At 36.7% G+C, this 144,179-nt stretch overlaps 8 protein-coding genes, 1 long non-coding RNA gene and 3 pseudogenes across 9 annotated transcripts in view; 9 read left to right on the top strand and 3 right to left on the bottom strand.

The window, feature by feature from the left end:
* The window catches only part of LOC126725722 (uncharacterized), a 2,566-nt gene extending 396 nt beyond the window's left edge, over positions 1-2,170 (bottom strand). The window contains exons 1-2 of the long non-coding RNA XR_007655570.1: positions 1,847-2,170; positions 937-965 (exon numbers count right to left, since the gene is read on the bottom strand). This is a non-coding gene — a long non-coding RNA (uncharacterized LOC126725722). The remainder of the gene's footprint in view (positions 1-936; positions 966-1,846) is intronic.
* An 810-nt stretch (positions 2,171-2,980) lies between these two features.
* Positions 2,981-3,775, top strand: LOC126728074 (NAC domain-containing protein 72-like). The gene has a single exon (XM_050433947.1). It carries the CDS (start codon positions 2,981-2,983, stop codon positions 3,773-3,775), a length of 795 nt encoding a protein of 264 aa, XP_050289904.1.
* Positions 3,776-34,025: 30,250 nt separating this feature from the next.
* Positions 34,026-35,048, top strand: LOC126728073 (putative disease resistance protein RGA3). The gene has a single exon (XM_050433946.1). The coding sequence runs from the start codon at positions 34,026-34,028 to the stop codon at positions 35,046-35,048; it is 1,023 nt and encodes a 340-aa protein (XP_050289903.1).
* Positions 35,049-35,381: 333 nt separating this feature from the next.
* On the top strand, positions 35,382-36,902 carry LOC126728072 (putative disease resistance protein At3g14460). Its single transcript, XM_050433945.1, has one exon. It carries the CDS (start codon positions 35,382-35,384, stop codon positions 36,900-36,902), a length of 1,521 nt encoding a protein of 506 aa, XP_050289902.1.
* Positions 36,903-49,433: 12,531 nt separating this feature from the next.
* LOC126725721 (plant UBX domain-containing protein 7-like) lies at positions 49,434-66,251 on the top strand. Its single transcript, XM_050430582.1, has 9 exons — positions 49,434-49,769; positions 51,126-51,253; positions 51,361-51,466; positions 52,480-52,665; positions 53,768-53,845; positions 53,938-54,006; positions 55,069-55,209; positions 55,375-55,477; positions 65,848-66,251. The coding sequence occupies exons 1-9, from the start codon at positions 49,665-49,667 to the stop codon at positions 66,159-66,161; spliced, it is 1,230 nt and encodes a 409-aa protein (XP_050286539.1). The 5' UTR covers positions 49,434-49,664; the 3' UTR covers positions 66,162-66,251.
* A 10,173-nt stretch (positions 66,252-76,424) lies between these two features.
* LOC126728070 (uncharacterized) lies at positions 76,425-79,630 on the top strand (annotated as a pseudogene).
* Positions 79,631-81,349: 1,719 nt separating this feature from the next.
* Positions 81,350-81,865, bottom strand: LOC126728069 (uncharacterized). The gene has a single exon (XM_050433944.1). It carries the CDS (start codon positions 81,863-81,865, stop codon positions 81,350-81,352), a length of 516 nt encoding a protein of 171 aa, XP_050289901.1.
* Positions 81,866-92,106: 10,241 nt separating this feature from the next.
* On the top strand, positions 92,107-102,347 carry LOC126728068 (uncharacterized; annotated as a pseudogene).
* A 16,909-nt stretch (positions 102,348-119,256) lies between these two features.
* Positions 119,257-120,635, top strand: LOC126729056 (predicted GPI-anchored protein 58). The gene is made up of 2 exons (XM_050434801.1): positions 119,257-119,617; positions 119,886-120,635. Exons 1-2 carry the CDS (start codon positions 119,531-119,533, stop codon positions 120,393-120,395), a joined length of 597 nt encoding a protein of 198 aa, XP_050290758.1. The 5' UTR covers positions 119,257-119,530; the 3' UTR covers positions 120,396-120,635.
* Positions 120,636-121,738: 1,103 nt separating this feature from the next.
* On the top strand, positions 121,739-124,797 carry LOC126725720 (uncharacterized). Its single transcript, XM_050430581.1, has 3 exons — positions 121,739-122,922; positions 123,960-124,128; positions 124,543-124,797. Exons 1-3 carry the CDS (start codon positions 121,912-121,914, stop codon positions 124,716-124,718), a joined length of 1,356 nt encoding a protein of 451 aa, XP_050286538.1. The 5' UTR covers positions 121,739-121,911; the 3' UTR covers positions 124,719-124,797.
* A 5,283-nt stretch (positions 124,798-130,080) lies between these two features.
* LOC126725719 (factor of DNA methylation 5-like) lies at positions 130,081-137,655 on the top strand (annotated as a pseudogene).
* Positions 137,656-142,236: 4,581 nt separating this feature from the next.
* Positions 142,237-143,292, bottom strand: LOC126728067 (uncharacterized). The gene is made up of 2 exons (XM_050433943.1): positions 142,911-143,292; positions 142,237-142,808 (listed from the first exon to the last, which is right to left on the bottom strand). The coding sequence occupies exons 1-2, from the start codon at positions 143,290-143,292 to the stop codon at positions 142,237-142,239; spliced, it is 954 nt and encodes a 317-aa protein (XP_050289900.1).
* Between the last annotated feature and the right edge of the window lie 887 nt (positions 143,293-144,179).

Below are 144,179 nucleotides of genomic sequence, written 5' to 3'. Positions count from 1 at the left end.
AAAAAAGAAGAAGCAATGAGTTAACTTAAATAAAATAAATTGGACAATAAAACAAAGGAAAGGGAAAAAAATAAAATAAAAAACTATACATTATGTGATGATTGTATTAGTGATAGACTTATGTAGAAATGAGAGCATTATGTACCTACAGAATTTTCTCAATGCAATCTTTAAACACATGGACAAAACTTGTTTATAGCTTGAAAAATGCAATACCAAGAAGTAGTTAGCACATGGCCATATAGTTAAGTTAGCCCGAGGAAGTCATTCAGCTGAACAAACATCATATACGACCCCTCTTAGCCATTTAATTTAAAATATTTTTAAATTTGAAATTTCATATTTTACACAATTGATACAAAAACTAATGTAATTTTTTTTTTTTTTTTTTGGATTGGGCAAATTTTGGGTGTTATAATATTTTAGCTCTCTTGATTTGAATGCTATATGAAACCATTTTTCCACAGGTTCATACCACCTACTTGCACTTGGAGCTAAATATAGTGTTTTTTACATCATAATAATGGTAACTTGAAATGATATACAACTCAGTTTCATGTACTACAAACAGGTCTCTTGTTGTAAAGTATCTAAAGGAAGTTGAAAAACTACAAAGAAATCCATTACAAGTATCTTGACGACTACTTATTCTGCTACTTGCTCATCATGAGAAGGAAAAAATTCATTTACAAAGAAATCCACTACAATGTGTTTCTTCACATCTATATTTGAATACCATCATGGCAATAATTGAAAAAGAGATAATCAAAAGCATCTTGCAATTGGTCTACATGTCTGGATTATTCATTCCTGAGTTCTTAACATGGCAACTTCTAACTTGTAGGAATTTTTGTAGCTCAAGTGGTAACTAAAGTATCTGCATTTATATGGTATAACTATCAACACTTAGAAAATGAGATGTTCATAAGGGCACACCTCGTTGCATAGAGAATTTTGGTAGTTTTCTGCACATCAAAGGGGAATTTATCAAATAAAGCATATAATAAAGACATTATGACTAAAGTGATAAACACCAAAGGAACACAAGAATTAAAAATAAATTAGTATCCTTAAAATTTATAACAAAATATTTAAATGAGAGCATTTTCTTAGCATTCTGTTTGGATTTTGATAATTTATGCAGAATACTAGACATGGTTTTGCTTGATAGATTACATAAATCATAAATGTTGTATATGACCAAGACTTAAAAAGACATTTTAATTAACATGCACTCTAATAACAATGTTCTTATGATCTAAAACATATGCCATAATTCATATAGGACATTTAAAAATCCAGCCATGTTTACAACACCAAAAGACATCCAAACTTTTTATGCAAATTTACACTCTTATAACTCAAGAGGAAGACCACAGACCAAGAAAATGTCCACTGCTATGCTGGAGTGCATGCAAAATTGCAATATCAATAACAATAACTTCAACCCCCTGCACCCTAAAAGAAAGGACCTGAGTACCCAATTCGTATCTCTAACTTCCAATTCCAATTAGTACATTAACTAAGGGTCAATATGTGATAGACAAAGGAACTCCCCAGATTAAAGAAAAATATAATTTATTTCTATTGTAGCCTTACCATATTTTGCAAAGTACATGGTAATTCATGGGAGATACAAGAGCCACCCCACTCTGATTGGATGGAACAGGAGTGGCCTTAGAATTCCTAAGGTTCCAAAACACAATCTTAGGAAAATTATTGTACCCATTCTTCCTAAACTTTATGTGATGCTTGCTGTGTGCATCACCACTTTTACTTAAAAATACAAGGCGACTTGCAAAGTCAACAAAATAAGCACTTGTCATATAAAATGGAGAATACTTACAACAAATTCAAAAAGCGTAGCAAAAATCTGGGTGCTCCTCCAGTATTCTTTTTCCAAAACCCTAAAATTCAAATCCAAAAAAAAAAAAAAAAAATCAAAACCAAATGAAAACAAGACATTTGAATCAAATTTAAAATCAATATGAATCACAGCAAATAAATAAATAATAATTATCGACGGTGACAGTGGTAGATTATCTGAGAGTGGTGGATGGTGAGCAGTGACAGTCACACTCTCGTTCATCCTCTTGGCCTCTTTTGTTCTCTATTTTTTTTTTTACCAATCATTCGGCCTCTATTTCTTTCTTTTCTTTTTGGTTTTGTTTGCTTTTATACCCTACCCATTCTACCGGTAATAGGTTTACTACTAAACTCAAGTAAACGGTCAGGATTGAAACAATAAAAATAAACGGTTAAGATTTGGGTGGGTACGGTATCCACTTAAAAAATAGTTGGGTACCATAGAATGACCCATATATATATATATATATATATATATGAAATGATGCTACAGATACAAACTACATTACAAATTTTTTTACAAACTGCTAATATGATGAGTGATTATTGGTAAATGAAAAAATGATTTTAATTGTAAACCTAGATGAAAACCAACAAGATTTTGACCACATCAACATTTTGTAAAAATGTTATAAAATAATTTGTGGTCGTAACATTACTCATATATATATATATATATATAATTCTTATTATTTATTGATGGGATATATATGACACTTATCACTACCGCATAAATTCACAATAACAATAAAAAAACATTCTTATGAAAAAACACATAAAAATGCAAGAACATAAATAAAAATAATTAATGAAATATGCCAAAACAAAAACATGTAGGGGCACGCGCGGCAATAGAATTTGAATATATCGTCTATATATGTTTGTGAAAGCCAAGTATAAGTCGGTTTTCTTTCTCAAAAAAAAAAAAAAAAAAAAAAGTCGGTTTGGAATTCAGAAGCCTACCTGGATTCGGTAAAAGGGGCTTAGCCGACTTATATAGTTATATTTATTGGGCACAAGCACAGCACAGTGAGTTTACTTTACACACAAGAAAATCTCAGTATACGGTGGGATTGGAAATCAAAGGCGAGCCAGACAGAGTCAGTGTCTAATAATGAAGATGAAGGTGGGTTTTCGATTTGATCCGAGGGATGAGAATTTGATAAACTTCTTGAAGAACGAGGTAAGGGGTCATCAACAGCGGCACCTAAATCATTTTGTTGTCAAGGATTGTGAGGTATATGGCGAAATTCCTCCATGGGAAATATATGATTCTCATACACACTACCATTTACACACCTTCGGCCGAAAACTCTTCGTGTTCGCCAACCTCAAAACAACCGGCAATCGTGTGTGCAGGGCTGCCTCTTGTGGAACCTGGCTTGCAAAAGGCAAGCCCAGAAGAATCCTTGATTCTCAGGGAAATCTTATTGGGATCGACAGGATGCTCAATTTTAAGGCCAAGGATCATGATTCGGGCAAATTCAATAAGACTAATTGGATAATGCACGAGTTCTCCCTTGCAAATCAAGAATCTCCTAGAACCAACACAGTCCTCTGTGTTATCTATAAACAAAATAAAGGGTCAGATTATGAGGAGGCCAAAGGAAGAGTTTCTACTGCTGCTGCTGAAGAGGTCTCAATTTTCAATACAACTGCTGTGATGTCACTTGAACAGGAAGAAGCCCAAGCCCAACAACACAGAAAAAGACTGTGCCTTGAGCCTAATGCTGGCCCTGATGCAGATGTTTATTCGCATGAAGAACTTGCTGCAAGGTTGGATAACACATCCCCGGATGAAGCATTGAGCCAAATATTTTCTGATTTACCACCCTTGGTTGAACTATGCAGTCAATCCGAATCTGACCCTGTTGCTTATGCTGATCTGATGAAGAGATTGCTGCATTAATTGCTGATCTGACACGACCGGATGAAGCATGGAGTTGAATCTTTTGTCTATGAGATTGTTCTAGTCTTAGACAGATTCTTTTTCTTTCTCTTTTAAAGTCTTGCACAGATTGTTTGTTCTTCTCTTTTTTCAGTTCTTTATTTTTATTTTTATCTGAATCAACGATGTAACCAGATGACCAATCTTTGGAGCTCTAGCATATTTCTCAAGTAGTCAATAGCTTATAGTTAGCATATCTATTTGTGTATTCATTTAAAAATTTACGTAATCTCAATAAAATTTTCACTTTTCGAGTAACATTATTGTTTGTTGCCTTGGTGGATTCTTTTATTATTATGGAAATGGTTCACAAACCTTCTTCTTATTAACAAGGCAGAATTTAAATTTGTTTCCTATGCCACCCTATAGAAATCCCTCTGCAACTTCTCGATACACATAGAAATGTTGAAGGGTTAGAAAAAAGGGTAAGGTTGCAGGGATGGCCCTAGGATTTCAAGTTAGGGGGGAGTATAAGTAAAAATAAAGTACTATGTCCACAACATTTTTATTTTGGGTACCCCTTGTGATGTGACCACAGCTCTCAATATATGATTTATTACTTAACTGTGAAATATTGAATTTTGTATAATTCTTGTTGACAACAGAGATTGCCCAGACTTGTTATTTTTGTGCTGCTAGGAGGCGAGTGCCATTCCTTTTTTGCTGTACTGACGGCATGTCGTGCTCTAAAAAGCACTACTAGGATAAGTGAGGCGTATGGTCTGCCTTTTAAAAAAACATTACTGTTGTTGCCATGTATTAACTAGCAACTTCTTTAATCAAGTTGTAATTACAAGAAGTTGCTTTGGTGGTCATTAGATTTTTTTTTCTCCATAGTCTGAAGGCATAAAGCTGTATAGTGGAGTATTCACCAGTTAACACATGGGCACACACTGGCCAAAAGCTGAGAAGACAATATATAAGAAATTCGATCATTTTACAATGAAAGACATCTGATTGTTCTTTAGCCACTTGTCAGAATGTAGCTTCATTGAGTTGATTTTTTCAATATGGACCTGCTTATATAACAAGTATTCGTCTAGCCTCGGTCTCTCTCCCCCTTCTTTCACAAATGTCTTCTCAGCAATATACTGGTAAGATTATTGTGAAGCAAAAGAATTTAGTAACATTGCATGAATTTTCAAGGTTAATTGTAGATATCCACCTTAAACGATGAGGGAATTTGCAATTATCTACCTGTACTGTGGTACAACATTCATTTCAGAGTTTATTATCTTATATTTTATGGACTAATGCGCATGTCATTAATATCCGACTTGACTAGGACTATGTCAAAATTAACTATTCAGTTCTCATTAGCCTTCTAATTTGTCATTGTAGATATTCTTGAAAGGGTGTTTAATAGCGCTAATATTTGTAGGGTATGTGTGTATGTAGGATGTACATCGCAAATGACCCTATTGTTTTGGGTGGATTCCTGCATTTAACCTTCGTTTTTATTTTGATAGCAATTTGTATTAGCTTCAGTTATGCTTTTACATGAACACTACAAATGAGGATGGGATGTATGACGTATTAACTTTCCCATTGAAAATTACCATTTGTTCTTTATGGTGCATTGTCATTCAGTATTCCCTCATGATTGCATCCTCAGCCACTCTTCACAGTAGGTTTTGCAGCAATTCAGCTTTCGGTTGCTGCAGGCTGCCATGTTAAAACTACTTGTGGAAAAGTATAGATCAATTATTGGCAGCTGGTGCTAAGAAGGCGGTTGACTACACTGCTTATGTCATTTTTAGTTTGCTTCATCCCCATATGCAAGCAGTTTGAAATTCTGACAACTTATGTAGATAGTGGATTTGATTTGAACTATTTTCTTCATTGACAAACTCCCATGTACCTGGATCGATCTTCCTAAAGCCCTGCAAGAATCAAATTTCAATTTAAGTGTTGCCACTTGCCAGTAACCGATGAAAATTAAACCCTCAGTCAGATTGAGATTATCTTTTTTCCTTGGTGACACATAAACCCATCAAAATTTTGAGACAGACTAATTATTTTCTATTAGTCAGCAAGATCAAATTTTATTTCCTGTAAATGATAAGAGAGTAGAAACAGTGAGCTAAATATTATATTGCTTACTTTTTGAACCAAATAAAAATGAGAAAGGTGCCACATAAAAAAAGAATCATTGAGTTAAATATATGAAAGCAGCAGTGGTATTGGTATACATGTGTGAGTGAAGTTCAACTTTGAATAATGATGAGAAGAATGGATGGTTCATATAACATAGTTGAGCTCATATCTATTGAGTTTATACGCCTTTCTTTTGGGTCAAGTCCGGCTATTTTTTCCTCAAATCTGAGTTGCAGAGTATGCCCACAACTGATAACATTCCACCCATTCAGCCAAAACCACCATGGAAGCAGATTTGGAACCTTTCATTGCCAAGCAAAATCAAAAATTTCTTATGGCATGCATCTCGCAATGCACTGCCAACGAAGGAAAATCTTGTGAGACGTTATGTTATAACTGACCCAACCTGCTCTTTCTGCACTACTCAAGCCGAGGATGTATTGCATGCTATTTGGAGTTGTCCGAATGTATCACAGGTTTGGGAGGAAGATCCTCAATGGCAGTCCCGACGAGGTTCAACGCACTCAAGCTTCTCTCAATTGCTGTCCACAGTACTGGAGTCCGATTGTGATACCGAGATGTTCGCAATGATAGTCTGGACTCTATGGTTCCGGCGCAACAATGCAAGCTTCTCACCACCTGGGATCCCACTTGAGCAGGTGCTTCAACGTGCCTATGATGGCCTCTAGGAGTTCCGGACAGCCAACCAACCAGCACGGCAACAGCGACCAAGACAGTAGGTTCGCTGGTCTGCTCCGCAAGCTGGGTTTTACAAGATAAATTTCGACGGAGCGTTGTTCACTTCTTTGGACAGAGCTGGCATAGGGGTCATAATACGGGATTGCAATGGCTTGGTAATGGCATCCCTGTCTCAACCAATTCCTCTTCCACTCACTGCGTTGGAGACAGAAACAATTGCAGCAGCAAGAGCCCTGGAATTCGCACTAGAACTGGGACTGAACTCGGTTATTTTGGAGGGTGACTGTGAAATACTCATGAAATCATTGATGGAGGATTCACTATCTGTACTTCATCTGGTCTTAATATAAATTTTAAAGTCTTCTTTCTCAATAATAATTTAAAAAAAGTTATATTAACTTAGGTTTTTTCTCCTCAACAAGTGTGAGTAAAACTCCTGCAAGGATTGATTAACAAAAAAAGAAAAAAACAAATTCACGAATTGAGGTGTTTTCTTCCTCAAGAAGTGGGAGTGAAACTTGCCCACAAAAAAAACACGAATTGGATTTAATGAAGATGGAAAATAGGAGTTGATAACCAAGGAGAAAAACAGAAAATTACAAAAACTCGCCCACTAAAATCAATTAATTTAATTACCAATGTGAGCGGTGGAGTTGGCATCACAAATTATGAAATTAATCTTGAATAAAGATATTGATTATAAAACTTTGTAATTTATGGTGTACATTACAAAAGTCCCAAAACTTGGGGTGAATAATCACAATAAACCGAAGTAGATAATGCCAAAACTTAAGATTAGCCAATAGGTTAGGCAGGTTGTGCTTTTCTTAGTTTGGTGGTGTGGTGGGCCTTTTTTACATTGTTGGGCCTCAATCCCATCTGCTGCACTACGGCCCGTTAGTTTGAGGTAAGAGAGTTGGGACTGACCTTACTGGGGCTACGCTTTAGGCCAACTTGTGCACAAGTTGAGCCAACCCAATGTAGACGCTAATGGTGAACTGAGAAATTGGTGAACTTCAAACTTGTCCAAAAGAGACGTCTAGGCTGAGAAGACAAAAATAGCTATGCTTGACAAAACAATTGTCCATTGGCTTATGGGTCGTCCATGGGCTTATGGGTCGTTCATGAGGATTGAATCAGGACGATTCTCAACACAAGAAAATCCCATAAAGATTTATCTTTATGGACCACGTGTTATTATTCCACGACATGAACAAAATCTTGATTCATCGCTATAACCTCCCCCTCAATGCTCAACTTCTAATGATAGTTATAGGAGAATTATAACTATTGTAGCGGTTGAGGAAGTTGAGATTGAATCCTTCGGTCTCCTTAAACGTAGGAGAAGTTACAAGACAAATAACTGCTTCAAGAGTACACTATATAAACATTCATTCACGACAAGAAAAGGTAAGTGTGACAATTCCCAAAAAGTTGGAACTCTAGAAATTCAGAGAAAAACTAACTTAAGTATCGGAGGGTTCTTGGCTAGTCACAACCAGTCTCCTTTGATTGTTTGTTTTCCTTTTCAGGCCTTCCAAATCATTAAAGCTCGAAACATTCAGCCTACTGATTTTCTGTGCATTATCAGTTGGCGTCGTTTGTGGGGACGATCATTTTTTATATTTTGCAGTATCTTTCTCTGACAAAAGGCTACATGGTTTGGACAAGATCAAAGGCCACTAGCCCAAGCCACTAGGAGAGTAGGGATGCTTCTAGCAATCCCCACCGTGATCGCTAGTCAGCGTCTGTCACCAACCATCTCCTATCCAACACATATAATCCCTGGCAGCCGCCATGACGAAGTTAACTCGTTAGAACCAAGAGTTGACTTGATAGATTAATCTAAGGAGGCAATGTCATGAAGGATATGCTGAAGGACAAGCCCAGAGTCAAGAAGATAGAGGAGGAAATGCTAAGCCCGAGAGCCAGTCAAAGGGTACCACTTCGCGAAGGGTGCCACATTTGGAAAGGGAGATGGATCATATGAGGAAGGTCATGGATGAGATGAGGGAGAACATGAGAAGGGAAAATCCAGTAGAGGATTTAGTTCATCGAACAGACTCCCCTTTCACGACTTCCATCAACGGTCACCTCTTGCCTCTGAAGTTTAAGATGCCTTCCTTAGACTCGTATGATGGAACACGCGACCCATTTGATCATATTGTTACTTTTAAGTCTACGATGCATCTCCAAGGGGTTCCAGACGAGACTATGTGTAGGGCCTTCCTTACTACCTTTAAAGGACCAGCACAAGTATGGTTCAGCAAGATACCTCTGAATACTGTGAGTTCCTTCGAAGAATTGAGTAAGTTGTTTGTCAACAATTTCATCGGAGGACAAAGGCATAAACGTTCCTCATCTAGCCTGCTAACCATAGAGCAAGGAGAAAATGAAAACTTACGGTCCTTCATTACTTATTTCAATAGGGAAGTCCTAACAGTGGATGAGATGGACGACAAGTTGTTATTGGCGGCCTTCCATAATGGAGTTAACTCTGATTTATTCATCCATAAGCTCTTTGAGCAGGAGCCTTAGACTATAGCTGAACTCGTTCATTCAGCCCAAAACTTTATGAATGTAGAGGACGCAATTATAGCTAAGAAAAGGAAGAGAGTTGAGCATATGGAAGCAGATCTCCCATGCCATCCTGAGTAGGGTCCTCGTCCAAAGAAGGCACGGACGGGAGAGAAGAAAGATCGAGACAACAAGAAGGCAGGCTCTTCAGCACGGAGTTAGTAATACACACCCTTGAACATGCCGCTTGAACAAGTGCTTATGCAAATCAAGGACGATCCTTCCTTGAAGTGGCTAGAAAAAATGAAGGGAGATCCCAATAAGCACAATAGGAATAAGTATTGCTGCTTCCATAAAAACCATGGGCATGATACAGACGAGTGTTTTGAGTTGAAGCAGCAGATAGAAAATCTCATCAGGCAAGGGAAGTTAAGAAATTTCCTTGGTTGAGGTCACAAAGACGAGAAGATGAAGGCAAAGTTAGAAAAGTCGTCATGACCCCCACTTGGAAAAATAAGAGTTATCATAGGAGGGACCTCGGCAGAGCAATCTTCCAAGTCAAGGAAGACATACCTAAAGATAGTGCAAAGTATACAACTCTCAGAATGATCCCCAAAGACGAGGGAAACTAAAGAATAGGCCATTACATTCATTGACGAGGATGCTGAAAGGGTTCACCACCCACATGACGACGCGATTGTCATTACTTTGCTTATTACTGATTATACGACCAGAAGGGTGTTAGTGGACAATGGTAGTTCGGCAGACATCCTGTACTACTCGGCTTTCTAGCAAATGAGGCTTGGACGAGACTAACTTCATCCAATGAACTCACCTTTGGTGGGATTTAGAGGTATGAAGGTACAACCCATGGGTACTAGTACGTTGCTTGTGGTGGTAGGAGCATATCCGCAACAGATAACCAAAGAAGTGAACTTTGTTGTGTTGGACTGTTCATCATCATACAATGCCATCATTGGGAGATAAACTTTGAATAGTTGGAAGGTAGTAACGTCTACCTACCACCTATCAGTCAAGTTCTCTATAGAGTACAGGGTAGGGCAAGCGCAAGGAGACCAATTAGCAGTGAGAGAATGTTATTTAGCCATGTTGGCTATGGACGAGCAAGTTCAGACAATGAGCATTGAGGAGAGAAGAGTTGTTGCAAAGCCCACTGAAGTGTTGGAAGACATTCCTTTGGATGAGAATAATCTTGAGAAGTTTACAAGAATTGGAACAAGTATGAAGGAAAAGACGAAGCAAGACCTCGTCCAATTTTTTAAGGAAGAGTATTAATGTTTTTGCATAGAGTCATGAAGACATGCCAGGAATTGACCCAAGTGTTATCACTCATCAATTGAATGTGTACTCATCTTCCAAGCCTGCTCATCAGAAGAAAAGGGTCTTTGCTCTTGAGCGAGACAATGTTGTTAAGGAAGAGGTCCAGAAGTTAACCACAACGCAATTTATTCGAGAAGTCTATTACTCGGATTGGTTAGCTAATGTGGTGATGGTCAAGAAGGCAAATGGCAAGTGGAGAATGTGTGTAGATTTCATTGATTTGAATAAAGCTTGCCCTAAAGATAGTTATCCTTTGCCACACATTGATTAGTTGCTTGACTCAATAGCAGGTCATCAGTTGTTAAGCTTCATGAACGCCTTTTCAGGGTATAATCAGATAAAGATGGACGAGTTAGATCAAGAAAAAACGTCATTCATCACTAGTCAAGGTTTGTTTTGTTATAAGGTGATGCCCTTTGGTTTGAAGAACGCAGGGCCAACTTATCAGAGGTTGGTTAATCACATGTTCTATCCACAGATAGGACGGAATGTGGAGGTTTATGTGGATGACATGCTGGTAAAGATCCTGGACGAGGATGAGCATCTAGATGACCTCCAAGAAACTTTTGACACGCTTAGACGGTACAACATGAAGCTAAATCTAAGCAAGTGTGCTTTCGGAGTCTTGTCTGGTAAGTTTCTCGGGTTCATGGTTTCTTATAGAGGAATTGAGGTGAACCCCAATAAAATCCAAGCGATACTGAATATGGAGCCACCAAGGGACATCAAGGAAGTCCAATCCCTCATTGGATGAGTTGCTGTCCTTAAGAGGTTTGTCTCAAAAGCTACTGACAAGTGTTTACCATTTTTCAAGGTTCCTAAGAAGTCATTTGAATGGATGGACGAGTGTTAGAAAGCCTTCCAAGACCTTAAGATCTACTTCACTACAACTCCTCTATTAAGCCCGTCCATACCTGGTGAAGAATTGTATTTGTATTTGGCAGTCTCCCCACATGCAGTGAGCTCAGCATTGATTAGAGAAGAAAGAAAGGTATAGAAGCCGGTCTACTATACAAGCTGAGCATTGAGAGGGGCAGAAGGACGATATCCTATGATGGAAAAACTAGCCTTTGCTTTGGTTACAACTTTTAGGAAGTTAAGGCATTATTTTCAAACTCATGTCATCAATGTCTTAACAAATCATCCATTAAAGAAGGCAATGAACAAGTTGGAGGCCGTTCGATGTTAGGTACCAACCAAGGAGCGCGATAAAAGCACAAGTATTGGCAGATTTCATTACAAAATTCACTTCTAATCAAGGAAAGCTAGACGAGCTGGGCAAAGCTCAGAGATGGATCGTCCATGTGGATAGGTCGTCTACACTATATACAGGAGGGATAGGAGTTGTTTTGTAGTCCCCAGAAGGAGATGAGTTGAAGTACAAGGTTCGTCTGCAATATCCAACAACAAACAATGAGGTGGAGTATCAAGCCCTTCTCAAAGGGCTAGAGTTGGCAAAACCATTGGGGGTAGAATCAATACTCGTCCAAGGAGACTCCCAACTGGTTATGGGTTAAGTAAATGGAATTTATGAAGCTAAGGAAGAGCAGATGAAGAAATATCTTAATAAGGTAAGATGCCTTGTGAAAAAAATTAAGGAAGCTAGTTTCACTCAAATCCCAAGAGAAGAAAACATGGAAGCAGACGCTTTAGCGAAAGAGGCCTTAGTGAGTGAATTAATGGATGAGTTTGATGAAGTCCAGTATATGCCAAGCATAGATCTTCTAGAGATACAACAAATACAAAGTGAAGAAAATTAGATGACCCCAATAGTAGCTTACCTAAAGGAGGGAAGGCTTCTAGAGGAAAAGGATGAGGCCAGAAAGCTAAGAATCAGATCAGCCAGGTACATCCTTATGGATGAGGTATTATACAAAAGAGGCTTTTCTCAGCCCTATCTAAGGTGCTTAGCTCCAGATGAGGCAAACTATGTACTAAGAGAAGTTCATGAAGGAGCATGTGAAAACCATTCAGGAGCAAGGACACTGATCCATAAGGTCGTCTGTGCAGGTTATTACTGGTCGACTATTCAAGCAAACGCAAAGGCTTACATCAAGGTATGTGACCAATGTCAACGCTTTAGCAATGTCCCCAAGCAGCCATCAAAGTATCTCACCCCAATGACGGCCCCGTAGCCCTTTGCACAATGGTGATTAGATATCTTGGGTCCCTTTCCACTTGGAACTAGGCAGATGAAGTTCTTAATAGTAGGAATTGACTACTTCACTAAATTGGTGGAAGCAAAACCCCTAGCAAAGATCACACAGCAGAATGTCAAGAATTTCCTCTAGAAGAACATTGTATGCAAGTTTGGGGTCCCTAGTGTATTGATATCAGACAATGGACAGCAATTTGATAACACACTTTTCAGGGACTTTTGCGAACACTTTGGAATTCAGAATCATTATTCCTCACCCGCCAATCCCCAAACAAATGGTCAAGCAGAAGTGACAAACCAATCTTTATTGAAAATCATCAAAACTCTGCTTGAGAGAGCAAAGGGAGTATGGCTAGACAAGCTACCAGATGTTCTGTGGGCCTACGGGATGACGGTGAGGACCCCTACAGGGGAAACTTCTTTCAAGCTAACTTATGGAAGTGAAGCAGTAATACTTGCAGAAGTACATATGGCCAGTCACAGGGTGAAGAAGTATCAAGATGAGGATAATGAAGAGCAACGATGCCTTAACCTTGATTTAATTGATGAGGTAAGGATGGATGCAGAGCAAAGGACAGCAAGGTATAAAAACCTTATGGCCAGACAATATGATGCAATGGTAAAACCTAGGCATTTCAACATGAGGGACCTCTCTTAAAAAGGGTCTCTTTGACAACCAGAAACCCAACTCATGGGAAATTGGGACCTAATTGGGAAGGACCCTATAGGATGATCAATTGCAAAAGACAAGGGTCATACTACTTGGAGGCCTTGGATGGGAGAAAGTTGGAGCACCCTTGGAATGTTGAGCACCTAAGAAGGTATTATCAGTAAGATATTAGTCTGGACGAGCATTATCCTAAACAAGCCAAAGTTTGTGTTGTTTTCTATTACTTGCATGGGTGTGTTATTAGTATCATATATTATGTTATGTTTTAACTCCTTAAGGGTGTATTAGTTTTCAAACTATGTACTATGAACTATGGACAAAGTCATGAACTTAGGCCATATTTGTGTGTATTTTTAATTCCTTAAAGGCACTAGCTTCTAAGCATGTGCCATGCTTATAGATGATGTTTATGTTATGTATATATAGTTTGGATTGGATTCCCAATGTATGTAATGTTGTGTGAATTCCCAATTTTCATGTTGTTTCCATTCAAACTAATCCACAATAAGGCTAAAAACCCAAGACGAGTAAATTCTTTAGACACGGAGATGTAACGTATATAAGCTTTCCTTAAAATAAGGATAAAGCAAAGAAAAAAGAACCTAGGGAATATTCTTCTAATCAATGGACGAGGTAAAACCTAAGGTATGTTCGTCTAAGAAATGAATGAGGAAAAATGTGCACACAAAAAGTATTTAAAATTCATTGATGAATTTGATCAGCCACAGTCCAATCTTTGGACAAAAGCTAGCAATGTCTTGCCAAAAGATGAGTAAAGGATCGTCCAGCCCATGGATGAGGGATAATACAAGCTAAGTCAAATCTATGGATGAATGAAGCTAACAAAAAAAATATACCATTCATAGACGAGTTATACTTGTAAAAATTTAAAGAATGGTAAAGAATGCTAAACATGAACAAATTCTTGCCATGGACGAGCCATGGTTGAAACCAATATAATGGATGCAAAGAATATTTGTCCATACAACAACATGTTTAATAACAAAAGAAAAGGTGATAGAAATAAACATTCATTCATCAGTTTAAAAAAGGGTGGATGACCACCGTCCAAAAACCCTTATAAAGTAAAGCTTAAAAAGCAATTTTTTGAAAGCTCGTCCTAAAATTGTTGACGAGTTAAATGTACTTGAATTACTTTGAATGGTCCAAAACAATAGAACAAATAAAAAAAAAAAGAAAAAAAAAGAGAAAATACAAGAAGAAATTAAAGCATTAAAATCTTGTCTTCATTAAGGGGCATTAACATCGGGGTTGTCTTGGCCTGGCTGGTTGGTGACATCATCCTCAATATTAATATCCTCAAAGCTCGTCTGGAGGAGGGAGCTTGTAGCAGCACCAAGGTTGAGTTTAATGGAGCTAAAGTCCACTTTAGGGAAGTTTTCCATAGCGTCCATGTGAAAGTCTTCGAAGCCAGCTGTGTAGTTGGTGTCCAGTAAATCAATGTACTATTTTGAGGCTTTGAACTCCACCACTACGTCTTCTTTTGCCTTGCTGAGAAGGGTACTCAACTCGTCATTCCTCTTTTAGAGGTGGTCAAGACAAGTATCATTCTCAATGGCATCAATTTTCAGCTCCTCAACCAGGTTTTGCAACTCCTTGGCCTCGTCTTTGGCCTTAGTTGCCACCTCTGCCCAATGCTTGCAATCATCCTTAACCTCTTGGATCCTCGTCTCAAGCAGGATCCTCATCTTGTCCATCTTAATGGCTTGCTTGGATGTAGCTATGAACTTTGACATGGCCTATACAAGTGATTAATTTTTTTTTTTTTTTAATAAAATGTATACATATATACATATTACTATGACAAGACAAGGTAAAAGTAATTACCTTGAAAAGATCATGAACACCAAAGTGCTCAAAGTCCTTCAGGGACATGTCATAGCATGCTATCACGTCCTTACCGGTCACTGCCTGCTCAAACCTCTCCTAAGTTAAGTCTTCATTCTCCAGGAGATTCATGGGAGCTCGTCGAGAGGGCTGGGACGAAGCAGGTGCAGTTTTGGACAAAGGATCTCTTGCAGGTTCAGTATCCACGTCATGGATTTGGACAGACAGCTGCTTAGAGATAGGAAGAACAGGAAGGCTAGGGTTGACCACCTCAGGCTTAGACGATTCGAGCTTAGCCCTCTTCTCTTTACGACGACTTGGAAGGTTTTCCAAGTCAATAGCTTTTGATAAATTCTTTCTTTTGTCCCCAACAACAGGATGAGGCTAAGACTAAGCTTTAGGTCTGCCTGCCTCATCCACAACTTCCTTCCCCTTGTTTTCCTTATTGGTCGCTATCCCTAAAAGAAAATGTTGAAGTGTCAGCTAAGGAATGTATAACAATTGAATAACTTCTAAGTAAAAAAGCTGCGAACAATGAGCTCATGGGCGATTGCTTCAGCTGAAGGTTTAGGACCAAGACCCCACATGGCAAGATGCTGAAGGGTCACCAAAGAGTGAAAGCTCGTATCAGTGTGTAGACGAGCTCTATGGACGCGATAACAATGAAATTTACCTAGAGATGGTCATTTAACAGTTGAAACAAAAAAGAGAGAAAAATGTTAGACGATTATAAATAAAAAAATGTAAAAAAAAAAAAAGAAAAAAAAAAGGAGAAACTTACCTTTATGACGAAGGTTGCCTAACTCTCCAGTATATGGGGCAAATGCATCCCTGCCAACCTCAACAAGGTGCCCAGACCAGAAACCAGAGACGAAGAAGAACTTCATCTTTTAGTTTCTATCAGATGTAACCAATGACTTAATTAATCTACAGTCATTGCCCCTGGCTGTAAATTGATAAAAGCCAAGAGACTGATTAATCTCGGAGAGTTTGTAACAGTAGAGGAACTCGTTCACAGTGAGAAGACGGTCCCCTTCAAATACTTCCCTCCACAAAACTTGCATAAAGACGACAAGTCTCCATGCGTTGGGGTTAAATTGACAAACTCCTAAGCCTAACCTAGTAAGTAATTCTCTAGCAAAGGCATTTAGGGGTAACCTAAGCCCCCCTAAAAGGTAAGCCTCATAAAAGCCTATTCCAAAATAGAGTTGGCAGCACCACTCCCCACGGACGGCTAACCTAGGGTTAAGGTCATCTGGAATTTGGTACTAACTCCTAAGGGCAGCTAGTCTCCTTTCATCCGTCTTGGAGGGAATACCTATAGCACAGCTATATACACTCTCTACCTCATTTATAGGAGTGGATGGAGGAACAGTCGTCAAGGTGCCAACCTAAGACCCTAAAGCTGTCCTTGTCCTAAGGTGTCCTTGGAAAACCTCTAAGGGAACCCCAGGGACACCAGACATGTATTCCTTAGTGATATTTCCACTACCATTACTACTACTACTATTGCTACTACTGTGGCTACTAGAATCAGTGTAGCTAGAGGAGTCACGATACTCGTCTATAACTTTATCTATACTATTGCTAGATGAAGAAAGAACAATCTCAGACATTTTGAAATTCTAAGGAAAACCTAAAGAGGATGAAGAGAGTACCTGACTCTAAACAAATGAGAACTAAGGACGAGGAAAACACTTCTAGACGAGGTGCTAGATGACAAAATGCCAAGGAGGAAAATTTCAGAAATGTGAAGGGTAGGAGAGGAATTCTACTATTTATAGGCAGTAACATTTGGCATCTGAAACAATGTGACCAATCAAAAAATGACACGTGGCATACTCCTTGAAAAATCGACGTGACCAGTCTCCAATAGAATAATGACACGTGGCACACCTAATACTGGCATGAGGACACATGTTCGAAGAATAAGCGTTAGGTTATGCAGTACTCTAGACGACCCTTGGACAAGGGGGCAACTGATGGTGAACTAAGAAATTGGTGAACTCCAGACTTGTCCAAAGAGGTCGTCCAGGCCAGGAAGACAAAAATAGCTATACTTGACAAAACAGTCGTCCATAGGCTTATGGGTCGTCCATGGGCTTATGGGTCGTTCATGAGGATTGAATCAGGATGATTCTCAATACAGGAAAATCCCATAAAGATTTATCTTTATGGACCATGTGTTATTATTCCACGGTATGAACAAAATCATAGCTATAACTTTCCCTTCAGTGCCCAACTTTTAATGACAGTTATAGGAGAATTATAACTGTTGTGGCGGTTGAGGAAGTTAAGATTGAATCCTCCGGTCTCCTCAAACATAGGAGAAGTTACAAGACAAATAACCGCTTCAAGAGTACACTATATAAACACTCATTCACAACAAGAAAAGGTAAGTGTGACAATTCCCAAAAAGTTGGAACTTTAGAAATTCAGAGAAAAACTAACTTAAGTATTGGAGGGTTCTTGGCCGGTCACAACCGGTCTTCTTTGATTGTTTGTTTTCCTTTTCAAGCCTTCCAGATCATTGAAGCCCAAAGCATTCAGCCTACTGATTTTCTGTGCATTATCAGACATGCCCTGGCATAAGTGCTGTAGGCTGAGCATATGGCGTGGTCACAACAGGAATAACTGTTACAAACGTTAGGGCAGGAATACAGTATAATAGGATAACTACAATACTAAACGAAATAAATAAAACTAACATCGAGAAGATGGTAAAACAGAGTTACAGCAGAATAATACAGCAAATAGAAATAACACTATAGTAGAAGAGGCAAATAACTCAATAATTGAACAATAAGCGAATCACCCAACAAATACAAATAGTTAAAAAATAGAGGAAATCTTGTCTACTAGACGATAAACTGAACTTTTCAGCAGAAGCGGACCTAAGAAGGGAGCTAATCTCTAACGCGAGTAGCCTCAAGAAAGGCTCCTGCCATAAAAGTTACACATTTTGGAGAAAAGGTCTAAATTGTTTGAGCTTCGATTCTCAATTTTCAGAGAGTGGGTCTGCTAAGAGGGAGAGAAAAGATGGTCCATTAATGCATGCCTCTATTCCTACCATTCACTTTCTTTCTCTCTGGTTTCCTCTCCAATCTTTCTTTCTTTTCTCTCAGGTTTTTCTGTGTGTTCTTTTTTGTTTTCTCTCCTTTCTTTTCTACTTCCTCCCCTCTAGCTATTTGTCTCCCTTCATTGTTCATGGCTACCCCCTTTTATACCATCCGCCATTATGGGATTTACCATTTTTATCCCTCAATTGCTTTTGGCTTCGTATGGTTATCCCTCTAGGACTGCCCACTAGTTTGCCGACTGCCCAGCCACTACCTCTACTCAGAGTGTGTTGGTTGCACCACTCTTTATTCCTAAAAAAAATTACTTGTCTTGTTTATTACCTCTCTCTGTTTTTGTTTTACCTATATGGATAAGGATTAAGCTACCTTATCACTTACCTTTATGGAGTGTATCATGCGGTCATAGCCCATACTTACCTCTTTTGGGTGAGATGCCGTCATAGTAGAACATTTCCCCCAAAGAAGTTTGAGCGGGAACCCCAGAATAGACCCTTTTTTCTCCCCACCGCCAAAAGACACCCTCTAAATACCTTGACCAGTGGCCCACCTCCCATGTATTGGCTGGGTACAAGTAGGTGGTGCGTTGGCCCTTTGTGCATGCTCCATTCCATCTGAATCTGTTTCTTTCTGGCCTTCACACCATTTCTACTGCCGTTGCGTTGTTTGATTCTATTGTATATACTGGTTGATGTTTATCTTTAGTGGTGTGAAGGATGTGTGGGCTTTTGGGCTCATACTTTCTTTCTTTCATCCGTTCTTGGACTAGGTATCGCTTAGGAAAAAGTCTTCATCTTCCTGCTGAGCCCATACTTCCTTCTTTATGGCCGTGGACCTTTTTGGCTACTAATCCTACCATATCACTTGTTGTGTTTGCTACAACTTTGCCTTTCTTTTTATTTCTTATTATCTTGTGGGCTTGCGAGCTGATGTTCCTGCCATGTCAACCCACTTCTTCGTCAATCCTTTGCTCAGGGCTTCCTTGGCCCACTTTCCACGTCTTTACCTCTTTTGGGCTTATTGGCCAACATTCTTGCCACGTCAACTTATTTTACGCCTTTTTCCTTGGGCTTACTTGGCCCATTTGCTACCTCTTTACCTCTTTTTATCCCCATGGGCTTGTTGCTAAATTCTCAGGACTTCCTCGTCCCTTTTACTACACTTTTACATCTTATTTCATTTTTGGGCTTATTGGCCATTAAGCCAACCCATTGAGTTTACCAATTCATTCTTTGGGCTTCCCTGTCTCATTTACTTATTCTTTAACTCTTATTATTCCCATAGGCTTATTGTTTCAGTCCTTGGGCTCTCTCAGCCCATTTACTCATTCTTTACCTCTTTTCTTCTTTACCTCTTTTCATCTTCATGGGCTTGTTGGCCATCAGTCCTGCTACTTCAACCCGTTGGGCCTATTTCCTTATTTCTTTACCACTTTGCCCCTCATTTCCTTCTCACCTTCTCTATTGTTGGACTTTTTTTGTTGTTGGGCCCTTTGTAAAAATGAGCATCAATAGGTGGCAAAGCTTCTTCTAGCTCTTACATTAAGTTGCTTTGAAATTTAAAAATAAAAATAAAAAAATTGTTTCATATTATTGTAGTTCAATGACATTGATTGGTCAATTTTGCAAGAGAAAGCAAGGTTGAATTTCTCCTCCCATTTATTGTAATAATTGAATTACATATAAAAATAAAAAAAAAATTCTACTAGTGTGAGTGCATTGAGTTTTTTCTTAAAAAAATAATTTAATAGTTACAATAAAAAATGAGAAAATTTGAATTTTGGGTGTTTCTTTTGAAAAAACTAAAAAATGTCAATTGAGAGTTACAAAACTATTGGCAATTTGAGCTTTTTATTTTTTATTTTATATATATATATATATATATATATTTTATAGGTCTAGTTAACGGATGTCATTAGGACATTTGTTAATGGATCATTTTAAAAATGTTTTACTATTATTTTCATGAAAAATATAGAAAAAATGTTATAAAAATGAATTATTTTTTTCTTTTTTCTTAAAAAGTTTCTAAAAATATTTTTTAAACCAATACACTTAAATCATGTATTAACTTTTTCCTAGATATGAATGTGGCTTGTAAAATGCCAAGTACGTTTTACATTGTATAAAATATATGAGTAATGCTATAGACACAAACTATTTTACAACATTTTTACAAACTGCTGACGTAGTTTTAGCATTTTTCAAATAGTTATTGTAAGTATAAATGTGATGTTAGTTATGAGCTTATATTAGAACTAGTAAAAATTTACCACATCAATTGTTTGTAAAAATATTGTAAAATAATTTGTATATGTAGCATTATTCAAAATACAACTGCTAAATATCGTTCTGAGCTAATATATATAAATATATATATATATATATATATATATATATATAATAAAGGGGGAAGGGGAAGCACTGCTGAAGAGAAGGAGACGGAAGCACAGTAATATTGTAAATGGAAATAATGTAAAGAACTTGATAGTGAATAGCTTGAAAATAAAAAACTTGAATGTAAGAACAATAATAAGGCGGTAGAACCAGCCAAGCAGTATATATCAAAATAATTCAAAGTAAATAAGAACAATAGTTCAAAATAAATGAAAGCAATTTAGAACCATCCGGTATGGCGGTAATCCGTCCAAGGTGGGGGTAGCAACAAGTAAAGTAATGAACATATAACTGAAAATACTTCTTATTGAAAGTAGGATAAACACTTACAGTAGTAGTAGTGAATACAAGATCTCAACAGTTATAGGTTAACAGTTACAAAGCTTGAACTAGTCCTAGTTACAAGATTTGTAGGATTACAAGGCTTGTAGTGAACAAGGATGAACAAGGTTGTAAACAAGGTAGTAGTAGTAGAAGCAAGTAGGTTCTCTCTCTAAGAAGGCTAGTTCTAAGGGAAGAGAAATCAGAACTAAACTTTGCTTCTAACTTAGCTTATGAAAAGCCCCCAAACATAAGGGACAACCCCCCTTAAATAGGCAAAATTCGGAGTGAACAGTGTTATGAACAGTAACGGATGAACAGTAACAGTGAATAGTGATAGATGAATAGTGACAGGTGAATAGTGACTGAATAGTAAAAATTGGAATTTCTCCTCTTTTTTGACCCAATCTTGTGAGGAATCTTGTAGGATTATGGGAATCCTCCGTAGTGATCAGCAATAGCCCTACAAGTGTAGGAACAAGGCCTCATTATTGGTGTCCTTTAAAGACAAAAGAAGCCAATAAGAAAGAAGCCAACAAAAGGAACTAATAGGCATGCATTTTGTTGTCTTCACGTGAACATTAATCTTTGAGATCCTTTGGAAGCATCATAATAGTGGAAAACCAGCTTCTAGCAGTAGTAAATATTGGAGCATTGGCCATTGTGCAGGCTAGACAAATAAGAGAATCAAAATCTTCCGCAAAATCCGGAGTATTATGAACCAGTACCGGATTTTCCGCAACATATTTGTGAAGGACAATATTTTATCTTGGCTGTTGTGCAAGCCAGACAAATAAAGTATCACCAGTCTTGTAACAGTAGTAACCTCAGGAATAAACTCATTAATCAGTGGAGGTTGCATCTGATGGGTAGTCATCGTAAAGTTCCCAAGGAGGATCATCATTACATTCATGCTCATGATAGAGAACATATTGGTTACAAAATCCACAGTATAGAAGTGGCTCAAACTCTGGAGTTTTTCCCGGAGTGAGAAAACTTCTTGGATTACAGTGATCTGCTATCCGCAAATGAGGAATGGCATTAGCATAAGGTTTCGGACCAAAAACAGAAATTCTGCCTGAATTCCCCATAAAGTGATAATTCTTCCATAAATTCTGAGCAACCTCACGAATTTGATTGCTAAAATAATTACTCCAGCAGTCTGCTAGAGCCCAAGGATTTTTGAAGGATAAATAAGAGTCTCCTTCATACCATTGCCCTTGATGCGTGTATCCATTAATGAGAATGAGATATTTTGAGGGCTGGACATTCATCCAGTTATCTCTTTCCCATTGAGGCAAAGTGCTCCAGCATCGGATCGAAACAAAAGGACTTTCAAATTTTTTAATAGCATTTTGAATGATTTGTGGGAGCTGGCTGGTTTGGTCATGGCTTGTTAGTCTTATGAGCCTAATAAAGCCATACTCAAACATTTGGGAGAGCCAATCAGGACTCCTCATATCATCATCTGAACCATCATCATAATTGACTAGAAGGCCGGGAAACGGGTGTTTCTTTTCATACACTCTGAAACTACTTCCAAAGTGTTCTTTCCAATCAACTTGTTGAAGAATGTCATTAAAATCATCTGAATTAGCAGGATCAGGAATAGCAGTTGTAACAAGTATCTTGAAATGTTCGAACCATAAGTCAGAAGACTTAAACATAGCCTTGCTTTCCAGAATACGAGATTGTATGTCTGTTGGCAAGTTGGCAATAGCACTTTTCAACAAAGATTGGGTCTTAAGACTCAATCTTGCATAATCAGTGCCCATAATAGTCTTTTTATCCCTTGAATGGATATCCTCTTTGCCAAAGAGTTGACTAGTATTAGGTTCATCTTTGATATTTGGGTGGTTAACAGGATGGCTTTCAAAAGCCTCATTTTTTGAAACAATTAAAGCAAGATCATTTTCTGAAATAGGGTTAACTTGGTGGCTCACATAAGCTTCATTTTGAGCAATAAGGTTAACAAGATGGATTTCAAGGTTTCTGAGAGTTTTTTGGAAAAGATCATGGTGGTTTCTAATAAAAGAAAATTGAAGGTTATCAAGGATGAGTTTAATAGAATTTGGTAATTCTGAACAGGTTCCATTGTGGAATTGTAGATTTTTTGACAAAACTTCTTGTAGAGCAATTAATATATCACCATTGGAGTATGTCACCTCTGCCGGGACATCTCCTTGAAGGGATGTTGATCCACTGGGTTTTACACCAGAAGATGCGCCTTCATGCATTTTAAAAGGTCGTCCCGCTGGGAGCCCTTTGTTTTGAGAATAGTCCTGTGCAGGAGCTTTTCCCTTGTTTTTCCTTTCCATAATAATCCACTTACTAGTGGTATAAATATGGATATTATTATTGTCCCACTTATTAGTGGTATTTATCCACGCATCATTATCTGATTCCTGCAAAGAACCATTAATATTGTTAGGATAATGGATAGTTTTTAACATTTTGGTGTTATGAAAATTACCTTTAAAATCATCAGAATTCATTATCAGTTCTTGAACAAGTTCATTCATGGGAGAGTCTTTCTTATAAGACAGATTATCAATATCAATTTCAAACTTTGAAGCAAATTTGAATTTTACTTTCTGTCCAAATGGATCAGTAGTAATTCCATCATGTTCAACAAGAAAGGGATACAAAGCGTTAATAAATGGCAGACCAAGAATCACTTTATCAGTCATATTTTTGACAAGAACAGAAGGAATCTTGAAACAAACATTATCATGGCACACCTGAGCATTATTCAATTCATACTTAATTTTCATTTGAGAACCATTAGCAGAAACCGATCTTTCAGTGGATTTCTCAAAATATTTTGAGGGAATTAATCCTTCTTGGATACAGTTCATATCTGCACCGGAATCAATCATAGCAATAACAGTGAAATGATAATCAGGAGAAACAACAATTTTAACTTTTGTAAACCATTTTGGAGGAAATAATTTATTAACAAAAGCAAGTTGGGGATTAGTGAAAGTATCAGGAGTACCTTTATCAGAAAGAAGAGTCTGTTGACTGGAATCATTTCCATCACTGTGCTCATTTTGTTCGTTACTGGATTTATTAAGATCTTTATCAAGTTTTAGCATTGTCAATTCTTGTTTGAGATTATGGTTATCACTTTTCATGCTTTTAAATTCATGTTTTAATTCATTTATCTCTTGTTTAACAATATGAATTTCATTTTGGAGATCATTAACAGTTAGTTCTTTAGATTTCTTTTTATTAAATCTTTCCAAAGTTTCTTCAAAACTTATGGTTGATTTTGGTTTTTTACCAATTTCATCTCTTATCAAGTTTTTCTCAAACCTATCCAAATATTCTTTCTGGAGTTCGGTGTTTTGAATTTGATTTATTAGCTAAATTATCAATTTTTCATCTTCTTCACTCTTGGTGAGAGCATTAATAACATTGCAACAGGAATCTCTACAACCAATTTTAATATTAGGAGAATCAGAAGAATCATCAGCAGATTGATAGCAAGAATCAGATGAAGAAGAAAAATCATCTTCCAAAGAATCAGACAGGGTGTTTGATTCAAGGATTCTGAATAATTCTTCTTGCACATTATAATCAATGTTTAACATGTTGAACTTGTTTTTTAACTTACCAGGTTTTTCTTTACAGTCTTTACTAAAGTGTCCAAGTTTACCACAGTTAAAGCATTTACCTTTTCTTGGTCTTTGTTTAACATGTTTTTTAGAAATATTTTTCTTCTTAGCATAGAAATCATTAGGTTTAATAAAGTTATTTCTGTATTTTTTATGGCTTTTATCATGTTTTTTACTTTTTTGCCTGGAAGGAGCAATAGGAGGCAGACCATATTGTTCACAGAAATTTCCCATTTCATATTTAGCTTTTCTTTTATTCTTTAATTGGTGTTTCAACAATTTTTCATCATTGCACATATTAATACCAAGTTTTTTAATAGTACTGAAAATATCACCATAAGTTAAATTATCATAATCAATAGAATCATTTTTACCCATTAATTCTTGTTTTACCTTATGAGCAAAGATAGGAGGCAGAACGTCAATAAACTTTTCTTTCCAATAAGGCTTATGGCAATCTTTCCGGAGCATCACCCTTGAAGTAAAAACATCTTGATACCATCTGTAATCAGACATAGTTGGACAACTCAAATTATTCAAATAATCAGAAACACGGGATGAAATATTGGATGGAGTACCAACAAAATGTTTGAGAATGGTATAGATCAAGGTATTAACACCATCAGGAATACCACGACCAATACTTTCATCAAAAATAGGCAAACCTTCATCATTCTTTTTAACAGCATGTTTAATAGACTCTTTGGATTCTTCAGTGATGTATGAATCCCACCATCCACGAAGAGTACCAGAAAAACCAGTAAGAAGCAAGTTAACAATTTCAGGTTGATCAAGATCATGGTTGTTTTGATAAGCAATACCAACCATAGACATGTGACTCATTTTATTAATGATTTCCTGTTCAGACAAACCATCAATATTCCATTCATAGAGCTTATCAGCAGAGACAGAAAACTGTGTTTGAAAAGATCTCTCTTCAAACTGCATATCAGGAGGAGTAGGTTTTGGATACCAATTTTTTGTAAAAGACATGGGTTTGGAGTTCCCAACAAATCTTTTAATTTCTGGGAAATCATCATCAAAGATTCTTTTTGCAGGAACAGAAGAAACAGAAGAAACAGTATTAGAATCTGTATTTTCTTCAGAAACAATTTCTTTTTTGGAAATAGTTCGAGCAGTTGGAGTACTTGTAGAAGTACCAGTACTCTCAGTTTTAATCTTTAGATTAGAAAGCATTTTGTCAACAATTTCAAGAGTCTTAGACTGAGAAGTTTTAAACATAACTTTTTCTCTTTGACTGGGTAAATCAATCAAAGGTTTCTCAGTTTTAACAGGAATAGATTTTTCAGAAACAGAAACAGATTTTTCAACAAATTTTTCTTCAATACGGTCAAGCTGTTGACCAATAATATGCAAAGATTGATTAGTAAAATTGTTTTGTTCAATAAGGCTAACAATAGGAGTTTGATCATCAGCAATTTTGAAAGGAGAGGCCTTCACTTCCTCTTCTGTCACTTCATCTTTCTTAGTAGTTATCAAAATTGAATCAAGAGGAGGATGACTAGACCTAACAATGGTTTTATCAATCTTAACAAAATTTGATTTCTTTATCACATATAAATGTTGTTTTGAAACCTCATTATTTGGAACATAATGGTTTTCAAGAAAATCAAAAAACAAAATATGTTTTTTCAATTGATTCATCATTTCCAACCATTTTCTTTTAACACGGTCTTGGAGCTGATAGAGGAGTTGGATCTCCACAACTTATCCATACTATCCTAGGTTCAACACTCAGTTATCATGTTTTTCTCACAACCGTTGCATCTCCACAAATTTGTCTACCCGAATGCTTGATATTCCGTTGTTGTGTTCCCTTCTTACCGTCATTGGCGCCACCCTAGTCGTAAAGTGAAGTCCTAGAACCTAGCTGTAAGGCCCGTTTGAGCCAAGAGAGGGCGTGTAGGGCATGAGAGGTATAAGGTTGGTTAGAGTATGTGTTACGAAATGCAACGGTTGTGAGAAAAACATGATAACTGAGTGTTGAACCTAGGATAGTATGGATAAGTTGTGGAGATCCAACTCCTCTATCAGCTCCAGGACTAGTTGTCCTCCTAATATTGTAAATGAAGAAGATCACACTATTGATGATAATGAGATGATCCCTGATTTTCGTAAATGGACTATTCCTAAAGTTGATACTAAAACCATTTATAAACTAGTTTTGTTGAAAGTGCTTTTCATTTTGCTTACAAAGCTAGAAGTGTTGAACAAATTTTCTCTATTTCGAGAATTCATGAAAAATGCTGTTTGTTTACTAAAAAGAAAATTAATGACTTCCTTGCTGCTAAAAAATTCAGTTATTTGCATATTGGTATGGTTCAAGTTGCTATTAAACCACTTACCTGAAAGGGTATTAATGCTTCTGTTCTCATGTGTTTAAGAGATGCTAGATTTAAGATTTTTAAAGATAGCATTCTTGGTATGATCACTGCTTCTTTGTATGATGGTCCTGTTTATTTTAACTGTTATCCTGATCTTACTCTTGCTTTGGATGATCCTAATATTGTTAAAGCTTTAACTTTGAATATTGCTTCATCTGGCTATCACATGGAAGAAGGTAGTAAGCCTTTTGCTTTGATCTATCGCATTTATTACAAACTAATGGGTACTCAAATGAATCCTTGTGCTATAATGCCTAGAGAACCTTCAGGTAAAACCATGTTAATTCAATGTTCAACTCCTGATGCTAAAATCCAAGTTCCAAAAATGATTCAATGGCAAGATGTTAAACTTCCTAAGGATTGGTTGTTAGAACAAGAAACCCCTCCTGCTAAACCCATTTTTGATGAGCTTGATCTCACCCATATTCAACAATATCTTGATGGTACTGTTAAAATAAGTTTTCAAAACAATCCACCTTTGAGGATCAACGAAGGAAGACATTCCTTTGTTGGATCTGAAAGTATTTCAAAAAGAGATCGAGAGATCAATGAATTTTTGAAAAAGAATTTGGAAACATCCTCTGATTTAAAGCTAAAAGGTATTTCAAGTGATAAATCCCAAATTAGCTCTGTTTACTATTCAACTAAACCTGAAACTTCCACTTCATTCAATAAAATTGCTAATGAAGATGAGGAAGACACTGTTTCTGTTACTCCATCTGATTTTGATTCTCCTATTGAAACTCCTCCTGTTTACCAAAATCAATTAAGAGTTTTGACTGTTTTAAATGATGATTTTGAAATTGATTGGGATTCTTTGTACAATGAATTTATGCTTGCTTCAAACAAAACCAAGAGAAAATATTTCCAAGATAATTTTGCTCAGGCTGATAAAGACCGTGTTAAAAGAAAATGGTTGGAAATGATGAATCAATTGAAAAAACATATTTTGTTTTTTGATTTTCTTGAAAACCATTATGTTCCAAATAATGAGGTTTCAAAACAACATTTATATGTGATAAAGAAATCAAATTTTGTTAAGATTGATAAAACCATTGTTAGGCCTAGTCATCCTCCTCTTGATTCAATTTTGATAACTACTAAGAAAGATGAAGTGACAGAAGAGGAAGTGAAGGCCTCTCCTTTCAAAATTGCTGATGATCAAACTCCTATTGTTAGCCTTATTGAACAAAACAATTTTACTAATCAATCTTTGCATATTATTGGTCAACAGCTTGACCGTATTGAAGAAAAATTTGTTGAAAAATCTGTTTCTGTTTCTGAAAAATCTGTTCCTGTTAAAACTGAGAAACCTTTGATTGATTTACCCAGTCAAAGAGAAAAAGTTATGTTTAAAACTTCTCAGTCTAAGACTCTTGAAATTGTTGACAAAATGCTTTCTAATCTAAAGATTAAAACTGAGAGTACTGGTACTTCTACAAGTACTCCAACTGCTCGAACTATTTCCAAAAAAGAAATTGTTTCTGAAGAAAATACAGATTCTAATACTGTTTCTTCTGTTTCTTCTGTTCCTGCAAAAAGAATCTTTGATGATGATTTCCCATAAATTAAAAGATTTGTTGGGAACTCCAAACCCATGTCTTTTACAAAAAATTGGTATCCAAAACCTACTCCTCCTGATATGCAGTTTGAAGAGAGATCTTTTCAAACACAGTTTTCTGTCTCTGCTGATAAGCTCTATGAATGGAATATTGATGGTTTGTCTGAACAGGAAATCATTAATAAAATGAGTCACATGTCTATGGTTGGTATTGCTTATCAAAACAACCATGATCTTGATCAACCTGAAATTGTTAACTTGCTTCTTACTGGTTTTTCTGGTACTCTTCGTGGATGGTGGGATTCATACATCACTGAAGAATCCAAAGAGTCTATTAAACATGCTGTTAAAAAGAATGATGAAGGTTTGCCTATTTTTGATGAAAGTATTGGTCGTGGTATTCCTGATGGTGTTAATACCTTGATCTATACCATTCTCAAACATTTTGTTGGTACTCCATCCAATATTTCATCCCGTGTTTCTGATTATTTGAATAATTTGAGTTGTCCAACTATGTCTGATTACAGATGGTATCAAGATGTTTTTACTTCAAGGGTGATGCTCCGGAAAGATTGCCATAAGCCTTATTGGAAAGAAAAGTTTATTGACGTTCTGCCTCCTATCTTTGCTCATAAGGTAAAACAAGAATTAATGGGTAAAAATGATTCTATTGATTATGATAATTTAACTTATGGTGATATTTTCAGTACTATTAAAAAACTTGGTATTAATATGTGCAATGATGAAAAATTGTTGAAACACCAATTAAAGAATAAAAGAAAAGCTAAATATGAAATGGGAAATTTCTGTGAACAATATGGTCTGCCTCCTATTGCTCCTTCCAGGCAAAAAAGTAAAAAACATGATAAAAGCCATAAAAAATACAGAAATAACTTTATTAAACCTAATGATTTCTATGCTAAGAAGAAAAATATTTCTAAAAAACATGTTAAACAAAGACCAAGAAAAGGTAAATGCTTTAACTGTGGTAAACTTGGACACTTTAGTAAAGACTGTAAAGAAAAACCTGGTAAGTTAAAAAACAAGTTCAACATGTTAAACATTGATAATAATGTGCAAGAAGAATTATTTAGAATCCTTGAATCAAACACCCCGTCTGATTCTTTGGAAGATGATTTTTCTTCTTCATCTGATTCTTGCTATCAATCTGCTGATGATTCTTCTGATTCTCCTAATATTAAAATTGGTTGTAGAGATTCCTGTTGCAATGTTATTAATGCTCTCACCAAGAGTGAAGAAGATGAAAAATTGATAATTTAGCTAATAAATCAAATTCAAAACACCGAACTCCAGAAAGAATATTTGGATAGGTTTGAGAAAAACTTGATAAGAGATGAAATTGGTAAAAAACCAAAATCAACCATAAGTTTTGAAGAAACTTTGGAAAGATTTAATAAAAAGAAATCTAAAGAACTAACTGTTAATGATCTCCAAAATGAAATTCATATTGTTAAACAAGAGATAAATGAATTAAAACATGAATTTAAAAGCATGAAAAGTGATAACCATAATCTCAAACAAGAATTGACAATGCTAAAACTTGATAAAGATCTTAATAAATCCAGTAACGAACAAAATGAGCACAGTGATGGAAATGATTCCAGTCAACAGACTCTTCTTTCTGATAAAGGTACTCTTGATACTTTCACTAATCCCCAACTTGCTTTTGTTAATAAATTATTTCCTCCAAAATGGTTTACAAAAGTTAAAATTGTTGTTTCTCCTGATTATCATTTCACTGTTATTGCTATGATTGATTCCGGTGCAGATATGAACTGTATCCAAGAAGGATTAATTCCCTTAAAATATTTTGAGAAATCCACTGAAAGATCGGTTTCTGCTAATGGTTCTCAAATGAAAATTAAGTATGAATTGAATAATGCTCAGGTGTGCCATGATAATGTTTGTTTCAAGATTCCTTCTGTTCTTGTCAAAAATATGACTGATAAAGTGATTCTTGGTCTGCCATTTATTAACGCTTTGTATCCCTTTCTTGTTGAACATGATGGAATTACTACTGATCCATTTGGACAGAAAGTAAAATTCAAATTTGCTTCAAAGTTTGAAATTGATATTGATAATCTGTCTTATAAGAAAGACTCTCCCATGAATGAACTTATTCAAGAACTGATAATGAATTCTGATGATTTTAAAGGTAATTTTCATAACACCAAAATGTTAAAAACTATCCATTATCCTAACAATATTAATGGTTCTTTGCAGGAATCAGATAATAATGCGTGGATAAATACCACTAATAAGTGGGACAATAATAATATCCATATTTATACCACTAGTAAGTGGATTATTATGGAAAGGAAAAACAAGGGAAAAGCTCCTGCACAGGACTATTCTCAAAACAAAGGGTTCCCAGCGGGACGACCTTTTAAAATGCATGAAGGCGCATCTTCTGGTGTAAAACCCAGTGGATCAACATCTCTTCAAGGAGATGTCCCGGCAGAGGTGACATACTCCAATGGTGATATATTAATTGCTCTACAAGAAGTTTTGTCAAAAAATCTACAATTCCACAATGGAACCTGTTCAGAATTACCAAATTCTATTAAACTCATCCTTGATAACCTTCAATTTTCTTTTATTAGAAACCACCATGATCTTTTCCAAAAAACTCTCAGAAACCTTGAAATCCATCTTGTTAACCTTATTGCTCAAAATGAAGCTTATGTGAGCCACCAAGTTAACCCTATTTCAGAAAATGATCTTGCTTTAATTGTTTCAAAAAATGAGGCTTTTGAAAGCCATCCTGTTAACCACCCAAATATCAAAGATGAACCTAATACTAGTCAACTCTTTGGCAAAGAGGATATCCATTCAAGGGATAAAAAGACTATTATGGGCACTGATTATGCAAGATTGAGTCTTAAGACCCAATCTTTGTTGAAAAGTGCTATTGCCAACTTGCCAACTTGCCAACAGACATACAATCTCGTATTCTGGAAAGCAAGGCTATGTTTAAGTCTTCTGACTTATGGTTCGAACATTTCAAGATACTTGTTACAACTGCTATTCCTGATCCTGCTAATTCAGATGATTTTAGTGATATTCTTCAACAAGTTGATTGGAAAGAACACTTTGGAAGTAGTTTCAGAGTGTATGAAAAGAAACACCCGTTTCCCGGCCTTCTAGTCAATTATGATGATGGTTCAGATGATGATATGAGGAGTCCTGATTGGCTCTCCCAAATGTTTGAGTATGGCTTTATTAGGCTCATAAGACTAACAAGCCATGACCAAACCAGCCAGCTCCCACAAATCATTCAGACTGCTATTAAAAAATTTGAAAGTCCTTTTGTTTCGATCCGATGCTGGAGCACTTTGCCTCAATGGGAAAGAGATAACTGGATGAATGTCCAGCCCTCAAAACATCTCATTCTCATTAATGGATACACGCATCAAGGGCAATGGTATGAAGGAGACTCTTATTTATCCTTCAAAAATCCTTGGGCTCTAGCAGACTGCTGGAGTAATTATTTTAGCAATCAAATTCGTGAGGTTGCTCAGAATTTATGGAGGAATTATCACTTTATGGGGAATTCAGGCAGAATTTCTGTTTTTGGTCCGAAACCTTATGCTAATGCCATTCCTCATTTGCGGATAGCAGATCACTATAATCCAAGAAGTTTTCTCACTTCGGGAAAAACTCCAGAGTTTGAGCCACTTCTATACTGTGGATTTTGTAACCAATATGTTCTCTATCATGAGCATGAATGTAATGATGATCCTCCTTGGGAACTTTACGATGACTACCCATCAGATGCAACCTCCACTGATTAATGAGTTTATTCCTGAGGTTACTACTGTTACAAGACTGGTGATACTTTATTTGTCTGGCTTGCACAACAGCCAAGATAAAATATTGTCCTTCACAAATATGTTGCGGAAAATCCGGTACTGGTTCATAATACTCCGGATTTTGCGGAAGATTTTGATTCTCTTATTTGTCTAGCCTGCACAATGGCCAATGCTCCAATATTTACTACTGCTAGAAGCTGGTTTTCCACTATTATGATGCTTCCAAAGGATCTCAAAGATTAATGTTCACGTGAAGACAACAAAATGCATGCCTATTAGTTCCTTTTGTTGGCTTCTTTCTTATTGGCTTCTTTTGTCTTTAAAGGACACCAATAATGAGGCCTTGTTCCTACACTTGTAGGGCTATTGCTGATCACTACGGAGGATTCCCATAATCCTACAAGATTCCTCACAAGATTGGGTCAAAAAAGAGGAGAAATTCCAATTTTTACTATTCAGTCACTATTCACCTGTCACTATTCATCTATCACTATTCACTGTTACTGTTCATCCGTTACTGTTCATAACACTGTTCACTCCGAATTTTGCCTATTTAAGGGGGGTTGTCCCTTATGTTTGGGGGCTTTTTCATAAGCTAAGTTAGAGACAAAGTTTTAGTTCTGATTTCTCTTCCCTTAGAACTAGCCTTCTTAGAGAGAGAACCCACTTGCTTCTACTACTACTACCTTGTTTACAACCTTGTTCATCCTTGTTCACTACAAGCCTTGTATTCCTACAAACCTTGTAACTAGGACTAGTACAAGTTTTGTAACTGTTGAGATCTTGTATTCACTACTACTACTGTAAGTGTTTATCCTACTTTCAATAAGAAGTATTTTCAAGTTCTATGTTCATTACTTTATTTGTTGCTACCACCACCTTGGACGGATTACCGCCATACCGGATGGTTTTAAATTGCTTTCATTTATTTTGAACTATTGTTCTTATTTACTTTAAATTATTTTGATATATACTGCTTGACTGATTCTACCGCCTTATTATTGTTCTTACATTCAAGTTATTTATTTTCAAGCTATTTACTTTCAAGTTCTTTACTTTATTTCCATTTACAATATTACTGTGCTTCCGTCTCCTTCTCTTCAGCAGTGTGTCCGCTTCCCCCTTTGTGCTTTTCATTAGGTGGGTTGTGCTTTTCTATATATATATTATTACTAAAGCTTCGCATTAGGTGGGTTGTGCTTTTCTAAATTAGGTGGCAAGTTTTCTAAACAAGTAAATTAGCTAAGCCCACCACTAGAGCCTAAGAAAAGAGACCCCAAAAATGTTAATATGCAAACTCAGAAACATTGCTGGGCTCTCGGGTTCATTGAGAAGAGTGGTGTGTAATTGTTTGTGATTTTCTCCCAAGTGTTTGTATGCTTTCTCTATTGTAACTCTTTTCAAGTTGAATGAATATTTCATGCTTCTTAAAAAAAAAAAAAAAAAAAAAAAAAAAAAAAAAAAAAAAAAAAAAAAAAAAAAAAAAAAAAAAAAAAAAAAAAAAAAAAATAGCCGAGCTAAGTTAGCACACCCACCTGGGCCACCTCCATAACTTGATAGTTTCCAACTATACAACAAAATGTAAACTTTCTCCTATAGTTTTTCCAAGTATACAACAAACGTTCAACAATCTCCTATTCTTGTTCTTATCAATCTGCTACCTTTAGCATGGCTGAGGCTCTAGTTTGTATCATCTTAGAGCAGTTGTCTTCAATCACTACTCAAGAGTTTAAGTTGGTTCTGGGTGTTGACGAGGAAGTCCAAAAGCTTGCAAGCAATTTCCAGATAATCCAGATGGTGCTCAATGATGCTGAGAAAAGACAAGTGAAAGAGAAACCTGTGAAGCTTTGGATAGATAAGCTCAAAGATGTATCCTATGATGTGGAGGATGTGTTGGATGAGTGGAACACTGCAATACTCAAATCAGAAATTGAGAAAGAAAGAAGAGTTGATAAGATTTCTGATCTCAAGAGGAAGGTAAGCTCCATCATTCCTTCCTCTTCTGGTTATTTGAGTCAAGTAAAACAACTTTTTTTCCGTTATGATATTGCTCACAAGATAAAAGAATTGAATGGAAAAGTAGATGAGATTGTTAGAGAGAAAGAGATTTTCAGGTTTGAATTGTCTAGGGGCATTGAAGAAGTTGAGAGACCAAAAAGTACATCCTTTGTTGATGTGTCTAATATATGGGGTCGTGATAAGGATAGGTGTGATCTAATAAGCAACCTATTAGGCAAGGGTGGTCATGAAGAGAGAAGCCCTCATGTCATATCTTTAATGGGTATGGGAGGTATTGGAAAAACAACACTTGCCCAATTAGTCTACAATGATCATGAGGTGAAGGCCCATTTTCAAAGTAGAATGTGGGTTTGTGTTTCTGAACCTTTCAATGATGTTAGGGTTGCCAAAGCAATCATTCAAGAAGTTGGAGGTCTTTCCCCCGACAACAATACTGAATTGGAAACTCTACTAAAAAGTATTTGTAATTTGATCAAGGGAAAGAAGTTCTTTCTTGTCTTAGATGATGTATGGACTGAAGACTACACAATTTGGGAGCCATTTAAACTAGCACTCCAATATGGTGCCCAAGGTAGTAGAATTCTAGTGACTACACATAAAGAAAGAGTTGCAGAAATTATGGGGAGTGCCTACAGGATCAATTTGGAGGCACTGTCTGATGAAGATTGCTGACTGATATTCAGTAAAATTGCATTTTTGGAGAAGAGTCTACAGCAATGTAAGCAACTAGAAGACCTTGGCAGAGAAATAGCAAAGAAATGCAAAGGCTTGCCACTTGCTGCAAGGACTTTAGGGAGTCTTATGCGCTTCAAGAAAAGTAAAGAACAATGGAAAAATGTTTTAGATAGTAGTTTGTGGAAATTAGAAGATGTTGAAAAAGGTCTTTTTGCACCATTGTTATTGAGTTATTATGAATTACCCTTCACAATGAAATGATGTTTCTCATATTGTGCCATCTTTCCTAAAGATTATGTGATTTATACAAATGATCTGGTCAAACTGTGGATGGCACAAGGATATCTCGACTTAGAAGAAAATATGGACATGGAATTGAAAATTATAGGAGAAGAGTACTTTGAAAACTTGGCCATGCGTTCCTTCTTCCAAGATTTTGAAAAAGATGAGTGTAATGATATGATAAGAAGTTGCAAAATGCATGATATAGTGCATGACTTTGCTCAATTAATAATGAAAAATGAATGCTTTTCAATTGAAGTCAATGGTGATAAAGAGTTTGGGATAGACTCTTTCCACAAAAGTATTCGTCATTTGTCAATAACACCTAGAGGAGAAACACAATTTCCTGTGGCAGTGTACACGGCAAAAAATTTACGCACTCTCTTACCTTTGAAGACTTCATTCTCAAACATTAACCATGTCCTGCCTGATTTACTACAACATTTGACATGTTTACGTGCATTAAATCTGAGTTGTAGTTCTATTGAGAAACTTCCGGATGGGGTGGAAAAATTAATACATTTAAGATTCATTGACATATCTTATAACAGTAAATTGAAGGTATTGCCTGAATCAATATGTAATTTGTGTAATTTACAAACTTTGAATGTTAGTAGATGTCATGGCATTGAGAAACTGCCTCAAGGGATGAGTAAACTAATTAAGTTAAGACATCTTGTTCTTCATGGGATTAATTTTACCAAGCCATTTCCAATGGGTATTGGGAAATTGAGTTCTCTTAGAACATTGGAGCAATTCGTTGTAAGTGGTAGGGGTGATATTGGAGGATGTAAACTCGAAGAATTGAAACTTTTGAACCACCTTCAAGGAGCTCTTGTGATAAAAGGGTTGGGAAATGTGATAGATGTGGTTGAGGCTGAGAATGCACATCTCAAAGAGAAAATACACCTTTGTCGTGTGCGTTTAAATTTTGATGGGACCAGTGAAGAGAGTAGAAGAATGGAGAATAATGTACTAATTCTCAATGTCTTAGAGCCACATCCAAACTTAGAGCATTTACAAATCTATTGGTATGAAGGCAGCACAATGTTTCCCAATTGGATTATGTCCTTAACCAAACTGAAAAAGCTTGAAATCATAGATTGCAAAAATTTAGATTCTCTACCTCCTTTGGGGAAGCTTCCATTCCTTGAATCATTAGAAATACGAAATGCAGATAGTGTGAAAAAGGTGGGAGTTGAATTTTTGGGAATAGAATTTAAAGACAAGAAATACAAGGGATTAACAGCATCACTTATCTTGTTCCCAAATTTGAAATCTCTAACATTTTGGAACATGAAAGAGTGGGAAGAATGGGATGGGATTAGGGGGTTGAAAGAAGAAGATTGCTTTACTATAATGCCCTGTCTTCTGTATTTGGAAATTGTTGGCTGCCCTAAGCTAAAGGCACTGCCACACTTTTTTCATACAACTCCATTGAAGGAATTGTGTATTAGGGAGAGTCCAATTCTCAAAGAAGATTGCCAAAAAAGAGATAATGGACCCAAGATTATTCATATCCCAAGAATCTACAATATTCACCTGAATCTTGAAGAAGAAGATCATTGAAGGCAAAGTCCATTCTCTGTTCCGTGTGAGTATTGCAAAACTCGTCCATTCGCTAGTAACTTACTGTTTTACTTCAATTTGGATACAAATATGAATTTAATTGCATAATTGCCTGGGAACCTCTCCCAAAAAAATAAAAAACAATGTTAATGAAATGTTGATGGTTTTTAAGAACAAATATAAGGAGATTACATATGTCAAAAGAAAAAAAGTACATGTTTGAATGGAAAGTTATGGAGAGGGAATTTTTTTTATTCTTTTTATTTCTATATACAGTTATTTTGTATGGATTTTTCTCTGCCCAAACTTATGTCATCATATATCTCATTCTTTTAAAATTGCAAAATGCTGTGTGCAATTGGCAGAATTTTTTGCAATTTCCACCAATGTTATCTATCAAAGAATCAATGATCAATGCCAAGTGGTGATGTGCATGCAACAACTGCACAAGATGTTATGTACTCTTCTAGTGCAAGGCATATCATTTTATTTCTTAGTAATCTTTTCTCACAAGATGTTTTCCTTGTACCAATCTTGTGGTGAATATTTATTCTATTTCAATCTCATGTAACCCAAACTCTAGTATATGAAGAAGCATATCTTATACTAGTGCAATATTCACACTGGATGCACTTGTCAGGCATGTGTGGTGGCTTGGTTGATTTGCAGGCCATTAGGCTCACATGATGGAGGAAGCAAATGCACGAGGATGAAACTTGTATTAGAGAAAATGGTCTCATGTTGCTTTAGTTTCTTTCAGAAAGCTTGACCAGAAAAAGGCCCTCCAAATAAATCTCTCTTCATAATGATAAAAATATATTAGCATATCGTATCAGTGTACTTACTTTTGAGTAATCTATGCCATATGGTAAAGCATGAAAGGTGAACTAAATAGCTTACCATTTGCAACTTAAGCAATATCCTTATCTTTTTGAGTTTGGAAGCATATGTGCCAATATTCAATGATTTTTACCGTCACAGGTTTTCTGAGTGATTGAAGCATTACAATATTCCATGGAGAAGGGAAAGAGAGGGATTTTACCCCCAGGAGGAGGGATGATTTGATAAATGGTTGCCCTTTGCTACTATCTGTTTCTGCCCAATACTTATGCAGTAGACAATCAAGCTATTTAACTCTTCGTTTGAGTTCAACCCAAGTAATTAAATTCTGATTCAACAACAGGTAAATTTGAATTTTTATTTTTCTTCTGGTGCTATGGTTGCATTTCCAACATATTGAGTTCCCAAAAATATTTTGGTTTCTCAAACTTAGACATCATATAAAATGTTTCGTTCTTTCTGGACTTCATTGAATCCAGATATCATGCAAAAGGTTTTTGTACAACATTTTTTTTTATCATTTCAAAGATGTTGTGGGACAATCAGAACCTGAATTGTGGCTTTCTTTAGTACTCAAATCAATGTAGTGACACATGTGAAGGCAAAACTTTAGTACTTAATCAATGTGGTGACATATGAATGGCAATTTGCCAGTAACATCTTTGCATAATCTTGCATCAAGAAGTAATAATTTTGTCAAAATTCATCAAAAAGAAAGGAGCCCACTAGCCTTGAAGCTGCATTCCATCCGGATTTAATGTTATTGGATTATTTACTTGCTATTTATCAAGTTTTAATTCAATACTTTATGTTTTTTTCTTGTCTCAAAGGCTGAAGAATGTCACAGGATGGACTTCAATGTGAGGGATGGCGAGTCAAGTGACTATCGGAGTTGAGAAAAAGTCTTATAAACACCTTGGCTTTCTGAGTTATATTAATAACAATTAGAAAACCTCTTTTTCTAGAGCAATATTCATGGAAGTGAACAGAGTTCCCTATGGGTTTGTTACAACTTCTATGCTGTCTTGATCCCATCATGTCTCACTCCAAGACATTCCTATTTAGTTTTGGTTTATTTCCTTGAAGTAGGTATTTAACACTAAAAACTTAGATGTACTGCCTCCCTCCTCTTTGGGCTAATGCAAAGTATGATTAATAGTGACTTTACCTGCCTTTTTTTCTTCTCTTTGTCATGCAGTTGCTATCATTCATCACAAATCTTAATATACAAATGGTGAGAGTGGAAGAACTGCAGAAATTATTATAGGTATATAGTACTCACCAAAGGAGTGTATCAATTAAAAGTTTGCTCAATCTTTCATAAATTTGGATGCATAAGCTAAAATGAGTTTTGGTAATAAATTTATAATTGCATACAACACTGTAAGTAATTATCTCGATAAAATTTATTGCTATTTCATTACCAAGGATCCAAAAGATCTTTGTCATATACTATTAGGTAAGCCATGAATTGAGGAAAGGAAAATGTATATAATTCTAAAGAGACATAGATTTGTTGAGAAATGATGGGAATTTTTATTTTATTTTATTATTATTAAGAGTAGTCCCAGCGTATTCTTGAATTTAATAAAGAAGAATTTCATTCTAAAGTTTCTGAGATATCAAGTCAGGTCAAAAAGTTGGAGGTTGAAAAAAAGCTTTAGCAAGAAATTCATGAAGGATCAAGGAAGAAAATATGGAAAAGCTTCTTAGAAATCACATAATCCCATGGGCAACATGCCACAAGTTAATGATTTTCATGGGGTTCAAACTTCTAATTTTGTCATTAATTCATTGCTGGTTAATGTTGAGAATCAATTAAAAAATGAGGTGAAAAATTTTTAAGTTGCGTCTCCCTAGAATAAATTTACTAGGAATTTAATGATTGTGAAGCATTCGAAATATCTTTTCCTATGGATTGGAAATTTTCAATTTGAAGTTGGAACTTGTTGACAAGTTCTTTTTAAGTGAAAGGGTCTAACAAAGAACATTGTGCTTGTCATGGAAAATTTTTATTTCTAATTTTTGTATTTAAGAATTTTCTAGAATAAGGTTTAATTTTCTTGTTTTGAAAAGTTTTTAGGAGTATTTTGATCAAAACTGAGTTCTTATATGGTAGCATATTAATTAGAATTGTTTTAGGAATCCTTTTTCCTTGCAAATAAGTATTCTGGAACTTTTAAATTGATCCATAAGTTGTAAAACAAAAATTAAAGGTATTCTATAGATAAAATTTCAGTTTGTTAATTGTTAGGAACCTTGCTAGTGCAAGCTACCTTGCTGCCAGCTTTGCTGCCTCGTATTAGCCTGCATGTGTATGCTGTGTGTTGCTGTGTCGCCTGATGCAATGAGTTGCCTGTGCTGCTATATCTACCTGCAGCTGTTCTGTGTTTGGCCTGCTGCATCTATGTGTTATGTCCACTCCCTGCACTGCAGTATGCTGCCTTTGCTACTTCATGTGCTCCTTGCTGTTTGTGCTGCTGTATGCTCCCTATGTGCTGTTCAGCAGATCCTACAGATGTGTATGCTGAATGTGCAAGTGATGCATTGTCCTGAGGAATGAATGTACTACTATTTAGTTAATTGCCTACAATTAATTCAGTATGTGTTCAATTAGAGAGCTATTTGAGAGCTAGGAGGTTGTTAGCAGTCAAGTTTGCAGGCAATTAGAGAGTGACTAAGCTAGTCTTGGCTCTAATAATTGATGAGAACTTGTATTATTGTATAAAAGGCTGCTAAGCCTTCGAACTTTATTAAGCAAAAACATCAAATAACTCTCTCTCTTAAACTCTCAGTTCTCTCTCAATTCTTCCTCTCATTCTTAGAAGTTAGCTATTACCCAACATTCTACAACTCATCAAGTACCTTAGCGCTAATTCTCTATTTGCCTTTGGATTCTATATCGCAACCAACCAAGGTGTTTTAAGGTCTAGTTACGTACGTGCCCTTTGCCCGCTAGGCTAAGTATGATTGATCATAACTTTTCTTGCCATTCATTCAACTGCACGATTGTCTGTATTTCACCACCAACTATTAGAACTGAAATTGAACGTTTGCTTGTTAGAACTTTGAGTACTAGTTACAGAGTAATCGTAACTATCAATGAGGTCCAGAGAGTCCGTAACCAGACCAACTTTCTTTGGGCAGAAATCTTGCATCAATTCCCTTTCTAACAATCCAATTATATCAAATTTGAGTTGGAACCCTGTATAGTTCCTAATAATAGAAAGATTTTGGTAAGCAAATACTTTGTGTGACCAAAATACCTGACTACATTTCATTATGTGAGCGTGATCCTAGAAGTTGCTTTAGAATGACATTTACTACTGCAAAATAATCTCAGCTAAGAATCTTAGCAAGATGGTCCTATGCTAATTGTTATTCTTTCATTCCTTCAACTTGTTTAAGTTATATTCCTTATGAGAAAGCTCATCTTGCTCAAGAGGGCTGGGAATGGTCATGCAAAACATTTACTACGTATCTTTTCACATAATCTCTGTGGCACCATAATTGGAACATCATGAGGGATGTGTGAGACTTACAAAATTGTCTATAGCATTTAGGACCAGGGCATATTTGATATATTAGTGTCATGTTTGCTATCTATTTTAAGATCTCTTTTACATTATTGTCTTTTTCCTCTTTTATTTTATTTTTTATTTTTTTGTGAGAACTAGGCAAGCGGCTCCAATTTGCATAATTAACTAGGCAATAATCTGCACATCACATGGTATATAATGAAAAAAAAAAAAAAAAAATCAAAACTCGATGCTTGCCACAATTTCCTAAATTATCAAACTCTAAGATTTTTATTACATTTGAAATTTTAACAAACACAATGACAAAAGATGAACACAACGATAGAATATAAAATTTGATTCTAGATAACAACAAATAATGTTAAAAATTAGGGTATGTTTGATAATTGTTTTTTCATTTTATTTTCTGTTTTTAAAAACAATTTTCTATTTTATAACTAAAAAACTTGTTTGGGAACCCAAAATGGACAAAAAACAAAAACTGTTTTCAAAACTCAATTTTTGAAGGAAACTATAAACATGCAGAAGGCTGTTTTCAATTTCTAATTTTTAAAAGTTAATGAAAACACGCATTTAATTTAATAAATTTATCTCATTTAATGAGTTAGCATTGAAATTCAAATCTTAGTTACAACATATTTTAGTATTTTCTATTTTTTGTTCATAAAACTATCTTTTTAATTTTGACTAATCAAACAAGTTTTTGATTTCAAAAACACAAGAAAATTGTTTTTTCTTTATATTTCCAAAAAAAAAAATTTTAAAAATAGAAAATAAAAATTGTTATCAAACATAATCTCAGTCTCTGGAAGCTAACAGGTTTGTTAAAGCCAAAGAGTTATTTCTCCAATAGTCAATTATTTTGTCCTCTTTTTCATTAATAGAATTTTGTTGAATATGAAATTAATTGCAGTACCATAATATTGGATATGAATTTATGTGAGGATTTTTTTTTTTTTGCAATTTAACACCAAAATGCTAACAATTTCATTAGTTGGCATCGTTTCCAAACTATTTAGAAAACTAAAATTTTGAGTCTCTTAAACTCGAGTTCACTATAACAACTCAAGTCTCTAAGATTCAAGTTCCATGTGCTAGTAGAGCTGACGTGGAATAAAAATACAAGTGGTACTTGAGTGTTAGAAATCCACAAAACAAAACCAAAAGAAAAAAAAAATCAAAAAACTTATGAACAATTTCTTCTTCTCTTCTTTCTCCATTTCTTTGCCTCTAAACCTCTCTTCATCTCTCTAGTCTCTAGCCTGTTCTCTAGTCAAGCCCAAATTAGGCCTCCAAGGGCAAAGCTCACCACTGAGGTTCTCTCTCAAATCTCGTTCCCTATCTTTCTTGGAGAAAACCCCAAATCAAAGCCCATGAATTTTCTCCCTCTCTTTGCAGGTTCTGATTAGGATGAGTTTGTTGGGTTTGTAGTTTATGTTTGGAGGTAGGTTTCGATTGGGATGAGTTTATTGGGTTTGAGTTTGCAATTTATGATCGGGATGAGGTGGTGGTGCATTTGTTGGGTTTGGTTTTCCAGGTTCCAATTGGTGTGTTTGTTGGATTTGGTTTTGCTAGCTCCGATTAGCGCGTTTGTTGGGTTTGAGTTTGGTTTTCCTAGTGAGATGTTTATGTGAGGGGTGAACACAGACTAGAAGGATTTGAAGGTGAGACCTAGAAGGATACTATACAAACCTGTGAGGAGTGAATACCTATGAGAAATTGAAAGTGAGATCTAAGGCTATGAGCGTGAGGAGTTGAAGAATCAACTTGAAGCTGAAGCTATGAGCATGAGGAGATGAAGGTGTGTGATATATTTTTTTTTTTTTCCATTTAACACCATTTTAGGAGCAATTTTGTTAGTTAGCGGGTTTTCGAAACTATTTAGGAAACTAGCATCTTGAGTTTGAGAGAACCGAGTTCAGTTGTAAAAATCGAGCCTTAAACACTAGAGTTAAAAGCTAAGGTCGATAAAATTATCCACGTGGAACTCGAGTCTTTAAGACTTGATTTCCACATAATTGAAAGAAGAAGCATACAAACTACAGAGTGAAGAGCAGAGTAAAGAAGAAAGAGTGAACTGAGTGAAGAAGAAGAAGAAAGAAGAAGGATCTGATCAAAGAAGAAGAAGAAGAAAAAGAAGAATTTGACCGATGTACTTGAGCAAAGTTGATCTTCCTCTCCAACCATGCGTTGCTGAGATTTTCTTTGCTCTTCCTCTTCGTATCCAAGTGAGTTGTTGGGTTTTCTTTGCTCTTTTTCTTTGCTTACTAGGTTTTTTTTTGCTCTTCTCTCCGTTCTTGGTGGGTTTTTTTTCTTTGCTTTCTGGGCTTTTCTTTGCTCTTCTCTCCATATCCAATTTTTTATGGGTTTTATGTTTTTATGGAACTTGAGTCTTTAAAACTCAAGTTCCACATGGATACTTTTTCCACCTTAGTTCTGCCAGTACATGGAACTCGAGTTTCTAAGACAAGATTTGCTACAGTGAACTTGAGTCTAAGAGACTTGAGATGCTAGATTGCTAAATAGTTTGGAAACGTTGCTAACTGTTGAGGCCCATTTTGGCATAAAAGAAAAGGCCCATTGGCAAGAAAAATCCCAACAATATAACAAAGAGTGAAAAAAGAAGAATTAGCAAAGCAAGAAAAAACATTAAGCCTGAATGGTAGGAATAATAGTCCACAGGCATATAAAACAGTAAAAAAATGCCCCAAAGAAAACAAATGGGCCCAAGGGTGCCCAGAGAAGGAAGTAGTAAGCTCATGAGAATTATAAGAAATGGAAAGCAAGACAAAATGGATTGGGAGAGCCCAAAGAAAGGAATTAGTAAATGAGAAAGTAAAGAATATGGTAATTGGGCCAGAGAAGCCTAAAAGATTTAGCAAAAGCCCATGGGAATGTAAGAATGGAATGGGCCAAGGATGCCCAAAAGACTAAAGCGGGCCGAGGACGACCAAATGAATAAAATGGCCAAGAAAGCCCAAAATGGTATGAGAATTAACCCAGCAGAAATATTGGGCAATGTGAACTAAATAAAGGAAAAGTACATGGCAAGCTTAAAGGAGGCCTAACACGCATAAGTTAAGTAATAACATGGTAGAAGCAATAGAGTGGCGTGGCAAGAATACTAGTCGGCCCACAAACCAGCAATAAAGGGAAACAAGGGCCGAATTGAAGAAGAAATAGCTTGTGCCCAAGCAAGATCCAGCCTAGGAAGGAAACGAAATGCAAAGAATGAAGACCCAGACTCACCCATGCCACAAAAGGTTAAAAATAAGCAGCAAAAACACGCAGCGAGACTAGAAAAACTCACAGGCAATGGCAAACGCATGAATGGCAGACAAACCATGGACTCATATGGGAGTGGAGCACGCACAAGGCTTAAGCACCACTCACTTGTACCCAGCCAATACAAACGCGGTGAGCCATGGGCCAGAGGTAAGAGAGGGTATAGTCTGGTGGTGGGGAGAAGGGGGGAAGTCTATTTTGGGATTCCCGCTAAAGATCTTTTAGGGGAAATGTCCTGCTGGGATGACATACCACCCAAAAGAGGGAGAGATGAGCTAGAATCACTAGGTGCATGTTGTATGAGTTAGTGAGAGAGGGCACCCAACCCTTATCCGGATGGGAATGCTACAGAAAGTAAGAAAAATAAAATAAAATCCCTTTTTGTCTGGGAATGGAAAGTGGCATAACCAGCCCAAGGTAGTGGTGGTGGTTGGGCAGCCATCAACCCAGTGGGTGGCTAGGAAAAGACAACCACGACAGGCCAAAAGCAGTTGAGGGGTAAAATGGTAAATCTTATCATAGCAGGAAGTATAAAAAGGCCTCAGTTGTGTATAGTGAACAACAATATAATAGAACAACAAAGGAAGATGGAAAAAACAAGAAAGAATAGAGGCATAGAAAGAAATAGAAAGCTAAAAGGAAAATCAGAGAGGGTAACCAAAAGAAAGAAAGACAACGAGAGAAAACAAAAGTGTGATAAGTCATGCACCAATAGGTTGCTCCCTTCTCTCCCTCTTAACAACCTACCCTCTGGTCAGCCAAGAGATTTAAGAATAAGCCACTTAGGTCCGTTCTTCTAAAGTGGGTAATTTCTACGGTAGGATTACCCTAGAGGTTGCCCATATTGGAGATTGATTCTCTTCTTGGACTTAAATCTACCAAGGAACTAAGTTAAGTAGACCAATTCCCTTTCCCTCTTTTATCATGACTGTTTTAGCATAAACACTGCTCTTTTCATTGTTGCTAACTTATTTCTGCCATACTCATATTATCACTTCTCTTTCCTATTGCAAAGTTGTTTAAATATTATCCTTGGTTGATCTTTTTATTATCCTGTTATATTATATGTCTCCTGCCATAATGTTTTTGTGACAACGCCCCTTGGCTTGGGCACATGACCAGGGTTTTTGTAAAGGGTCCTTACTTGTGCACAAGTTGGCTTGAGGTGAGTTTCAATTGAGCCAATCCCATCTCTCCTACCCCAGAACTATTGGGTCACAGTACGGCAAGAAATAGGCCAACCCAGAATACAAAAAAAGGCCCACCACACTAACTAATGAAATTGTTAGCAAAATGATGTTATTTTGGAAAAAAAATCCAAGGTGTGTGTGATAATGTTCTTTTGGTTTTGTTTTGAGGAACTTGAGTTCCACATGGATAATTTTCCACATTAGCTTTGCTATCACATGAAACTTGAGTCTCTAATACTCGAGTTTCTAAAGTGATTTGGAAACGATGTTAATCAACAAAATTGTTAAAATACATGGAAGTCTGTCACTCTCCTTCCTAACTCATGGTACAAAAAAGAAAGAAAAAAAAATCACAAAACTACTTAACCATCATTAAAATACCTAGCTACAGCATGATTCCACCACCGTGGCTACCTAGAGAAGACAACCATGGTGAATCTCAATAGCAAAGAACAGAGTTTGCAAGCCTCCATGATCAAACCAATACTCTGATTTTTTTTATTCTTTCTCATAAACCCATATGAGATTGTTCCTCACACAAAAATCAAATTCATTGTATAGATCTGGAAGTGAGTGGGCTCCTTTGCTTTTTATCTATTATTTTGATGTAGAAAAGAGAAAATTGAACTGATGGGGTGGGCTAGGATCTTTGTGAGTTTGGGTTTTTTTTTTTTTTTTGGATGATGGGTATTTGGCCAAGAAGACAACAATGGTAGATGCATTATCTCAACTGTGGGTAGACAAATGTGGCCAAGAAGCACTATTGTTGGTGTTGGAAGGGGCTGAGATTATTTTTTTGCATGACCATGGGTGGTGGTCTTGTGAATTTTTTTTTTTTGGGTGTACCGAAATAAGAGTTGGTGGCTGACAAGATCCACTATTGTCATCTTCTCTAGGTGGCAATGGTGGTGGAATCCAGTTGTGGCTGGGTAAATAAAATTTTCTTTTCTTTTGGATTTGGAACGTGAGTTGGGAGGTAGAGGAGAATAGGAGATTGACTTTATTTAATGGTTTACAATTCATTTTAAGAAAGTTTTGATTTTTTTTTTCCATAAAAACTTTCTTTAAATAAATTGTTAACCATTGTCCTAAGGGTATCCGTTAGCATTTCCATTTTTTTTTTTTTTTTAAGAAGAGAAGTAACTACAACTTGAGAGCGCAATGATTTATTTCCAAAGAACAAATTGATTTGTGTTGTGTAGTATATTTGCTTTCTAACATGTAATTAGATCCAATTTTTTTTTTTTTTTTTGAGAAACAAACACACAGACACAAGGGAGAGGAAAATAGGTTCTAATACAAAGGTACACCACAACTCCACTCAAAAGCCATTAACTTATAAGGAAGGGTGGGACAAGTTATACTACGCACAACACACTCTCTTAAGCAATGTGGGACAATTACCCATTCTTTGCAATTGAAATATGGATGGTTATGTGTATGGAATTGATGGTTATTAGGACTAAAGTAGGGAGTGGGAATTATGACCTCATGTCATAGTTTCAATTGGCTTTTTGTGTGTAAAAATGTATGCATTAAGTGTGTACCAAATATTTGCCTTTGTATAATCATATAATAGTGATATCTAATTCATGTACTTGAAATCAAATTCTCATTTTCTTTCAAATCTCTTCGATATGGTTTTCTATGTCAACTCCAAAAATGTGCCATGGTCTACTCCTTGCACACATTGTAAGGACTAAGGTGTAAAGGAAAAAAAAAAAAAAAAAAAAACTTTTTGCACCTAAAGGAAAAAGGGCAGAAGTTAAAAAAGCAACAACCATGCTTTAGTTATTCAAAATGGTTTAAAACATAGTGTAGATATCTCTAATTCTTTTTCTTTCTTTTTATTTTTATTTTTATAAATAATAAAGAACACTTTTAAAAAAAAAAAAAATTATCTATATATCTCGAATATCCATTGGCTTAACAAGGTATTATTCATAGAGTAATTATAAATTTACATTATACTATTAATATTAATATAAAAAATATGTTGCACATATTTATTTAATATGTGAAGTTATTTTGATAAGAGTGTTTGTAGCAAATTTGAAATTTAGTAGTAGTGGTTTAATGGATGTGAAGTTATTTTGTAGTGGGTTGTTTAAAAGTTAGAAATATAATTTTACTTAATTGTCCTCTAATTTTGTCTAGGTGTAAGGGTATTTTGAAAAAAAAAAAAAAATCCGGTCCAAACAGGGACAATCCCTTAAATAATAGTATAGATATAAGTCAACTACAAATTTTTCTTATTAATATTATAAGAGTAAGGGTAAATTACAAATTACACCTCTAAAGTTAGGGGTGTTTGGATTTTAGATTCTAAAATTTCAGAATTTGAATTTTACCCCTAAAATTTTAAAATGTAAAATACAATACTTTTAAATTCTAAAATATTAGATATAAAGTTTAAATACAACAAAATTTCAAGGGGGTAAATTTTAAATTATAAAACTTTAATATATAAAATTCAAACACCTTAAAAGTTAAACAAACTTGAGGGCGTAATTTGCAATAGATTTTATTGTTTTTTGATTGAAAGTGTTAGAGCATCCACAGCAGTGGATCTAAATTTTTAGCTTTTTAGCTATACAAAAAGTCACTTTATCTATTTTACATTTTAATACAATAAAATAATATAAATACTACAATAAAACAATATTTCATTCAAGCACCAACACACCACCACAACCACCACTAAACCCATAAAAATCACTGTACAATCACATCTCCACCGTGCCCATCAAACCCATAAAAATCACTGTACAATCACATCTCCACCGTGCCCATCAAAACTAGTGAAAAACAAAACAAAAACATAGAAAATATCAACACAGCCAAACCAGTGAAGAAGAACAAAACAAAAACCCACAAACCCACACTATTCATCTTTATCTCTGTCTTCTCCCTTTCTTCCCTCTCTTCAACCCACAAACCCTCACGGCACCACCACCACTCACTGCTATGACAAGCCAACCCAGCCACCAACTCACAACCAATCCATGGCAAAACCCACCATCGATCTGCCACCAGCCACGATCCACCACCACAAACCCACAAAACCCATGTTCTTCACCAATCAACACACCACCACTAATTACCAATCCAAACTATCAAAAGCCAACACAAGCCAACTACAAACTCATCCACACCCGAACCCACCACAAAATCTAGCAACCCACGACCACGACCCACCCAAAGAGGGGAGGCACGACGGCGATCTACCTAGCGGCACGGCGGCAATCCATCTAGTGGCATGACGCGATCCATCGCGGCATGACAGTGACCCATCAGCGGCAAGACGGCGATCCATCCAACGGCACGATGGTGATCCTCGGTGTGACGGCGATCCATCCAGCGGTGGCGCGATGGCGATCCTTGGTGTGACGGCGACCCATCAGCGGCAAGACGGCAATGATTTAATTAGAGAGGCACGAGAGAGAGAAGCTCAATGAAGATCGGCGAAGCAGAGAGTAGATGAGGGAGAGAAAAAAAATGAGAAGGAAAGAGGAAGAAAGAAGAGAAGACGGAGAGAGAGAGAGAGAAAAAGAAAAAATGTTTTTTAATAGAAGAGGAGAGAGAAACTTAATAAAATAATATATATTTTTTAGCTCTCATAAACAGTATATATCTATTTATAGATTTGCACTGTAGCAATGGAGCTATAAAAAAAAATAGATATAGCTCCACTGCTGGGTGCTGATTTTAGGGTTGAGGAGCTAAAATATAGCAATATAGCTATATAGCACCACTGCTATGAGTGCTTAGTAGTTTATATAAACCTTTCCCTCCGTCTCTGCATTCATGATTTCATTCAGTTGTTTCGTTACTATTCCTAGGCTAAGAGAGATCTCTCGGCAGTCAGGTTTGTGAGAGAAAAACAAAACAAAAAGAGAAGAGAAGCTATGGAGGAAGGACTGCTCTCTGCTTCTGATAAGCAGAGCATGGTCTCGTTTTTTCTAGAGATAGCCGTTGGCCAGACCGCCGATACCGCTATTCAGTTCTTGCAGGTCGCATTTATTTTATATTTGATATTGATATCTGATTTCTTTGATAATAAAGTTTACATCTTTGGCACTGAGGGACTGAATACTCTTCTGGTTTTTTTTTTTTTTTAATAGAAAATTTGGGTTTCGATTGTACTGTGTGTTTTGAATTTTGGGATGGAGATTGCAATGTGGGTTTATTAGATTTTGGTGATTTGTGTATTATTCATCAAGCTTTACTTTTGAGACAATGAATTTTTCTTATGTTAAAAAAAAAAAAAATACCAATAGTTTCTGTTGTCTGACATGATCACTAGAATGAAAGGCTCGAACTTTATATTATTTTATCTTTTATACTATATGATTTCAATTATTTGAGATTTAGCACACTCAAACTTGGTTGTCTGCATATTGAAAAATATACACATATAAAGTGGGTTCCAGTTAGTTCAACTGGTAAAATTTCTAATGGTTTGTATAAGAGATTTGGGGTTCAATCCTTGTTTACACCAAAAATTGATTGATGTCTTGGTCTGATGATAAAGAACTATCATCGAGAGCGGATGTCATAGGCTGAAACTCTCTCTCAAAAAAAAAAAAATCACACATATCAATAAATAAATAAACAGATATATATTTATTTATTTATTTATAAAATATGCAGGGAACCTTTTTAAAGAAGAGCTTTTGGACTCTCTAGCTAGTAAAACTTATTGGCAATTGACCCCACTTGCTAGAACTAGTTGTCAAGTAATGCAGGGGCGTTCACCTCTAACGAGCTAAGTAGTTTATACTCATGCTTAGGTGCATGAAAAATATACACCAATGTTTAGGCATTCTTTTAGTTGATCTATTTTTTGCTAGGTAAACTATTATTATTTTTATATTGATTCATAAAAGTTAAAACAATGAAGGGCATGATAAATTGAGAGGTGGAAGACATACTCTCACCTTCACCTTAGATAGGATGGCAAAAAAGCTAGGTGCAGCTGAGACTAATTAATTCATAAAAATGGTTTTTGATTGTAACATAGACACATGGGGTTTTGAAACCACGATTTGACCCTTTTATCATATATATATATATATATATATATATTTGTTGTGCATTGGGTATGACCCTTTTAAAAGATTTTTAGAGCCAACTCAAGTAGGAATTTTTAAGCTGACTTTAGTAATTACATGCCAGTATTTGGGAATACCATTAGTTTAGGTTATTTATTTATGTTCTCTTGATCTCTTTTGATTGATATAAATTATTTTAAATTTTACTGTTGTGTTCGGTATCTAGTTTCTTGAACTATATGAATGGTTGTTTGCTACCAATGTCTTTGAATTGAAGAAGGTATGGAACTGAATGGTGGAGCCTTGTGGTAACAGGCCACGCATTGGAAGCTTGAGGAAGCTATTCAGTTGTTCTTTGTGGGTAATGAAGGTGGGCCAGTAGCAGCTTCATCACAATCTCTAGCAGCGGAAAATGTGAACTATTTGGCTGATGAGCATACAGGGTAAGTTAAGAAATTTATTTAATTCTTTTTAATACTGTGATTTTTAATTGATTAAATTTTAGATGATTGGTTTAGATTATAACAGTAGCTTTTGTTTATTGATTCAGTAATTTGGAGAGGGACACAAGAAATGAAAATGTTGGAGATGAAGTGCGCCCTCCTTTACCTGTTATAAGGGAAGCTCTTTATGATGATGCAATGTTGTATCAGTATGTTTTCTTTCTCCAGCCTTGATCATTGAACTGAAACCTTTCCATACAATTTCAATTGCGGCAATGATTTTATTTTATTTTTCCAAATTTGTCCTCTATGGTTGTCTTTTTATGTTATAATCAGGGCTTGCCTTGGTTAACTTTTGTATGTACCTCATTTGTGAATCAAGCTTTTCCTTTTTTGTTTAAAAATGCTGCAAAATAGCTTCCATTTGTGCCATGATTTGCAAAATCCCCTGAAATTTAAATTGACTTTGCATTTGCATCAACAAGGCATCAATAAATTACGCATTGAGTGAATTGAATGTAGGAGAAACTGGACTTGCATATAATATTCTTCAATTTAACATTTTCCTTGTTCTTCCCTTCAACTCCAATGTTTTGGCGTAAAATATTATTATTATTATTATTATTATTATTATTTTTTTTTTTATGATGTAGGAGAACTTCACTCAGATTAGTTGCACGTCACAAAGCATATACCATAAAATTTTTAATAGATGAAATCTTACTAGCAAATTAATTTTCTTTGTGTAAACATTATAAAAAAAAGGCATGTAAAATTTATTTCTTAATAGGATTATAGGAAGAACATACTATAGAGGGCTTTTAATCCCTAAAAATTTGTGAGTCATTATTTTTCTTCATTTTTTTTAATGTTAGTCAGGATTGGTTTAGTCATGATTCTCTTCTATTTTATGTTTTAACACCTAAGAGGTTCTGTTTTTATGTATCATGACAGTTTTAATGGATTTCTTGTGCCATCAATGTTCAGGACGATTAGTCCTGTTTGCATTTTTATATTTGTCTCGTAATGAAAAATGGTGGACAATGGTATTTCTTTATGCCATTCTTTTAGTATGTGAGTGTTCCAGCACTTATATGTGTTTTTTCACTTCTATACTATATTTGTTCACCACCTCCTATCATTTTGTTGCAACTTGACATGCAGTGTCGCCTTCTTGTTTTATTTATTTTATCTTGGACTGGTTTGTTTATTATCCATTCATTAAGATGCAATTTTCTTTGTTATTTTCATGTAGAACACACCATAATTTTGATGAGGAAATGAAACACTCTGGGGTCTGGGAATCAGACCAAGGTTCTTTGTCTACATCAGAGAACCATCAAGATAGTTTTGCTTCTTTATATCGTCCTCCCTATCATCTGATGTTTCATGGGTCCCTTGAAAAGTTACATGTGCATGTTTTCACACTATAAACTTTAATCTTATATGACATGAGTGACCATTACTAGTTATATTGGCATTTAAGTAGTACTAGCTTTTTAGCACATTTTGTTAGCATGTGTTGGATAGGTATATTTTCTGTGTGATAAGCGTTTTTGCATCAGTGATAAAAACATGTTAATTTCTTCTTCTTTATCATTCTCTCTCTTCCCCCCCTCCCCTTCTTTTTTTTCCATTTAATTAGTGAATTTGTGTTAGTTTGGCACAGAAACCTTATTGTTTAGTTTGATGTGAGCCATGAGCTTTTTGTTATGCATGTCATCAAACATCATTTAGTTGTTATGTAGGGCATATTGTGCTTGCCTACATTATTTGCTGACTTGTGCAACACTAGTTCCAAAACAATTTTAAAAAAAGGCAGCTAGAAAGTCTCATGGAGTAATTGTTGCTTTTAGCATAGCATTCGAATTATCAGTGCATGGTTTTGAATTCCTCAGATTTAGTGGTTTGACATACAAACCGCAACTTGATAAAATCCTGTTTTCTTGTGAGTTGCTTTGTTATGTTTTTCTTTTTTTTTATGGGCTACATTCAGTGAGGTCTATCAATCAACAGTTGCAATTATATATCTCAATCCTATATAATAGTTTTATTGCTAGGCTCACACAATCCTATATAATCTGTTTATTATGAACTTACCTTATTATATGATTAAAAAGGTTGGTGAAAAGTTGGCTCTTTGCCTTCTGGACACCTCCATGGATGATCCATTATGCTTTTGTCTCAACATTTTGCTATGATTGCACTAAACAACATTTTCTACTTATGGTATCTTAATCCAATTTTGCTAGTTTCCAGGCCTTTTATATCTTTTGATTTTGAAGCAAATTGCTTATAAGCCTTTTATTATCTTATCTATGAAAATTTTTTTTCCTGATTTTATTTAGTGACCTATCAGGACATGAAATAGTACATTACTAATTTTTTGAGCTTGATTTTAAATTCAAAGTATTTTAGTTAATTGAAGTACCAATGAATCTGTGGTTATGCAGACCTTGATCTTTAACTAGTTTTTTTGTTTGTTTTTTTTTTAAGACTTATCTACAAATGCAGGCGAAAAATGCTGCTGCTTCTTATGACAAATGGCTCCTCGTGAACTTGCAATTGACCAAAGAGTTCACCTCTCATATGGTAGTTTCTAAATTTTTAGTTTGTCTGTTTATTATTATTGTTTTTTTGTGTTGACACATACTCTCTTGGAATCATTAAATTTCTTTGTGAAGCTTAATCAGGATACATGGTCAAATGAAGCTGTTTCTCAAATTATTATGTCCAATTTTTTCTTCTGGCAGGTCTGTAATTTCTTGATAGACTTAAGTGTTCTTATACGAGATTCTCTTCTTATTTTTCATAAATTTTTGCAGGATGTTCCCTCTGATATGGTTTCTAATCTGATATTGTTTGGGTACTTTTTCCCAAGAAGCCCTGTTACTTGCCTTTTTTTTTTCAAATTAAAAAAAAAAAAAAATTTTCCAAGAAGCCCTGTCCAGGTCTGCTGGAAATTGCCTTTTTTGGGTGAAGGCCAATTTTTAGATTCATTGAACTGTGTGTGTGTGTGTGTGTGTGGCTTGAGAGATCATATAGGAAGATGAATTCAACGCCTGTAATTTAAAGAACTAAAGGGAATGGTGGTTTAGGTGGGCAGCTTAACTTCGACCTATTACAAAGGTATTGATTAATATTAAAGTGGAGTCAGTTATCATCACATAGTTCAATTTCTTTGGTTTCTATGGGAATTAACTTGACCCTCTTGTCATGTCAGAAAAAGAAAATCTTCTCCATCATGTTATATTTAAAAATAATAGATGCCTTTGTGCCACGTGATTACTTGTCCTATGTGTATAATAGGTTTCTAATTCAAGATCATATGGCGAACTTTTTTCTTTGTATATATAAACAATTGATGTTCTCTTATGGGCAATTTATGTATGACTCTAGAGAGGCAATTGAGAGGGGTGGTCAGTAACCGGCTTCTTTTATGTTAATGATATCTTCTGATATCTTGGAAGTTTAGGTTGTTGAAAATTATATAAACCTTTTTTCCCCTATCTGCAAACAGACAATATCAGATTTGTTTTAGATAATAGTAATTGACATATTGAACTGTAATAATATGTTTGGATTGTCAGTTGCATTTGCCATTGAAGCCACTCTAGTTAATCTAGAATACTTTATGGCTCAAATATTGATGACCTCTATGATAAGTTGTAGATTGATTTGATGGTTGTGAGAATCTTTGCTGCTGATTTGGATGTTGTCTATTGTGGACTTTGAAATTTTGGATATATATCTTTTTATTTCTAGTAATATTCACTGTCTGTACTTAATCACTCAGATCTTGTTTGTGAATATAGGTGTATGATGATACAACTGAAGGTAGAAAGGTTTGCACGTATAAGCTGGATTATTTTCCTGTAGTGCTTGTCATTGACCCCATAACTGGTCAGAAAATGCGTTCCTGGTGTGGAATGGTTCAACCTGATCAATTGCTGGAGGTATGCGTTATGGGGATGCATATTCTTGCATTTTTGGGGCTTAGCTTGATAAAAAAAAAAAATGTCACATTTGGAAGGGGCTAAGGATTGTTGTATAGAAAAATTTGCACCCAAGTTTGAGTTGTATTGCATTGCTAATCATAGAAAGTTTCATGTCATTTGTAGGATCTGTTATCATTCATGGATGGTGGCCCCAAAGATCATCACATAATTCTCTCTAATAAACGCCCAAGAGAAAGTTCTTTGACTCCTCATCAAAGCAGTAAAGGTATGTAAGGGTTTCAATGCTCTGACTTCACAAAAAGAGTAATGATGAAATACAGCTTTTTGTTATTTTCTAATACATTAACAGATGCAAAAAATAATAACCAAAAATTTGTAAGGTGACTTTAATTGCTAGAGTGTCTGTTGGTTAAGGAGGGTGAAAAAAAGGGAGATGAGAAAATGTAAGAAGGTTAGAAAAGAAATCAATTTTTGATAGGATAGAAAAGTGAGAGGATATAAAATAGTAGTAAATTTCTTTTGTTTAGTTTAGAAGAAAAAATGAGAGGAAGTGTAACTTGTGCTAATTCACTTATATGTCCCTTTTATCCTATTGTTTGAAGATATAACAATGAATAACATTATTATGAAAATGATGTATTTCATGATTACATCAACAAATGAATTAATGTGCATATTTTAGTTTAATTATGGTTTCTTGTAAATATAATTAAAATCGATTCCATTTAAGATTATAATTACTATTATACCCTCAAATATATATATATATATATATATATGTATATTCTTTCACAAAATTTGAAGAGAGAGAGAGAGAGAGAGAGAGAGAGAGAGAGAGAGAGAAATTTGATAGTTTTAGACCCCTTAAAACCAATTGATTTAACTTAGGTAATTAGCCAAGTTGTTATTTTGTCTAATTAAACAAGTCTAGGTTATCACAATAACAAAGATCAAATCATGCAAAGTAACGGAAAATAAATAACACAAGATATGATCACCTAGGAAACCAAACCGGTAAAAACCTGGGGAGGATTTGACCTAGCTATCCTCAAGGTAAACCTGAATCCACTATCTTGAAAGAATCAAAGTTCATACAATAAGACTTACAAGTCCCCACGCTCGACTTATTATTGCTACTAACTAGTATAACTTACTGATACGATCACGTGCAAGCTCCGAATTCACGAACTTCTTCTTTCTTGGATTCACCACCAGATACAAGTACACCCACTTGTGTTTTCTTTAAATTTCAATAGCAGCAACTGAGTTGATCATCAAGGTGTAGATAAATTTTCTCCTTAAAAACCCTAAGCTTGTGTAAAGGAAAACTCCTCTAGATCTCACAAGAGATTTACACAAACCGCAATATGAGCAACATTAAAACGTGGCTAGAGTTTGCCTTTTATACTTAGGACAAATAAGAAACCCTAAAAATGTTTTAAAACAACTAGGGCTGAGTTGAAAAATTCTGCAGAAAAACATAATGTTTTAAAACAACTAGGGCTGAGTTGAAAAATTCTGCAGAAAAACATTCTGCCCAAGTTTCGATCGATTGAGCCTAAGTTTCGATCGATTGAGCCTAAGCTTCAATCGATCGAGTCAGGCCGAAATGCATTAATATTTTCTACATTAAGCTCGATTTCAACTTTACATAAATGCACAACTTTGAGCAAGACTAAAACACTTCTAAACACATTGTTTTGATCATAGTTTACCAATAATACAAATTAGAGTTCTAAATACATAAAATCCTAAATCTTTAGAATCTAACAAACTCCCCCTTTGGCAATCCGTGACAAAACACAACTAGAAGCTCAAAGTTTACAAAATAAAAAGCCCTTTACAAAAATAATGTTCATAAAACAAATTCAATCCTAACTATTATTCATCAGTTGCAAGTGTAGACATCAGCTCAATTGAATCAACCTGTATATTTACTGAAATACTAAACAAAATGCATAACTGCATGTGTGGAAATAATACAAATAAACAAATTAAATTCTTGATTTCAAACAACACACAATAAAGACATATATCAATGAATACCTCATAAATATAAATCAATAAATAGTTTGAAACAAGAAACAAAAAAAAAAAACAACACTCCCCCTAACATGAATATCCCATAAAAAACATGGCAAGAGCTAAAAAGGTAAAATACAAAGTGAAGTACCTAGATACAATCTAAACTCCACAAGTTCTAACCAAAAAAAATATACTCCCCCTGAAAGCAAAAATTCTACAAAGTACTCCCAATTTTTGTAACAGAATGCCAAAGAGCAAACAAAAACCATCATTAAAAGGGAGGTAGTCTAAACTGTGCCAACTTCGAACGCAAGGCACAGATCTCATTGAGCACGTCCACCAAAATCTGTCCATGAGCCACCTAAACGGTCAAGACATGATCTAACTACGTCAAATGTCTGAATCATCCGAAGCAGTCGGTGGAGGAACATCAGCATCAGTAGCAGCACCCGATGTCTTAGTAGCATCAGCACTTGTAGAAGAAGGAGGAGGGGGAACAACACTAGATGACGCACCTCTAGGACGTGAAGGAGCAACTCTCAAGTGAGTAGCCCTCTGTCTAAGAAAAGTGGCATCTATGGGAGCAACAACATGCATAGGCTCACCAGATGGGAAACCATCTAGACCTAAAATAAGCAAAATCCTATGAATGAAAATAAGATGAATAAGCGCATGCCCTATGGCAGAACTCCTATGAACCTCGTTCAAGGAATGAAGGATCAAATGAGGAAAACTGATAGACGCTCTAGAAACAAACGCATACAAAAACACTCAGCGCTCTAAAGGGATGGTGTAGAAGTGAGAAATAGGCCACAACGAATGACACGCTATCCTAAAGAAAAGATAGGCAGTCTTGGTAAGCTCAGCGGACGTGATCTGAGGATCAGAACTCCATTGGATAGATGATCCAGTGATGTAAGACATGACAACATCTAATGAGGGTGACTCATCATAGGGATAGTCAGGCTCCCGAATAACTGAAACCCCAAGAGCCTCAGCCACTACCTGAGGGGTAATGGTGAACTCAACAGCTTGTATTCAACTCCTAACAAGGGTGTTGGAATCATAGACGTGGCAAGAGAGGTTCGAGAAGAACTCTCTAATCAGGACGGTCGGGGGTGGATGATCTATCTCTAAGAGAGGCAACCAACCTCTAGACTCAAAGTTAGCTCTAATGGCCGGATCAATCTCATCTAACACTGCAGCTCGCTCAGTCCATATCTTACGCTTACTGTTCAAAGTATCAAAGGTCTCTTTGCACTTATCATTCCTAAACACCTCACTCCTAGAGGGAGACTTAGAGGAAGTGGAAGGGGTCCTATGGGCTCTAGTTTTCCTAGGCATGGTGCTAGGATAAGGACCAAAACACAGAGCAAAAGAACAAAAGTACAAAAGACAAAACCAAGGGCAGACTGCAAGTTAGCACAAAAAAAATATAAAACAAAAATCTATATGATGCACGAACAATTTAAATGGTATGATGCATGTCCTAATGCAGTGCAATTAAGTTCAAAAAAAAAGTTTAAATTCACAAAATTGGCTTGAACATAGAGGTATTAACACAAAAACCCCAAGATTTGGAAAACCACTTGATCAATTTGAAAGATATTGACGAATTGATCATTATTCATGATAGAGTTTAGAAATTAATGACCAAATACATCAATTTAACAAGCCAATTTCATCAATTTAACCCAAATTGAACAAAATCCCCAATTCGGATCAATTTCACACCCTAGAATTTCCAATTTTTCAAAAACCATAAAATTGATCAAATTAACCAACAAGGATCATTAATATAACAATATAGAGACATAACCCAATGCTCAATTTCAGAAAACATGGCTTGAAACATCAAAAACCCCAATCATGAATAGTTCCGAAAATACCCAATGCAATGCATGAAAACATGAAATAAAATGCAAAAGGAAGGGCAAAAAGGACTTACCGGCCTTCAAAAACCTTGCAAAAATTTCGGAAGAAAACGACAAAAAATCCTTGGTGGAGCCTTAGCCAAGTCGGAGAGATAGGAAAGTTTGAAAAACTTTTGAAAAAGTGCCTTTGAAAAAGATAATCTGACTTAAAAAAAAAACATGTTTTACGAGTTTCGATCGATCGAAAATCAGCCTCGATCGATCGAAACAGATAGAGGCTTTAATAAAACAATTTGAAAAAAATTCGATCGATCGAAAATCAGTTTCGATCGATTGAAACAGTCAGAGGCTCTCTCAAACATATTTAAAAATTTTCGATTGATCGAAAAATAGAATGGATTGATCGAAATGGGCAGAGACTCACTAAATTTGAGGAAAAACACAGTTTTTAAAAAAACATTTAGAATCAATTCAAAACATTGAAATTTAAGGATAAAATGCATGAGCATGTGATGATGTGATTTTCAAAAACAAGAATTTTAAGCCCAAATTCCCCAAAAACAAAATTTCTTGCATTCTTCATAAATTTTCAAACAACAAATTAATTTTGCACAAAATTTAAAGTATTTGCAAAACATGGTTGGTCAGACCATAAACACACATAATAACATGTACAAAGTTTAGCAAAGAGTAACTCGTGTAATGTGTGCAACTAGCAAAAGCTTGAGATACATGTGAGGTGATATGTGAATAGCAATCAATTACAAAGTCTACAAAATTCATCACAAAAAATTTAAAAGAGACTATCACTTAAAGAGTTACATCATATAACTCCCACATCTCCTAGATCATAAGCTTGCAATCATGTACATTTCTTAAATTTATGCCTCATAATATACACACCAATTTTAAGTTATGTGAGTTTCACATCAAGTCTAATAGTACGCACCAATTTTAATTTTAAGAATTAAGTAATTTAAACCGACGCTTCGCCTTATGTTCTTTTTGTGCATGTACTACACTTTCTCGAGTACAAAATCTTATGATATGCACTAACGTGTTCATGATTGGCTAGTGAACAGTGGTGAGATAGTTATTTATGCCTTTCTCTAAAAGTTCAAGTCCAACATTCAAAAACATGTGACTTCAAGATTAAGACAGAGTAATCAAAAACTATAAACATCTTTCCCACACAATATGCACTGCAAATTTTCAACTAGTAAAGTGTAATAAGTAAGCTCATCAAAATTAAATAAGGTACAAACGACATGTTATGTGAAAATAAATTGACTAACTTTGTTCTCAAAAACCAAGAAGAATAGTACAAGACAAAATTTGCTATTTTTTCTTCCCTTTTTTTTTTAATTTTTTATTATTATTAAAAAAAACACCTAGAATGAAATGCATGAATGTTATGCAATGTAAATCCTAGAAAACAAAAAACAAAAACAAAACCAAAGAACAATAGTCACAAAGGGTAAAGCAATGAAGCACAAGGACTATGAAGACCAAGACAGATCAGGGATACAGAATCATACCAATTACTTGACGAAGAGTCTCAAACTTACTTCTATCAAGATGTTTGGTGAAAATGTCGGCATTTTGACGTTTAGTAGGAATATACTCAAGACACATAATCTTTCTTTCAACAAGATCCCTAATGAAGTGATACCTAATCTCTATGTGCTTAGTCTTAGAATGTTGAACAGGGTTCTTAGATATGTCAATAGCACTAGAGTTATCACAGTAAACCACCATGGTATCTTGGGATATCCTATAATCAGTTAAAACCTTTTTTATCCAAAGAAATTGTGAGCAACAACTTCCGGCAGCAATATATTCTGCCTCGGCAGTAGACAAGGACACAGAATTTTGCTTTTTACTCATCCAAGCAACAAGATTAGCTCCAACATAAAAACACCCACCAGTGGTGCTTTTTTTTTCATCAGTATTACTAGCTTAATCAGAATCAGAGAAACCAGCAAGGGACAGATTAGACTCTTTACTATAGAATAATCCATAATCACAAGTTCCAGCAACATATTTAATTATCCTTTTGACAGCATTTAAGTGTGAAACTTTAAGATTAGATTGAAATCTAGAACAAACACCAACACTAAATGTAATATCAGACTGATTAGCAGTCAAATATAAAAGACATCCAATCATACTTCTGTATAATGTAACATCAATAGACTCACTTGACGGATCATTTGTTAATTTTGCATTGGCGGCCATTGGTGTTCTGGCATGGGCAGCATTGTCCAGTCTAAATCTCTTAACTAGATTTTTTGCATATTTTGCTTGGTTGATGTAGATCCCTGAGTCCGTTTGCTTCACCTGTAATTCCAAAAAATAAGTTAGTTCACTAACTATACTCATTTCAAACATCGCTTTCAGCTCACCACCTGTTACTTATACCTTATGGACCTTCATGCTTCAGGCTTATGGTATTCATTGGGTTATGCCAGGATCGGTGGCGGGATTGTTGTCTTGTTGGCATCAGTGGCTCGGGAAGCACAACTCGAATATTTGGAATTTGATTCTAGGGTGCATAATGTGGACTGTTTGGTTGGAACGGAATCGTCGCTCCTTTGAGAACAAGGAGAAGACGTTGGATGAGTTGAAGGTTTTAAGCCATCGCAATCTTTTTGAGTGGTCTCGTTGTTGGGGTTTTACCGAGTCTTCGTCTCTTCTAGAGTTTTTGTCTTCCCTTAGTTTTTCTATTTGATTTCCCTCTTCTTTGTTTGGCTGTTTGTTTCTTCTGTTTCTTATTGTTCATCATCATGAATATCTTGTATTATTCATCTTTTATTTATTAATAATAGTTCTTATATTACCTATCAAAAAAAAAAAAAAAAAAAAAAGAATGAGTAAGAGAGTCATTAATAGTACCAAAAACAATATCATCAACATAAATTTGAACTATAACAAAACTGTTCTTATCCTTTCTTATGAAGAGAGTAGTGTCTGCAAATCCCCATTTGAAACCATGCTCAGTGAGATATGCAGTCAATCTATCATACCAAGCCCGTGGAGCTTGTTTCAAACCATACAGAGCTCTCTTCAATTTATACACATCATCCGGTCTGTGAGGGTTAACAAAGCCTTTAGGTTGTTCAACATATACTTCTTCTTGCAGCATTCTATTCAAGAAAGCACTTTTGACATCCATTTGATATAGCTTGAAGTTCAGATGATTAGCTATAGCCAACAGTATCCTAATGGATTCCAATCTTGCTACCAGAGTAAAGGTCTCATCAAAGTCAATCCCTTCCACTTGTGTGTAGCCTTGAGCAACAAGTCTTGATTTATTTCTGATAACAGTGCTATGTTCATCTGACTTGTTCTTAAAGATCCATTTAGTTCCAATTACATTTACACTCTTTGGTTTAGGAACTAATTCCCACACATCATTCCGAATAAATTGATGAAGTTCTTCATGCATAGAGTTTACCCAATCAGCATCTTGAAGTGCCTCATCTACTTTTTTCGGTTCAAATTGGGATAGATTGCATGAGTGTGTAATTACACTTAAAGCTTTTGACATTAATCTCATGTTATCATTCAGACTTTCCAATATATTTGAGGAGGGATGATTAAGCTTTACTCTAGAGGAAGGACTTTTAACTAGAGATGTGGATGTACCTTTCTATTCTGATAAAGGACTAAACTCAAGTTGAACTTGTTGAGTCTCATGAACCGGAGTGGATGGTTCAGGACTTGATGGCTCAGAAATTGCATCATTTAACACCATTAGCTCCTTATCACTATGTTTCCCAACATAATCAACAGGAATTGAGTCATTAACCTCTATAGGCTTATCTTGAACCGGAGTAGTACTTTCTAAATGTGCTTCTGGACATACTTCATCATTGATCACAACATTTGACGATTTCATGACAGTTTTGGTTCTCAGATTATACACTTTATATGCTCTATTAGTAGAGGAGTACCCTAGAAAATATCCCTTGTCACTTTTTGCATCAAATTTCTCTGGGTTCTCTCTATCACATAGAATGTAACAATCACTACCAAATATCCTGAAATACTTAACGACCGGCTTCTTTCCTCTCCAGAGTTCATAAGGAGTTTTCTTAGAATTAGGTCTGAAATACACCCGGTTGAGTGTATGGCAAGCAGTGTTAACTGCTTCTCCCCAGAAAGATTTTGGCAATTTTTTATTGTGCAGCATGACACGTGCCATCTCTTGAACGACCCTATTTTTCCATTCAACTATCCCATTTTGTTGTGGTGTCTTGGGTGAAGAGAACTTTTGATGTGTGCCTTGTTCATTGCAGAAGGTAGCCAGCTTGGTATTCTCAAATTCTTTTCCATGGTCACTTCTGATTCTAGCTATCACTGCAATTTCTTACACAGATGTATCATATTCTCAGGAGCCTCAGTTTTATCTTTCAAAAGCAGAATCCAAGTATATCTAGTAAAGTCATTCATAACCATTAAAATATACTTCTTTTCTCCTAAACTCTGAACTCGAGTAGGACCCATAAGATCAATGTGCAGTAACTCCAGAGGTCTTGAAGTTTGAACACTAGCCGCAGACGGATGTTTAGATTTTATCTGTTTACCTACCTGATATGGTCCACATATGCACTTATCTATCTTCTCAAATTTAGGTAAATCAACAACAGTATCACATTTGGAAATCTTTTCTAATTGCTTATGACTTGCATGCCCTAACCGTTGATGCCACAAATCAACTTGATCAATCTTTGCACTAAAACACTTGTTGCTTATGCTTGGTGTCAATCCACAACAGTTGTCCGCTGTCCTTACACTAACACACATACAGTCACCTCCTCTATCAAGTATCTCACATTCATACTTAGTGAAGAGAACATTCAGTCCATTGTCGCAAATTTGATTGATGCTGAGTAAATTTGCCTTTAGTTCATTAACATACCAAACATCTTTAAAGACCGGTAACCCTGGGATGTCCATAGTTCCAATGCTTCTGATGACAGATTTGCTTTCATCTCCAAAAGTAACTGTCCCAATCTTTCCTTCAAATAGGATCTTGAATAATCCTTTGTTTCCTATCATATGCCTAGAACAACCACTATCCAAATACCAAAGACACGAATCACGTGCCTTTAAGGTGATTAAGGCAGTATAACACAAATAATTATTACCACATATGATAAGACCAAGACGTTCAAGGAAAGATTTAACAAACTCAACAAGAGACAAATACACAAAGTAAGCAAGTTGATGAATAAGCAAAAAGAATTTCCGGGAATCCATAACAAGGGGGTCAAGGATCAGCTCAGTGATCAAAAGATCAACAGCAAAAGAGCAACCCGCTCTGATACCATTTGATAGTTTTTAGACCCCTTAAAATCAATTGATTTAACCTAGGTAATTAGCCAAGTTGTTACTTAGTCCAAATAAACAAGTCTAGGTTTTCACAATAACAAAGATCAAATCATGCAAAGCAGCGGAAAATAAATAACACAAGATATGATCACCTAGGAAACCAAACCGGTAAAAACCTAGGGAAGATTTGACCTAACTATCCTCAAGGTAAACCTGAATTCACTATCTTGAAAGAATCGAAATTCATGCAATAAGACTTACAAGCCCCCACGCTCGACTTCTTATTGCTACAAACCAGTAGAACTTACTGACACAACCACGTGCAAACTCCGAATCCACGGACTCCTTCTTTCTTGGATTCACCACCAGATACAAGCACACTCGCTTGTGTTTTCTTTAAACTTCAATGGCAGCAACTGAGTTGATCATCAAGGTGTAGATAAATCTTCTCCTTGAAAGCCCTAAGCTTGTGTAAAGGAAAACTCCTCTAGATCTCACAAGAGATTTACACAAACTGCAATATGAGCAACACTAAAACGTGGCTAGGGTTTGTCTTTTATACTTAGGACAAATAAGAAACCCTAAAAATGTTTTAAAACAATTAGGGCTGAGTTGGAAAATTCTGCAGAAAAACATTCTGCCCGAACTTCGATCGATCGAGCCTATGCTTCGATCGATCGAGCTAGGCCGAAATGGATTAATCTTTTCTGCATTAAGCTCGATTCCAACTTTACATTAATGCACAACTTTGAGTAGGACTAAAACACTTCTAAACACATTGTCTTGATCATGGTTTGCCAAAAATACAAATTAGAGTTCTAAATACATAAAATCCTAAGTTTTTAGAACCTAACAAAATTAAATGGGGAAAGTCATAAATTTCATGGAAGTATGTCTTTTCTCTTGAATTTTTCCTCCCAATTTGGGAAAATGAGTTTTGGTGGGACTGGGTGAAATATCTCCACCCATTCCCCTTTTCCATCCTCCCTCAATTCCACCACATCAAACAAGGGAAAACTTCCCTTTTCCATCCCTCTAGTTTTTCCCTTAACCAAACATTCCAAACACTTCACATGTGAGAAAAATGGTATGAGGTCATTGATTACTATTTTGCAACTCTTTGATATTTTATTTATTAATAACACCTCTCTAGGGTTGGGTCCAAAGGACCCTACCTTGGTGAGGTTCTGCATCATTTAAAAAAAAAAGAAAAAGAAAAAAAAAGACACTTTCTCAGGCAGATGTCAACTACTTTATGTTGTTAGTTATAAGTTTTGGCTTTCATTTTGCTTTTTTTTTGTCTTGTTGTAAAAAGAGATTCATTTGAGACATCTCTTGTTGTTAAAATGAATTGGATTTCTTCTTGCTGGTCAAATCTATAATGCTCTTATGGTTGCAGATGAAACAAATGAGGAGGACAAGGAAATGTTACATGCATTGGCAGCTTCTATGGAAGGCATGAAAGACTTAAGAGGGAGGACTGCTAAAGACAAAAATGTAACTGTTACTGAAGAGAAAAAAACATGCACCACTAATAAGCTGGCATATCCACCTCTGCCTGAAGAACCTAAGGGCGATAGGAACCTCCTTTGTAAGGTTAGATTCCATCTTCCAGATGGACGCAAAGTCCAGAGAAATTTCTTCCGATCTGATTTGCACGTGGAGGGTAGAGATGATAAGGGAGGATGGTATAAAACGGGATGGAGACCCTAAGAAAAGGGATCGGAAATTTGTAAGAGAAAACACTGTAACAGTTTGAACCATTTGTGTAACCTTTTTTCAATCAATATATATTAGAACAGACCTCCTTGGATTGTGCCGAGGACAAATTTATTCATAAAACCCAGTCTATATCTGTTTGATTGTTAAGAAAACCTAAGCTAACTGTTGTCTCATTCATTAGAGTTTCGTTTTCTAACCCACTATCTACAAATTCATTGTATAGGGTTTATTGGGCTTGAACTTAATCATATTTTGGGTCAAGACCCCAAAACGCCCTTTTACAATTGGCGTCGTCTGTGGGAACAACTTGTGTGATAGTGAGTGCAATGGTTAATTATGGTAGGATCAGGTCCTCATCAGCAATAGTCCACGGGGTTCCAACGACAAGATGATTTCCTTAATCTCAAATGTAGGAGGGATCGAGAGGGGAGCGTGCACACTACATATACAAGTAGAAGCCATTCTCGAGTTGGAAGTCACATCTCTCAAGAACAAAATAATGGAGCCATGCAATTGGAGATTGACCAATTAAAGAGGAAGTTGGGCCATGCACGGCGAGAACAGACCCCTTCCAACTCTGACGTTTCCTCTGAGGGTGAAGAGGATTCTAGTTATAGGCAAAGGTTAAGAACTCCACTCAGCGAGTCTTTCTCCTATGACGAGCATCATCAAAAATGTAGGTATAAAAGCTTGCCTCGTAAAGGCTTGGGAAATGATGCCATGAGTAAGGCGTTGAATCAAATCTCTAGATCACCTTTCACGCGCAAGATAGAGGGGGCAAAACTTCCTCGGCAATTCCATCAGCCCACATTTACCATTTACAATGGTCGGACGGACCCTGTAGAGTATGTGAGCTACTTTAATCAGAGAATGGCTATCCATTCAAAGGACGAAATTTTGATGTGCAAGGTGTTCCCATCTAGTTTGGGACTCGTGATGATGAGATAGTTCGATAGCCTGAGGGCAAATTTCATAGATTCCTTCAAGAAGCTCACTTAGGCATTTGGCTATCGTTTTATTGCATATTGCAGGGTTCCTCGGTCTTTGGAGTCACTACTGTCCTTATCCATGTGAGAAGGGGAGACTTTGAAAACGTACTCAAAAAGATACTAGGAGATGTTCAATGAGATAGATGGTGACTTTGATGACGTGGTCATCAGTACTTTTAAGGTTGGCTTCCCAACCGAGCACGATTTAAGGAAATCTTTGACTAGCAAACTTGTCACCAGTGTGCGTCAACTCATGGATCGGGTTGATAAGTATAAGAGAGTTGAGGAAGATACGGTAGAGGTAAGGAAAGGCTAAGGTTATCCCTCAGAAGAGGAGAGATTTCAGGTCAGACCAATACAATAACAACTGACCTCGGAGAGACTTTGCTAAGCAGTTAGGTTCTGCCAATACTCAGGCAGTTAATGCTGTGTTCCGAGAACCCGTGCATCAAGTTCTGGAGAAGATTAAGAATGAGCCATTCTTCAAATGACCAAATAAGATGGCAGAAAACCCCACGAGACGTAATCAAAACTTTTATTGCCAATACCATTAGGACCAGGGACACACCACAGAAGATCGTAGAAATTTATGGGACCATTTGGACCAGTTGGTCTGAGAAGGAAAGTTAAAGCAGCTCTTGTATCATTTCAGTGGTCAGGGGTGACAGACAGGTTTAGCACCCCGGGGAGATGCTTCTTTAAGACCTCCCTTAGGAACTATAAATGTCATCTTTGCTGCCCTAGGAAAGACTGGTTTTGTCCTTCCAGAGTGATGTCTGTGGCTCGGCTATCCGCTGAGGACACCAATTCGGAGCTGAAGAGGGCTAGAGTGGATATCTAACTGGTTCTGGGTTTTTCGGATGAGGATAAGATTGGAACCATACAGCCCCATGATGATGCTTTGGTGGTCACGCTCAAGATTGAGGGGTCTGACGTGAAGAGGGTGATGGTGGACCAAGGCAGTGGTGTGGAGATTATGTACCCCAACCTATACAAGGGGCTGAATTTGAGACCCGAGAATTTAGCAGCCTACGATTCTCCTTTGGTGAGTTTTGGTAGGAAGATTGTCATTTCAAAGGGTTAGATTAGACTACCCATACAGACTGGTTTAGAAGTGGTGGAGGTGGATTTCATCGTGGTGGACGCTTATTCCCCCTACACGGCCATTGTGGCCAGACCCTGGCTTCATGCCCTAGGAGCCGTCTCCTCTACTTTGCACCAAAATGTGAAATATTTGTCGGAGGGCCAGGTTAAAGAGATCCTTGGAAGTCAATCCACGGCTAGGCAATGCCTAGTGGCTGCCAATTTACATCAGCTCGAGGATGAGTCCTTGGCTTCTACAGAAAAGGGCTTATAGCAATCAAAAACTCTGGTGTTGCTTATCAATGAACCAGTTGAGGAGGCAAAATGTGAAGATTTAGAAAAGGTTGTTATTGGTGATGATCCGGAGAAGTTCTTTTAGATCGAGGCTTAGATACCTCCTCAGGAGAAGGAAGAGTTGAAAGAGTTTCTTAAGAGAAACGTTGATGTGTTAACGTAGAATGTTTATGAGGCTTTAGGGGTGGATTCAAACTTCATCTGTCATCATTTGAATGTTAATCTATCTGTCGCCCTTAAAAAGCAACTACCTCGGCGCTAATCCAAGGAGCATTCTGATGCTGTCAAGGATGAGGTGACAAAGGTTAAACAAGCTGGGGCCATTAAGGAGGTTTTTTACCCTGAGTGGCTAGCCAACACTGTGGTGATGAAGAAGAAAAATGGGAAGTGGCCAGTGTGTATAGATTTCACAGACTTGAACAAAGCCTGTCCAAAAGATCCCTTTCCTATGCCTTAAATAGACCAGTTGGTAGATGCAACAGTAGGCCATCATCGGATGAGTTTCTTAGATGCCTTCTAATGATACCATTAGATACCATTGGCCTTGGAAGATCAGGAGAAGATGACTTTTGTCACTCCCACTGGAAACTACCACTTCAAAGTGATGTCCTTTGGTTTGGAAAATGCAAGGTCTACCTATCAGAGGATAATAACCACGATGTTCAAGTCACAATTGGGCAAGAATATTGAGGTCTACATAGATGATATGGTGGTGAAGAGTAAGGTGGTGTCTGAGCATGTGAAAGACCTCGGAAATATTTTTGAAATTATGAGGAAACACAAGCTGCGCCTTAATACTTCCAAGTGCTCTTTTGGTATGGGATTAGGCAAGTGTTTGGGCTACATGGCCATTCATCGTGGAATTGAAATCAATCCTGACCAAGTTAAGGCAATTAACAATCTTCAGCCACCTCGGAATCCCAAGGAGGTCTAGAAGCTAATAGGGATGATTGTCTCCTTGAACCAGTTCATTTCTAGATCAGTGGATAGATGTAGACCCTTCTTACTATTGATGAATAAATGGAAAGGATTTAAGTGGACAGAGGAGTGTGCCTTGGCTTTTCAGCAACTCAAGGAATACCTCTCTCGGCCACCTATCATGTCCAGTCTTGAAGTGGATGAGGTTCTGTTTGTTTACATTGCTGTAGCCCCACATGCGGTAAGCTTGGTGTTGGTGCGAGTTAATAGTGGTGTACAAAGGTTAGTTTATTATGTGAGCAAGTCACCACATGAGGCCGAGGTCCGTTATCTACCATTGGAGAAGGCCATTTTGGCAGTGGTACCTGCTACACGTAAACTTCCTCATTACTTCCAGGCACACACAATTGTTGTCCTAACTCAGTTTCCATTCAGATCTATACTTTGAAGTGCTGATTATACGAGGAGGATTGCTAAATGGGGGACAACCTTAGGAGCTTTTGACATCAAATACATGCCTCGTACCTCTGTCAAGGGTCAAGTCCTCGCAAATCTGGTAGCAGAATTTGTTGAATCCCCATTGGAAGTAGAAGTAGAGAAGCAAGGCATGGATGGAAAATCAGTTAGCATGATCTCTTTGCAAGATCCTTTACCCTGGAGAGTACACGTTGATGGCGCAGCAAATTAGAGAGGACCTGGAGTAAGGCTAGTTCTAGTATCTCTTGAGAAGATCACCATTGAGAAATATTTGAGATTGGATTTCTCGGCCACAAACAATGAGGCTGAGTATAAGGCCCTATTAGTAGGAATGACCATGGTTCAGAAAATGGGTGGGAAAGCAGTAGAGATGTTCTCGGATTCGAGGCTGGTCGTAGGCCAAGTGAAAGGGGAGTTAGAAGCTAGGGAGGTGAGAATGCAGGAATATTTGAATCAGGTTAGGCACTTGCAAGCAGGTTTCGAATGTTTTAACTTGATGCATATCCATAGTAGTGGAAACACACATGCAGATTCCTTGGCTATTCTTGCCACCTCCTCGGCACAAGATTTACCTCAACTCATACTTGTTAAGAACTTATGCAAGCCTGCTGTGGCAAAAAACGACATGGTCCAGATCCATCAAATCAGGGTAGGGCCACTGGATGGATCCTATAGCGTTATTCCTTAAAGAGGACATCTTGCCTAAGGAGAAGTTAGAAGTTGAGAAAGTGCGAAGAAAGGCTCCTTGGTTTTGGCTATCTGAGGATCATAAGTTGTACAAATGCTCCTTTTTTGGACCATATTTGCTGTGTATACATGCTGAAGCATTAGAGTTATTGCTGGAGGAACTGCATGAGGGAATCTGTGGAAGCCACACAAGAGGTAGATCTTTGTCTCACCGAGCCCTTACTTAAGGATATTGGTGGCCAGGCATACAAAAAGAAGCGCAGGAATATGTTAAAAAGTGTGACCAATGCCATAGATTTGCACCAAACATTCACCAACCAGGAGGAGTCCTCGATCCTCTTTCTAGCCTTTGGCCATTTGCTTGATGGGGCTTGGATATTTTAGGTCATTTCCCTAAGGTAGCAGGAGACAAGAGGTATCTATTGGTTGGTACAGATTATTTCACCAAGTGGGTTGAAGCTGAGTCATTAGCAAATATCAAGGATATGGATGCTAAGAAATTTGTTTAGAAAAACATCGTTACTCGATTTGGGATCCCTCATACCCTCATCTAGGATAACGGCCTTCAATTTGATAGCAAGACCTTCAGTAGGTACTGTTTTGATCTGTGAATTACAAATAGATATTCCACCCCGACTTACCCCCAAAGGAACGGATAGGCCGAGGTTGTCAATAAGGTTATAATGAATGGACTCAAGAAGAGGTTGGATGATGCGAAGGGAAAATGGGTGGAAGAGTTGTCACACGTCCTTTAGACATACCGGATTACATCTCACCGGTCAACAGGAGAGACTCCTTTTTCAATGACGTATGGGGCCGAGGCTGTCATTCCTTTGGAGAGTGGATTCCCAACACTGAGAATGAGTTCCTTCACTCTGAACAACGTTGATAAGCTGTTAGGGAATAGCTTAGATTTAATTGAGGAAAGAAGAGAAAATGCAATGGTCCAATTGGCCTATTATCAACACCAACTCAAGCAAGGATATGATGCCAACATGAAGTTAAGACCTTTAGCACCAAGAGACTTAGTGTTAAGAAAAGTTTTGGGTATTGCTAAGAACACAGCTTAGGGAAAGTTGTGGCTTAATTGGGAAGGACCATATCGCATCACTTCAGTGGCAGGAATAGGTGCATATTATTTGGAAGATCTAGATGAAAATACTGTACTCTATCCCTGGAATGTAAACAACCTGAGAAGATATTATTATTAATGAAAGCAGTCTTTGCCATGTTTATGGTTTGTCATATTATTTGTCATGCGTTTCATTATCTATCTAAGTATTAAACAGAACCTAAGCTATGCCTGGCTCCTCGGACCACAAGTTTTGGGGAAATTAATATCTATTGACATCTATCTAAGTATTAAATAGAACCTAAGTTATGCCTGGCTCCTTAGACCATAAGCTTTGGGGGAATTAATATCTATTGACATCTATCTAAGTATTAAACAGAACTTAAGCTATGCCTGGCTCCTTAGACCATAAGTTTTGGGGAAATTAATATTTATTGACATCTAAGTATTAAACAGAATCCAAGCTATGCCTAGCTTCTTGGACCACAAGTTTTGGGGAAATTAATATCTATTGACATCTATCTAAGTATTAAACAGAGCCTAAGCTATGCCTGGCTCCTCGAACCACAAGCTTAGGGGAAATTAATATCTATTGACATCTATCTAAGTATTAAATAGAACTTAAGCTATGCTTGGCTCCTCGAATCACAAGTTTAGGGGAAATTAATATCCATTGACATCTATCTTAGTATTAAACAGAACCTAAGCTATGCCTGGCTCCTCGGACCACAAGTTTTGGGAAAATTAATACTTACTAACATCTATCTAATCATCAAACATGACCTCAGTTATTGGATTCCTCGGACCATTCACTTTGGGTAAGTTGATACTTTATAGCATTTTCCTAACTATCAAACAAAACTTCATCATGCTTGGGTCCTTGGACCACCTATCTTAAGTAAGTTAGCTCTTTCTATTGATTGTTTAAGTGTCTGATGAAATCAGCCATCTTGAATGATAGAGATTTATTATAACAACATACCCCAGTGGATGCCCATGAGCGTCACTTAAAGTATTTGCAGGCATACTTGCATCAGCTTAAAAAATTAATTATTCATCTTTACATTTACTGATCAGAATGGGACCAAGTAAGTTTAAACCTGTATATAGACAGTATTATTGTATGTACCCTTGAAGTTAAAATTATGCTTCGCCGAGATGATGGGTTTTATGGATTTAACCAGTTTTATTGCTGACCATACAAGAGAGGGTCACTTTTCTGTTACTTATATAGATTAATGAGAAGAGTTTTGCCTCATTACTGTATTTATTAAGTATTAGATAAAATAGAAATTATGTTAACACCAATATGAGAATCATTGAGGTAAAGAATATATGCATAACTTTCATTAACTAAAACCTTAAAGCAAGGTAGATTGAGTACAAAAGGATTAACTTGGTTACAAAGTTTGAGAGCTGAAACAGGATTTCCAAGTAACACAAAAAGAAGAACTGCACAAAAATCTATTTCTTTTTTATTATAATTTTTTCCTCGAGAGGGCCTTTGACAGGCTGAGTGGATGCTGCTTCTGAGGCCTCGAGGCCCTTGTTTGTTTGATCATCCTTGGGAACCAAAGGAAGAGAGGCTAGTACAATCTCCATCTTTTTAGGAGCTTCTTTCTCAGGAGGAGGATCCTGGACAGCAGCTGAGGGCTTCATTGCATCAGGGGCCACTCCCTGGTTTGCATTTTTTTTTTTTTTTCCGTAACCCCAAGCTACTTGGCCTCTGTAGAGGGGTTGTCAGAAGCAGTTGGAGCATTGTTTGTACTGGCTTTGCCTACTCCTGCTACCTCAGAGCTGGTGTCAGTCCTAGAGCCAGATGGAACAGAAGCTCGGATGGCGGGGGGTAGTAAATATTCTCTGCCCTCCTAAGTATAGATGAAGCCTCAACCCCAACCTAATTGAGAGCTTCAATCCACACCTAGGAGCAGCAATTTCTATACACCCTCGAGACCTCGGCCCTAAGGGCTACCTTGATCTCTGCCACTCCTATATCATATCTATCTTGCTCGGCTTGCTCCCGAGCCCTCTCTGCTTCCTCTCGAGCCCTCTCTGCATCATCCCCAGCCTTCTTGGTTTCCTCCAACTTTTTCTTGAGGGTAGTGATCTGGGCTTTAGAGGCAGATAGCTGATCCTCAACGTTGCGTCGGAGCACTCGTTGGCTCTCGGCTTGCCTCTCAGCACTGTCTAAAGCCGATGCAATACTTTTTCTCTCCCTCTCTTCCTCAAGCAGTTTGTTCTTGAGATCCTGAATGCTTTTCTCAGCAACACTAAAGGCCTCCACAGTTACGTGGCGCTTGCCTTCCTCGTCTTTCATCTATTTGTGACAGGAGTTGGCTACTTCTTCCCCCCTAAATGTGGCTTGAACAGCCTGCCAAGAAAAAGAAACAAAAATTAAATAAAGAGAAGAAAGTAAACAGTGAAGAAAGACTAAAATGCTAAGTTAAGACTTACCATGCCCAAGTATCTCTTCAAACTAAGGAAGACCTCACACCTCTTTAGATTCCTCAACTCGGTCATGTCATCAGGGAACAACAGAGCCTGCTCCACCGCGTTGGCCACATAGCCAGCCTTCCTTCCTTGGTAGTCCCTAATGGAGGCATTGGCCAACAGAGGAGCCCCATCCTTCTGCAGGAGGTGCAGTTGGAAGATCACTCCTCTCAACACCCTTCTACCCAATTTTGGATAGCTTGGCCGCTCTTTGGGCCTCGTCCTCCTAAGAGGATTGAGTTCTTCCAACTTTCACCACCTCTTTACCTTTGGGCTCCCTCTTCCTTTTAAGGTCAGCAGGTTCAAGTCGGAGGGGCAAGGCAGCGCAGATGGGGGGGGGGGGTAGGAAGTTTAGCCTGGGGTGCCTTCCTAGGCGCATTCCCCCCTGGTTGGGCTTCCAATAGTTCTTGTAAGGTGGCCCTTGGCTTGCGTTGGATGCCCATGTCATTTGGAATGGAAGAAGTTGCTTGTTATTGGCTGGATTGGACTAGAAAAGAGTGGCCGAGATCACTCAGTGTATTCTCTGGAGATAAGGGTTGGCTGAACACCTCAAAATTGTCCTCGGAATCGGACAATTCAACAACCTCTCCTTCTTCTGTTTCTTCTTTTTCTTTCTCTTCTTTCTCTTCCTTGACAATTGGACGGGAAGAGGAGGCTCCTACTTTAGGTATGCCTTCCGATATAGGGGTTGTAAGGTGGACACCTTCTGGGATTGGACCACTAGCTAGGAAGCCCGGGGCAACAACATTGATCCTTTGCAGTCGAGAGTCTTTAGACTTAATGACACACTTGGGTGTCTAGAAGCTCTTGGATATGGGATCGTAGTTGAGGATGAGGTGAGCAGCACTGAGTTGACCATCATTGTGGACGAATACCTCGGCCTTTAAGATTTTGTTTAAGCTGGCTTGATTTACAAGGTGGAAGTTGGGCATGGCCGAGTGTGGATCTGCAAAACCAACAAGAAAAATAGAAGGACATCATTAGCAAAACATAACTCAAAGGAAATTTCAAGTATGAACACAAGTTAAAGAAAAATCAAAAAGGTATGATTTTGAGTTTAAGAATCTAACCCTAGAGCCCCACCTGATTCTCCTTCCCTCATTGGACAAGGTAGGCCATCATGTCATTCCCCTGATAGTATCAAAAAGTCCTTTTTTAGGCCTTTGTTGGACTCTGGGAGGCATTGAATAAGCCTAACCTCGGGGTACCTAGAATTTAGGTAATACCTCTGTCCGATTAGGTGGTGGAGGTTGTAAACCTAGTTGACATCATGATGGGTAAGCCTTAAACCCATCTTTTCGTTAAGGATGTCTATACTCCCCAGGATCCTAAACATGTTGGGGGCGTACTGGGTAGTGGCTAACTTATGGGCCCTAAGGTAATCTCTAATCACGGTACCCATAGGGACTTTCATCCCTCCTTCTATGAAAGCTACCATGGGGATAACTACCTCTCCTTCTTTTCTGTCCTCAAAGCACTACCATTCCTTACAATACCTAATGGCTACCCCTGGAGGAATCCTATATTGGGCTCTGAAGTTCTCTAACCCCTTCTTGGAATCTACCAAGTAAGCAAATCTACCCATTTTTTTAAAGAGAAATTTGAAGGAATTTAGAAGATTGAGAGAAGAAAGAAGAGCCGAGGAGGGAAGGATGCAAAGAAAGGAAAAATGTGTGGAAAAATAAAGTGAAAGTGTATACGAAAAACTTACAGGAAAAAGAAAGTCTCTCCTCGGACAAGCTCTGGGTTTTTGAAAGTGCACGAGTGTGTTAGGTAAATTCACAGGTTTAGTGTATGTACACAAGAATGAAGTGAATGTGAAGATGAAGTGAGAGATTGATTTAAATGGTATTTATATCAAAGGAAGGGTTGCTAGCGGGAAAATTCTTGCCCAGTTCCCAGCAGAATCCTCAGCCGTTGGATCTGTATCACATTGTAGAATGTGGGAGACATGGATCTGTAAAAATTTAATGAATGCGTGTCTCGGATGCCGAAGCATCAGGAGCGTGCCTTAGGTAGTTAAAAAGGCACTTGCCCAGTCAAAAAGTAAGACATGATAAGCTCAGGGCGATCCTAAGAACATCAAAATCCTTCTTCCTTCTCGAGGAGCCAGAAAGCAAAATTTTGAAGGGCTATTGTAGGGGCGGAAAGCCCAAGAATACATGTCCACATATGTATTGGGCTTGGGGCCTAATTCGTGGGCCTTAGTGGTTCGAGGATTAGTAAATAGTAACATAAGGACCTATGGTAGAAGGTGGAGAGGTAAAATCTAATCATGATCACCCCGAAGAGGTTCGAGGAGGAACATCACCTCGGAGGAGCAAAGCCGAGGTCAGGGGTTGCGGTCTGCCATCATGAGCAACCTTCCAGATTGTTCTACGGATAAAGATAAAAAATTAGGAAGGAACAAGATAGAAGGAAGCTACAAATATCTAAGGAAAAACTGCTACCATCGCATTGAATGCACCCCAGCTAATTCTCTGACCGCATTAATGAAGAAGTGATCCCTGAACAGTGATTTTCAGCCTTATAACTACAACCCAAAGACTTTAGGAAGGGGTTGATGGGACAAGAACCAATTCCAAGGATCTGATCTGCACATGAAGGGTGGAGATGATAAGGGAGGATGGTATAAAACAAGATGGATACGCTAAGAAAGGGGATAAAAAATTTGTAAGAGAAAGCACAATAGCAGTTTGAACCGTCTGTGTAACCTTTTTTCAATCAATATATATTAGAACAGACTTTCTTGGATTGTGCCGAGGACAAATTTATTCATAAAAACCCAGTCCATATTTGTTTGATTGTTAATAAAACCCAAGCTAACTGTTGTCCCATTCATTAGAGCCTCGTTTTCCAATCCACTTTCTACAAATTCATTGTATAGGGCTTATTGGGCTTGAACCTAATCATACCCAAGACCCCAACACGCCCCCCTACATAATGTAATAACTATTCATATGGTTTAGCTATTATTTAGTTAGTTATTTTTACACTATATGAAATAGTCATTCCTTATGAATAGCTATTTTCAAAATGAAAAATAGCTATTGTTCTTTAAAAAAACTTGTAGTAGCTATTCTTTAGTAAGTGCAATAATTTCTAAAAGTAATATATATTCAAATTAACAAACTTGCCCTATACAAGTAACAATTATAAAAATAAAAAATCATAAAAAAATAATTCATTTCTCTCTCAATTAAAAAAAAAATTATTTTTAAAGAAAAATAATTGTTTGAGTAAGATATTTCATAAAATAAATCTTAAGTTATATTTTAATGTTACAACTCATAACCAAACTTATGAACATATTTAGTTATTCTATTACAACACATTTTATTCTCAATAAAAAATATTACAATTCTTGTTGTAAACTTCATTCAGTGTACTAAACATGCCTTTAGTGGTAGGCTTATGTAAAAATAATTGTCAACCATTTACAACTTGCCAACAACAAATTGCAAAAATAAAAATTAAAGAGAGTGAAATTTTGTGTCAATAGCAAAGTTGATAAGAGGAACAACAAATTGCAAAAATAAAGAGTTTGGTAGTGGATTTAATTAGAGACTCAACTCTTCTGTGCTCTGCATTAACTCCTGTACTGGTCATAACACCTCTCTTTAAATCCACTAGCTAGCCACTACCACCACCCCAAGAGCAAGAAGCTTAAGCAGTTAAGCTCATGAGAAAAAGCAAAGAGAAAAAAAGAGTTTTCACTTCTTAGACAGAGAGACAGGTGTGGAGGGGATAGATCATAGGATTGTGAGAGCCAATGGCATCAAAATGCACATAGCAGAAAAAGGACAAGGCCCAGTAGTACTATTCCTCCATGGCTTCCCTGAGCTATGGTACTCTTGACACCACCAGATTCATGCTTTGAGCTCACTTGGATACCATGCTGTAGCACTAGATCTCTAGGACTTCGTTGACACTGAAGCACCAACTTCCATCACCAGCTACACCTGCGATCACATTGTCAATGACCTTGTTGCTCTCATTGACTCTCTGGGTGTGGAGCAAGTGTTTCTTGTGGCACATGATTGGGGAGCCATCATGGGTTGGTACTTGTGCTTGTTTAAGCCTAAAAGAGTGAAGGCATTTGTGTGCCTTAGTGTTCCATTCATGCCAAGGAGTCCACAGATGAAGCCAATGGATAGAATGTGAGGTTTCTTTGGAGATGACTACTATATATGCAGATTTCAGGTTCTTGTTTTGTTAACATAACCAGAGTTGGCTTCTTGTATGCTTAAATGATCATGTTTTAGTATAAAATCTTATTTGTTTAATCCCATTTACCTCTTTGGTACCTATTTTCTATGAAATAGCTGAAACAGTTTGGTAAGCATGCTTGTTTGATTCGAGCAAAGGCTCTCTAAGTCACATTATAATTATTTGCTTTGCTATGATTCTTGCTCAAGATTTTTAGGCTTAGACTTTAGTACACGTTACATTCCAAGTTATAAAAGGCTAATCTTGGACTTTGAAAATTGAAAACCAAAACTTGGTAGCTAATATCTTATATCGCCACCCAATTTTACTTCGATATTTCCATGTGTTGCAGGCACCAAGAGAAATTGAAGCTGAGATTGCTGAATTACGTACAACAAATGTACTCAAGACCATTTTCTCAATTTGAAAACCAGGCCCACCCTACTTCCCTAAAGGAAATGCATTTGGAATCCGTACCAATGCTTCAATTTCCTTGCCCTCTTAGCTTTCAGAAGAAGAGCTTACTTATTATGTCACAAAATTTGACCAGAAAGGCTTCACTAGAGGATTGAACTACTACCAAGAAATTGACCAGTATGTTACAAACTTAATGAAAATGTTTCAAAATCTAAATATCAAAACATTTCTTATGCTTAAGACTTGATATTTAACAAATTCTAGGTGCCCATTTCAAGTTTAAGGGTTTTAATTCTTAAATCCAACTATGTATAGAGAGTCATGTTTTTTAAAATGACTATATCTTAGATTTGTAATTTTAATATGAAACATGAGATTTATTCATTTCAAATGGAGTTGATCCTCTTCCAAGACGCTAACCTAGCTCATTTTTAATCAACAAAAGAACCAAAATTTTGGGCTCACATCAAATATAAGCATGAAAACTTAAATCTTGGCCTTCCTTAACATTAAATGTCCCAGTACTTTGATATTCATAAAACAAATGTTTGATAATTGCTTCTGATTATTGCAGAAACTGGGAGGTCACAGAAAAATGGACCGGAGTGCAAGTGAAGGTACCTATGAAGTTCATAGTGGGGGATTTGGACATGGTGTACACCACCCTGGGTACAAAGGAATACGTACACAATGGTGATTTCAAGAAAGATGTGCCATTTTTGGAGGAAGCTGTTGTGATGGAAGGGGTGGGTCACTTCATCAACCAAGAAAGAGCAGAGGAAATCGATTCTCACATCTATGACTTCATTAAGAAGTTCAAATAAATTCTGTTAGTAATTTGTGCACTGTTTCTATGGGTTCATTAGGATTTCAATCTGTCACCTCTAGTGGCACTAAGCTTGGTGGTTGAATAGACCTTGTCATATGATCTACAAGGTTGCTTTATTAAGTATGAATTTCTGCTTGAATATCTATTTCTTTACAGTTATTTCATTATTATTGAGAAGCACATATTGGTACATGGATTCCCCAAATCCCAGTTATTCATGGATGGTTAAAATTTGAATTTAAATTGTTGTTTTAAGACTCACTGAGTGTGTGTGCAAATTACTAGTAAAAAGAATTATATAGTTATTTTTGTAGAAGTGGAAGTTGAATGGAAGTAGATAGGAGCTTTTGAAAGAAGCCAAAAGACTTTCATTAATAAAAAAATAAAATAACATAACCAAAAGGCTATGCAAGAATCAAATAATGGCAAAATAGAGATTTCTTGCTTGTCATGTCCCAATTATTGTTGGATTTAAGTGCAAAAGCCTAAGTAAATATAATGGGGGTCTAAATGCATTAAACACCAATTAAGCCGTATTAATATTTTAGACCCCATAAAATAGGTTTGGCTTATCTCCCGTACTTTTTTTTAAAAAAAAAACTCTTTTTGTTTTAATAAAAAACTGTCACATCACCCATTAACTAAATAAAATGTAGAAATTAAAACTCACTATCACTTGTTATTGTATATTTAAAACAAAAGAACATGTCCAATTAAAAAAATACTAGAGATAAGCCAAACTCCCCATGGAATCAGAAATTTGTGGAAATTCTGCGCTCATAATGTGCATTGCACTCATTTTGTATGTGACACTTATTTAGGACAAGATTATATAACCTAAATGAATTAGAATGCCATCAGCCTCATTAATCTTCTAAAATACTTCAAGTTGTTCATCTTATACCACACTACACCGTTCTCACATTGCAATATTTTTCGGAACAAATTTTAAGAAGAGGCAAAAATGGAGTGCAATACTACTAATTTAACTTTTTAACTCTTTAACACTTTTTAATTTTTCTTTTTAATTCATTCAATCTCAATTTGTGTTTCAACACTATGCACATCCACGCGCACCCAAAAAAAAAAAAAATCAAATGTGACTCTCAAGATTGAAGTTGTCAATGCTGCAATGCCCAATAAAAAAGATGTTATGGATGTGAAATGAATCATTTCTACTGGGTGTGTGTGGTAAAGTTTGACCTGTTGAAGTCAGTGTTGGATGTGATTCATTCAAGTATCATAATGTCAACTACTAGAATCAATTCCTTCATATAATTGTTACCAGTGGCTAGTCACTGGTGCACCAACCTTTTGGCTCCTTTTATTTATTTATTTATTATTATTATTATTATTGAGACTGTATTAAATTCTCCTTTTTGTGTTTTTTTCAATTCTATAATGTCTAAGCTAGAGGTACGTTGCATTAGACCTAAGAAATAACATGCATTCTATTGCAGCTAATATTGGTTGTATTAGGGCCTTAAGAAGCATGCATTGCTTGTGCTATGAGCCTATGAAAAAATTTATTAAAAAAAAGAAAAAGAAAAAAGATAATAATAAGATGTATTGAATTGTATAAATTATTGATACTTTACAGAATATGGGACTTCTTTTTAATTTGTTTGGTAACTAAAAACTAGGGCAACACGGAGATAGCTGAGCACCAACTTGATTGTTGGAAATTATATTCATGTCAACGTGGAATCAAGGCTTAGAGGTGATTGATAATGGATTCCGCATTGTTCTGCATCTGGCTAAGTTTGGTAGTCGATTTAGATAATGGAGACTTGAAGGGTTTACCCTGGAAAACTTGGTCACACTTTTGTCTATTGACCGTGGCCTCTGACATCTCGGCTTTAACACCTGTATAGTTGCTATATTTCAAGTAAGAGTACGTGGAAGAAAGTATGTCACCTACAGTTCTATAGTAATGAGTGCAATCGGATAGGGCTTGCCTCCAGCCCTCGTTCACTGCTGAATGTTCCAGATCTCTGAATTGGGTATATATTTCGTAAGCTTTATTCTCTGTATAAATGAATGAAATTATGGCTATCTCCTTGAGAGTTGTAGCATTTTTGGAATCAGGGTCCGGTATCAGAGTGTCTAGGCACAGAAACTTGTAAATGGTGTAACCACAAGCTTGTTCAATCAAGGGCGTCTGGCAAAGAATTTGGGTTGGAAAGATAGTCAAAAGAAGCACAAAGACGAGGCTTGAAATGGGATTCATGTTTTCACTATAATGTTTTCTTTTTAGATAAATTTTATGTTTTTGAATAGGTGTGGTCAATCTAGCTATTGGGCTTCTTCTATTTTGTGTTTTTGAGAAACTTGTAGCTATTGGGCTATGGTTATATAGAGAAGAGTTGGGATGTGATCGGTTCTAAGTTCAACTACCTATTTTGAAAGTTGATCTATAAAAAGTAAATGAAATATTTTAGTACAGGATTGAATTACATATGACCACACAACCACGTTGTTCAACCGGTCCCTTTGACCTTACAGTGGTTATTACGAGGAGTTTGTACTTAGAACCATCCACTCCCAAGTTTCTAGCAAAACTTTTCCATCTTCCCTTTATTTTTAGTTGACATAAGTAATTATTATTTTTAGTTCTTCTCTATTTCATTTAATTATCTAATAGAAGATTCGGTACTTGTTTGGATCCAATATTAATCTATAAAATGTTGGTTTCATAGTCATGACCATTATTAAGAACTAGCCGCGAACCCGCGCGTTGTGCGTGATAATTATATTTATGGTAGTTTTATTAAAAAAAAAATTACAATTTAAACTAATCTAATAATGAGAAATGTATTTCGTAATTATATTTATATTTATTATAGGAACAATCATAAATGTAATATAGGAACAATCCAAAACATCAAAAAAACGTAAACTAAAAAAAATTAATAAAACTTAACAATGATTAATTGAACCAATATTAGGATAAAATTTTGTTTTTGATAATCTATTAAGGTTATTTTCTTTGTAGAAATTATAATTTCGGCCACCCAAAAAATATTATCAAATAAACAATTATTAGCAAAATCAAAGAATTAAATTTCTATACAGGCATTGTTATAAGATAATAATAATTAAAATAAAATTGCAAAAGTTAAAATTTGTCACCTATCCAATTATTTTCATTTGGCTAACCTTTGCTTTTCTTTAAATGAATGGCATTATATAGTACTTCTAATACAACTATTAAGAGTACTTTGTCCATCACAAAAGATTATAAAATAAATAAAAATTAGTAAAGTCTCATAGTTTAACATCTAAATTGAGCACTATGAAAAATCATGCTATGTAATAAAATAAATACCAAATTATCCAAATCATGCTATGCAATAGAATAATATTATATTTTTATATGCTATATTTAATTCTTTAGAACACAATAGGATAAAATTTAACAATCAAAGAGAGAGAGAGGAAAAAAAAAAAAAAACCAACAACAACAACAACAATTTAAAAAACAAAACTAAATTGCATTAACCCAAAATAGAGTTTTGAAGAATATAAAAAATTATTAACCTAAAATAGAGATGCAAGAAAAATAAATAAAAAAATCCACCAAAAACTTTAGAGAGAACCATTTTTTTGGTGAGGGAAAACTATGCATAGAATAGAAGAGATAGTGACAAATTTATAGTAAGAGAGTGTGAATAAGAAGAGACAAAAATAAAGGAAGATAAAGGGAAAGAGGAAGAATGATATTAATGTAGAGGGTAGTGGGGAGATGAAAAGGTAAGGGAGAGATAAAGATTGAATAAGTAGTGGGGAGATGAAATGGTAAGGGAGAGAGAAAGGTTGGAGAAGGGTAAATATTAAAAAAAATAAATGTTAAAAACAATTATAGGAAAATTGGGAAAAAAAAAAAAAAAACCCTAAAGCTTGAAAGGTTTCAACGTTGTTGTCGTTTTTTCTTTTTTTTTTTTTTTTTTTTTTTTTTTTTTTTAATAATAAGCTAAAAAGGTTCACACAAAACCCTAAAGCTGAACTGAAAAGGCTTTGAGTTGGGCCTGATAGTGGAACTAAATAAATAAGAGGTGGATTGGATTAATTATACAGATTTATTATAGAGTAATAGTGGGAATAAATAAATAAATAGTGGGCTGGATTTATTATGGGATGATAGTGGAAGTAAATAAATAAGTAGTGGGCTACATTTATAGGACTAAAAATTGTAAAAAACCATTTTAAAATTGTAGGACAAATTATATTTATAAAAGAAAAAATGACTTGGTAGCTAATGTGGCGTAATGTGAAAGCAGCAGCAGCATTAAACGCTACGCTTCAGCTTTGATTTATTATAGGGTGATGGTGGAAGTAAATAAATAAGTAGTGGGCTGCATTTATAGGACTGAAAATTCTAAAAACCCATTTTAAAATTGTAGGACAAATTATATTTATAAAAAAAAAAAATAACGTGGTAGTTGATATGATGCAACGTGAGAGCAGCAGCATTAAACGCTATGCTTTAGCTTTTAGTAATATATAAATGAAGGGGCTTGATTTTACTTTCCTTCCTAAATAGAAATATAGGTGAGGGGAAAATTGATGGGTTCTACCCCTTAGAAATAGGGATAAGATAACCAGAATGCACATATAAATTAAGAATAGGTTTAATAACAACTTTTTTTTCCTATAATTTGCTAAAGTGATAAATTGTGAACGGTAGTTGATGGGACTGATGAACTCAACTTCCCTGGACGATCTCATCAAGACCGACGAGACCGTTCTCTCAGACTAGCTAATCAAATATTTCCGTCGATATATCCACATCATTGACGAAGGTAATGAAGCCATTCAATGCAGTCAATAATGCTACGGACGGTTACAAGACCAGCTGTATAAACCATTGGAAGCCCATCAAAGCCCACATTATTGAGCATGAAGCGTTACCAAGAGAGGCATTCAAACCACAATAACAGGCACAATGGCTAGTAGTTGTGGAAACATATATAAAGCCTTCACAGAACCAACACAAGGTACATAGTTACACCAAAAAGCACTCATAGTTACTCTGATATTTTGTGTTATTCTCGAAAGGCTTCCTTATACTGACTTTAGCATCGGTAACATTGTGGCAGGCACCACATCGGTGACCACCTCAAGGGAGCCATCTTACCATATTTGATGTAGACGAGGACTCAGCTCCATCTAGACGCACTTACAAAGACTAACGATTTGCACTTCACCAGTTTGGCGCCATCTGTGGGAATGATATTTTCGTACTTAGGTTCGAAAACGGAGTTTCCAATTAACATCTACATTCAGATGGAGTCCAACTAGGATTTTGCAGCATTAGCCCTGGAAGTCCAGGCTCTTGCAACTAGCATTGAAGAGCTCACCAGACATAATTAGGAAATGAGGTTACGGCTTCAACAGGAGGAGAACTGGTCTAAAGCCAATTAAGAGGATGATGGAGATAGCCATAGAAGGAACGACCGTCGAGGACCAACTACACCAGATGAACCAAACTCAAATCTCCTCTGGGAGATGAGAAAGGAGATGGACGAGCTGAGGAACTCCATTAGGAGGAAAACAAACCGAAGCCTGGATAGAATGGTCTAGACAACAGATTCGCCTTTCACCACGGCAATCTTGGAATGCCCTGTGCCACCGAAATTTCGATTGCCTCAGCTTGAGCCATTTGATGGACTTAATGACCCCCTGGACCACCTCAACACCTTCAAGACGACACTAGGCCTTCAATAGCCTCCTGATGAAATACTGTGTTGTTCCTTCTCCACCATTCTTAAAGGAGCTGCATGGGAATGGTTCACAAAGTTACCAATATCGTCCATCGACAGCTTCGAGCAGTTGGGCAATGCCTTTTTGCACCACTTCGTCTGGAGACAATGCCTGAAGAGGCTAACAGACCACTTACTCACTATTAGACAAGGAGAAAAAGAAACCTTGAGGTCGTACGTGAAAAGCTTTACTTGGGAGACTCTAGAGGTTGACGAAGCTGACGACGAGGTGCAGTTGACAACCTTTAAAGTTGGTTTGAAGTCCGAAGAGTTTATGGTTTCACTCGCGAAGAATCCTCCTAAGACGATGGCAGAGATGCTCCTGAAGGCACAGAAGTACATGAATGCTGAAGATGCTTTAGCTGCCATAAAGGACGTGGAAAAGATAGGAGACAAGGAAAGGAAGGAAGATGATCGTAGAGGACGAAAAAGGGAGTGCCCAGATCGTCAGACTAGTGACGGGAGTAAAACGAAAGACGAAAAAACTCCTCGAACAGTAAAATTCACTCATTTAGTTATGCATGTTGACAAAATTTTGGTGCAAATTAAGGATGAGCGCTACCTCAAATGGCCAAGGCCATTACAACATGCACAGCAAAAAGAAGTATTGCGGGTTCCACAAGGATCACGGCCACTACACAGAGGATTGTAAGGACCTAAAGGAGCAAATAGAGGAACTTATACGAAAAGGGAAATTGAAGAAGTATGTGAAAAAGGGGGAATCCAGTAGGTTCAAACATGACAACAAAAGCCAACGCGAATCTTCACCCAGGGACGAGGATCACATGTCCCAGCCTTCGCCAAGTGTGATTGGGGAGATAAAAATGATTACAGGTGGCCCATCCGCAGGTGGGTTGTTCAAATCCCTCAGGAAAGCATGTCAGAGGCAGGTGAACAACGTCCATAGAATACCCCCACTCAAGCAAAGATGGACGGACCGGGACATGATTTTTTCGAAAGAGGATGCTAGAGGAGTAAAGCAGCCTCATGACAACCCCCTGGTAATAATGCTCATGATAGAAGGATTCAATACTAGGAGAATCCTCGTGGATAATGGCAGCTCTGTAGAAATCATCTACCTCTCCGCTTTTCAGCAGGTGAAGCTAGATCCAGGAAGGCTACGCCCATTTGACTCCTCCCTCGTCAGCATTAGTGGAGACAGGGTATATCTTAAAGGCATAGTGACGTTGACGGTTATAGTGGGGACTCACCCGAGGCAGTTGACTCGTCAATTGGACTTCTTGGTGGTAGATTGTCTTTCATCTTACAATGTGATCATTGGGAGACCCACACTCAACCGCTGGAAAGCAACCACGTCCACCTATTGCTTAAAGGTAAAGTTCCCAACAGAAAACGGTGTGGGCGAGGTAAAAGGAGATCAAGTACTAGATAGGGAATGTTATCAGGCCGTGTTAGCTGCCAAAGAGAACCATACATGGATGATCGAGGAGAAGGAAGAAGACAAAGTGGAAGCCCTAGAAACAGTGGAGCTAGTCGAAGGAGAAACAACAAAGATGACTAGGATAGGGACGACATTGAGTCTCGATATGAAGACGAGACTTGTCCAGTTCCTTAAAGAGAACTTGGATGTTTTCATATGGAGCCACGAGGATATGCTAGGTATATCCCCAAAGGTCATCGAACACAAGCTAAATGTGGACCCCGAGAAGAAGCCCATTAAATAGAGACGACGAGTTTTCGCTCCAAAACAGAATCAAGCAGTTACGGACGAGGTTAACGAGCTATTGTTAGTAGGCTTTATTCGAGAAGTTTATTACCCAGATTGGCTCGCCAATGTCGTCTTGGTGAAGAAAGCGAATGGAAAATGGAGGATGTGCGTAGACTTCACAGACCTGAATAAAACTTGCCCAAAAGACAGTTTCCCTCTGCCAAGAATAGACCAGCTAGTGGACTTTACAACAGGGCATAAGTTACTAACATTCATGGATGCGTTCTCGGGATACAATCAGATCAAAATGGCCAAAGAAGACCAAGAGAAAACTGCTTTTATCATGAGCCAAGGGCTATATTGCTATAAGGTAATGCCCTTCGAACTGAAAAATACAGGAGAAACCTACCAGAAGTTAGTTAATAAAATGTTCAACAAGCAGATAAGAAGAAACGTGGAGGTATATGTGGATGATATGCTCGTCAAGAGTAAAGAAGGGCTTGCTCACCTGGATGACCTTAAAGAAACATTTGCCACATTTAGACAGTACCAGATGAAGTTAAACCCCAGTAAGTGTGCCTTTGGAGTAGCCTCAGGGAAATTCTTGGGGTTCATGGTGTCCAAAAAGGGGATAAAAGCAAACTCGAAGAAGGTGCGAGCCATACTTGACATAACGTCGCCAAAGACCATCAAAGAAGTCTAGAAGCTCACAGGAAGGATAGTAGCACTCAACAAGTTCGTCTCTAAAACGACAAACAAATGCTTACCCTTCTTCAAGACATTGAAGTAGGTCTTTGCCTGGACTGACGAATGTGAGGCAGCATTTCAAGAACTCAAGCGTTATCTGAGCAATCCACCCCTCCTAAGTCTGTCCAAGGAGGGAGAAAACCTGTATTTGTATATGGCAGTATCAGCCATAGTAGTGAGCGCAACCTTAATTCGAGAAGAGGACAGGAAACAGCTCCTAGTTTACTACGTCAGCCAAGCTTTCCAAAAGGCAGAAGCCAAGTACCCAAGGATCGAGAAGATTGCATTCGCGTTAATAGTAGCTTCACGTAAACTGCGATCTTATTTTCAGGTGAACCCAATCCTGGTAATGATGGACCAACCCATCAAGAAGTCCATGAATAAGCCCGAGGCAGCATGAAAAATGGTCTAATGGGCGATCGAGCTTAGCCAATTTGACATTGAATACCACCCTAGGACAGCTATTAAAACGCAGGCTTTAGCGGACTTCATCGCCTAGTTCACCCTTCCAGATGAGGACAGCCATCCCGATAAGACATAACAGTGGACGATACAAACCGATGGTTCGTCAGCTTAAAGGAGGGGAGGAGTAGGGGTTGTCATCACTACCCCAGACGGAGAAATGCTTAAATATGGAGTTCAACTAAAATTCCTAGCCATTAATAATGAAGCTAAGTACGAAGGAATATTGACGGGGCTAAGGGTTGAAAAAGCACTAGGAGCTAAAAACCTGCTCCTCCAGAGCGATTCCAAGCTGGTAATAGGGCAGATAAAGGAGGAGTATGAAGTAAAGGAGGAAAGAATGCAAAAATACCTCAGGCTGACGAAGCATTTGACACAGGAGTTTGATAGAGTGGAATTTGTGCAGATCCCCAGAAGCTAGAACATGATAGCAGATGAAATCATGAAGCTAGCATTGTCAGAAAAAAGATCAATGAGCTTGGGCTCAGAGATGAAAGTCCAGAAACACCCCAACATTGAAGAAGTCTCTACATTTGCAATCCAGAGTACAAATAGTTGGATGACCCCGATCATAGCTTTCCTCCAAGATGGACGCCTCCCACAGGACCTCAGGAAAGCCAGGAAGGTTAGGAAGAGAGCAGCCAGATTCACGATCCTGAATGACACCCTGTACAAGAGAGGCTTCTCCATGCCCTATTTGAAGTGCGTCGACGAAGAAGAAGCCAAGTATATCCTAGAAGAGATCCATGAAGGGCTTTGCGGAGACAATGTAGGCCCCAAGTCCTTGGTAAGTAAATTTATCAGAACAGGTTACTTTTGGCCTACTATGCAGGTAGATGCGAGGGAGCTTGTCAAGAAGTGCGACAAGTGCCAAAGGTTTGGGAATGTCCAACACCTTCCAATCGAGAGATTGACAACGATAGCCTCCCCTTGGCCATTTGCACAATGGGGAATCGACATCATCGGCCCATTGCCCCAAGGTAAAGGACAGGACTGGTCGCTATTGATTACTTCACAAAATGGGTTAAAGTGGAGGCATTAGCAACTATCATCGAAGCAAGAATCCAAAGCTTTTTATGGAGAAACATAATTTGCATGTTCGAGATTCCAGGGATGATCATATCAGGTAATGAGTAGCAGCTCGACAGCCAAGGCTTTAGGGATTTTTGTTCAAGTCTAGGGATCAAGAACTAGTCCCGAGACATCCACAAGCAAACGACCAGACAGAGGTGACTAATTAAACATTACTCAAGGTCATCAAAGCCAGGTTGGATGACGCTAAGGGGGCCTGGCTAGAAGAATTACCCAATGTCTTGTGGGCTTACAAGACTATAGCAAGAACCTCAACAAGGGAAACCCCCTTCAGACTCACTTACGGCACTGTGGCAGTAATCCCTATCGAAATGGGAATAAATAGTACTAGACGAGAGATGTTCCACGAGGACAGCAATGACGATTAACTAAGAGTCAACCTGGACTGCCTAGATGAAGTCAAAGACGGAGCCTCTAACAAGATGATGAAGTACCAACAGAAGATGGTTGATTACTACAACAAGAGAGTGAAGCTCAGATGGCTTGACATAGGTGACCTCGTCCTATGCAAAGTCACCCCAGCAACCAAAAACCCTACCCAAGGGAAACTCGGCCCAACCTGGGAAGGACCTTACCGAGTCATCCATTATTCTAGACAAGGCAGTTAGACTTCCACGACCATGGAACATTGAGCACTTGAAGATGTACCACCAATAGATGTAACAGACAATTGTATTCATTTTTGAAAGCAATAAAAGAACTATTTAGCCAATGACTCAATACAAGCAAACCTAGCAACTTAAAAGCCAAAAAATTGGCTAAGTAACAAGATTTTGTGCCTAGACGGATGTAAGCTACTGAGAAGCCAATGAACGACAAAATCCCTTAAGAGGGTGTAAGTCGCAGAAAAATGTCTAAGTAACAAGATTCCGCCTAGACAGATGTAAGTTACTGACAAATCCCTTAAAAGGGCATAGGCCAAAAATTGGCTAAGTAACAAGATTCCGCCTAGACGGATGTAAGTTACTGATGATCCCTTAAATAGGTCAAAAATTGGTTAAGTAAATGGGACTCCTTCTGGGCGGGAGTAAGTCACTGACAGGTTACCACCTTTCAACAAAGGTACGAACCACAACAGAAAATTTGACTAAGTACAAGGTACTAACATGGAAGAAATGATTAAAGGAATGAAGCAAGCAGAGATCATGCAAAAGGAAAAATACGAACAAGACAAAGGCAGATGGTTCTGGACCAAGGCAATAGAAGGCAAAAGTTTGCGGGTCCACTAGATCATCAAAATCCTCGATCGTCTTCGCGTACTCGATGGCCTTCTTAATGCGTTCCTTGTACTTACTTTTAAGCTTGGGTCATCTCTTAACTGTACAAGACATTGGGCAAAAGAGTTAGTGACGATAAAATAAACATGATGAAAATTAATGGACTAGAAGAAATAATGACACACCTAATTTTGGGGTTCTCCCCAAACCTAATTAAAGGGAGTCTCCCAATCATCCCCAGAAACAAAAAAGAACTAGGACTTCCAGTATCTGAAGGATGAAGTCAGGTCTTGAACGATCCTAGTCCTCCTCTCCCAAGGCACCAGCTTATAATACCATGCTCCTTAGACTCCTTTAAACGGTACTAGTAGACAAGCTCGTCCACTTTAATCATGTCTTCGTTCGTAGCAGCCAGCCATATCCCCATACAGCTGACCACTATCCTCCACAAATTAGGTATAAGTTGCCCGGTAGCAATACCAAAATGGCCTAAAAGCTCCATAATAAATGGGTGGATGGGGAATCTAAGCCCACACAAGAAGGCAGCCTCGTAGAAGCATACCTCCCCAGGGAAGAAGTGGTAAGCTCGTTCCTCCTCACAGGGTAGACGAACCCTAACCCTATCTGGGAATTGGAATCTACCCTTAAACCTAGAAAGTGTCTCACCATCCAAACCACACCCCTCTTCAAGGGCATGGAATGCCCTAACCTCTCGAGGGGCAGAGACGGCAGTATCCCCCTCCACCGGGTCATCACTAGATGACAACTTGGTCTCAACCTCACTTGATCTCACTTCAGACATCACTCCCTACCTAATCGCTAACCCCTCAAGCGATTGACTGGGTAAGGGAAGCAAATCTGCCAACGCAATGCTCAAGCCATTACTTCCAAAAACAAACCCTCCAACTAAAGGGGCAAAGCTATGGGAAACACCTAAGGAACCACACAAATGAGCAAAAAGAAAGGAAATTGAATGGTAGGCTATCCTAATCTCAGAGCTACTAACCATGGAAAATTAAAGAACAAGGGAAAAGGGAAAATTGTCCTAAAAATCCCCAACACAAAAAAAAAAAGAAAAAGGAAGCAACAAAAGAAAAATCAGAGATCAAGCACTACTTATCTATGCCATAGAGAAAATGAAGGAAAAGAAAAAGAGAAACATACCTTAAAAGGAAGCAACCACAGCTCAGTCACAGAATGTAGAAGGTTCGAAGAAAATCGCAAGAGCAAGGTGGAGAAGAAGAAGCATAAAGCAATGATTAAGAGATTGGGAAAAGTGAAGGGGGAACTGAAAAGAAGGGAAGTTTAAAAACCAAGACACAAAAACTAAAGATCAACGGGAAACCCAAGAGTCACACAATTGAAGTATTAACTCCACTTATCAGAACACGCCACGTGGCCACGACACGTGTGGCGCCGCTACCATGCATTAAATGCAGAGCGAGACCCCAAGAGTCATGTCCAGCCCGAAAACCTTTCATCTTCTTTGATCGTCATGACCACAGAACTCGAGGGGTAACAGATGGGACTGACGAACTCAACTTCCTTGGATGAACTCATCAAGACTGACAAGACCGTTCTCTCAGATGAGCTAATCAAATATCTCCGTCGATATATCCACGTCACTGACGAAGGTAATGAAGCCATTCAATGCAGTCAATAATGCCACGGACAGTTACAAGACCAGCTGTATAGACCATTGGAAGCCCTTTAAAGCCCATATTACTAAGCATGAAGCATTACCAAGAGAGACATTCAAACCACAATAACAGCCACAACGACTAGTAGCTGTGGAAACATATATAAAGCCCTCACAGCACCAACACAGGGTACATAGTTACACCGAAAAGCACTCATAGTTACTTTGATATTCTGTGTTATTCTCTAAAAGCTTTCTTATACTAACTTTGGTATCAGAGACATTGTGGCAGATACTACACCGGTGACCACCTTAAGGGAGCTATCTTACCATATTTGCAGAGACGTAGACGAGGACTCGGCTCCATCTTGACGCACTTACAAAGACTGACGATTTACACTTCATCAGTGGTAAATATTTAGTAGACTGTAATAGACATTGTAATGTAATAGCTATTCTTATGGTTTAGCTATTCTTTAGTTAGTTATTTTTACACTACATGAAATAGTCATTCCTTATGAATAGCTATTTTTCAAAATGAGGAATAGCTATTATTCTTTAAAAAATTGTAGTAGCTATTCTTTAGCAAGTGCAATAATTTCTAAAATTAATATATATTCAAGTAAACAAACTTGTCATATACAAGTAATAATTATAAAAATAAAAAACCATAAAAAAATAACTCATTTCTCTCTCAATATAATATATATATATATATATATATTTAAAGAAATATAATTCTTTGAAGAAATATAATTCTTTGAGTAAGATATTTCATAAAATAAATCTTAATTTATATTCTAATGTTACTACTCATAACCAAACTTATGAACAGATTTAGTTATTCTATCACAACACATTTTATTCTTAATAATAAATATTACAATTCTTGTAGTAATCTTCATTCAGTATACTAAACATGCCTTTAATGGTAGGCTTATGTAAAAATAATTGTCAACCAATTACAACTTGCCAACAACAAATTGCAAAAATAAAAATTAAAGAGAGTGAAATTTTGTGTCAATAGCAGAGTTGATAAGAGGAACAAGAAATTGCAAAAATAAAAATTAAAGTTTGAAATTTGTGTCAATAGCAGAGTTACTAAGAGGAACAAATCCCATGGTTGAAATTTCTAATTTTATGAATATCACCATTGTTTAAAACTGAAATGGGAAAAGACACACATTGAATCATCATTGTATTTTGGCCCATCCCATTAGCTATAAGCTATAGATGGTTTAATAATGTCTTCACAAAATTGGCATAGACTTACGCTTTCGAAGTTTTTTTTTGGTGAATAAATGTACGTGAGTTTAAAGTTTAAAAAATGCCATCATGTATTATTACATGTAATCCTGATATGGACATACCTTCTCGGAGAAGTTCCTTGTTAAACCAATCTAACGTGTGCTCCAGCATTAATGTTATATTACTGTGTTCTTCCTCGACAGTCCTTTGCCTTGAAAAGCCACGCTAGGCCTTCCCAAAAGTAGTAGCAAAGTTATTTAATTAGAGACTCAACTTTTTTGTGCTCTACATTAACTCTTGTACTGTTCATAACACCTCTCTTTAAATGCACTAGCTAGCTACTTCCACCACCCCATGAAGCTTAAGCTCATGCGAAAGAACAAGAGAAAAAAAGAGTTTTTACTTCTTAGACTAAGAGAGACAGGTACGGAGGGGATAGATCATAGGATTGTGAGTGTCAATGGCATCAAAATGCACATAGTAGAAAAAGGACAAGGCCCAGTAGTACTATTCCTCCATGGCTTCCCTGAGCTTTGGTACTCCTGACGCCACCAGATTCATGCTTTAGGCTCACTTGGATACCATGCTGTAGCACCAGATCTCCGGGGCTTCGGTGACACTGATACACCAACTTCCATCACTAGCTACACCTGCGATCACATTTTCAATGACCTTGTTGCTCTCATTGATTCTCTGGGTGTGGAGCAAGTGTTTCTTGTAGCACATGATTGGGGAGCCATCATGGGTTGGTACTTGTGCATGTTTAGGCTTGAAAGAGTGAAGGCATTTGTGTGCCTTAGTGTTCCATTCATGCTAAGGCGTCCATAAATGAAGCCAATGGATAGAATGCGAGGTTTCTTTGGAGATGACTACTATATATGCAGATTTTAGGTTCTTGTTTTGTTAAAATAACCAGATTTGGCTTCTTGTATGCTTAAATGATCATGTTTTAGTATAAATTCTTATTTCTTTAATCCCATTTACCTCTTTGGTGCCTAGTTTCTATGAAAAAGCTGAAATAATTAGGTAAGCATGCTTGTTGTTAGGACATATGTGAGTCACTTGTTAGGAGCTAATTGGTTTATCCTTTGACAAAACGCACTTTACTTGTATTTGGGTAGATCTAGGATGTGTTTAATATTTCAAGAAACTGTGTTTCAAGATCAAGTGTTGAAGACATGCAAGTCTGTCCAAGATTCAAGCTGAAGAAGTGTTGTTCATTAAAACTCAACAACTAGCTATCCATCAAGCTTAAGAAGCTGTTCTAGCCACGTGGCTCAATAGCTGCTTGATAGCATCTTTACAGACATGTATCTATTGAACTTCATGAAAAACAAAATTCCAGTTCTGTTTTGACTCTAATCCGTAATTATGTGTTTGGGTTTTCTTTTCCCACAATCCTAGATATATAAAAGGATTATTTTAAGGGCCGTCATAGTGTACACAAGTTACACAAGTGTTGAACAAAGTGTGTTCAAGCAATTTATAACCGGAGACAAAGTTTTGACCTTGTTCATCTCTTCTAAAGAAGTTGCTGTGTTTGTGCATCGTAGGGTTTTGTGACCAAGCATCATCTTGATCTTCATCGTGTAGATGAACTGAAGAACTTTGCAGCCAACAACCTTCTCTAATTGGTGATTGAAGTCGCGTACTGAGATCCTTGCAATTGGTTAGTCACGTACTTGGGAGCCGTGCATCAAAAGGGGAAATTGTCATTATATTGGAATGTATGCATGAAAGCTTTCTTGTAGTCTTTAGATGAAAAAGTGTGGCAAGCTGTGGAATTAGGCTGGAAAGCCTATAGAAGCGTCGGCTGATTGGGATGATGCCAAGATCAAGGCGGCAAACTTCAACAGTAGAGCATTGAATGCCTTATTCAGTGCAGTCATCAATGAGGAGTTCAAGAAGATATCCTCCACTGAAACTGCTAAGGAAGCATGGACCATTCTCCAAACAATCTATGAGGGAACAAAGGCTATCAAGGATTCAAAGCTTCAGAGGCTCACACAATACTTGGTGTCACATGGGTTCACAAGAGGAACAGTTGATCAGATTCTCTTCATCAAAAAGGAAGATAGCGAGTTGATAGTTGCTCAAGTTTATGTTGATGATATTATCTTTGGGTCGACTAAGGATGAACTTGCTCATGGCTTCTCAAAACTCATGCAAGTCGAGTTCGAAATGAGCATGATTGGAGAGCTAACTCACTTCCTTGGATTGCAGATTTGTCAACAAGATTCAGGTATACTCCTATCACAATCTAAATATGCTAAGAATCTTGTGAAAAAGTTTGGTTTGGAATTTGCTAGTTCTGTTAGAACCCCTATGAGCCCAAATGTTAAACTCATTGTGGACTTATTAGGTAAAAGTGTAGATTCTTCCCTATATAGAAGCATGATAGGAAGTCTTCTTTACCTTACTGCTAGTAGACCTGATATTAGTTACAGTGTTGGAGTGTGTGCTAGATATCAGACTAATTCCAAAGAATCCCATATGACTGCTTTAAAAAGAATTATAAAGTATGTCAAAACCACTGCTGAGTTCGGTGTGTGGTATAGCAAGGACACAAATGATGTCTTAGTTGGATATTCTGATGCCAATTGGGCTAGGAATGCTAATGATAGAGAGAGTACATCGGGGGGTTGTTTTTATGTGGGTAACAATCTTGTCTTTTGGATGAGCAAAAAGTATAACTCCATCTTGTTATCCACTGCAGAAGCTGAGTACATCACTACCGGTAGTTATTTTACCCAACTCCTATGAATGCAAAAACTCCTTCATGATTATGGTATTTATCAAGAACATCTCACCATCTATTGTGACAATACCAGTGCCATCAACATCTCTACAAATCCAGTTCAACATTCTCAAACCAAACACATAGAGATTCGACATCACTTCATTAGGGAGCTTGTCGAAGATTGTATTCTCACTCTTGAGTTTGTTCACACCGATGATCAGATGGATGACTCGTTCACCAAACCTCTTGACAGCAAACGTTTTGAATTCCTTCGTCAAAACATTGATGTTATCTCCATGGATTGATCTCTTTCTCTCCTCCTTCTTCCTCATGCATTTGCATCTAGTTTTTACGCTTTGCTTTGTTTAACATGTTTTTGTTTGGTTATTTTTTAGTTTTTCTTTGTTTTGTTTTTCATATAAAAATAAAAAAATAAAAAATTTGAAAAATCAAAATCAGAAAAATACAAAAATAGTATGTGCTTGTGTACATTGGTACTTGTGTACCTTGGATGGCCATTGAAACAAAGTTTTCTAAACTTTATATCTTTTGTAACTTAGATAAGCATCTCTATGCACAACTAAGCAAGTGAGTTTTGTGGCTCTTGTTTGTAATGAGTAAGATTAAGTGATCTCTTGTACTTAACACTCGTATCACACTTTTTGACGGGAAGGACTAAAAAATCCTAAGAGAAATGTATAAATAACCCTCTCACCACTGTTGCCTGCCAATCATGAAATGACACTTGTATGTTTCGGCATTGCAAAAGTGCAATGCTAATGACATTTGTGTGCTTCGGCATAGCAAAATTGGAATGTCAAATGCTTACCATCATTGGGTATTTCTTTTCTCTCTCTCTCTTACATGCCCATGCATGATTTGCTTAAACAAAAATATGCAAAGAAAATGAAAAGCAAAAAGATAAAAAATGCTTTAAATATGATTGCAAGCATATATTCTAGGAGATAAGGGAGTTATAGGATGTCCCTCATAGGTCACAGTTCCTATCAAATAGTTATGATTGTGTGTGAGTTAAATTGATTTTCTCATATCTCAAATCATCATAACAAGTATACACTTTGCAATATTGCGATGTTTTTCACACACAACACGCAATATTCTTTGTTACTCTTGATACATGTGTAGGTACAATGTGATTTGACCATCACAAGGTTTTACATGTATTAATGTATGCTCACTAAACTGTCTTAACCTATTTTTGAAATATAAAATTGGTTAGACTTGTCTTGTGTGTGTGTGTGTTTTTGGGATCATTGTGCTTAATATTTTTGTTGAGAGATGATTTTGAGAGATTAAAATGTTGACTGGATCTTTGGTTGAGTTGTATGCTTGATTGCATTCATATTTGTGTTTTTCCCTTCTTGAAAAACGGTTTTTAAGCTATCTTGACACCTCCTCGACACCTAGCTATCTGTCGAGCTCTTAAGCTTTGTTCTTATCGCAATCTCGACAGATAGGTGGACCGATCGAGAAAGTTCCTGGACCCTCAATAGCTTCTCGACAGCTGGTGGATCGATTGAGCTTCTGTTCTTGTGTCCTTACTTTGTTTCTCGATAGCTGTATCTATTGACGTTGTGTTTTTCAACACCTTTCTCGATAGATGTCTCGACACCTTTATCTGTTGAGAATTACTGAGGATCTATATATAGGTTTTTTGCGATCCGGTTCTTATTTCCTTGATCTCTCTCGATCTATCCACGCTTATTCACCTCCCAAACACTTTCTTCTCCCTCTAAACCTTCAACCCACGTGATTTTCGGCCTTTCCTTGCTTCTAATCACTTGGTATGAGTTCTTTTTCTCTCATTTTTCATGCATTTAGACCTAGGTTTTGGGGTTTTTGAAAAATTTTGGGCTTTTTCAAAATTAATGAGTTGTTGTTGAAATTTTTGGGATGGGTTTTTCATTAAATGAGTTTAAAATCTCATGCATTGCATAACATAAGCATTATAACATATTATCATGCATTTAAATGTGTGCAAATTGATTGTGTGCTGGTAGGATTGGATTAGGCTGAGCCCACGACGCAATTTCTTTTGCATATCACATGTTCATGCATTCCCCATGCATACGTACTCTCTTTTCAATATACTTGTTATATTTGAATTGCTTTGGGACTTTTCTGATTATCTCTCTTTCTCTCCCTCTCTTTCTGTTTACATTAGTCGTGTTTATAGCACCTAAGCGTAAACTTGCTCCAGCCCAGAACCCTCCTCATTCCGGGGCATCATCTTTTTCTGATCCTACTCCTTCTTATATTCGGTTTCATGATAAGGATGCCCGAAAGGACTTCTCGGAGAACTTTTCTCGATGAGGTGTTCATTCGGAACGCTGAGTCATTTTGGCGGACTTCGCCGACACTGACCTTCCCACTGTTATTCACAGTCGGGGATGGGAGTCACTGTGTAACTTCCTGATCACTTGTCCATCCATGCTGATCCTGGAGTGTTACTCCAACATGCATGGATTCGATTTTTTAGTACCTCTTTTTTCTACTCGCGTTCGAGGTATGCGCATTGTAGTCACAACGTAGCTTGTTGCGGATGTACTTCATGTTTCGAGGGTAGAGCATCTTGACTACCCCGGTTATGAGCGTCTGAGGACTGTGTCCAATGACGAGATGATTTCCGCCTTCTGTGAGCGTCTCGTAGATTGGGTGATCATCAGTTTACACCATGTAAGGCCTTTGCTAAAGGTCCTAGATTCATGAACATGGTGATGACTTTTATTTAGCACCTACTCTCTTACTATAACTCTATCGCAGAGCCTCGTGCTCAATTTTTATAGGCTTTATTAGAGCACCCCACTATAAATTTTCCTTCACATTTTATTCTTTCTATCTTAGATGTGTATAGGGATATGGTTACTTGTGATAAGCTCATTTTTCCTTCGGCTACCATGCGAATTCTATGCCATTTTTCTGTTCCCTTTCCCTCTTCCGACCATTTTTCTGTCATGTGTGCCATAGACTATGCTACTGTTAAACGTAGCGAGGTGCAATTTAGGTCATGGCAATCGGATTCAGCAACTCCTCCCTCCTGTTTAGCTCCATCTCGTTCTGCTCCATCCCCATCTGCTCCTTCCACTTCTATGAGCGATGTGACTCTAGGTGACGTCATGGCTCAGTTGCAGCGCATGGAGGCTCGTCTTGATACACTCTCTATAGACTTTTATCAGGTAAACGTTTGTGTTAGTCGTATTGCATGGCGACAGGCGACCATGGGTGGTTATGCTCCTGAGGCTTCTCTACCACCACCTTCTCTAGTGGCATCTGATTATGAGGATGAGGATGATGATGGTGGTGATGACGATGATGCTTCAGATGATGATGATGGAGATGCTAGCTCTACCAATGAAATGTCTACTTGACACTCTTACCCTTTGTCACTCATGACAAAAAGGGGAAGTAGTTTTGGATATGAGAGTAGTCATTCTTAGGAGGAGATTTAGTATAGGACATTTTAGTTAAGGGGAGTGTTGATATCTTGAGGGATGTAGTGAGGATTACTTGTATCTTTTTCTTTTCTCTATTTTAGATACATTTATTCTTGTACATGAGTCTTGTGACCACTTTTGACATACATTGTACTTATCTTCTTTATATATGTTGATATATGTTTCTTTCCCCTGCCTTTACATGTGTTGTTTCTTTTCTATCTTTATACACATATTTCTTATTCTTATATGCAATCTATTATTTCTGTTTCACACAAAGATGTCTTGATAAGTTTTGTTTAAAGTGTTTTAGAAATACAGGTTGTCAAAGTCTACTTGTCGTAAACTCTCTTCTTGCAAAATTTTTCAAGAGTTTGTGTTAGGATAGATTTTATTGTATTCAACAAGTGAATATAAGTTGAGTGATTTATGACTTCTCTCATATTTTCATTTGTTTGCTATGGTTTTGTCACAGATTGCCAAAGGGGTAGATTGTTAGGAACATATGTCATTATTTTATGTAATTGGCTTATCCTTTGACAAAACGCACTTTACTTGTACTTGGGTAGATCTAGGATGTGTTTAATACTTCAAGAAACTATGTTTCAAGATCAAGTGTTGAAGACATGCAAGTCTGTCTAAGATTCAAGTTGAAGAAGTGCAGTTCATTAAAGCTCGACAGCTAGCTATCCATCGAGCTTAAGAAGCTGTTCCAGTCTTGTGACTCGACAGCTACTTGATAGCATCTCAACAGATAGGAATCTATCGAGTTTTATGAAAAATAGAATTCTAGTTCTGTTTTGACTCTAATCCGTGATTATGTGTTTGGACTTTCTTTTCTCACAACCCTAGACATATAAAAGGATTATTTTAAGAGCCGTCATAGTGTACACAAGTTACACAAGTGTTGAGCAAAATTTGTTCAAGCAATTTGTAACCGAAGACAAAATTTTTCCCTTGTTCATCTCTTTTGAAGAAGTTGTTGTGTTTGTGCACCGTAGGGTTTTGTGACCAAGCATCTTCTTGATCTTCATCGTGTGGATGAACTGAAGAACTTTATAGCCAACAACCTTCTATAGTTGGTGATTGAAGTCGCGTACTGGGATCCGTGCAATTGGTTAGTCACGTACTTGGGAGCCATGCATCACAAGGGGAAATTGTCACTACAGAACAAGTCCAATTAGGTATTGGGGTAAGGATTCAACTGTAGGTTGGTATAAGGTACTGGGATTCCTTTACTTATAACCGCTTGTTGTGATAATAGTGGAATTTCGGGAGTAGAAACCTGAAAATCACTCCGAAGGGTTTTTGCCGTGTAGGTTTTCCCCATTCGTAAACAAATCACCGTGTCATTTATTTTCTGTTGCATATTTAGTTATTTGGTGATTTGTTTGTGCTACCACGCGCTTTGCATGTTAATTCGATTAATTAATAAACTTGGCTAATTAATCAATTAATTTATCACAATGGGTCAATTCGGTTTTGGCCTATCACTTGTTTGATTTGAGCAAAGGCTCTCTAAGTCACATTATTTGCTTTGTTATGATTCTTGCTCAAGATTTTTAGGCTTAGACTTTAGTGCACGTTACATTCCAAGTTGTAAGAGGCTAATCTTGGACTCTGAAAATTGAAAACCAAAACTTGGTAACTAATATCTTATATCACCACCCAATTTTACTTTGATATTTTTGTATCTGTTGCACGCACCAGGAGAAATTGAAGCTGAGATTGCTGAAATAGGTACAGTAAATGTAGTCAAGACCATTTTCTCAATTCGAAAACTAGGTCCACCCTGCTTCCCTAAAGGAAATGCATTTAGAATCCGTACCAATGCTTCAATTTCCTTGCCCTCTTGGCTTTCAGAAGAAGAGCTTACTTATTATGTCACAAAATTTGACCAAAAAGGCTTCACTGGAGGATTGAACTACTACCGAGCAATTGACCAGTATGTTACAAATTGCAATGAAAATGTTTCAAAATCTAAATGTCAAAACATTTCTTATGCTTAAGACTTGATATGTAACAAATTCTAGGTGCCCATTTCACGTTTAAGGTTTTAATTCTTAAATCTAACTGTGTATAGAGTCATGTTTTTTTAAATGACTATATCTTAGATTTGTAATATTTAATATGAAACATGAGATTGATTCATTTCAAAAGGAGATATGCTCTTCCAAGATGCTCACTTGGCACATTTTTAATCCGCAAAAGAACCAAAATCTTCGGTTCACATAAAATATAAGCATGAAACTTAAATCTTGGCCTTCCTTAACATTAAATGTCCTAGTACTTTGGTATTCATAAAACAAACGTTTGAGAATTAGTTTCTGATTATTGCAGAAACTGGGAGGTCACAGAAAAATAGATCGGAGTCCAAGTGAAGGTACCTGTGAAGTTCATAGTGGGGGATTTGGACATGATGTACACCACCCTGGGGACAAAGGAATACATACACAATGGTGATTTCAAGAAAGATGTGCCATTTTTGGAGGAAGCAGTTGTGATGGAAGGAGTGGGTCACTTCATCAACCAAGAAAGAGCAGAGGAAATCGGTTCTCACATCTATGACTTCATCAAGAAGTTCAAATAAATTCTGTTAGTAATTTGTGCACTGTTTCTATGGGTTCATTAGGATTTCAACTGAGTGTGTGTGTAAATTACTAGTAAAAAGAATTATATAGTTATTTTTGTAGAAGTGGAAGTTTTTTTTTTTTTTTTTTTTGAGAATACTAAATATTTTTAGCACACACACATGGGAAGAAGGGAGAAGGTTTTAAAGAAACTTATAGTAAAGTATATACAAAATGGCCTAACTCTTGAATATACAGCATAGGCTTTAAACCTCTTTAACTCACACTCATTTTTCAATGTGTGAAAGAGGCCAAAAGACTTTCATAAATTAAAAAATAAAATAACATAACCAAAAGGCTATGAAAGAATCAAAGAATGGCAAAATAGAGATTTCTTGCTTTTCATGTCCCAATTATTGTTGGATTTAAGTGCAAAAGCCTAAGTAAAAATGATGGGGGTCTAAATGCATTAAACACCAATTAAGCCGTATTAATATTTTAGACTCCATAGAATAGGTTTGGCTTATCTCCAGTACTTTTTAAAAAAAAATCTCTTTTTGTTTTAATTAAAAACTGTCACATCACCCATTAACTAAATAAAATATGAAAATTAAAACCCACTATCACTTGTTATTGTATATTTAAAATAAAAGAAAGAATGTGTTCAATTAAAAAAATACTGGAAGTAAGCCAAACCCCCCATGGAATCAAAAATTTGTGGAAATTCTACCCTCACAATGTGCATTGCACTCATTTTGTATGTGACACACTTATTTGGGACAAGATTATATAACCTAAATGAATTAGAATGCCATCAGCCTCATTAATTTTCTAAAATACTTCAAGCTCTTCATCTTATACCACATTGCACAATTCTCACATTGCAATATTTTTCGGAACAAATTTTAAGAAGAGGCAAAAATGGAGTGCAATACTACTAATTCATCTCACATTAATTTTTACCATCTTATTTTTAAACTATAACTTTTTAACTCTTTAGCACTTAAAAAAAAAAATTTAATTCATTCAATCTTAATTTGTGTTTCAATACTATGCACATCCATGCAAGATTGAAGTTGTCAACGCTGCAATGCCCAGTAAAGAAGATGTTATGGATGTGAAAGAAATCATTTCTACTGGGTGTGTGTGGTAAAGTCTAACCTGTTGAAGTCAAAGTTGGATGTGATTCATTCAAGTATCATAATGTTATTTTTTTTTTTTAGTAAACTGGAATATCAATAAAACTAAAGAACAGAATAAGGTGCAGGGCACCTCCTGTTAGAGTACAAACCATGCTTATTAGCCTCAATAAGAGGAAGCAAGTCCACAAGCAGATTGTGATGCAACACAAAATCTAAAGACTGCACCAGTCCTAATCTAGATAGCTTATCAGCGCATATGTTGGCCTCATGGTAAATGTGTCTGATACAGCATCGGGAAAAGTGGGCAACTAACTGCCTACAGTCATCAAATAAAGGAGAAACCACAGCATTGGCATAAGTAGTGCTATTAAGGGCATCGACTAAGGCTCTAGCGTCCAACTCGATAACAACACTTTGCAGATTCAATTGAAGGCAGAGCATCAGACCGTCTCACAATGCCCAGGTCTCAGCCATGAAGCTATTGGCTTGCCCAATGTTTCTTGAAAACCCCATCAACCAGTTTCCTTGGTCATTTCTGATCAAACCTCCACAACCTGCCTTATTCGTTGGTCCTGAAGCCGCCCCATCCATATTTAGTTTTACCCAGCCTCTAATTGGTCTCTCCCATCTAATCTGATTAATCACCCTTGGCTATTTGTTTAAAGGATGATTGATTCATAAGGTAAATTCCATGGCTTGCGAGAAGATAACTTTAGCTAGCTGATTGCGTTGTTGCTAGATAAGCCAAATAGCAAGGAGAAACGTGGTACTCCAGGGGGGATGATTAGAAGGAGTCCTCTTAGATTTGGCATTGGAGGCCAGTCAATCATTAATGATTAAAGAGAAGAAGGTACGGTTATTGTTATCAATACCCAGTTGATACCAGATTGATTTCATCTCACTACAATCACGGATTGCATGGGAGATAGTCTCAGGAGCCGATTAACACATTGGGCAGGTGTCATCTAAATGCATACCTTTGGCAACCAAACGCTCTTTCACACCTATGGCTTGGTGGAGACACTTCCAAAGAAGCATTTGGATTTTAGGGAGAGTGCAGAGCTTCCAAATCCAGGTCCTATTGAAGGAATTAAGATCCTGTTGGTCCGAAGCTAAAAGATAGGCACTCCTAGCATTAAAAACACCCTTAGAGGACATTTTCCAAGCAAGTTTATCACCATTCCTTGCAAAGATGGGGATAGGAACAGCCTGAATAGCATTCTTGATCTCCGAGGGAAACTCAAAGGGAATTAAGGGCAAATTCCAGCCACTAGAAGAGCACATATCCTTAATCTTAAGATCATTGACTTGATGAGGGAGAGGCCCTTGGATGATATTTCTAATTGGGCCAAGATCAGACCAACAGTCATGCCAAAAATTCAGGTTGCTATCATGCCCAGGGACCCATTTAACCCCTTTTTTGAAAACTTCCTCTCCTTTCCTCATCCCTTTCCAAGTGGGGGAACAAGGAAGCCTAGCTAGATTTCTGGAATTAATTCTCTGTCTAGTGCCATACTTCAACTTGAGGACCCGAGACCAAGGGGCATTACCTTCTAAGTGCAATCCCTAGTTGAGCTTGGCCAGGAGGGCAGTGTTTCTTCCTTTCGCTGTTGCAGCCCCAGCCCCCCAAGATTTTTAGGCTTGGTGACTTTATCCCACTTAACCCAGTGCCTTCTCCTAACTTGATCCATAGACCCCCCAAATAAAGTTCCTATTAACTCGGTCAATCCCATCCAGAATCTTACTAGGGAGTAAATTACTTTGCATTACATAGGCAGGAATGGTAGCTGAAGAGGATTGAATGAGAACCATCCTACCAGCCATGGACAAAAGATTTGCTTTACAACCTGCTAGTTTTTTCTTGACTCTGTCCAACACAAAAGAGAAGTCATGCCTTCGGTTACCCGGATGCTTTAAGGGGAAGCCCAAATACTTGCCCAAATTGGAAGTTAGGGTGAACCCGAGAATGTTTGAGAAGGCCTCTCTTTGATCTGGGTCTAGATTTGGGGAGAAACAAACACGAGGCTTAGCTGCGCTAATGGTTTGACCAAATCTTGTGCAAAACTCAGTAAGAACATCCTTTATGGATAGGCAATTTTCCAGATTAGCACGTGTAAAGAGGACTAAGTCATCAACGAAGAAGAGATGGGAGAAAAACAACCCATTCCTAGATGTTTTAACAGGGGTCTAGCTTTTGTTATCACACTTCCTTTCAATCAAGTGACTCAAGAACTCCATGCACATAATGAATAGGTAGGGGGAGAGAGGAACCACTTGCCTAATACCCCTTGATGGCCGGAATGACTCAAGGCAGCCCCCATTGAAGAGGAGAGTAGATGAGACCGAGGAAATGTAACTCATGATGAGCTCTATTAGCTTACCTAGGAAATTTAAACTAAGAAGCATTTCACAGATAAAGCTCCACTCAATCTTGTCGTAGACTTTTTCAAGGTCAATCTTAATGGCCATTAGACCATTTTTCCCTCTAGTTCTACCAATAGAGTGATCCAATTCTTGGATAATAATGAAGTTGTCCACCCCCTTCCTTCCTGGAACAAAAGCCGCTTGATAGGGAGAAATTAACTTGTCTAAATGAGGTCTAATGCGAGCGACAATAACTTTGAAGATGATCTTATAAACCGAATTACATAGGCTTATAGGTCTATAATTTGCAATGGTTTTAGGCCCTTGAATCTTGAGAATGAGGACAATGTGGGTTTTGTTCAGATAATCGGGGATGCACCTGTCAGTAAAAGCTTTCAACATTTCCTCTGTGACTGAAGCACCTACAGTGAGTAGAAAAAGCTAAAAGAAGCCTACATGTAGCCCATCAGGTCCTGGGGCTTTGTGGGGTTTCATTGACCAAAGAGCACATTTGATCTCCTTCGGACTAACCAATACTTCGAGGCCGCTTCTATCTTCCTTAAAGAGCTAAGCATGCCATTGATCACTAATACTAGCAATCCGAGGGGCACTTAAATGGGAAGTGGTATACAACTCCACAAATCCACTTCTGAAAAACTCCATGACCTGCCTATCATCCGTTAGCCAATTACCCACATCATCCTTCACTGATGCAATGTGATTCCTCTTCCTTCTTGTAATAGTAGAAACGTGATAGAAGGATGTGTTACGGTCTCCCTATATCATCCAATTGATTCTAGATTTTAACGCCTAAAGATCGCGCTTCTGGTCAAGGAGAAGGTCAAGCTCTTGGTGAAGAAGTTTTTCTAAGTTAATAAGGTCGGCACTTGGATGGGAGTCCAATGCTTTCTGAACTCCATAGATTCTGGCCACAACTCTTTTTTTCTTGAGGTGAATATTGCCGAAGTGGTTTTTATTCCAAATCGAGGCATCCTTGGAAAAGTTATTAATACGCTCTGCTAGCCCTCTGCCTCTACTCCAGGCTTGAGACACCACACTGGGGAAGGAAGAGTCCGACAGCCAAAACTCTTGGAATTTAAAGGACCTGGTAAGGCTAGTGAACCTACTGAGGGTGGCTTCCATGAGAACCGGGCAATGATCCGAATGGCATCTAGGCAAATGCTTAACTTTTGCATCTGGATAGAGAAGACACCAATCCGGATTCATAAAAAACCTGTCAATCCTCTCTAGAATCAGGTTGTTAAGATCTCTCTTATTTGTCCATGTGTATCTTGGACCAGTGAACCCCATGTCAACCATGTTGCAGGAATCAAGACACTCCTTAAACATCAGAGAACGGTTAACATTAACACCTTTGCCCCCAAATTTATCCTCATCAATCAACGGTTCATTAAAGTCACTAGCCATAATCCAAGGTTTATTGTAGAGGTCTGCCACTTTGGTTAGGTTATCCTAAAGAATGTACCTTTCCTCATTCCTAGGACTAGCATATATTGCAGAAAAAATCCAAGTAAGGTTAGAGGAACGTACCTTAACTTCAACATGAATCTCCTACTCCGTGTTGGCTAATTCAGTTATATCCACTTTATCTGAATTCCATAGCAGCCAGAGCCCCCCCTGCGTACCCAATGGTATTAGTATGAATGGCTCCATCAAACGGAAGCCTATTAGTAATCTCTTTTGCTCTAGTACCACCAATTTTTGTCTCCATTACCACCATAATTGCAAGGTTATGGTCATGAACTAGATCATGGACATGGCTTTGAAAATTGGACTTCAGAGCGCCCCTACTATTCTAGATTATGATATTCATTGAGAGATGGTGGTCAGGAGCTGGGCATTCAGTACAAGGGGGTAGCAACATCGCTACCTTCCTCAGACTCCATTTTGTCATCACCATCTCCTTCTTCGTTTGACCCCTTCTAGGTGCCAAGCTTCCCAACCTCAGTTCCCGGGCGATTGAGAGTAGCTCGAATAACAAGATAAGCTTTAAGACCTAAGCCACCTTGGTGATGAGCCGAAACCCCCTGAGACCCAGGACATGCATCCACGGTTCCGGCAAGACCCACCACAATTCTGGCAAGACAAGCATCCACACGATCTTTAACTTCTGGCCGAGCCACCTCTTTGTGAGCGTTAGCCTCACTGACGCATTGGTCATCACAATCACCCAAACTATCAGATGACGCCATGAATTAGAAAGTCGAACCAGTGGAGAGCTCGGATCCATGGCCAGAGCTAGGAGTGGCTCTAGTGGTGAGGGATGAAAGCTTCAAAGCAAAGGCTTTAGTGGGGAGAGAGACGGTGCTGCTCGGGAACGCACTAGAAGAAGTGTTTTTGGCAATTACCTTCTTGCCCCGAACTGAAGTAACGCTTTTCTTATGGGCTGGGACCCGATCAGACGCTGGAGTAGACCCACCCGGTGCATTGGAGCTAAATAGGCCATTAGGAACAAAATTTTGGTTTGGGCTTGGCCTAAAAGAAGGCACACCTTGGGCCCTCTTGCCCGTATTGCTCGGTGCACTACATCGGGCTTAAAACTCAGCATCACACTGGAATAGGAAAGGCCTACCTCTAGATGACTCAGCTTGTGTGTCCTTGGGTTGCCATACTGGTTTGGTGGTCCCCTCTGTGGTGGGAATGTGCTTTGTCCCCTTGTGACCACTTTTTTTCCTGGTCACTACCATCTAAGGCCCGTACAGGTCAGAGTCCTCCTTCACTCCACTCGTACCCGACGTGGTATTACCAGCCAAGTTACTACATGGGTCAGTACAACTAGCCTCATGCCCAATGCATAATGCCTCTTCCCCTACCGGACTGGCCTCCACCGTGTCCACCATGTTCGCCATGCCCATGCCCTTGCGAATGGTGTACAAACACGCCTCTTTCAGGTGACCCACCCTTCCATAAGAAAAGCATAGCCTTTGAATGCCTTCATACAGAACCGATTGCTCGAACCGACCAATAAGGATAGTATTAATCAATGGCTTATTAATATCTATTTGAATGCAGAGTCTCGCATACTTACCCCTGGCTTCCATAGCGGTATGAGTATCTACTTTTAGGACATTGCCAATGGATTCTCCAATCTCTTTCAAGACTTCTGCCTCATATTGTTCAATGGGAAGTTGGTAGAGCTGAATCCACACAGCCACCAATGAAACAGTTGTTGAATCCGGTCTGAAGAACGGCTCCCATAATCGCAAGGAAAGGAAGTGGTCACCCACAAACCATGGTCCTCGCTTCAACACAGAGTTTAAATCTTCTTTAGAATAGAAACGGATTAGAAAAAACCCGTAGCTAAGATTCACACAGTCCATCCTCCCCTCTAGTTTCCAAAGTTGGTTGAGCTTGCTCTGCATATAGGAGAAATTCACTAAACGGCCCACTAGCTTCACGATGACAGCTTTGGACCAGGGCTTTCTTATGCATCTCTTTGTGTCCTTGGAGAGCTTAATAGCCACCATACCCTGTCGGAGTTCATTGATAGTTTCCTCCTCATCAATATCTAAATCGCTATCTGTGTCCATCTGGTCGGTGAAGTCAAAAGCTTGAGCAAAAGCCCCAGGGATTTCACCGATAAGCTTATCCCTGAAGGACACATTGTTTTGGTTCTCGTGCTTGTAGTTATTTCGTGAAGGAGAGCCTTCACTAGTTCCTTCATTGAACTCGACATGGCTAATATTCTTAACTTTTTTATTACTCCTAGCTAACTCCGCTTCTTCTTCCCTTGAGAGCGTCCGTGGTGTCATTTTTTTATTTTTTTTTTATTTTTAATAACAGTAACATAATGTCAACTACAAGAATCAATTGCTTCATATAATTGTTACCAGTGGCTAGTCACTGGTGCATCAACCTTTTGGGCTCCTTTTTATTTTTTATTTATTTATTTATTTTTATTGAGACTGCATTAAATTCTCCTTTTTGTGTTTTTTCAATTCTATAATATCTAAGCTAGAGGTACGTTGCATTAGACCTAAGAAATAACATGCATTCTATTGCAGCTAATATTGGTTGTGTTAGGGCCTTAAGAAGCATGCATTGCTTGTGCTATGAGCCTATGAAAAAAAAAATGAAATAAGATAATAATAAGATGTATTGAATTGTATCAATTATAAACCATTAGCTAGTACAAACTAGTAGATGTTATTGATACTGAATAGAATATGGGACTTCTATTTAATTTGATTGGTAACTAAAAATTTGGGCAACACGGAGATAGCTAGGCACCAACTTGATTGTTGGATGAGCTAATAATTTTAAAGATCTAAGTTTGTTCCACACTTCTTCCCTTTTAGACATTTCAAGATTACCATAAATGAAACTAATAGAGAGTGGGTTACCTTGGTTGTCCACTAAGTTGGTATGGACAAGGTGCTTGGACTCATAGCAGATGTGAAGCTAAAGCTGTGGCAACCAGGCAAGCAGTAGCCCACCGCTAAGACCCTCTCTTGGCAACTCCCAACTTGCTGCAAAACCACACTTCTCCCATATAATGCTCCCTTTACCTTGTACCAGCCGAGTCTCTACAAGAAAAATAATGTTAGGCTTGGACTCAAGGGCAATTTTCTGACATTGCTGAACTGCAAAGGACTTGCCCAAACTCCTGCAGTTCCAGTTGAGAATCCTCACGGATTATGGGGAAGCTGGTTGGGGTCAGCTTCCCATAACCCTTTTGGATATCTAGGGTACATATCATTCTGATTGCTATCCTTAATCTAAGCATGAGCTTGACAATCCTCTTCAGCAATAAAGTTACCCTTTTGATTTTGCCCAATATCCAGCTTTGAAAAGAAACCACATAGATGGCGTGGTCTAAGGTTACAGCTAAACCTCCCAAAATCCTTCCTTAATCTTTTCTTCGAAACCATAGTAGAAGCAGAAGTGGGCCAGTAGTCCTTGCATTAAACACATGATGCTGGGCCAGGATCAAATTGGGCCGAATTATGAGACTCAGGGCTCAATCTCAAAGACCCCAATTCCGGATTACTCAAGGTTTGGACCTCAGCCTCCCTTGTTGGGCTTAAGTCTACATCTTCTTGCCCTCCTTGGTGTCTGTTTGTGCTGTTCACATCCCTCTCAAGGCCTAAACCCACTTGGTTCACATTGTCATGAGTTCGTTGACTTTGATAGCGCTTTACTTATGTCCTGGACAACCTAGGACCATTACTAGAATTACCCAACTCAAACCTAAATCGTCCTCTGAACTAAAGGCTCTATAAATGACTCCGGAGATTACGAGATTTGTCCATGACTCCACGTTGCACCTGGCATGACCTCTGGGCGAGTCTCATTTATGCTGTCAAGATTAAATATTTTTAACACAGTAAGAGAATCACTTTGTGTCTCGGAGTCGGAGGAAGTTTGTCTCTGCTCCCTGAACTCCCCATTGGTTATGAAAGGGCCATCCTGGCCGACCCAAATCCATCTTAAATCCGTAGAAACAGGGGGCAACCAAGGGAGTCTCATAGAGAAGGTGGAATCAGGTGCTGGGTTAGAAGGGTTTTGTCGTTGGGGTTGGGGTGCGGGTATATCAGAGGTTTGAGATTGATGAGGAGAAACAGAAGGAGATGAAACATGAGATGCTAGTGAGTTAGGTGGAGCTGAAGGTAAATGGTGATGGCCAAGGTTGAGGAAATTAATTGCTGAGTTTAGGTGTGCATGTTTGGATTCCTATAAATTGTTTGCATGTGGGGGTCCAACATGTTGTTGTGGCTGGGTACTAGCATGTGGGGGGGGGGGGGTCATTGGGTTAGAATATGTGTGTGGGTTAGAATTATGGGTATGAGGGCCTACATGAGGTTCTGGGCAGGGGTTGGGGGTGATGAGGTTGCATGAGGTTCCCAAAATGAATTTGGGTAGTCCAACGACTTCTCTGATTAAAAAAGGCTCTAAGTTCATTAGAAAAAAGAGGTTCAAGGGCATCAAAACTAAAATGTACCTGGTGCAATCTCTGGATCTGAAACCTCTGTCGGACTATACTCACCTCGATATCATCCATGCTCTGTGTGCATTGGTTTTTTGTATGGCCAATTAGGCCACATTTGTTACATAATTTGTGGATGCGCTCGTACCTGCATTGCATCATCCAACCTCAGAACGAAGCCTAATACCATAGGTGACCACGGATCAATGCGAACTCTGGCGCGCATGAAGCGGATGTTGCGAGGTTTGTTGTCTTCCCAATCCAATCTCTCAAAAACACCCATTAACTGTCCCATTCTCTCCACTAGCTCGAGATACTGATACTCCAACGGTAAGTTGTGAAATTGGACCCACACCGAGATGAAATTCACTTGGAGCTTGCTGATTACAAGGTTCGGCCTCCACTTTTCCAAAATAAACAGAGCACCATCAACAGACCGAAGGCCTTCCTCACAGACATGGTTCAGATCATCCATAAACTCAAAATGAATGAGATAAAAGGAAGAATCCCTTCCCACAACATGAATAGCTCCCTGGATACGCCATGCAGTACTAATAATATGCTGGAGATGTGAAACAGAAAATCGGCGGTAATCAAGAGTGAAACCTATTGCACAGGAGATCCAGAAATCATGTTGATTAGAAAGTTCTTCAGGATCAACTTCTAAGACTAGTTCGTGCCTAGCAAAAGGTAACTCCTTTTCATCACTAGTTTGAAGCTCTGACTCAACTTCATTAGCAAACAAGTCATTGCTAAAATTTGATTCACTACACTCTGTCCACCCAAACTCTCTTGGGTCAAAGGGGTCATCCATAAGGATAGAAGTATAGACCACGGGGGGGTCCTAGGATTGCATGCAACGGATGGGACAGAAGAAGAGAAAAGGAAAAAAACAAAGTGTGCACCAAATATTTTCCTTTGTATAATCATATAATAGTGATATCTAATTCATGTACTTGAAACCAAATTCTCATTTTCTTTCAAATCTCTTCGATATGGTTTTCTATGTCAAATCCAAAAATGTGGCATGGTGTACTCCTTGCACACATTGTAAGGACTAAGGTGTAGAGGGAAAAAAAAATGCTTTAGTTATTCAAAAAGGTTTAAAACATAGTGTTGATATCTCTAATTCTTTTTTTTTAGAAAATAAAGAACACTTATTTTAAAAAAAAATTATCTATATATCTCGAATATCCATTGGCTTAACAAGGTATTATTAATAGAGTAATTATAAAATTACATATACTACTAATATTAATATAAAAAATATGTTGTACATATTTATTTAATCTACAATATAAATCAACTACAAATTTTCCCTATTAATATTATAAGGGGATAAATTACAAATTATACCTCTAAAGTTTAGGGTGTTTGGATTTTAGATTCTAAAATTTCAGAGTTTGAATTTTACTCCTAAAATTTTAGAGTGTAAAATATAAAACTTTGAAACTTTAAGAGATAAAATTCAAATTCTAAAATATTAGATATAAAATTTAAATATGTTGAAATTTCAGAGGATAAATTTTAAATTATAAAACTTTAAGGTATGAAATTCAAACATCTATTCTACTATTTAAGGGGCTTCCCTTGTTTGGACCTGATTTTTTTTTTTTTTGGTTTCAAAATACCCTTACACCCTAGGTTTAAGTAGGGGCAAAATTAAAAGTTACTCCAGTAAAAATACAATTCTAACTCCCACTAAAACATTGCCTACAAAATAAGGTCAATTTCCTATTGATTTTTAAATTGTTTTATCCACTTATAAATTAGATTCTTAAAAAAAATTATATATAAAAAATAAAAATACAGGTTGATGTCTTTCTTAAATTTTTTTTTTAAAAAAAAATCTTAAAATACTACAAAATATTGCACTGGATTTTTGTGTGATTTTAAAATTACCTCACAAAATTTTAAATAATAGGGTTAAATTAGTAATTAACATTTCTCATCCCATTAGTTTCTTATCCACATTTCTCTCAACTCCTCACCTAACGTCTCGTGAACACCCTTTCCAAATAACAATAATATTTTAACATTTTCGTTAGTTGCCTTGTTTTGAAAGAATCTGTGAAACTAGCATCTCGAATTTTAGAAACTCGAGTTCTATTAGAACTCGAGTTTCTAAAGCTCGAGTTCATGGTTTTGTGCCATCCTTAGCTGGACAAAATTGCCACGTGGAAATTGAGTTTATAAGACTTGAAATCTACGAAATACAAACACTTCCACAGTTTCAAATGGCTCATTACAAAATCTCAAAGTTCAAACACTCATGGCCCGTTTGGTACATGTGTTTAAAAACTGAAAATTGTTGTTTGAAAACATTTATGAAAATACGTGTGGGTGAAAAAGTGCGTTGAAATGCGTGAAATGTTGTTTAAAAACTGAAAATTGTTGTTTAAAAATACAAACCAAACACCCCCTCACTCACTCGAACACCCATTCGCACCGCCCTCTAAAACTCACTCTCAAACTCACTCACTCACTCACTCATTCATAAAGCAAATCCGTAGCCCAGTGCTAAAGCAAATTCGTTGCCCACTGTCACGAAGGTAGTCTCTCAAGCAATCGTAGCTCATTGTCGCTGTTCATAGCCCACCGTGCTGAAGGTACTCTTTGTTTCTTCTCAATACTTTGTCGTTTTTGCTTCTTAGATTCCTTTATCTCTCTCTCTTTCTCCAATTTTAGATTTTGGAATTCCACTGTGACCTAGGGTTTTTCGGATCTTTTTGGGTGTTTTTTTTTTGTGTGTTTTTTTTTTTTTGTTGGTGTTCTGAGAATATGGTTTTGTTTTGGCAATGACATTAGTTTTTATGTGATTGTTAGAATTGAAAAATAAATAAATTTAAAGGTGGTATTTCTTCTTCATCATCTTCATCAGAATCTCCTTTACGGGTTCCTATATCATCATCAGCTCTGTCTCCTCCTACGCCACTAGATTCTCCAATCAGATAGCTGAAAATGACCCCTACTGAATGATTATAATAGTGGGATATCTTGTACTCTCTGCAATTACTTCATCTTTTCTTTGAGAAAAAAAAAAATTAAATCCCTTTTGGTCAAAACTGCAATTGTCCGTTATCTGTAATGGTTTTTGTTGCATTACCATTTTTTTTTCTCTTTTTGGGTGGGCGTTATTTGTTTTGTTTGTGCATATAAGGGGTGGCTTCTGTTTTTACTAAAATACTGATATGATGATTTTACTGATTTACATTACTATATTAAGAACAATATCAGCCCTTTTAATTGATATTTTATGTTGGGTTGTGTTGAAAAACATTGCCTAATGTTAATTTTTTTTTATTGCAATTGATCAACCCCTGTGTTAATGGAACCAATTTCAAAATGGGCTAAAGAGAGGAGTAACTCTCTATTAAACTATTTTTTGATGTAATAAGACATGTTTGATTTTTTTTAGAAATACTTTGGAACTTTGATTAACTTTTGAGGCAAATACTTTGCTGAAATATTGTTTACTAAGGGTGTGTTTGGATAGAACTTATTTTGCTGAAACTGAAAACTGAAAACTGAAAACACTGTAGCAAAATAATTTTTAAATGTGTGAATAGTATTGTGGGACCCATTTTTAGTGAAAAAGTTGATAAAAAGTGGAGTTTGTGGGACCGTGAACAGTGTATAAATACACTGTTCACCGGAGAATGGGTCAACCATTGCGGCTGAAAAGGCAAAAAAAAAAAAAAAAAAAAGAAAGGAAGGAGGAAACGCAAACGCAGCAAATAAAAGTGCTATCCAAACTAGCACTAAGCTTATTGGGTGTGGATTACTTTGCTGAAATAGTTTGCTGGAATTGATCTTACTAAAAGAAAATTTTCATTAATTTGATTGATAGCTTCGTGAGTTTGCTTTGGCAGCAATGTTTATATGACTGGGCTCAATGGATAGGAGTTGCTCTGCCTCCTAGTGACCAAATAAATTGTTACTTCTTGCACAGGATACGAAACACCCAGTTTAATAGTTATACATGAATTCTTTTAACTATTTGTTTTCAACCTGGTTCTTTGAAAATCTGTATTATCTTATCTTCACAAGAAAAATGAATTATCTAAAAGCTAGAATTTGAAACTCTGGATGATAAAATGGGGTATATCCAACTTTGTCTCCTAACAATGGACTTTGTTGATTATGAACTTTATGCATTTTAGTAGAATATCTTTCAATGGAATTTCAATTATTGTCACAGTTTCATTTCGAGGTTGAAGATATTTTTGTTCTTTGTCATAATAAAACATATTTTGAAGTGAGAATAATGGCATAATATTAGAATACATAAATGTCTGTTCTTGTGGCCTGTTTGGTTGCTTAGAAAGTATGGGTTAAGATAAAAATATTTTTGATAATTTTTCTTTAGTATATTATTGTGTTTCTTAGGACTCCCTCTAGGCAGCAATATGGCATGGGGAATGACTATTTTTGCTACATGAACATTCGAATCGAAGCCAATGGATTTACCTTTTTTTTCGCCTCTGGTGCAAAGCAAAAAACAAGAAGAGCAACAAGATTGACATTTCTATTTTTGCCCTCAGATTCTTTAAACTAAGTTTAGGAAAAAAAAAAAAAAAACTTTGAATAGCCATTTACCATTAATTTATGCTTAATTTGAATTGAAGTCCTCACCCTCCCCCCCCCCCCCCCCCAAAAATTGTCATCTTGAAAATTCGATTATCCACCATGTTTTAAGTCTTACACTCAAAATATGTCCTTTATGAATGGTTCTGTGGACTTGTTATGGTTTTAATCTTTTCTTGAATGTCCTCCATGATCTTCTTGTGACATTTGAAGATTTCATTTTTTGAAAAATATGAAACAATCTTTGAAATATGAGAGCACAGATAAGATAATTGTAAGTTTTAAGGGCATTTACATTTCTTTATCTTCATTTGTTTGGATTTTAAAAGTGCAAAAATCTTTCCTTTTAAGGGAGCCCATTACAAATCTATGAATCTATTGAGTTTCTATGAAAGGTACTTTATCTTCTTCTTTAGTTAACCCCTTTTTTTTTTGGGCTGAGGGCAAAAGCTAGTTACAGTTTTATAAGTTGGGTTGTGAATATGATGCAGCGTTAAAGCGAAAGAAGGGTTAGTGTATGACAAAAATCTAAAATACCTTGAATCCACAAGGTTGATATCTGCAATCCACCTAAAAAATAAAGAATAAAAGACTGATATTCTATTGATTGTAGTCTTCCTTCTTCTTTTTTACTGCTTAAGGGCCAATTTAAGAAGTCCAAAAAACCTATTCTGAAAGGAAAACAATTTTCAACAAATCTTATTAATATACAATCATATAAAGACTCCATTTTGCCTAAAATTCTCCTAAAAACTCTACAAAACAAGGAAATAAAATCCTTTGATAATGTGTTCAACTAAATTACTTAAGATCCTTTGATATTTTTATGTTGTGTCATTCACCACCCTTTAAAGAACAATTTGTTGCCTGATTATTGTTTAAATAATCTATATTGCTTCCCAAATTGGGATGGAAATCATCCAATGGTAAAAGTTTTTAATTGCTTTTAGCATGGACATTGCTTGTATAATAGCTTATGCCTTTATCTACTCCAAATGTCAATGGAGAAAAATAATGTGCTTTATGTAGGATTTGTTAATGGAGAAAAATAATGTGCTTTATGTAGGATCAGCTGATTTCTTGAATTCTTTGGAAATTATTATCCTTATGATTTTTTTTTCTTTTGTTTTCCTTTTTTTACTGTTTGAAATGCTTTTTCTTCATGATTTAGCTGTGAAATTTCAAATCCATCTCTCATGTAGATATTTACATGTGTATGTGTGTGTGTGAGAGATATATAAAGACTCCTGGTCAAATGCATTAAAGCATATTACACGTGTATGTGTGTGTTAGAAAAGGCTAGAGAAATAAAGGATTCCACTTGGATTGAGGTATTATTTTTAAAAATAACTTACCAATTACATAGGAACAGCAAAGATCAAGGCTGAATTGAATCCCCAATTACAGCAAAGTACTCTATTTAGTCACGAGTTATAGATGTACTTCTTCTTACTTTCCATTCTTTTAGCATCCTTTTGTTAAATAATGCCAATAAGCTGCTCTTCAGTATAGATTTTCCTTGCATGTAGAATAGCATTCCTTTGCCCCCACACTATTAATGATCTCACAGTAGCACTCTTTGTAGTATGGAGCCTTGGATCGATGCAGAGCTAGAGATCTTGCACCCTGGTCCGCTTCAGACGTCATTGTTGATGCGACAATCATATCATCAATCAGAGGCCATTTGGAATGGCGAGGTGAAATTTCTAGTTCTAACAACTACTTTAATTTTTACGTTGTCTTTGACTTTTAGTTAGCAAGTTCTTTCAAAGTTGTATTTCTAGTTCTAACAATCGCTATAATTTTTATCGATTTTGTAGGACCCGGGCCCACTTACGTGCCGTGGTCGCACTAAGGAGATGGCAAATGTTCAGATGTAAGATAATCAGGTGATTGACATTATCAAATTGCTAAGGCTGGAAGGATTGTTTAGAGCCTTTTCTAGAGAGATAGATCATTGCCTAATATCGGCCCTAGTTGAGCGATGGCGGCCGGAGACTTATACGTTCCATCTTCCACATGGTGAGATGTCAATCACCCTACAAGATGTGGAGGTCATTTTTGAACTTCCTATAGACGGTGAGGTCTTGGTTGAAACGACTATAGTGGTGGATGGGGATTGGAGTCAACTATGTAGGGAGTTGCTTGGTTTTACTCCAGCGAATGACAATAAAACTTTGGTGGGGTAAAGAATTCTCATCAGCCGCCTTGTTGACGTCATTGCAGCGCCACTGCCTTATGACGCAATGGAGATTCAGATACACCAGTATGTCCGGTGCTATATTTTAGCGCTACTAGGTGATAAACTTTTCATGGACAAGTCAGGAGATAGGGTGCATCTGATGTTCTTGGAGTTCATGCGGAACCTTCGTGATCCGCCACAGTATAGTTGGGGTAGTGGTTGCCTGGCCTGGTTGTACAGGGAGTTGTGTCGGGCAAGCGAGAAAGGGGCATCACAGATTGGTGGGGCATGCACTTTGGTCCAGTATTGGGCATGGGCAAGGTTGCCATTCTTATGCCCGAAGATAGAGCCCCCACCTAGATGTGATTATGGCCCATGGCTATATGCTCCACTTGCATTTAAGTAAGTCTTTTCCTGATATTTAGTGTGTTATACAATGTACTTTTTTTAGTAACTAAATGGTATTATTGTTCTTATGTTATTCGCTCGTAACTGTAGGTGGGTACGGGTGCCAAGCCCGAAGAGTAAGCCATTTAGAACGGTCTTGATCCACTATTGCGAGCAATTAGTTACAATGTAGCCGAACCAGGTAATAATATTCAAAAATTCTATTTGGTTATGTTAATTTTCCTTAAGAATATGATTGCTTCATCCTTTAACATATCTTTTGTTTTAATTTTTGTTTTTCCCTTTATCTATGTATTCTCCCTTGTTTCACATTTTAAGATGCTATGATAATTGTTTTTTGTTTCTGTTGTAGATTGTGTGGCAGCCATATGAGGCAGACTTCGGCCACCTTCCTGAGTTCTGCATTGCAGGGAGGGATACGTGGACAGCAAAGGTGTTGCTTGTGTGTTTTTGCATAGTAGAGAGATACCACCCGGACCATGTCCTTCGACAGTTTAGGTTGGTGCAAGAGCCGCCTGACAATGTTGTCTATGATGGTAGACTGCATAGAATAGACTTACATGGGAAGGTGGAAAAGAATTGGAGGGAGGAGCATGGACCGTATATCATTTCATGGGAAATGAGACGACAACAAGTTTGTCATGCATCTCCTTAGATTGGTGAGATGCCCCGCGATCATGCCTATTACCTCTGGTACCGTCCAGTCACTCAAAAGTATGTCAACTGCAACAGCGCTAAATTAGATATAATGGTAATGTGTTCTAATTAGATTTTATTGCCTACTTCATTTTACTTGAGTACATGTATGAACGTAGAATCAATTTCTATGAATTTTTCAGCAAATCTGGTTTGATTTTACTGACATCCAATTAAAGAGTTTCTATTACATATAGTATTCTAATAAAACTGTTAGTTTTTAGTTGAGTATTTGAGTAGATTAATAAGTACTATATTATCCATTCATTAATTAATACATAAATGTCTCAAATCTGATTGTACTGGTTCTTTCTCCGTTTCAGATTCAAAGCCATTTAGTGCTGTTGGAGATGCTTCCTGAAGGCAGCCAAGCTTACAACCATGTCCGGCGTGTCCTAAATAATGTGGCTGGCATTGGTGGTGGTCTTGCAGCAAATGGGCAGGCAAACAATGGGCATGAGACTGAACCAGCAGCTACTGCAACCCCAAGCACAAGCGCAGCACCTGTAAGTACACCGACCCATGGTCAGCGTGCTACTGCAAGCCTAAGTACAAGTGCAGCTAGGGGCCATGGTCAGCCTGCTACAGCAAGCCCAAGCACAAGTGCAACCAGGGGCCGTGGTCGGCGTGCAACAATCCCTCGGGTTGTAACTAGTCTTGAGATGCCTGCACCCATCCCGCACGCATCTCCTCAGCCTGAGGTCCCTCCATCCATCCTAGATGCATCTCCTCAGCCCAAGGTCCCTTCACCCAGCCCACCTTCGCAGCCCAATTTTGATCTCGATATTGATCAAAATTTGACCCCTCCTATACTCCCCGAGACACCCTCATAATCACCTACTAGCTCTAGTGCACCCATTCCTGGCCTCTACATAGAGCATCATTACCCACCTACCTCATTCTCATCTGACCCTCTAGGACCTCCGGCTTGGATTGACACTCTACAGTCACATACTGATGTACTGGACAAGCATCCCCCTCATCAGCCCTCACCCCCACGAGGTAGACTGCAAAGTACTGGAAGAGCACCCACTTGTGGGATAGGTGGACACAAAATAGGACACTGAGACAGCTCTATGGTATGATAACATTAATTAGAATGTAATGATATATTTTGTAGTTCACTTTATTCTTATCATTATACCGAATATTGATTGCATGCATCTAATGGAATTTACAGAACGATGATGAGCCTAAGGATGATGCCCCACAGCCTTCTCCCCTGCCCAAACATTACACGAGGGTTAAAAAACGCAAAATTGGTGAACCTTGAGTAAGTGCTAAAGTCATGGAATTGGACCATAATTTCGACTTTTCAATATGCATTAGTGAATTCTTTTAATTGATGGATGGAGCTGCCCTTTCTAAGATTAGAGATTAATCAATCTTTATGCTTCACTAATGGCTCTTTTATAAATTCATCCTTTTTATGTATTGTTGCTTATGGCATAAATCTTAAAAGTTAGCCCAAAAGCAATTTGTGTTGCAATACAAAAATTTGGCCCGAAATGATATATGTTAGCACTAAAATTTTCACCTAGTTTTGAATTAAAAAAATTTTCACTGCTTTTAGATGGCAGTGTTGAAAGTCTTGTGCAAAGTTTCCAATCTCTACTTTTAGTAGTGAAGGGAATGTTATGGAACTGGGAAGTAGATGTCTCTTGAAGATCAGTGAAGCTATGCTTCTTGTTATGCTTGGATTCTTGAGATAATCTTTTCATTAGAACCTATCGGTAATGCTTAAATGGGAACTGAGAAAATGAAGCCTATTATGATATAAACTTTTTTTTTTTTTTGAAATATATGCAATAATAAACTCATTTTTCTTCCCATAAAAAATTTATTAGTTTAAATCATTGTGCAGAAATTTCATATAATTGGCTCCTTTTTTATACAATGTTTTTTTAGGGTAGCATTATTACTTTATTGTGTGTGTGACAATTACGGTTTAAATATATTAAAAATGTCAACTCAAATATCTAAATAGTGAATGAAAATATTCCTCTCAGGTTTTTTGGTAAAGCTCTCTTTCCAATGAAACAATTAGAAACATCAACCAACATTTCATGACCATAGGCGGGTACATCATTTATGTGGAATTAGATAAAGGCATAAGCATACTAAAGCAAGTGGAATTTTGACAGCTGCGTCCATACCATCTACGTAAACACATTGTCCAGATGGTCATCAGTATTCACGAGTGAAAAATCAACTTCTTTGTGCACCTGGAAGAAATGATCATTTCATTGGGATCTTAGGTTACCATTTTCTTTGATGCTTTTGCAGTCTACTTAAATATTTACTCCCTTGTTATACTATTTTTTTTGGTAGCGCAATTGTGAAGCCTTGATGCTGCTTCAAAAGAATGGTTTACAGAAGAGAAATCCTTCCATTGCTGTTGTGGCTACTCTATTTGGAGACAAGGAAGATGTTGCATGGCTGGAGGAGAATAATTTGGTAGATTGGGCTGAAGGATTGGATGAACAATCAAGGCCTGGAACTTTTGATGATTCCCAGCAAAGAACAATTGCCTTAGGTTTGAATAAGAAGCGCCCTTTATTGATAATCCAAGGGCCACCTGGTACTGGAAAGACAGGTTTGCTTAAAGAACTTATAGTACTTGCTGTTCAACAAGGTGAAAGGGTGTTTGTAACTGCACCTACAAATGCAGCTGTTGACAACATGGTTGAAAAGCTATCAAATATTGGATTGGACATTGTGCGGGTTGGCAATCCAGCACGCATATCTTCAACTGTGGCATCAAAGTCTTTGGGTGAACTTGTGAAATCTAAGCTTTCCAATTTTGTAATGGAGATTGAAAGAAAGAAGTCAGATCTAAGAAAAGACCTTAGACATTGTCTAAAGGATGATTCTTTAGCTGCTGGCATACGTCAGCTTTTAAAACAATTGGGAAAGACAGTGAAGAAGAAGGAAAAGGAGACTGTGAAGGAAGTACTATCTAGTGCTCAAGTAGTGCTTGCCACCAACACTGGAGCAGCTGATCCATTGATACGAAGGCTGGATACCTTTGACCGGGTTGTTATAGATGAAGCTGGTCAGGCAATTGAACCATCTTGCTGGATCCCGGTGTTGCAGGGAAAGCGTTGTATCCTTGCTGGTGACCAGTGCCAGCTAGCTCCAGTGATTCTATCAACAAAAGCCTTGGAAGGTGGACTTGGAGTATCACTGCTGGAGAGAGCTGCAACGTTGCATGATGGAGTTCTTGCCACCAAGTTAACAACACAGTACCGTATGAATGATGCAATTGCCAGTTGGGCATCAAAAGAGATGTATGGTGGATCATTGAAGTCCTCCTCAACTATCTTTTCTCATCTTCTTGTAGATTCTCCATTTGTTATGGTATTGTACCCATCTCTAATCTTTTACTTATATTTTTATATAATTCTAGGAGGTTTTTTGATTTCTGGGGTATAAAATGCAAATTGAAATGCATCTTAAAGAAAAGAAAAATAGTTATTCTGAGCTTCTTCCAACTAGCCATTATTTGTTGTTGTTTTTGACCTCAGAACTGAGAGACAGGCCACAGCACTTAGGTTAAGCCATAATTCATGTTCTTCAATCTATTATGGTGCACATATTGGTTTCTCAAATGGCATACTCTTCAATATTAATCAGAGGTTAAGAAGTATTATCAATAGCTTCTCTGGTACAGACTTCTGGTTTTTTCCTTGAGAATCCACCTTTCATTTATATGTTTTTGCAGCCTTTGGATTTCACAACTTCTTTCTCTTCTTTCTCCTTTTCTGTTAATTTTATTGATTACTGTGAAATATCTTCAGTGAAACAAATTATATTAATCTAATGGTTTTTCAATTACTTGACACCTATAATGCAATAATAACAATGGACAAGTTAGTCAACATAAAGAATCACACATTAAATTTTCAAACCCATCTCTGTCCAACTGGTTGAACCAGTAGCTTCTATATCTGATTTCTGTCTTGATTAGTGTAGATTATTGGCTAGTCAGGCTTAAACCCACAACATTCCAGACTGAGCCTCACACTAGCCTATTTTAAGCAATTCATACAGGTCAAAACAATCCTGGTGGCTTGAACCTCCTAGTTCTTCTTGGGATATATTAAATTGTGGATAACTGAAAATTGAACAAGACTAGTATTTGGCCAGGAATGGGATGTATGTGATTACTCTTGGTTGCTTTCATCTTGTAGGAATTTTTACATATAATATACGTAGTGATTTAGAATCACAATTATGATCCCATATGGACCATTATCTTCTCAAAGCCTTTGACTACATCATTGCCATAGTTATTGTCGATAGAAGGTTTTTATCTTGTCTGTTTTAGTATCATCCTTGTCTCTTTTACTTTAAATGTGCCTAGTATCACTAACATTTTCTATACATTTATGCAGCCCACCTGGATAACTCAATGTCCACTGCTGTTGCTTGATACAAGAATGCCGTATGGAAGTTTGTCAGTTCGTTGCAAAGAGCATTTAGATCCAGCTGGCACAGGCTCATTTTACAATGAAGGGGAAGCTGATATTGTTGTGCAACATGTCTTTTCTTTGATTTATGCTGGTAAATATTCTTGTCAATTGGGATTAAGTGCTATATATTATTACTCTGTTATCTATGTTAACCTAAAACTCAGTTGTATGATGAACCATGCCTGTTAAAGATGAATATTTTACTGAAGCTTTGCATTTCATATGAGAATATTTTACTGAAGTGTTGCATTTCATATGAGAGTATTTTACTGAAGCTTTATGCTGTTGTAGCCTCTTTTCAACTTTATGCCTTTCATAGCCCTATATTCCTATCTTATTAGCTAAACTAACACCTGGATCTGCTGATACTGTTGTGGATCTCTGTATTTGTTTTGTATAGTGTACCTAATCAAGCATTTGTACTGGTTGAATGGTTTTTATGGCTCCCATATGTAATTGTTGAGTAAACAAGGACATTCATATATATTTTAAATAATTTCTACAGGTGTTAGCCCAGTAGCTATTGCTATTCAGTCTCCTTATGTAGCTCAGGTAAAACTCCTGAGGGACAGACTTGATGAGCTTCTGGGGGCTGCAGGTATTGAGGTAGCAACCATTGATAGCTTTCAAGGCCGGGAAGCTGATGCAGTAATTATATCAATGGTATGGTTCTTATTTTAGATCTTTAGTCACATTTATCTGCCAAATAGTTTAAACAAATGAACATTATTTTGATGCACTTTCCAGAAACCTTATACTGTATCTTCTATGAACAGATGCTGCTCAAATGCATCTTCTGCATTGAATGTTGACGAGCTTCATCAAGAAATCTCAGTTCGTTCACTAATACTCATAATTCCATTGATTATTTTGTGGACACACACGCACACACACAAACTCCTTGGAGTATTTTCTACAAAATCCATAGAGGAGGTACAAGAGAACAAGATGTTGCTGGAAATGCTACAAGTCAGAATGAATGAAGCAGAAGCAAAGGCCAACAAGCTTAAAGTGTCATTTGAGAATCTTCTCAAAAAAGTTACCCGAGGTTTAATATTTGAAAAAACTTAATATTTGTTTAATGGTAGTTATTTGAAAACATAAAAAGAAAGAATAAAGAAAACATAAAGAAAGAATAAAAAAGGAATATTTAAATGAAATGGTAAAATAATAGAAGTTTTGATGTTTGGTGGATTGTAACTCGAGTTCCACAGGATCTTGAAATAAACAAGAAGCCAGTCATTTGAGCTTCACTTTCTATTCTCAAAAAAAAAAAAAAGGTATAACAAAATTTAAAGGATACATTACTGTTGTTGATGCTCTATTTGACTTGTTCTTTTTTGTAATTGCAAAAAAGAAAATGAAATGGTGAATGCTTATAGAATGCCAACTACTAAGTGAAGACTTTCTGCTTGTGGACAATGTCAACACTCAAAGCATGAATGACTGTTTTTTTTTTTTTTTTTTTTTTTTTGATAAGTAATGAATGACTGCTTTTTTTGTTGCATGTTTCTTTTATTTTCTTATGTGTTTTTTTTTTTTTTCAAATATATATGGGTGCTGATTCCAACCCTTCTCACCACCTCACATTCTTCTTAGGAATTCTTTATAGCAAATAGAGAGATAGAGAGGAACAGAGAGCTGTGGGGGTGGGGGAAGGGGGGCTGTATGATCTCATAAAAGAGATAGGGGAGGCTTCAAAGACTGATTTGAATAGACTTTAAATACTATTGATTCAAAAGTTATCATTCAAATTGACCTGGGGCTTTGGAGACTCCTTTTTTGCTTTCTTGATTGAATATCCTTTTGCTCCAAAGATAGCGTCAAAGGTTACACTATGATTTGGTTAGAATTCAAATACAGTTCCACAAAAACTATGCTTGAAATAAGATTTATTCTGAATTTTGCATGGATAAGTTAAAAGTTAAAAGTTGAAATGGCTAAATTTATTTATTTTTATTATTATTATTATTTTTTTAAATGTGGCTCTTAGGAGACTGTTACTCTTGATGCTATTGAACTTACGCGTATGTCCTCCCCCCCTTCTTCCTTCTTTGTCATTATATTTGATTCATTTTTCCTTTTATTTTACCCATGTCTTCGAATGATGTTTAGGAATAAAGTTTCTCCTCCTCGGTACTTGATGCAATGCAGCACAAGTTCAGAAGGAAATTGGGAGAGGCAATAGAACAAAGAAAATGAAAAGAGAGGCCTAGGAATCAGCCCCTAGGTGCTTAGAAGCACTAAGCAGGAAACCTAGTAAACACCTAATTTGTCAACAATCAGCACCCAGCCATTAGAAAATTCCAACATAAAAATTTATTCATCAAGTGCCTTGTCATGTGGGAAGCTTGATTTGGTTTGTCACAAATCATCATGTTGAGGGAAGCTGCTACTTTATCTAATCAAGTGTAACTCCTAATAGTGTCTTGGGTCAGATCTTGGATGGCTAGGTAGCTTTTAATATGGTTTGTAGGGCTTGTTCCGTGACAAACTAATCAACATTAATAACTAATTACTGTACAAACCAATAGTGATTATAGTAATGGACTTTCTAGATCAAATTCACTAAGCACTACAGAAATATTAAAACCATTTTATAATGACAATTGTGTCCACAAGAGGGGGGGAGGGAAGAAATCAAACCTTGATTGGGATATTTTTTTACCTGGATCACAATTGGAGATGGGTCAATGTGTGGGCTTGTGTTGTTCTGGGAACAAGCTTGGCCATGCTATTGTGGTTGTTGCGTCACAGCCTAAGGCTAATGGGCCCCAACAATGTTAATGTTTATGGACAACATTAATGTGTAATAGTACTGAGGGGCCTAATGAATTCTTCTTTAACTTGGCACAATTACTATGAGGATTTCCCAGTTTAACCCAAAATGGTCACTTAGAGCCCAGAGGTTGAAGTTGATTCATAGAAGCGATTGAGATGTCACAATTTTAGAGGTGGTGAGGGGAGGTAAGGGGTTTGATAGATTGTGAGCAGGCTATGGGTTATTGCTTTGGGGTTTTGTTGGAGAACTAGATTGAAGGTATGCTCTGATTCCAAATTGATGCATTTATAAGTTCAAGAGGAAATTGGGAGAGACAAGTAGAATAGAGAAGAGAAGGTAGGCTTAGGAATCAACATCTAAGTTGCCTGGAATCAGCACCAATTAGGGAATCCTAGGAATCATCGTTGCCAAGAATCCACACCTAGTCATTGGAAAATTCAAACATAAAAATTTATTCATCAATCATTTGTGTCCCTTTCGTTTACTGGGGACCTTTTAGAATAGGTTTCTAGAAATCCTCCATATGGAAAATAATTAAACCATAAACATAATCCCGCATGATCCTCAATCATAATAAAATTACATCAATGGAATTGGAAATTAAATTCTAGCAATTGGTGTCCGCACCATGATGTGTTGGGCTGGAATAAACCAAATGTAGCAGAGTTACAAAGTAAATTTGGAGCTAGGTTAGATTACGGAGTTCTTTTTTAAACAATGCACTAGAAAGGAGAACTGGGATCTCTTGTAACTTTTTTTTTTTTTTTTTGATAGGTAATATAAGAATATTATTGATGAGAAAATGAAAAAGAAACATACAATGTGTTCATGAGAATGAACACAGCAAAGCACAAAACAGAACACAAACAAAACAATCAAGAGACTAAACTAAGAGAAGAAAAAACTGAGCAATAGAAGAACATTCTGTAAAACCCCAGCACCGAGACCAATCAAAAGGACTTCTCTAGCACAAGCCTATTAACTCAACCAAAGACTCCTCAGAGTCTTCAAAGGAACGACGATTACACTCCGTCCATATAGTCCCTTGTAACTTTAAATGGTTGCTTCAAGGTCATGTAATACATTAGTTATTCATTCAATAAATTACATTGGTAGATAGTGATAAGAGCTGGAGCAAATTATCAACAGAAGAGTTGGCCATCTCTTCCTGGATTAATTGCATTTCACTAGGTTACTTCTTGTCTTATAAGTTATAATACTAGTGTGCAGGTCAAGACTATTCCTTTTGTGTGTGTGTGTGTGCGCGTGTGTGTTCTCTTTTTTGGGTTGGAATCCCAAATATTTGAAGTTAATATACATGAGTGATGTAGGGCCTTTAAATTGTCTTGCTCCTGTTTGTAAAACGCTGCTCTGTTGCAACCTGCAGTGTCTTGTGTTTTTCATTCTTAATGAAATTAAACATTAGCTAAGCATGCCAGGAGAACTGCAGTACATAAACTGGGTTTTTAAGTGAGCTCCGCAATTTATCTCTCTGTACTAAAGAAAAATCATATTGAAACTGAAGGAATATATCATTTTCAATTGAAGATTATGACAGCATAATTTTGGAATTTATAGAAAGAATGTCATGGGTAGTGAGTACTACTCAGTATCAATGTTGTTATCTGAGATTAAATCATCCTGATCAGTACCACAGAAATTAAAAATTATCAAAAGGGAATAGAGCCAATCAATGTCATCTATCTCAAGATAAGGATGTGAATAAATCATTTAAATGAATCCAATTATCATGGAAAATATAGTGATTTTCTAATCATTTTTTTTATAGAATTTTTACAGAATTAAGCTGATATTGTTTATAATAATCAGCAATATAGTTACAGAACTAAACAGGCTTTGAAAATTGTAATATTGATTTGTTTCTGATAATCAGCAAACTAGGGGAAGAAACATATGATTTGTTATGTGGGCTTGGGATTTAATGCTGTTGATCCCATGATGTAAAATTGTTTGGTTGGTTTTTAGCCAAGTGCCTTGTAGCTCAACTAGGGCCTCCTGGTGTTTCCAACGGATATGTCCAAAGTTTAAATCTCCCGTCCCCCATTGTAATTATTGAATTATTAAAAAAAAATAAAAATTTAATTGCTTTTTGACCAAATTTATTGCAAACAATATTAGGGAGCTACAATTTCCAGAACGATAATGGCTGGGACCCTCCATGTGAGAGGTGGGTATGGAAATAGACATTATAAGTGCAGAAATAGCATGTCCTTTATATAATAGGATGCAATTGAACTCCACCTTTGTTGTGTAAAAATTCATATATATATATATATATATATATGAGATGGATTCAAGTTACACCTGGTGTAACTCTTGTTAAGTTACACCTTTTTTCCACCGTAGATTTGTAAGTGATTTAACGGCTAAAAAAATATCATTAAATGCTATTACTTTCCATCTCATTCATAATTAATACTAGTATTTTCTCTCTTTCCTTATTTATTGTTTTTCTAGTAGACCCTGTAAGATAAATCAGATAGAAGTTACAGAAGAAAATTTTGAAGCTAACATCGATAATGGAAAACTTACAGCAAGAACTCAAGAAGAAGAGACAGAAATCGGTCGAGTGAAGAACAAATCCTGTTTTAAAATTTTATTTTGCATTTTGACAGCTTCACCATGATAAAAGCTAAATATGTTTCGAAAGAAAATGTACCAAAGCATCACACTTCATGTAATTCTTAATGAAAAAGACTATACATGTTTTATCTAACAATACTCTTACAAATATATGCTGCACGCATCATTTTCTTTTAATCTTTAAAAAATTTCATGTTTCTTACAATGGTGCATCACTAAACTGTGGTGTTCATTTCACCTTTCTGTAGGATTATTACATTACCACTGCTAGAGAACTAGCCCGAATGGTTGGAATTCGAAAGGCGCCAATCTTGCATCACTTTTCAGAATCAGTTTTTGGGGCAGCAACTATTCATTGCTGCCCTTTAATCAAGCAAAAACTTTATTTTATTTTTTTTCAAGTATAGAAATGCAAGTGGTTAAAAATGGCAGTGTGCCCTTTTATCAAGCAAAAACAATAAATAAGGACAGAGAAAAAAATACTAGTATTAATTATGAATGAGATGGAAAGTAATAGCATTTAATGATATTTTTTTAGCCGTTAGATCACTTACAAATCTACGGTGGAAAAAAGGTGTAACTTCACAAGAGTTACACCAGGTGTAACTTGAACCCATCTCTATATATATATATATTTTTGTAACAAAGTTTCTAACACAAAGAAAGAAAGTTATTTTACGCAAACCACTAGCATATAACCTTCTGTTGATCTTTATGAGAAAGAATTCTAACAAGAACAGAAATATATCTGTCTGGCTGATTTTGAATAGTTGATAGAAAGTTTTGCTGAATGGAATGGATATGCTAGTTGTAGAAAATAGTTTATGTAAATATTATTCAATTCACTACCAGTATATCTTGATATGCTTACAAGATAAATTGCCCTCTTGCCAGGCTCATCAGCTAAACAGCTCACTGAGAATAAAGAAATTGGAATTGGGTACATAAAGCAGATTCTTGGACTTCAGCAACATAAAGAATACACCAATGTAAAATCTTTGAGATATGGTCATTTGATGATAATGAATGATCAGGTGCGCCTTACGTTTCTCTTATTGTTTTGTTCTTGTTTTATGCTTACAATTCTCTCTACATGGCACGTGGACAGCCTTCAACAAATATAAAATTTTAACTATAATTCTTGTACAGGATCATGATGGTTCCCACATCAAAGGGCTGGTCATCAATTTTATTCATTCTTATTGGCCATCACTGTTAAAAGTTCCATCTTTCTTAATTGAGTTTATCACTCCTATTGTGAAGGTTGGTATTTTCAGCTAACTAGTTCAAATATCAGAACTACTTCAATATAAGTGGAATGTTTCTTGAGGGGAAATAATTATTTATCATCTTTGCAGGCAACTCACAAAAATGGGACACAACTATCATTTTATACCATGCCTAAGTACGAGTCATGGAAGCACAATTTGACGGGCAATGCAAGTGGGTGGTCTATCAAGTACTATAAGTGTGAAGGAAAAAAAAAAATTACTTTTGGGGTTGTAGTACAAGGTATAAGGCAAAACACCCCTTATAATCAATTTTTGTTTTTTTGTCTCCTTGTTCTGGTTTGGGCCTTTGCCCTTTATACTTATTGTGAAAATTTAGGGGAGAAAGTGAGGATATTAATGTTTCTCATAAGAGTATTAACCCCTAAAAGTGGATTTAGGGCTTTCAACTTTAGTACATAGTGGATTTATACAAGAGACATATCCAAAAAAGAAAAGGAAAAAAAAAAAAAAAAAAAAAATTCTATGATTCAGAAGTTCAAAAAACTCCTAAAAGTGAAGAGGCCAGTAAACTCGTAGCCACCCCAATCATAAATTGATCTTAAGAAAGAATACTTCAGTTTCCCAACTTAAATCTCCCCCTCAAAAGTAGTTCTTATCAACTTAATCTAACTTAGAGTACTGTGTATTAGTGTGGAACTAATAATTGTGAAAAAACCCCAATGATAATGTCAAGTTAAACAATCTGCACTGTGTTGACACCATAAAGGAAAAGGAGAAATTTACTACTCATCTTTAACCAATATAATTATGATTCTTATTATCTTGCAAAGAAGCCACTCTCATTTTAGAGGATTCTATTAGGATTTACATCTTGCTTTTTTTTTTGGATAGGTATCTTGCTTTAGTTTTCTCTTTGGATGTCGCTTCTGTGTTTTTGACTTGGCCAGGCCTTTGCAAATAGCTGGTTTTGCATTTGTTTTTGTTTTGTCTGTCTGTTTTTTTAAAATATCCACTTAATAAGAAGATGTTCTCTCCTTATTAAATAATTCTTGGTTGTTGAATACAATTATGAATTTAAAATTGTCAAACATGAGAAAGTGGGAGAAAATCATCATACTATTTTGGTATAGAGACATAATATTGCCATTGTTTATTTATAGCATTGGTCCCACTGCCACAAGTGAGATCTTCTTCTTCAATTTTTTTTTTTTTTTTTACTTGAACTTTATGCTCATACTTTCTTGGTGCAGAAACCCATTAGGAGGGGTGTTGTAGGGCCCACACTTATGGTGGAGGAGCTAGGGCGTCGAAAAGTCAATCATGGAGTAAGGACCTCGTAGATTTATGTCCTCTGCATGAGAAACTTATTCGCACGGAACCAGGCTCTCTCTTTTTCCCCTGCCTGTGGTTCTGATTTGTTGTCTTTTCTTGATAGCATGTTTCTTTGTTGACTTGTTTTTTCTTTTCTCTGTTTGAGTGTTCTGTACTATACTCCCTGTGTACTGCAGCCTCTTTTTCTTCCCATCAATGAAATTTTTACTTCTTTATTGATAAAAAAAAATTTATATGTCCTCTTCACCATTTTAATACTATCTGTGCTGTATGTATGCATACCTTACAGGGGCAATAGTTGTCCTTTACCTGATTGATTCTAGCCTCTGCATTCTTTGACATATGATATTTTCTTGCACAAATAGAGCTCCTCATTGGTGCTTATGGAGGTTATGATTAAGTAGGAAAACAAAAACGGTTTGGGCATGTTTAAGGATACCACATCCATGTCAAAATATAATTGAGAAGCCTGTGAAAAAGAAAAGAAAAATCTTCTGCCCATGTATTTGAAACATTTCCAGTGAATACCATTACATGGCATGAATGTTTAATTGGTAAATGATGTTTTGGTTAGTAGGTTCCTATAGGGCAACCACATCAATCTGTGCAAAATTCTTGTCCATTTTGCAAGAAAAAACATACTTTTTTTTTTTTTTTTTTTTTTTTACACACTCACTTTTACACAACTCCTACATCAGTTTATCTATTTTATCATCTGTTTTTTGTTTTTGCTAAAGCAAGGACGTTCATGGGATTTAGTTGTATTTGACATAAATAAGGTGTTTTTTACTTCAGTCGTACTTGCTCAAGGTTCCACTTCAGCGTTGGTTCTACTTCAGTTCATGGACTACAACAAGTGTATTCATGGTGTCCCTCATATTTTAAAGGTATTCTCCTTGTATACTTTGGTTATGTCTTATTTAGCTAGGAGCCAGAGCCTTTATTTTTCACTTCTTTTATTTTATTCTTGAATTGTTCTGGCTTGTCCTACATCACTTAAAATATAAAAATCATTTGATGTTGATCTTTTAGGTGTGTGACAACATACTGATGATAAACATGTGTCCATGTTAGATTTAGTTGTAAATGATGCTTTTCAAGTTATAATGATTCTATACTCTTACTTATATTAACAATGAGTTAAATAAAATATTAGTGTTGATCCACCTGATGTAATTAAGATTTCTCCTTGTGCCAGAATGGAGTGCTGGATAGGTGCATTTTAAGTTGCTGATTCCTTTCTATTCCTGTTGTTTTATTGTATGCGTAGCAGTTAATATATTGTCATCTTATTTTTGTTCTACTTCGGTTGGTCTCTTAAGGCAGTTTTTTGGTCTGAGCTAACATATGCTGTACTTCCAAACACTTGCTGCTATTTCTAATAAATTGTGATAGAATTTTTGTTATTGAGTTCTTAAGTTCTTTGCCAAATGTTTTTCTTTCATTGTAATTTATTTATTATTTGGTGAGGTGTCCTGAGGAGGTTGTAAATGGTTTTCCCAACATATTGGAAATAGCTACTGTAAATTCTATTAGAACTTTAGAATCTTTATTTATTTATTATAGGTTGTAATTTATTTATTATTTGGTTAGGGCTTCTGTTGTGTTTGCACTTGGTGCCTTGCTTGATATGGGGGGTGCGTCGTGTAGAGATGGTGTTGGTGTAGATGAAGATTGTGATGATGATGATACTCAGCATGGACAGCTAAGTCCGCAAGAGCTGAAGACTATCGATGCCATTGTTGAAGCTAGGTGAATATGGGGCAATTTATTTACTCCAATGCTTTTTGGCCAGTTGTCTTCTTGTCTTATATGCTTTTTTTTTTTTTTTTTTTTTTTTTTTTTTTTTTTTTTTCCTCCAGCAAGTTTCCTTTGTCAATCATATTAGTTGGAGTTGGAGTTGGAGTTATGAACCGACACCTATCTACTGGTTAGTGTGCAAGGACATGGCCTATGGTTGTGGACACCAGGTAAATTTTCCTCTTCCATTTGGTCATTCTCTTTAGAAGAGATAAGTGAGTGAAATGTATTAACATTTAACAAATTTCTTCTATAAATGTCTTTGTATGTAGACATGTTGCGATTGTGGAGAAGACCTTGAGATATGCCCAATATATAGGACGAAAATTGAAACCAGAATAAGGCTCTACTAAATAGTGTTCTATTTCCTTCCAAATTTGTTGTCATGCACGAAACCGAGTTGTAGTTAGTCAATTTCATCATCCTTTGTAATTAAACATTTTAGATTTCTAAAAACTTATTGTGAATTGATTTATCAATGCCGGAAAAGAAATGTATTTGTAGATCCTTGCTAGTGATACCTATTAGTCTTGTTGGGTTGGGTGTGCAACTCTTTTTTTGGGGCTAAATTGGTTGGTGTCACCTTGGATTGTCATCCATTTTTCAGATTAATTGACAACAAATTTATAAAAATATATTTGGAAATGTGGCCTTGGAATCATTTGAGTAAATGTGTATGCCATCTTCGTGTTTGATTGCTGTCATATTCTCACCAATTGTACGTGGTCCAATGTGTTTCTGCATCTAGACTGGAAACTACGCAATTTCTTCATGTAATGTGGGGACTGTTATTAAAAAGGAAAAAAACAAAGAAAAAAGAAAGAAAGAAGAATGGCACATGTCACCTTTCTTAAACATGATCATTAATTTAGTTATGGGGTTGTTTTCAGTGATGCTGAAATGAGGGTCCCCGTATTCCTGGAAAGATGAGGAAATTGTTCATTTTCAAGATTTAATTTCCCACATGCCTTTGTCCATTGATGTACGGAGTGATGCACAGCTTCTCATATCTTTTTAGTTCTAACTTGAGGGAACTGAGACTTATGCGATGTGTTATGGATGGGGCTTTCACTATGTATGGGGAGGTATTTTTCAAATTAATCTAAGCATTAGTGAGGTTAATTGAAATCAATCAAACCTGGTTTGGCTAAGAAAAATATTAGATAAAACATCGTATTTTCTATCAAAATAGATGGTCAGTGCGAGCTTCATCCAGTTCACCAATTAATATTTTCCAAACTCTAATTTACTTTCCCTCCCTTCTCTCTCAATATACACAGCCCATAAAACTCTAGCTTGTGTCAATACCATTTTCTGGATATTATATTCCAGGAAAGGGCTACACGAACTGAAGGGTAACATTGATAACTAATAATAAAAAAGGATTATGGCAAAAAAAAAAAAAAAAAAAATTTCTTTTAAAATATTCAAATTTGTATGACATTTTCTATGAAGGAACAGATAAATTTCTGAAGGAAGGAAGCATATCATTGGCTGAGCAAGTGTGATCATGGGCTGGCACCTTCCATCATGGTTTGGTAGACTATAAGCTATGTGAGAGTTGTGCTAGTGTGATTTCTAGTGTTTTTATTTTCACTTCGAAACTCTTTGTTCTTCTAACACTTAATTTGGATTTATTTATAAAATTCAGATGGACTACAGTTTTGAAGAGTCAGATATCAGTGAATCTGAGATCAATGATTACATCGATAAACCATTTGAGGAGTTGACAATTGAAAAGTTTAAAGTCAAAGGTTTGAATGGCAACCTCAGATGTACATTCTGTGCTGGGAAGAAGAAGCAAGATTACAAGTACAAGGACTTGCTTCAACATGCTTCAGGAATGGGTAAGGGTTCTACCAACAGATCTGCAAAACAAAAGGCAAACCACCTTGCCCTGGAAAAGTATTTGGAGACTGATCTAGCAGGTGAAGTGGACCTTTAGCAACATCCAGTTTTGCCACAACCGGTTGCTCTGCTTCCAAAGCTTGATGATTTGTACGTATGGCCTTGGATGGGCATTGTTGTTAACATTGTATGTACCAATGAGAATAAAGACATTTTACTTGGTTCTCAACACTGGTTGACAAGGTTCAGGAAATTACAACCAGTGGAAATTGTAGTATTCCCGGATGAGAAGGACCTTAGGGGATAGGCCATTGTAAAATTTAGTAATGATTGGAGAGGTTTCATGAATTGTGCTAAATTTGAGAAATTGTTTGAAATTGAGCATCATGGCAAAAAGGAGTGGAATGCTCAAAAAAAAAATCTTGGCCCTAACTGCTACGGGTGGTGTGCACTCGCTGATGACTATGATGCTGAAGGGGTGATTAGTGATTTCCTTCAGTATAAAGGGCAATTAAGAACAGTTTCTGACATTGACAGGGAAGCAGCACAAAGCAGAAACAATGTTGTGGCAGACTTGGCCAATGAAATCGATATTACAAATGAAAATCTGAATGAGTTACAGTATAAATACAATGAAAAGACCATGTCCTTAAGTAGGATGCTTGAAGAGAAAGAAAGGCTGCACAAATTTTTTGAAGAAGGTTTGTACCTTCATTCTCTTTCTTTGTCTTTCTTTGTTGATGCAATCTTCATACATCCTTCAGGCCCTGAATTATGCTCATTTGCAGTGTCTATATGTATCTGCTAAAGTTTGCTTCATTTTATGCTTAGTCAAACTTATATGATATAAACCGGTTGTATGTTGCACTGTATATTCAAACAGTCTAACAATTGTTCAATTAATCTCCTTTCAAAAACATTAACTGATAAGAAAGAGATTGTACTTTGTTCCTTGTTTCTGGGTTGGCAGGTCACGCTCTTGACAAGATGATAAGATCTATGGTTGTATGTGACATAAAAGAATAGAAATTGTTCATTGTTGCACCTTGAAACAAGCTCATAGCATTGAACCCAAGGAATGAGATGATCACAAAATAATGCCAGCAATTTAAACATAACTAGTGATTATTTTTAGAATAATAATTAAATGATTAAATTTACCATGCCATAAAAAATTAAAATTTGGAAATAGTGGTTGTTTAGCATGGTATTAGAGTTGGTGTTCCTAAGTTCGACTGTAAAATTCATTATTTTCGCTCTGTTTAATCTTTTGGAAAAACTGATAATTTATCAATTTTGTAATATGCACAGATATGATATGATAAATTAGTCATATTTTTAACCATTTGACTTGTTTCTCAGAAACGAGGAAGTTGCAGCGGCTTGCTCGTGATAATGTTCATAGGATATTTGAAGAACAAGAAAAACTGAATTACGAATTGGAGACCAAGAAGAGGAGACTTCATTCATGGAGCAAAGAATTGAACAAACTCTTGCAAAGACATTAACTGTAGCTCAGCTTGCTTATTTGCGGGAACAATTCACATTATTACGTCCTAACAAAAATGGATTCATCTCCATGCAGAACTTTAAGACAGTCAGCTCTTTTCCTAATCTTATATTTTCGAGTGTTTGAATACTCTATGGAGCCATTATAAATATTGGTGGATTTAGCAAGGTATGGTAAAGAACTCCACTGATGCAATGAAGGATTATTGGGCCCTAGATTATGCCAACATGGTAATGCTGTTCCAAAATCATAAGTTTGTTACTACTGATTTCCTTCATTTAATTAATGTATTTCCTAAAAAAATATGTAATGATAAGAATGGTGGCTGATTATCTACTAGTGTATGTTACAGATTAGTTCTATTCAGTACAGAAAAATGGATTTTCAAGAATTTTGTTGTGCAATATATGTTCACTACGAACCATCTTCTTGTTATCTATGTTTCAAAGACAAATTTGTAAAGTTAAACAATTACAATGTGTTTTATTTATAAATTCTGGTCTCAATTAACTGGTTTTTATGGTAAACTAGTTGTAGACCCACACGTTGCGCGTGATTATTTTTTATGGTGATCTCATTATTATTATTATTATTATTATTTTGTAATTTGAACCAATTTAATGAAAAGTAGTGCATTTCATAATCATATTTATCACAAAATATTTTTTATTATTATTGTAGAATTGTTTTATTTAAAATTTGAAACCTTAATTCTACCATAGTTGGTTGACTAATTTTTACTTCCCTAAGTCAATTAAACACGTTTTGCATGCTACATGTAAACCTTCTTTTCCATAAGGGTTGAAATAATGTGCGTAATATTTTTTTTCTATGTAAGTTAAAAAGAATAAAATTCACCTTGTCTTGATGTTTTCTAAAAATTAAATTTGGAGATTCTCTTTCAATAATTGTGAAAATTCCAAGCAATAATTCAGAAGGTAATACATGTTACATGTTCATACTTTGATTGTGTGATTGTATGATTGATTTGGATTGTAATTTATAAGTTGAATATGGTGGTGTATATCCAAAAGGGCCTAACTATGTTGTTTATGATATTGAATATAGTGTTGTGTGTGATTTATAGAGTAGCGATAGTTGTAGTAATTAAAAATTGGTTTTTCATTGTCTTTTAATTTAATAAAAACCTTACATCTACTTTCTTTTTCAAAAAACCTTTACATATTTTTTTAACGTGAATCTTTACATATACCTTAATAAGTAAACCCTATACATTTCATTTTCTTAGATGCATAAAAAAAAAAAAAAAAAAAAAAAGACATCTATTCCATAATAATAGTGGCTAATTAGTTTTTTCATGTTCTCATTTATAACGTTTCTTACTATTATCATATTTTACTGGCTGTTGATTTTCATAATAGAGGCATTAAATGAGAGTTAAATTCTTAGAACCTTTCATTAGATTTTAAAAGTCATGGTGTATGAAGAATATAAGCATTTAAGGACTTTTTTTTTTTTTTTTATATATTTTATTATTTATAAATAATGTTAAATGAAATGTCAAAGAAAAAGATTTTGAAAATTTTCATCTTTATTTCTTATATATTTCTATTATTACTGAAGAACCTTTTCCTTTTAGTTTTGATAATAAATATGATTTTCTAGATTAGAGTTTGATTAGTTTCAAGTTTAAATTTTGTATGATTTTATTTAATTGTTGATTATATGATTTAATTAAGTGAATTTAACGATTTATTTATTTGCGTTGTAAAGTTTATAATAACATTCGTAAGGTCATCTTTAATTAATTTTTTACTCCTTTAGCCGTCGGTCTCTTTGTTTTCCAATTAACAGTTACTAATTAATTTATTTAATTGACGTTTGATTTCTTTTACTACTCTCTTTCTCTCCCTCTTTGTTAACATCCTATTGTTTTCCCAAATTTGATGATAATTCTAATGTACTAAATATGCATATTGTAACGTTTATTTTTATTTTTATTTTACTCCATTTTGTTGCCATGAAGTTAGTACATCCATAACTATTAGTTTATTATTTTATGATATGTTTGGTTTGATATTGTTATTATTATTATTATTATTATAAATTTAGTGTTTCTAAAATAGCATGTGTTTTGTATTCTCTTTTTCTATTAATGCATTGTAACGTTTTATGGGAATACTTTATAAGAAAATTGTTTATTCTTTTTTTTTTTTTTTTTAATTGAGTGTTTCTAGATTGACATTTGTTTTGTATTTCATTTTTCCATTGATGCATTGTAACATTTCATGGGAAGACTTTATAAGAACAACTTTTATTTATTGAATAAAATATTATACGTTTAATTTATAAAAAAAAAATGAGACAAAATATAAATAATTATGATATGGAGGATGTTGCTAAATTTAAATGTTGAATAAAATAATAAAAATGAAATGTATAGCAATAAACACCATATTATTTTAGTTATGCTATGTAATAAAATAATATTATATTTTTATATACTATCTTTATAATGCAATAATATAACATTTAACAACCAATAAGAATAAAAAAGATAACAACATAAAATATAAAACTAAATCGTATCAAGCTCGATTACCTGTCAATTCCAATTTTAGCAAACTAACTTACTTCTAGTAGTCTAAAACTGATTTCTGCGATGCATTTGGTGGAGCTTTCAATACTGCATCAATATGTTTTGATGATCAACCTATTACACAAAAATTGAAAAAAATATATATATACCAAAAATTGAAGGAATATATATATATATATATATATATAGAGAGAGAGAGAGAGAGAGAGAGAGAGAGAGAGAGAGAGAGGAGCTTTTGTGTGTGGAAAAATAGAAATTATGGATGGAATAAGAGGGAGAATGACAATTTTATAGCATGAGGATAAGAATAAGAAGAGTAAAAAATAAAGGAAGATAAAAAGATAGAATAATATTAATATTGAGAGTAGTGGGGATATGAAAAGTTGAAATGGAATGAGAAAGGTTGAAGAAAGTTAAGGTAGAGAGTAGTGGGGATATGAAAAGATAAAATGGAATTGAAAATTTAATAATAAATAAGAATAATTAAAAATAAGATAAATTAAATATGATATTTTGATTGTAATATAATAGAGTTTTTAATTCACTTCAAATGTTAAAAAATTGTGTAAAAAAATTGGAAACAAATTGATAATGACATGGCTGTTGACGTGGCTCAATTGGAGCGTAGCAACATTAAATGCTACGCTTCAGCTTTTAGTAATATATAGATTTCTCTCTCCTTTCTTTTTCTTTTATTTTTCTTCTATTTCATGTGCCATGACTTTTTTGCAAACCAGTATTGTGCTAAGAAATTCCAACCTTGTACTTGCATTCAGTTAAGATGGTAATATATAATTATTGACTTCCAGCAACTGAGCTAATTATGTTTCATGAACTGTGTTTTTGTTGTCTAATGAGCTTTCCCCTTGCACCAAAAATTAAAAGGAAAAAAAGAATAAGAAAAAGAAGAGGATTAAGATCTTAAAAACTCAGAATTTTTATAATCATATCCATTCATATAATTCAATTTCAGTGCAAAATATGCTGCTAGTTTATAAGTTTTAGCCCATTAGCAATTTTAGTCCTTAAAACTAAAAGTGATTACATTTATTTCTTAACAATTTATAGTGATCGGTTCGAGTCCTTAAGAAAGATAAAGTGATAATTTCAGTAAGTAAAGTGATATTATTAGTAACAATTTGATTGAAATGCCCCGAATAAGTCCACGATTCGAACTCAGAGAAAAGTAATCTAATCACCGCTTACCACATGTCTAAAAAAATTCATTAATGAAATTTAGTATAATGTGATTTAAGCCTTCGGCCAATACCATCAAATGTATGTTCACAATACTTGAAATACCAGCAAACTTCAGCCAGATGTGATTTAATCCTTGAAATACCATCAAACGTATGTTCACAATACTTACCAAAAAATATCTCATTTGTACAAAAGATCACAAAAAAAAATGTGAGATTTAAAAAAAAAAAAATCACAAAAAAAAAAAAAAAAAACTCAGTGGAACTCGAGTTTTATAGACTCGAGTTCCACTGGGAATTTTTTTTTTTTCCTGAACTGAATGCTCTATTTAGGCCGAGAGGGGTAGGATGATGCTCTGTTTTCCCCAGTGGAACTCGAGTTTCATAGACTTGAGTTCCACTGGGAAATTTTTTTTCCCTTGAACTGAATGCTCTGTTTAGGCCGAGAGGGGAAGGATGATGCTCTGTTTTCCCTATGGAACTCGAGTTTCATAGACTTGAGTTCCACTTGGAAATTGTTTTTTTCCTAAATGTTCTGAATGCTCTGTTTAGGCTGAGAGGGGTAGGATGATGCTCTGTTTTTCCCAGTGGAACTCGAGTTTCATAAACTCAAGTTCCACTTGGAAATTTTTTTTTCCCTGAATGTGCTGAATGCTCTGTTTAGGCCGAGAGGGGTGCTCTATTTTGGCCTGTTTTTCCTAGTGGAACTCGAGTTTCATAGACTCGAGTTCCACTGGGAAATTTTTTCCCCCTCTGGACATGCAAAACTGCTCAATAGGCAAACCAGAAACTGGGAAATTTTTTTTATTTTTTTCCTAGACATGCAGGCAACCAGAAACTGTAAATGCACTTAAATTAAATTACATCAAAATGTGTTCTCAATAGGCACCAAACTATAGAAACTGTTACGCTCTCTGCATAAACATAGTTTTACAATGCAAATGCACTTACATTGCAGCAAAAGCTGCCGCTCAATATATCAACATTCTAAACATGCCCAACCACGCTTAATTTGCAGTTCTAACCACTCTACTAAAATCACAATCTTCAGAGAGGTACATTGGATAGAGAATTACAAGTACATTCAACAAAAACCAAAAAGTTCACATAGAGCCAATACAACGTAGTCACTTTTCCTAAGATCGACGGTCCGCACGACAAAAACATCATCCATGGAAGCATGCCTGAAAAACGTAGAGTAATCACATTAGGAGGCAAGATAGTAAACATTAGGTAAACATCGAATGAACAACAATTATTTAACTGATGCGTAACTTTTTGCCATCTACCTACCTACTGTGGAACATGACCGCTTGTGGAAGCGTCGCGGGACTACGGACATTTTCTGCGATTATGCCCAGAAGCATGACATAGTCCACATGTCTGCTTGGGTTGACTCTCTATCAAATCCGTGTCCTCCCTTCGCCATCCCGGTTCTCGATCCTTATTCCTCACTCCATCCATCTCATTCCTTATTCTTGACTTCACTGGTCGACCTTTGGCCCGCAACAATGCTAGATTAGGCAACCACTTTGGCCCCATGGGATCCCTCCACAATGACTGTGACTTAGGAACCACAAATGCATGCTCATAAGTGTTAAGGGAATTGTTCAAACCATAACATGGGTGAATATATGTGGTCGAATCAATATGTAAATAGTCACATACTCTAATTGCATGTGAATACGGGATCCCTATGTTTTGCCATTTCCCACAACTGCATGTTCTTTCCTGTAACCGAACTTCATAACTATGGTTTCCCCCTCCCGTGCTCCACGTGTTGACTTGGGTAACTACTTGAAATATCAGCTCTTCATTGCTAAATGGCTTGAGATAGTGTTTCTCAGATTTACGCTTATTTCCATCCCATGTTGATAAGGCATATTCACTCCATTTCTTACCCTCTGAGAACTCAAAATGGTATTCTTTGCCCCGGTCGTGGAAATATTGAACAAGTTTGTTTCAAGTGAACTCAACCAACGCGACAATAGGAAGACCCCGTGCACCTTTCAGTACACCATTAAAGCACTTTGATATATTGGTTGTCATTGCCCCAAAACGTCTCCCATCATCATGTGACTGGGTCCACATATCCACAGACTTGCCCATTAGGTATGTGTATGGAAGATAATCTTGATTCTTTTCCTTGCCATCCTTTCCCGTCACCTTCTTCTTATTCCTAATGGCCTTAAGTTCCACCTGCTTAATGGACTCCATTATGGCATCAAATTTCACTACCTGACTAGCATATCCCGCTTTCAATGCCGCTGACTTTAGAATTGAGTTCTTGAAAATGGGTGTTGAAGTTGCTAGCAACATGTCGAAGGCAATATTTATGAAATACCCGTGCTCTTCCATCATCCTTTCTAGGCTAGTTTGCAATGGCATTTTTGATATCGAGATGTCTTTAAGAAATTATACAAATGCCTTCGTCAGGTATCACGTGGCCAATCGTATCTCTGAGGCACTGTAAAAATCACCTCCAACTGCACCCTGACTCACAATCCACAACAGCAAAGGCGAGAGGGAATACCTTGTTGTTAGCGTCAATTGCCATTACGACCATTAACTTTCCCTGATATTTACCATATAGATGGGTCCCATCAATACTGATAACTGGCTTGTAGTATTTGAATCCTAATATGCATGGACCGAAAGACCAAAACACATAATGCAACAATACGGCATCATCTTCATCGGTGGATGTGATACGATAGAACACTTGGGTAGTCAGGTCCTGATCAATATATGCCATTAGCAACTTTTGCAACCTTTGGCAAGACTCTTCCCAATTCCCAAACATCTTCGCAATCGCCTTTTTTTTCGCATCCCATACCTTGTAGTAAGAAGGCTTATGGCCATTATATTTCGTCTCTATCATAGATCTGAGATGCTTAACTGGGGTAGTATGATCCTCACATAACTTCTAATGGATGTCTGATCAATAAAATTACAACTCATCATTCTACCATCATTTCGCACCCCAATCGGTATACACGTGTGAGGACCCACATACACGGTGACCATCCATAGTTGGTACTTCATAACTGCGCAGACATACCACTTGCATGACTTATGCACGCATTTCACACAAAGTTTTTTCGTCATCGACCTAGTGATCATAAAATATTTGTTTTCCTTGAGGGCACAAGTTGTTAATACACGCTTCACCTCCTCTTTATTGGCAAAAGTCAACCCTTTGCACAAATTCATCCCCTCTCTCCAAGTAGACATAAATGACATCTCAATATGTGAAGGATCAACCATATTTTCCC

The sequence above is a fragment of the Quercus robur genome, chromosome 5 (assembly GCF_932294415.1).
Source record: "Quercus robur chromosome 5, dhQueRobu3.1, whole genome shotgun sequence".
In the NCBI taxonomy this organism is placed as follows: domain Eukaryota; kingdom Viridiplantae; phylum Streptophyta; class Magnoliopsida; order Fagales; family Fagaceae; genus Quercus; species Quercus robur.
This window is presented reverse-complemented; position numbering and strand designations above follow the sequence as displayed.

Coding starts and splice junctions, on each gene's coding strand:
- LOC126729056 (XM_050434801.1), top strand. CDS start 119,531: ATGCCCCGCGATCATGCCTATTACCTCTGGTACCGTCCAGTCACTCAA. Junction 119,618..119,885: donor GCGCTAAATTAGATATAATG/GTAATGTGTTCT, acceptor TCTCCGTTTCAG/ATTCAAAGCCATTTAGTGCT.
- LOC126728072 (XM_050433945.1), top strand. CDS start 35,382: ATGGCACAAGGATATCTCGACTTAGAAGAAAATATGGACATGGAATTG.
- LOC126728074 (XM_050433947.1), top strand. CDS start 2,981: ATGAAGATGAAGGTGGGTTTTCGATTTGATCCGAGGGATGAGAATTTG.
- LOC126725721 (XM_050430582.1), top strand. CDS start 49,665: ATGGAGGAAGGACTGCTCTCTGCTTCTGATAAGCAGAGCATGGTCTCG. Junction 55,210..55,374: donor AACCTGATCAATTGCTGGAG/GTATGCGTTATG, acceptor TGTCATTTGTAG/GATCTGTTATCATTCATGGA. Junction 55,478..65,847: donor TCCTCATCAAAGCAGTAAAG/GTATGTAAGGGT, acceptor TTATGGTTGCAG/ATGAAACAAATGAGGAGGAC.
- LOC126728067 (XM_050433943.1), bottom strand. CDS start 143,292: ATGCCATTGCAAACTAGCCTAGAAAGGATGATGGAAGAGCACGGGTAT. Junction 142,809..142,910: donor CTTTAATGGTGTACTGAAAG/GTGCACGGGGTC, acceptor TTGAGTTCTCAG/AGGGTAAGAAATGGAGTGAA.
- LOC126728073 (XM_050433946.1), top strand. CDS start 34,026: ATGGCTGAGGCTCTAGTTTGTATCATCTTAGAGCAGTTGTCTTCAATC.
- LOC126728069 (XM_050433944.1), bottom strand. CDS start 81,865: ATGAATCCCATTTCAAGCCTCGTCTTTGTGCTTCTTTTGACTATCTTT.
- LOC126725720 (XM_050430581.1), top strand. CDS start 121,912: ATGCTGCTTCAAAAGAATGGTTTACAGAAGAGAAATCCTTCCATTGCT. Junction 122,923..123,959: donor TAGATTCTCCATTTGTTATG/GTATTGTACCCA, acceptor ACATTTATGCAG/CCCACCTGGATAACTCAATG. Junction 124,129..124,542: donor CTTTTCTTTGATTTATGCTG/GTAAATATTCTT, acceptor TAATTTCTACAG/GTGTTAGCCCAGTAGCTATT.